General features: G+C 45.9%; 1 non-coding gene across 1 annotated transcript; it reads right to left on the bottom strand.

The window, feature by feature from the left end:
* Positions 1 to 3,518: 3,518 nt before the first annotated feature.
* On the bottom strand, positions 3,519 to 3,593 carry Trnas-cga (transfer RNA serine (anticodon CGA)). The gene has a single exon. It is a non-coding gene; the product is annotated as a tRNA-Ser (tRNA).
* Between the last annotated feature and the right edge of the window lie 140,586 nt (positions 3,594 to 144,179).

Consider the following 144,179-nt stretch of genomic DNA (forward strand, 5'->3'; position numbering starts at 1 on the left):
TAATTCTGCATTTTTTGGATATTATACTTCCCCGAAACTTCGATATAAGAGCTTTTAAGCTCATTGTACAATAGCTTTCGCACTCAGAAGACGTTCTGGAAACTGTAAAATAAATGCTACCTAAACAGTACTACTGTACCTGTCCGCACATAGCGTTGCTACGTCCCCACTGTTTCGCAGCAGCGAGACAGGCTCACCCGACGCTGGGAATACCGATTTACGTCATTACAGCCGTATTATACTTGACACATTCATCCTGTCAGAAAAATGAATGTAGTTCGCCGCAGTCGGTGAAAAAAAAAGGAACAAGGAATGACGGTACGTAATGCCGTGTGAACTCGTTATGATATACTAGCGCACTGCAGCCCAGAAGTGTGTATTAAGTTTTACAGACGCTTCCTCTTTCGCTTGTTGGCAACACTTTGCAAACGACATCGTTTATTTTCAGCTCACAGATTCCGTTACGTCGCACGCAAACAGCTGAGATGGCAGCGGCCAGGCTGGGGGAATCCCCGCGTACCCGGTGCCGGGCGGAACAGTCGGAGCACAGCAGGGGTGCCATCACCACGCTGCGATCGCCACGGGCGGCTAAACGCCGACTATCATTCACGTCTCAACGCCTTCCGTGTGGGCGTCTCGCGACTTGTCTGGTCGGCTCCCATAAATCCACTCTACGTCATCATTAGCGCCCTGATGCGCTCTGTCTACGAGTCACATGCCAACCGTCGTGTTTGGGAACACGCTAAACCTCTTTAAGAGGTCACTGTGGCATATACATTAGTTGACAGCTGCGATTTCGTGCAGGTAAGAGGTGATAACATTTCCGCTTTAGTGTCTCAGTTTGGCTTTAGGAAACGTAAAGGGATCAGCGAGGCAGTTCGAAAGTTGCTCTCGATAATGGAAGAAACGCTTTAGAAAAATCATGACTGTCTCATACGATTTGAAATAAACATTCGACGTCGTTAAACGGTAGGTAATGCTCTCGGAAGATTGATATCAGGACGAAAGTCTTTCTCCCATACTGCTCATCTCGGCATCTAACAGGGGAATCTCCCCATCGCACCCCCCTCACATTTAGTTGTAAAGTGGCACAGGGATAGGCTTTGAAAAACTGAACAAAGATCAATCGAGAAAACAGGAAGAAGTTGTGTGGAACTATGAAAAAAATAAGCAAAATGTACAAACTGAGTAGTCCATGCGCAAGGTAGGCAACATCAAGGAGAATTTGAGCTTACGAGCGCCGTGGTCCCGTGGTTAGCGTGAGCAGCTGCGGGCCGCGAGGACCTTGGTTCAAGTCTTCTCTCGAGTGAAAAATTAATTTTTTTTTTAATTTTCAGACAATTATCAAAGTTCAGGCACTCACACATAATCAACTTCGCTCTCCAAAATTCCAGGACATGTTCAGATTTGCTTGGACATGTGCAGGATTTGACGGTCTACACACGGAAACATTTGAAAACGTAAAAAACATATGTTTTGACAGAGCACAGGGAACTCTGTGCGACTGTGAAACTGTTGCATTCATTTGTTGCAGTTTATGTGACAAACTCTTATGATTTCATCACTTTTTGGGAGTGATTATCACATCCACAAGAAAACCTAAATCGGGCAAGGTAGAAGAATACTTTTACCCATTCGCCAAGTGTACAAGTTAGGTGGGTCGACAACATATTCCTGTCATGTGACGCACATGCCATCACCAGTGTCGTATAGAATATATCAGACGTGTTTTCCTGTGGAAGAATCGGTTGACCTATGACATCGCGATCAAATGTTTACGGTTCCTATTGGAGAGGCACGTCCTTTCGTCTACTAATCGCACTGTTTCGCGGTGCGGTCGCAAAACACAGACACTAAACTTGTCACAGTGAACAGAGACGTCAATGAATGAACGGACAGATCGTAACTTTGCGAAAATAAAGAAAGTAAGATTTTCACCCGAGGGAAGACTCGAACCAAGGACCTGTCTTTCCGCAGCTGCTCACTCTAACCACGAGACCACGGCGGTCCTCAGCTCGAAATGTCCTTGATGTTCCCTATCTTCCTCATGGACTACTCAGTTTGTATATTTTGCTTATTTTTTCATAGTTCCACGCAACTTCTTCCTGTTTTCTCGATTGATCTGTGTTCAGTTTTTCAAGGCCTATCCACTGTGTCAGTTTATAACTAAATCTGAGGGGGATGCGATGGGCAGGTTCCCGTGTAAGAAGCAACGTCCGAAATATAAAAAGAATCCGCATGAAAGGATATCAACGATACGATTCAGTGTTGACATTGCTATTCTCAGTAACAAAGAGGACCTGTAGAATGAAATGAACAGTCTAAAGAGCACGAGGTACGCATTAAGGGTAAAGCGATGAAAGGCGAATGTAATGAGGTGCAGCAGAAATGACATTAGCGATCAGTTTAACAGCAAAACTGGACGCTCATCCAAGATCATGCTGAAGTCTTTTAATGTTTCTTTAAAGTTAATTGGACACCATTAAGAAGTATTGGAGGAACTTTTAGCACGTACCAGCACACAACACCAGTTCCTTTTCGCTATCAAGGAAACAATTATGGACGTATTACATACTTCGTTCTGTACCGCTTTGTAGAAGCCCAAACTGAGCAGCTATTATTTCAGGGCTCATAGTTACAAATGATTCAAATGACTCTAAGCACTATGGGACTTAGCTTTTGAGGTCATCAATCCCCTAGAACTTAGAACTACTTAAACCTAACTAACCTAAGGACATCACAGGATTCGAACTTGCGACCGTAGCGGTCGCGCGGTTCCAGACTGTAGCGCCTAGAACCGCTCGGCCACAACGGCCGGCTCATAGTTACAGCTTTGTGGGAACTTGTATAAGGAATTTAATTACAGTAAATAAAAATTTGGTCGTATATAATTACGCAACATCGTAGCACAAAAGGATTCACAGATACGTCTATTGCTAACGCATCTTATGATATCTCTAACTTTAGCGGCCATCACACATAGCTCCAAGATCCTTTCCTCAGAGCAGCAGAGATTGCAGCATTATTCATATGTACAGAGCCGGAGGATACAGGGAGCGACATGGCAGAAGAACAGGATCCGTAACAGATTTCATCGAAATTAGTTGAGAGTTACTTTCACGTTTGCAATGTCAGTATGGATGTAGATATAAATCTCTTAGGTAGTATTCCGACATGTGTTTATTGCTGATATTGCTTGCATACTTCAAGTATACTGCTTGATACATGGAAAAAGGTATTGTACTATCCAATATAGGACATCATTGACTATTGTACTATCCGATACACCACCAACACTGAAGCGCCAAAGAAACTGGTATAGGCCTGCGTACTCAAATACAGAGATATGTAAACAAGCAAAATACGATGTTGCGGTTGGCAACGCCTATATGGGACAACAAGTGTCTGGTGCAGTTCTTAGGTCGGCTACTGTTGCTACAGTGACAGGTCATCAAGGTTTAAGTCCATCAGAATGAGTTTTTCACTCTGTAGCAGAGTGTGCGCTGTTATGAAAGTTCCTGCCAGGCCGAGACTCGAACTCGGGACCTTTGCCTTTCGCGGGCAACTGCTCTACCAACTGAGCTACCCAAGCACGGATCACGCCCGTCCTCACAGCTTTACTTCTGCCAGTACCTCGTCTCCTACCTTCCAAACTTTACAGAAGCTCTGCTGTGAACCTTGCAGATTTAAGTGAGTTTGAACATAGTATTATAGTTGGGGTACAAATGATGGGAGACAGCAACTCCGAGTAAGCGATGAAGTGGCGATTTTCCCGTTCGACCATTTAACGAGTGTACCGTAAATTTCAGGAATCTTGTAAAACATAAAATCTCCGACATCGCTGCGGCCGGAAAAAGATCCTGCATGAACAGGGACCAACAACGACTGAAGAAAATCGTTTAGAAGTGCATCCCTTCCTGAAATTGCTGCAGATTTCAATGGTGTGCCATCATCTTGTGTCAGCGTGCGAACTATTCACCAAAACATCAATATGGGCTTTCGGAACCGAGGGCACCCTCGTGTACCCTTGATGACACAAAGCTTTACGCCTCCATTGGGCATGACAACATCGACATTGGAATGTTGATGACTGGAAACACGTTGCGTGGTCGGACGAGTCTCGTTTCAAATTGCATCGAGCGGATGGACGTGTACGGGTATGGAGAGAACCTCAATGAATCCATGGACCCTGCCTCTCAACAAGGGCGAGATCAAAATGGTGGAGTCTCTGTAATGGTGTGGGGCCTGGACAGTTGGAGTGATATGGGACCCTTGATACGTCTAGATACGACTCTGACGGGTGACATGCTCGTAAGCATCCTGTCTGATCACCAGCATCCATTGTGCATTCGACGGACTTGGCAAATTCCAGGAGGACAACGCGACACTGCATACCCCCAGAATTGCTACAGAGTGGCTGCAGGAACACTCTTCTGAGTTTAAATACTTCCGCTGGCCACCAAACTCGCCACATATGAACATTATTGAGGATATCTGGGACGCCTTTACTACATATTGTTCAGAAGATATCGCCACTCGTTAGCAGTCTTACGGATTTATGGACAGCCCTGCAGCGTTGGCGGTGATAACCGCGCAGTTGAGCGCCCCACAAATCATATGATTCAAGGTGCAAATTCCCTGCAGCATAACTTCAGACATTAGTCGAGTCCATAGCACACCATGTTGCAGCCCTTCTGCGTACATGCGGGGACCCTACACGATATTAGGCAGGTGTACCAGTTTCTTGGACTCTTCAGTGTAGATATAAATGTCTAAGATAGTATTCAGATGTGTGTTGATTGCTGATACTGCTTGCAAAGTATACTACCTGATACATGGCAAAGAGTATTGTACCATCCTATACTGTTGTGCACATAGTTCCACATAGTCAGTGCGTACACAAGTTTCCCAATAGAGCGCGCCTCGCTAAGCACAACAGCGCAGGCGCAGCGCTCGTCCGTCTCCGCACTACGAGATGGCGCTGCCTTAGAGACGGACCAAATTCTGCTTCCACCGATCCGCGTATTAATATGTAACGCAGCCAATGAGACTGCTGCTAACGTAGAACCTTTTCTCCTCGCGGATCACACTCGTGCAGTGATACCTGAACGCATGAGGTATTATAACGAGTGTAGAGACCTTCCACTAGTCAGTCTGCACCAGTCTGTACCAGTCTGTACGAGTCCTACATTTGTCTATAGTCAAGTTTCAGTCTGCGCCTAATAAGATTACCATATTCCTGTACATAGCCATGAAGATAAATGTATAGACAGTTTTGGCAAGTATCAGAGAGATATGTGAGAATAAGATTAACGTACCAATACCAAAGGAACTTCAGATTGTTAATTGTAAATATCATCCAGGACCAAGTTAAGTAATTTTTATGCTTGTTTTTATTTTAATAAATGTGTGTGAAGATTAATCCTGTTTAAAGTTGGCAGAAGATAAACACACCACGATAAGGCCACGGGACATATTGCTCACACTCGCCTACTTCGTTAGAGCGACAAGTCAAATAATCTAATGGTGTGTGTACTGAAGGTCTTACAGTACTCACACCACATACACATTACTTCATTCACTATTGTACTATCCGATAGATCACCTATACCGTTACGCCGGTTTATTTTTAAGTTTCAACTTTGGAGTGGCGTATTAAACCAGATTATCCTTTCAGTCTGGCACACTTTACTCTACAAGAATTCGACATGGAAACTACCTCTCCTGCAGTCTTTCACGTCCGCACGTCTCGAGTGTGAATTCCGAATGCGGCGGCAGTTACTGAGCCGGAGAACAGAGCGTGCGGCAGCCACGTGCGTCTCGCCCGAACAGATGGCGGGATGGGGCGGGATGGCTCCTGGGGGGCAAGCTAATTTCTTGATAATTCCGAGGGTGAACTCGGCGCCGCCGACCTCGTAACAGATTGGCGCCGGCTGCGGAACGGCTTCTGCGTGGGTGGGGCTGTGGGGTGGGGGTGGGGGGGTGGGGGGGAGGGAGTAGCGGAGCGGGGGTGGCTGCGACTTAGCGCATCGTGCCGGCGGCCCGCGGAAATGTTTGCCGCCGCCAGGAAATACGACGGCGGGGGTAAAATAAAGACGAAGAATGAGTCTGCTAGGAGGCCGCACGAGGAATAAGAAAAAAAAAGGGACTGTCCCAGCAGAAGGAACGCCGGCCAGCAACTTTGCTTTAATCTCGTGGTACTAATCTGCCAGTGCAACCCCCTGCCCACAAACCTCCCGATCCCACCCCCCACCCTGCGCCGTGGAAAAGTAAAGGAGCTGCGGTACTACCCCGGAGCAGAGCTTTATCTCCCGGCGAAAACTACTTGCTCCGAAGAGCGGCCGGAATCGTGCCTGGAGCTCAGGAAGCGGATGCAAATCTCTCGGGAACGTCGCTGTGTGCGTGAGTACGTGTGTGTATGTGTGTGTGTGTGTGAGGGAGAGTTAGCATATGTATGTTCTGTAAAAAATAAGAAAAGGGAGAAAAATTAGGGAGAGCAAAATGTGGGGGAGAGTGGGGGCAGTCAGGCGTATTAGGTGTGAGTAGGAGAGAAGTGAAAGAAGAAATAGAAAGATAAAGTTGTGAGGGAGATACCACGGAACTTTTAGCGACGCTGTAGTAGCAATTCCTAATGCTGTTTTTTGGCTGATAGAGCACGTAACGAGAGCTGAATTCGGGAGGAAGAAATTGCAACAAAATGCAGGTGTGATTCGTTTTGTAAATAAAACCACCTTTCCTTGCTGCAGCTTAATTTATTTTTACCAGACGTGTTTCTCCTTTTTTCTGGAAAAAGTAAATTAAGTTTCAGCAAGCACAGGCGGTTTTATTTATAAAACAAACATTTCTGTGCTTGTTGTGGAGGATGGCTTGGTTCAAATGGCTTTGAGCACTATGGGACTTCACATCTGAGGTCATCAGTCCCCTAGAACTTAGAACTACTTAAACGTAACTAACCTAAGGACACATATCCATGCCCGAGGCAGGATTCGAACCTGCGACCGTAGCAGCCCCGCGGTTCCGGACTGAAACGCCTAGAACCGCTCGGCCACCGCGGCCGGCTGTGGAGGATGGCCACGCAAACAAACTTGCAGCTATGCGGTTTAATGAGTTCCCGATGCAGCAGTGGTATATGTCCTATTGTAACGGGACATCCTCAACAGTAGTTGTCGATATCAGTATAATTTTTCGAATTGTGTACAGGTCAGTATTATCACAGCTGTTTTTCTGAAAACCTTCATATAATTCTATGCGAAGTAAGTCATATTTCAAGCTAAAATTTATGAGGTGGAATTACTTCATTTTAGATGTTATAATAAGTATTAGTTCTGAATGCTTTGTGTTCTACCTTACGGCAGGTCTTGTTATGGGGGAAGCCTCGTCAGAGAGGTCCACCGCATGAGCGACTAGGGAAGTGATTCCAGTGGTGGTTTCCCGTTGCCTTCCACTGATGATGATGAAATGATAATGAAGACAACACAACACTCAGTCCCTGAGCGGAGAAAATCTCCGGCCCACCCGGGAATCGAACCCGGGCCCCTTGGCGTGAGAGACCACCGCGCTGACCACTTAGCCATCGGGGCGGACTCTCAGCTATCGGGGCTGCTAAAACCAATTTTTCTAGAAACATTTGAAATTACGAATTATTTGGCACGCTTTCAATTTCCACTATTCATTGCGCAATCTAGTACTGTTTACCATGTTTATTTACGGATTCATTTATCAAATAATAATCGAAACTCAGAGAATTTCATTTGTCAAGAACAATTTAAACCTTTTGGTATATTGGTATTTCCTCTGAAACAGTAGTAATCATGCTTCTGATGTGATGGGAAGTATTTTGGAAATTTTGTGCTTTGTTAATGTGAAAAATCAAAAGACTATGATATGCTAAAATGTAACAAAATGTCTTAACGTAACAACAAAATTTCTGCAACAGCAACCTTCAAATTTATTCAGATCAATTCAATCATTAGGACGTAAAATTTGAGAATTTCAGCTTCAAGAATCAGACCCCACACGAGAAGAACTGGAGCCAACTCTACGTGAAAAGATAAGTAAACTAAAAAGTTTATTGCAATCTTCGCTCCTCTCAAATCTTCATAAAAGATTAATGTGGACAATATCTGCAAGTAGGAAGGAGGGGGCAGATTACATTATACACAACGAAAGATAAATCTCACCATGTGAAAATTATGGAGGAGTAACGTTATTGGGTACAGCCTGAGATGTATTTTCAATTATGACATGCGAAATAAAAAAGTGCGCTGAAAATATCCTTGGAAAATACTAATGCGGTCTCCGGTCAAACAGATGCACTTTCGACCAGTTGTTTGTTATTACGTAAGCAACCTGAGATATATTTTCAATTATAACATGCGAAATAAAAAAGTGCGCTGAAAATATCCTTGGAAAATACTAATACGGTCTCCGGCCAAACAGATGCACTTTCGACCAGTTGTTTGTTATTACGTAAGCAACCTGAGATATATTTTCAATTATAACATGCGAAATAAAAAAGTGCGCTGAAAATATCCTTGGAAAATACTAATACGGTCTCCGGCCAAACAGATGCACTTTCGACCAGTTGTTTGTTATTACGTAGGCAACTAAAAATTTTTAGAGATACGACACAGTTCTCCACATTCTGTTCGCTGATTTTAAGTAAGCTTCTGACAGCATTAACAGGCCAGTGATGTATAACGCACTTCAAGTGCTGGACATTTGTGACAAGCTAGGAAGATTACTTGCGTCAACAGTAAAAGACACAAAGGCGAAACTAAAGGTGAACCACAAAATGACCAAGAGCCTTAACTCTGTAAGTTTACTCCAGGACCAGTCAAATCCTGAAGGTCTTTGTTTTTGTAGAGACCCCACCGCACAGCCGGCCGCGGTGGTCTCGCGGTTCTAGGCAGTCGGCTTTCGGCCGTGGTCGCGTGCGGACCGGCTCCGCGCGCCGGACAGCGCACCGTAGTTTGTTTACTTCCGCGTCGCGGTATTTCGTGTTGTGTAGCGTCCATTTCTATTGCACCTCATGGCGCACTGTTACCGCCGAGCGACAGTTAAAGTAACATTCCAAGCCGAACATGCTAGACCACGCGCTTTTGAAATTGAGCAATTCATTCGCGAAGAGCTACGTCTGGACCCTCAGGAAGTGATAGGTATTCATTTCTCTATCACTAGCAGCATCGTCTATATTAAGATGACGACCGAGGAAGCGTGTGCTAACGTAGTTCGACAACACGCACGCGGACTCAAGTTCAAACATTCTGACGGGCATATTGGAGAGGTGACGGTCGATCACGCTGGTTTCGGACTTCGAACAATCCGGGTTTTTGAGCTCCCTTTCGAAGTGCCGCAAGATGTGGTCGTCGAAGCTTTCCGACCCTATGGCAATGTTGTGGGGCACATCGCGGAGAAATGGCAGACATTCACGACATACAACGTGTTGAATGGTGTCCGCCAAATCAAAATCGAACTCTCCAAACATGTACCATCCTATCTGCTGATAGGTGGCGTGCGAGCCATCGTTATGTATGATGGCCAGCCGCGGACGTGTGCAGGTTGCGGACAGGAGGGCCATGTTCGGTCAGAATGTCTCCGCCGACGTTTGCTCCAGGTCCCGACCAGTGACTCAGCTCCCAAAGTGACGGCCGCTTCTTTACCAGATAGCTACGCCACAGCCGTACGCAGCCCCGATGCGTCACTTCAGGAAGCACCTCTTCTCCACCCGGCACTCCCCACTGGAAATGACGGTGCTGCCATGGCCTCACCGGCACCATCTCCTCTGACGGCTACGACACCACCAACTCTCCAGAGCTCGATGGACATCGACGCGAATGCGGTGCCTACCTCTGCCTTTCTTCAGACTGGCGCGACCTCGGACATCGAACATCCACATTCTGATTCAGAACAGCACCTCCGAAAGCAACGGTCGCCCAGAAAACGGAAGAAGAGGAGTCAAACGCCATCTGACGACACACTTCTTCATGTGGCATCACAGGCAGTGGAGCTGATACACGACAGTGATCTCCCTTCGAGCGTTCAGACGACAGGAGAGGCTGCTCCTGATGTCCCATCTGAAGAACGATCTCACACGAATATGACGGATTCCAAGGAGGGTGCCTCCCTGGACCCCACTACAGCAGCGTCGCTACAACTCGCCCCCGAGGAGTGTGACAGTCGCTCACCGTCTGTTCCAGTCTCCTGGGCTGATGATATCGACGAAGGAGCAGTTCGAGATGGTGGTCCTCCCATCAGGCAGTGCCCCATGGAGGTGCCTGACCCACCTTCCAGCCAGTGATTACGACAACGGTGACTACGTCAGATGTTACACGCCAGCCAGACATCTCTGCCGGAACATCTGTGCCAATGGTGGGAGCACGCCCCCAACATTACCGCATAGCGACGATGAATCTGGCCACCATTCGGGCCCCCCATAAACTGGCAATGTTCCGTGAGACCATTTATGCTGCTGATGTCGACATTTCCCTCCTCCAAGAAGTGTTTGTCGCCGATTTCCATGCCCCCACTGGCTACGTGGCACACATCTCCCATGCTTCTGACAACGGTAGTGGAGTTGCCATCCTCCTCCGTTCTGGTCTCCCTGCTGAAGATGTAGTGTACCTTGCTAATGCTAGGGGTATGGCTCTCACGCTGTTCGGCGTCCGTATCCTCAATGTATATGCGCCGTCCGGCTCCAGTCGACGTCGTGATCGACACACTTTCTTTGCTGACGAGGTAACGCCGCTGTTTGAGGGTCCCCTAGATGATATGGTCCTCGGTGGCGATTTCAACTCCACGCAAAGGCCTGAAGATCAATTACCGCATCATTCCCCTTGTGCGGCCCTCTCCGTCATCATCGACAGACTCCAGCTTGTTGACACATGGACAAAGGTGCATGGCACCCGTGCAGGTTTCACATATTATACGGCGCATTCATCTAGTCGTCTCGATCGTATATACCTCACACGTTCCCTTGCTGCCGACACTCGACATGCCGAAGTATGGCCTCTGGCTTTCTCTGACCATGACGCCTACATCTGCGATGTCGTCCTCGCCCGCCAACAAGTGTGGCACAGCCGAGGCTTGTGGAAATTCAACGTTTCCCACCTGACTGTCCCTGACTGCCGACGAATCGTTGAGGATGCGTGGGCCCTCTGTCATCGTCGTCGCCCCGCCTACGCATCCACCATATCGTGGTGGGTATCATGCGCGAAACCAGCTCTGCGCAGGGCGCTGATAGGATATGGCAAAGACTTCAAAGCCTGGCAAGCGAGCACCATGGACTTTTATTATGCAGTCCTTCGTGACTGCACTTCGATGGCCTTCTCTCCTGATCGTCAGATGATGGTGCATCGTGCTAAAGCGCAGATCACTTCCCTCACGCGACGGCGCTTAGAAGGGACTCTTGTCAGATCCTGCACCCGTGACCATATGCCTCATGAAACGCCATCGATGTACCACCTTCTCAGGGAACGCCGACGTCGTCGTCGAACCCTCATCCACGATCTCACAGATGCGGAAGGACGACGACACACTACGCAATGCGACATTGGTCACGCTTTCTATTCTCATTTCCGTCAACTGTTCGCTGCCGTCCCTCATCCCCCGACCTTAATTGAGGAGGTGGCAGCAATGACTGTCAACACCATGCCAGAGGATGTGGCTCAAGAACTTCAGGAACAAGTGACCTCTGATGAAGTCCTAGATGCAATCAAGGTGGGGGCTGCCAACAAGTCCCCTGGACCTGACGGCCTCCCCCTCGACTTTTACAAGTATTTTAGCTACATTTTGTTACCTGCTTGGACGTCCATCTGTCGTGAATTGATGTCACCCACAACGATGATCCCAGCCACCTTCCTTGATGGGGTCACCATCCTGGTCCCTAAGCCACATGGGCGATCACGGATCTGTGATTACCGGCCCATCACTCTACTCAACAGTGACATGAAAATTTTCACCCGTTTGTTGGCCTCACGCCTCAAGAAGGCAGCAAGATCCGTCACCTCCCTTGATCAGACTTCGTTGGGCGGTGACAACAACATCCATACGGCCCTTTGCCGTTATAGGGACATGATTGCGCTCGCGCGCTCGCGACATTTACCTGGCGCATTGGCATCGCTTGACTTCCGTCAAGCTTTCGACCGTGTCGACCATACTTTTCTGAAATCGGTCCTCCAACACATGGGTTTTCCGGTTCGTACAATCACCGTGGTAATGCGGCTCTTGAGCGGCGCAACTTCAAGAATACTCTGTAATGGTCGCCTCACCGCGCCTCTAGCGATCGAGCGCTCTGTCCGACAGGGATGCCCACTTTCCACGATACTGTATGCTTTGGCATTAGAGCCCCTCCTACAGGGGCTTCGCCAACGCCTGGTGGGCCTGACATTGCATGGGCACCGCTTCTGTTGTACAGCCTATGCTGACGATCTAGTCCTCTACCTCCGCAATGAAGACGATGTTCGCGCTGCTCTGACTTGGGTGACGACTTATGGGGAGGCATCGGGCAGTTCTCTTAACATTTCCAAATCGAAGGTTCTGCTCATTGGTGAGGGTCTACCAGAAAGATCTGTCGCTCCTCTAAGTGTGGCCACCAGCGTCCGCTGTTTGGGCATTGATTTTATGAATGACCTCCGTCGCTCAGCGGCAACCAACGGTCGACGTCTCCTACAAACGATCAGGGCTGGCCTTGTGGACCACCGGCTTCGATCCCTCGACATTATACAGCGCGCGCAATACGTGAATGTTTATCACGCCTCACGCATCCCCCATGTGGCACAAGTGTTCCCGGTTCCGATTACCCTCGCACGTCGTATGTTGATGGCGATGGGATCCTTTGTCTGTGCCGGGATGTTATTTAAAGTTCAATATTCCTCCCTTGCCCTCCCGCGGGAGCGTGGTGGAGTGGGCTTATTCCATGTGCCAGACAGAGTTACCGCACTTTTTGTTAGCTCCCAACTGAAAGTCTGGCGTCGCTGCCCGACGAGCCTGACCGGACTGCTTTTGCGTGAATACGCACCAGTCTCCATGTCAGCCCCGGTCATGTTATCCGACATTCCACCCCCCTTTTATCACTTTCGGTACTTCTTCTTTGAAATCAGTTACATTCTGCATTCCTTACCCCTTCTCCGTATACTCCAGACAAAGACTGTATACGACACCTTACAAATGTGTCAAACCCCCAACCCCATTGAACACAAGTTTCCCCAGATCATATGGCGCCGTGTGTGCAAAGCAGTGCATGCTGGTTACCTCGACACCAGCGTTCAGTCCACCTGGTATATCACCGTCAATGGCAAACAGGTCAACCAGTCTCGTCTGCACCGCATCCGCCTTGCTGACACACCACTCTGTGTTCACTGTGGTGTAGAGGACACGGACGCTCATCGGTTCTCATGTGGTCCGTCTGCTGACGTCTGGAGGCTCGCGCAGCGTATCCTGGCTTTCCTCACCCGACAGCCGCCTGCTCAGATTATTTTCCTGACGCTTCTATTCCCGGATGTGATTCATTACCCCACAACAAAAACTAATGCCGTGAATTGGATACGCGGTCATACAGTCCGCTACCTTTTTGGGCCCGATGAGAAATCAGAACTAGGTTATTGGACGTACCTTAACGATCGACATTGTGCACTTGTTCGCAACCCCAGATACAAGCAGTTCTTTTCCAATTTTCTACGGAGCGCCTTTCATGACCCGCCTTCCAGCTGGAACGTCCAAGCCATGAGATGCTGATGCTTTTTTGCCGATATGATGTTCTGAACGTACTACACACGGAATCCCCACTAAAATTTCGAGAAGACACGTTTGGATGTTCCGCCAATCAGACGGCGCAAGCGACTCCTAGAATTCTGGTGCAACGACTGCCATAATACAAAAAAAATGAATAAATAAAAACATACATACAAAAAAACAAAGAAAAATAAAGAAAACAAAAATGCAATACAATAAACTAAAAAAAAAAAAAAGTTCCTGTTCACAACAAATTTCATTTTTTTATCGCTACTCTCTATGTTTCTTCCCCCCTACTTTCTTCCTTTCCTACACCTTTGCAGTAATAGGTTAGTTGTTTTGGAATAGGTGTAGATAGGTGCCAACGCCTGAAGAGGTGCATTTAATTTTATTTTTTTGTTAGAATACAAGTGGCGGTGGCAAATAGACATTTTTTTTGTAGTTTTTCCTTTCCTGTCCAGATAAAAAAAAGGGGTAGCGTCTTATTTAAAAAAAAAAAAAAAAAAAAAAGGCGCGCAGTCCGGAACCGTGCGACTGCTACGGTCGCAGGTTCGAATCCTGCCTCGGTCATGGATGTGTGTGATGTCCTTAGGTTAGTTAGGTTTAAGTAGTTCTAAGTTCTAGGGGACTAATGACCACAGCAGTTGAGTCCCATAGTGCTCAGAGCCTTTTGAACCATTTTTTCTAGTGAGGTCGAAGTTGAGTGTGACAGCGAAGTTATAGGGTCGCGTATAACAGCTTAGGCGAAATTAACTGTTGGATGTTGATATGTGTCACCTGATTCTGCGACAGTTGTAGTCGTTCAAAAATAGTGTACAGCGCGTAAATACCCAGGTCATGCAATACTAGTTGGCGGCGACTTTAAGCTACCGTGTATAGACTCGGATACATACGGATTAAATGCAGAGGGTACAGGCATAAAGTCGAGAGAAGTACTTCTGAACATGTTTTCTGAAAACTGTCAAGTTTCGTCAACTTAAATATTGATGTTAAGTCTTTTGAATACCTCAAACTAATCAATGCCCTTATTGACATTTTTCGTTACAATTATAATAAAGGAAATGTGTGTGCCCTAACCAGGCACAATGTCAGTTTATTTTGAGACATTATTAGTGACGCGTTTCGAACCAAACAGTAGTCATCAGGGGTCAAGTTTTCCAAATCACTTAAACAATGATGTAACTACGTAGGCTTTTGCGGCTGGTGTCATGATTGACTCCTTAAGTAATAGAACTCAGTACGTTGTCCTCGATGGTGAGTGTTAATCGGAGGTGGGGTATCACCTGGAGTGCCCCAGGGAAGTGTGGTAGGTCCGCTGTTGTTTTCTATTTACATAAACGATCTTTTGGATAGGGCGGATAGCAATGTGCGGCTGTTTGCTGATGATACTGTGGTGTACGAGAAGGTGTCGTCGTTGAGTGACTGTAGGAGGATACAAGATGACTTTGACAGTATTTGTGATTGGTGTAAAGAATGGAAGCTAACTCTAAATATAGATAAATGTAAATTAATGCAGATGAATAGGAAAAAGAATCCTGTAATGTTTGAATACTCCATTAGTTATGTGGCGCTTGACACAGTAATGTCGATTAAATATTTGGGCGTAACATTGCAGAGCGATATGAAGTGGGACAAGCATGTAATGGCAGTTGTGGGGAAGGCGGATAGTCACCTTCGGTTCATTGATAGAAATTTGGGAGGATGTGGTTCATCTGTAAAGGAGACCTCTTATAAAACACTAATACGACCTATTGTTGTTTACTGCTCGAGGGTTTGGGATCCCTGTCAGGTCGGATTGAGGGAGGACATAGAAGCAATTCAGAGGCGAGCTGCTAGATTTGTTACGGGTCGGTTTGATCATCACGCGAGTGTTACGGAAATGCTTCAGGAACTCGGGTGGGAGTCTCTAGAGGAAAGGAAGCGTTCTTTTCGTGACTCGCTACTGAGGAAATTAAAAGAACCAGCATTTGAGGCTGATTGCAGTACAATTTTACTGCCACCAACTTACATGTCGCGGAAAGACCACAATGATAAGAGAGATTAGGGCTCGTACAGAGTGGAAGAGGGAGAGAAGATACTAGTTGTGGTACGAGGTACCCTCCGCCACGCATCATATGGTGGATTGCGGAGTATGTATGTAGATGTAGATGTAGATGTAGCAGCTACCTCGGCAGACCACACGCAGTGGAAGTATCTTGGACCTGAAATTTGTAACTGGACAGAAGATTACTCAGTTGGGAGTACTCTTATTGTCTCGGATGGAGAGTCATCGACAGCTGTAGGAGTAACTTCATGTGTACCCCAGAAAAGTGTGAAGGTACCCTCACTGTGGCTGTTGTCTATTAATGGCCTGCTGACAAACAGTGGTACAATCCAGTTTTCAAACATTAAGCGGTAAATTCAGTATTTTACTGTATTTATACGTTTTGCAATGCAGTACAGTTCAACAACAATAACTGTGATTGTAACGCGGTAGACAATGTTAATAGTAACTTCAGATTTTTTGAAGACGATGCTGTTGTCCAGAATGAAGTACTGTCTGAAAAAAAAAACCTACCTAAATATCCTAGCAAATCTTGATAAGATATTCAACGTGTTTGGAAGGCTGGTTAGATGCTTTGTGTGTTTAAAAAAAAACACCTTCCGAACAGGCCCTGAAGGCCCAACAGTACCGACCGGCCGCCGTGTCGTCCTCAGCCCTTAGGCGTCACTGGACGCGGATATGAAGAGGCATGTGGTCAGCATGCTGATGTCATTTTCCGTGACTGGAGTTACTACTTCTCAGTCAAGTAGCTCCTCAGTTGGCCACACAAGGACTGAATACACCCCGCTTGCCTACTCGGCAGACTCGAGCTTTCGACACCGTTCCTCACAAGCGACTCCTAATCAAGCTGCGGGCCTAACGGGTATCGTCTGAGTTGTGCGACTGGATTCGTGATTTCCTGTCAGGAAGCTCGCAGTTAGTAGTAATAGATGGAAAATCATCGGGTAAAACTGAAGTGATACCAGGTGTTCCCCAGGGAAGCGTCATGGGACCTGTGCTGTTACTGATCTATATAAATGACCTAGGTGACAATCTGAGCAGTTATCTTAGGTTGTTCGCAGATGATGCTGTAATTTACCGTCTAGTAAGGTCATCCGAAGACCAGTATCAGCTGCAAAGCGATTTAGAAAAGATTGCTGTATGGTGTGTCAGGTGGCAGTTCACGCTAAATAACGAAAAGTGTGAGGTGATCCACATGAGTTCCAAAAGAAATCCGTTGGAATTCGATTACTCGATAAATAGTACAATTCTCGAGGCTGTCAATTCAACTAAGTACCCGGGTGTTAAAATTACGAACAACTTCAGTTAGAAAGACCTCATAGTTAATATTGTGGGGAAGGCGAGCAAAAGGTTGCGTTTCATCGGCAGGACACTTAGAAGATGCAACAAGTCCACTAAAGAGACAGCTTACACTACACTCGTTTGTCTTCTGTTAGAATATTGGTGCACGGTATGGGATCCTTACCAGGTGGGATTGACGGAGGACATCGAGAGGGTGCAAAAACGGGCAGCTCGTTTTGTATTATCACGTAATAGGGGAGAGACTGTGGCACGCGAGTTGGGATGGAAGTCATTAAAGCAAAGACGCGGCGAGATCTATTTAGGAAATTTTAGTCACCAACTTTCCCTTCCGAATGCGAAAATATTTTTTTGATGCCAACCTACATAGGTAGGAATGATCATCAAAATAAAATAAGAGAAACAGAGCTCGAACAGAAGGGTTTAGGTGTTTGTTTTTCTCGCGCGCTGTTCGGGAGTGGAATGGTAGATAGATAGTATGATTGTGGTTCGATGAACCCTCTGCCAACTACTGAAATGTGAATTGCAGAGTAATCATGTAGATGTAGGTGTAGATGTAGATGTAGAACGCTGACCCACCCAAGTGCAATCCAAGCCCGACAGCACTTAATTTCGGTGATCTGACGGGAACCGATGTTACCCTTGCGACTAGGCCGTTGGGACTTTTCAGAAAAGTAACACTGTGCATTCTAAAAAAGCCAGAAAAGTAGTATCACACGACTACAATAAGTCATAGTTGGAACATAAAGAAAAGGAAAGAGTATTCTGGGTATTAAAATCAAATGATCTAAATGTAAATGGTAGGTAAAGCGGTTGAGAGACTTCATTGATAAAATACTGATAAAAGTCAGTCAAGAAAAGAAATTGCTCTAAAATTATTTGTTTGACTCATCCTAGAATACTGCTCAAGTGTGCAGGATCCACAGCAAGCGGGATTCATTTATTCAGCATATGACAACTAGGTACATTTTAATAGCGATTTTCGTTGCATTGTTTCCATATATTTAATACTTAATCTCGAGCAAAATACAATCGTTGCACATATTTGATGGAATTTGGAGTTGCCATCAGGAATTCCTCATATACCCCCTCATATATTCTGCTGCTATGATCTTCCCTACTGTGTTGTATAGTCTGGCACAGTGCGCCAGTATATGCTGCTGAGAACAGGATCCCCCGTTTAAAAATGAATGTGCAAGTCTTCCGCGTCCCATCTGTTGAGGGTGGACAGTACGTTGCGAAGCTGATCTAACCCAGTGACTGCCTCAGTAATACAAGGAAATAACTGTCATGTTGTAGGCTCATTTACCATCCATGTTTCTCCATCAAGGGTTGGTGATGTTTGCCCTGTAATACTGTTCGCAGGTGCAAGAAGAGGATGTCCTGGACAAAGTCTATCGATGTCGGGATCAGGCATATCGGCATATACCAGTAACACAAGGTTTGCTAAGACCTAGTTTTTCCTTATTAAAACTTATTTCTTTCGCAAATTTGGGAGTACCATGCGACTCAGAACAGGTATCCAGATGGTGGAAGTAGACAGTTGTTCCCAAAATGATACGCATGGTATTATCAATCTGGATATCAATTCCGATTACAAGAGCGCAGTTCAGCCTCGTCGGTGCTTAGATCTCTGCCATAGATTATACCAGGCTCAATGCAGAGGTCCGTAGAGTTGTCACTGATGATCTCCAAGTGGTATCACAAACTCTTTCCATGAGATTAATTCGTATATTCAGCGGCTGTTTATGTGAGGTACAATATTAAAAGTGTGGATCTCATAGTTGTTGTTGTGGTTAAGATGTGAGTCGTAAATATAGACTTCCAGAGATCAGTCTGTTATTAAAATGGAAGCAAATCACTTTTGGCTTAGCAGGGTTGTTGAAGATATACAAAGAAGGATAGCATACATTGTTACAGGGTTATTCAGCCAACATAAGAGCCATGTTGGAAAACCCACAATTTTGGACAGCTGAAGATGAACATAGATAATGCCACGTAAGTTTATTTATATATTTTCAAGAACAAGTATGGAGTAATCTAGGATTATAATACAGGCCCTTATGTGTCAGTGCTGTGGAGAGCCCGAAGGAAGAACAACAGTTGGGGTCAGGAGCGATGGCAGTCGAGTTTAGGTCACCCACGTGACGAATTCTCCGACGACCAATCAGAGTTCAATAGTGTTCTCAGCGTTCTGTTGTGTATGTCGTAGCGAATGCGAGCATTAAACATGATCGTAGCGAGCTATTCAGCGAATTTTTGTTCAATTTGTTCGAGTTGCTGGTAGTGGTAAGCGACAAATTCTGCACAAGCAATTGAGAGACGCAATTTTTAGCACATTAACTTCCTTCGAGGGCTGAGCCTTGACTGGTGCTTCGAACTGTGGGAACTACCATCGCTCGTGGATCGGACTATAATTTTCTCGCGCACAGAGACGTTAGGCAAAACATCCTTCTCATGTTCCAAAAGCGGATTGAACTGCAAGGCACCTTAATACTTGATACAGGGTCGGCAAAAACATTTCATGCCCCTCAAAGTAGGCAACCCATATTACGTCATTCACATGCGAGCCAGTTGGGTTGCCTACCTTAAGGGGCACGGAATACTTTTTCGGGCCAGTATTATTTCGTCACCATATACGTTTGGAATTACAAAATGCCATGTACATCGCGGTGGCTTGCAGATACGGAAGCAAATTGTAGACGTAGACGCAGACGCGGCGGTGCGTGTCCCTGGAAGGCCTCCAGGTCGCGCCGCGGTCACGCATAATTCTCCGCGCTCTCCGGCGCACCGCCGCGGCCGTCCCTGCACAGAATTAAACGAGCTCGCTTTTCCGCTCCGTAAATTCGCTGCGACATAAGGAAGCCGCGAACTGCGCCTCTTTTGTAATGGGGGCCGCGCCGCACGCCAGAAGCTTGTCGGCATATTTAATAGGTGGCTCCAAGCAGAGAGGGCGCGCAGAAAAAAAGAATTACGCGGACGTTAACTGGCGCACAGATACCACACTGCTTGTGGGAGAAATGAAAGAACGGGGAATTTGTATTCGCTTCTTTTTTCATATGCTCTGCAGACATCAAATCAACTTTCTATTACACTACTGGCCATTAAAATTCCTACCCACGAAGACGACGTGCTACAAACGCGAAATTTTACCGGGTGGAAGAAGATGCTGTGATATACAAATGATTAGCTTTTCAGAGCATTCACACAAGGTTTTCGCTGGTGGCGACACCTACAACGTGCTGACATGAAAAAAGTTTCCAACCGATTTCTCATACACAAACAGCATTTGACCGGCGTTGCCTGGTGAAACGTTGTTGTGATGCCACGTGTAAGGAGGAGAAATGTGTACCATCACGTTTACGACTATCGCGATTGCGGTTTATCGTATCGCGACATTGCTGCTCGCGTTGGTAAACAAATGACTGTTAGCAGAATATGGAATCGCTGGGTTCAGGAGGGTAATACGGAACGCCGTGCTGGATCCCAACGGCCTCGTATCACTAGCAAGTGGGACGTTGTCTTGGCTGGGACGCGGTCGCCGGTTTGCGCAAGGCGCAGCTGGCTGGCTGAGGCGGGGACTGTGGTGTTGCTGTTGAGAGCCGCTCCCTCGACGGAGTGCTCAGTTTTGATAGCCGGGCAGCGCCACAGATGGCGCTTAAGCGCGCAAGTTAGCAACTCCGGCGCGTTACACAGCGCCCCGGGGGTCCTTAATTAAGAGGTCATCTGCGGCTAAGTGCCCGCTCCGTGCGCCACCTGGACACCTCTCACTCCGGTCCGCCTTCCGCCGTTCCCTGTACTAGCGTTCCCAGCACGCTCCAGCACTGGAGATTGTGACGAGGCGTCACATCAAGCGCAAGCATTCCGTTCATAGAAAAGCTTCGCTTCTGCAACACTGTAGAGCCAAAGGAACTGGTACAGCTGCCTAATACCATGTAGGGGTCCTGCAAGCAGACAGAAGTGCCGCAACACGACGTGGCATGGAATAGACTAATGCCTGTAGTGCTGGAGGGAAGTGACACCATGAATCCTGAATATCTTCCTTTCTCGAGGCCTGTGTACAGCTCCAACGTTGTTCGTACAGAGTTGGCAGTGTTAATGGCAGAGGGTGGCTGGATGCTCTTCCTGACGCCACCCTGAACCCAAGGGATGGAAGCAGAGTACCCCAGCTGTCTGCGTCTAGTGTAAGTCTGTTGTATACATAGTTCCGCGTAGTCAGCGCGTACACAACTTTCCCACAAGAGCGCGCCCCGCTAAGCACAACAGCACAGGCGCAGCGCTCGTCCGTCTCCGCACTACGAGATGGCGCTGCCTTAGGGACGGACCCAATTCTGCTTATGCCGATCCCTGTATTAATATGTAACGCAGCCAATGAGATTGCTGCTAACGTAGAACCTTTTCTCCTCGCTGATCACACTCGCACAGTGGTACATGAATGCCCGAGGTATTATAATGAGTGTACAGTCCTCAGATTAGTGAGTCTGCATTTGTCTGCACCAGTCTATAGTCAAGTTTCACTCTGGGCCTAATAAGATTACCATATTCCTGTGCATAGCCATGAAGATAAATGTATCGACACTTTTGTCAAGTATCAGAGATATATGTAAGAATAAGATTAACGTACCAATACCAAAGGAACTTCGGATTGTCAATTGTAAATAGCATCCAGAACCAAGTTAAGTAATTTTTATGCTTTTTATTATTTTAATAAATGTTGGTCACCGCCAATCTGCTACGCCAAGGTGCAAGAGGCATTTCTATCGTCTGACCTAACGGCAGAAGATAAACGCGCCACGATATGACCACGAGACATATTGCTGACACTTGCCTACTTCGTTAGAGCGACAAATAATCTGATGGTGTGTGTGTACTGAAGGTCTTACAGTACGCCCACCGCAAAGTCATGAAACAGTGCGAATGTTTTCAAATGTCTGTGGGTCGTGTAACTGAGGCAGAACTTGGGGACCAGCCCGGTATTCATGTAGCGGGATGTGGAAAACCGCCTAGAAACCACATCCAGGCTGGCTGTCATTAATCCTCTGGGCGGATTCGATCTGGGGTCGGTACGCCTACCCGAGTCCTGGAAGCAGCGCATTAGCGCTTTCGTCTACCCTCGCGGGTTGTCTCATGAATCCTGAATAGCTGCCCATGAATCCGTAAGAGTATGTGGGGAGAGATCTCTTCTGAACACTACGTCGAAAGGCAGATATGCTCAATAACGTTCATTTCTGGGCAGTCTGGTGGGCAACAGAACTGTTTAAACTCAAAAGAGGGTCACAATGTCCTGCTGGAATTTTTCAAATCCGTCGGAATGCACTAATAGACATGAATCAATGCGGAAGTCAGACAGGATGCTTAGGCACGTGTCACCTCTCAGATTTATTAGGGCTCCCATATCGCTCCAACTACACACGCCCCGCAACAATACCGATACATTGACACCATGAACCCTGTAGGGCTGTCCATAAATCCGTAAGAGTACGAGGTGGTACATATCACTTCTGAACAGCACGTTGCAACACATCCCAGATACCCTCAATAATGTTCATGTCTGGCGAGTTTTGTGACCAGCGGAAGTGTTTACACTCAGAAGGGTATTCCTGTAGTCACTCTGTTGCAATTCTGGAGGTCTGGGGTGTCGCACAGACCTGCTGGAATTGCCCACGTCCGTCGGAATGCACAATTGACATGAATGGATGCAGGCGATCAGACAGGATGCTTATATAGATGTCACCTGTCAGAGTCGTATTTGGAAGTATCAGGGTCATATATCACTCCAACTGCACACGCCCCACACCATTACAGAACACCCAACTTGAACAGTCCCCTGCTGACATTCAGGGTCCCCAGACTCATGAGGATGTCTCCACACCCGTACACGTCCATCCGCTAGATACACTCTGAAAAGTGACTCGTCCAACCAGGTAACCTGTTTCCAGCCCTCAACTGTCCAATGTCGGTGTTGACGGGCCCAGGCGAGTTGTAAAGCTTTGTGGCATGCAGTCATCAAGGGTACGCAAATGGGCTTTCAGCTCCGAAAGCCCATATCGATGAAGTTACGTTGAATGGTTCGCACGGTGACCCTTGTTGATGGAACACCACTGAAATCTGCTGTAGGGTTGCACTTCTGTCACGCTGAACAATTCTCTTCAGTCGTCGTCGGTCCCGTTTATGCAGGATCTTTTTCCGTCCGCAGCGATGTCGGAGATTTGATGTTTTACCGGCTACCTGATATTCACGGTACACTCGTGAAATGGTCGTACGGGAAAATCCCCACCTCAACGCTACCTCGGAGATGCCGTGTCCCATCGCTTGTGCTCCGACTATAACACCGTGTTCAAACCCTCTTCAGTCTTGATAAACTGCCATTGTAGCAGCTGTAACCGATCTAACAACTGCGCCAGACACTTGTCTTATATAGGTGTTGCCGTATTCTGCCCGTTTACGTGTCTCTGTTTTTGAATATGTATACCTATACCAGTTTCTTTGGCGCTTCAGTGTATGTCTTCCCGAAGAGCAGGGCCACACCTTACACAAAAGACCGCCGAGTTGCCTACCAACTTAGGCGCAACACAATTGCGGTCAGCCTCCTTAGAGGGCGCCCTACTTTACGTCTTCAGCATTAAGTCAGACAAGTACAGTGACGGAAGAAAGATCGCAACACCAACAGCTAATGTAATGATATTTCGGGGATACATTTGTCTAGGTAACGTATTTGAGTGATTAACATGGTAAGTTCACGGGGCAATACTATCGCAAAATAAGCCATTGCAGATGTGAAGTACTGGTACATTAGCAATCGATGTAACTTTCAGAATATTGGATGCAAGCATGCAAACGTGCATGCATTTCATAATTGCTCAAGCTTCCGCAGCCAGAGTCAGTCGACATATAAGTTTTCTGGGTGTGATACCTCGTCATTATGTATAAAAGTAGTGTTGCGGGAGTAAAACCAACGTTTCAGCCACGGTTGCAGCTGCTCTTCTTCCGGGTCTCGTGGTCCAGACCCGGAAGAAATCCGCAGCCATCGTGGCCGAAACGTTGTTTTTACTCCCGCAGCACTAGTTTTATACATTATGGCGAGGTATCACACGCAGAAAACTTTTATGTGCCTGCATTGTGTTGTGCAGGTGCCAGATGTCAGCTGGTGTGATGGAGTTCCATCCGTGTTGCACTTGGTCGGTCAATACGGGGACTGTTAATGCTGTTTGTGGATGATGCTGCAGTTATATTCCGATGATGTGCCGTATGTCCTCGACGGGAGACAGATCTGGTTATGGACCTGGCAAATGCAACATATCGACACTCTATTGTAACAAACAATTGTTTTACTGTATTAGGTGTGAAAGTGTTATTGGGACAGCATGTTTATGACATGTAAAAGGGCTGTCTGGAGTTTGCAGCAATTTTCTCTTGGCAGTATGCTTTCGCTTTGTTTCTTTGTAATAGTATATCTGTGGAGTACATTTGTAGTTTCACAGAAAACACCATCAGGGCAGAAAAATAAACGTTCAGGTAACGAAGCGAAAGCAGACTGAGATAAGAATATTGCAACAGTATCCAAAAATGTTCCTCAATAGGACAGTTTCACTGGTAAACAGTTAAAAAAATTGTCGTTGGTGGGGGTTTGAACGCGGGACCATTGATACGATCACATTATACGCCTTGCCAACTCACCGACGGGAGATTTTCAGATCAGAGTTTTTTCTGAGTTCCATAGTTCTGATGTTACTTTTAATTAGAATTTCATGCAATTCTAGTGGACAATAGCCCACACCACGAACGAAATCGATGTCTTGGTTGATATTGTGTCGATAGACAACATTTGGTGCCGATCTGAGTTTCTGACATTTGGAGGTTTGGGTGTTAGTGTGAAACGAAAGCTTCTTCTTTCAGACATGAACTCCTTGGAATAATGAAGTTCGAGTTTGCTGAAACGCATTTGCTGAATGTAGAACGAAAGATTTTGGTCACTTAGAATGAATTATGCGAAACCGCAGTACAAATCCTACAAAAAGTAATGAAATCTGGAATCACTGGAGTCATATTTGGCTGAAATACGCTAGGGCTACAGAAAGAGGATTTCGAAAACCTTACCTTGGTTGGTGTGGCAGTATAAGATACATTTTGAGATTCTGGAGTGCACTGGATCCCAACTTTCAGACATGGTTCTGCTTACTACAGAACACATGTATCAGAGGTGACCTGATGATGGTTTGAATTGAGAATACTCAGTACCAGTGAAAAGAAAGTGAAATTGCAAACACAACAGCTCATATCGAAATAAATAAATAGACCTAAGATACGCCGAAAAGGAAAACTAGGTAAATACAAATCACCATTTTCTGGCGTACAGTAACTGGAAATGAAAATGTGCACCGTCTCAGCTAAAAAACATTTTTCATCAGCTTCTGAACCCTATACGCAACACCACAATGAAAGCGTTCAGAATAAACTTCCATGTAGCGTAGTACAACGGAAAGACGGACACGCAGACAAACAAGATTCCTGCAGCCTGATTGGGTTGGGCACAGGTTTAGTTAGATGGAAGTAAAGCACCAAACCTGTTCTGCCTATAACGTGCGGCAGCCTTTCTGCTTGGCTAACAGGCAAACACAGGCAAGTTAAGAGCAGAATGTGTACACCTCCGTGCACAGTACTCGGGCAGTGACGTCACTAGCGGGAGTCTGCAGCCCACGGGAAAGACGGGCTCCGCAACGAATCTGTGACGTCACACTAGAGGTCTTGCCCAATATATATTGCGTAACCTTTTCTACAACGGAGATCAGGAAGGAAACCAGTAACCAAGTGAAAAAGTACTCAATAAAGCTCTTAACTTCATTATATGCTACTGAGAGCGTGAGTCTATTGAAACACACCGCTATGAGGCATTAAAGTGATCTCAGATAGCAATCCGCACCATGCAGCAGATGGCCACTGCATCTTGTAAGACCTGTAAATGTCACTTGCTACGATGTATGCCTCCCATAAGGGAGACTGGAGCCGAGTGACCGACATAACGATTGGACCAAATTTTGGAGGCCTCAATGATGAAAATTTTTTAGAAATGTTGGAAACCGAAACTTCCTGGCAGATTAAAAGTGTGTGCCGGACCGAGACTCGAACTCGCGACCTTTCCGTTTCGGAGGCAAGTGCTCTACCGACTCAGCTACCCAAGCACGACTCACGCCCCGTCCTCACACCTTTAATTCCGCCAGTACCTCGTCTACTACCTTCCAAACTTCGCAGAAGCTCACCGGCGAACCTTGCAGAACTAGCACTCCTGGAAGAAAGGATATTGCGGAGATATGGCTTAGCCACAGCCTTGGGGTTGTTTCTAGAATGAAATTTTCACTCTACAGTGGAGTGTGCGCTGACATGAAACTTTCTTCCCACACAGTTTTAATCTGCCAGTCCCTAAGCTTACACACTACTTAACCTAAATTATCCTAAAGACAAACACACACACCCATGCTCGGGGGAGGACATGACTGCAGCTCCTTAGACTAATACCGTGTGGCCTTCAATGACCCATCTTGCAAGTAAGCTGGGCTTCATCGACCTCAATATTCATGTCAGCACACGAGTTATGAGCCCACTGCTTGCACTGCTACTTGGAACGTAAGATGGCGGGCCAGAAATCCAACGACCCAATTTCTTCAGCCAGTTTCGTTACGTTGTGGAGTGGGTGCAAGCATCCATTTTATCCTAGAAGTTCATACGCTAATCTATGCAGTTCTAATATACTCATATCAAAACATAGCTTTTGGAAATCCTTATGATGTCTGATCTAACTCTTGGTCCTGATTGAAAACACACTTGATACTTTCCCCAGGTTTCTCAACTGCTGAGAGAGAACTGTCCTTTTATCATTTTAAAGTAGTCAAAGGTACGACAAATAGTTTCGACGCCTTTTCATAGGCCATCGATTAATTACCATTCGCCGGCCGCGGTGGTCTGGCGGTTCTAGGCGCTCAGTCCAGAACCGCGCGACTCCTACGGTCGCAGGTTCGAATCCTGCCTTGGCCATCGATGTGTGTGATGTCCTTAGGTTAGTTAGGTTTAAGTAGTTCTAAGTTCTAGGGGACTGATGACCACAGATGTTAAGTCCCATAGTGCTCAGAGCCATTTGAACCAAGCCAAGTATCATTCCATGTTTCTTGTGGACCAATTTAGTTTTTCCATTTTCTGTTCACAATGACATACCATATGCTCATGTGGTCGCAGATTCGAATCCTGCCTCAGGCATGGATGTGTGTGATGTCCTTAGGTTAGTTAACTAGGCGTAATTCTACGTTCTAGGGGACTGATGACCTAAGCAGTTAAGTCACATAGTGCTCAGTGCCATTTGAACCATATGCTAATGAGAAAGGGAAACCACGCAGTAGAATTCGTCAAATGAAGAACAAAAGACGACCAGGGATACACTGATAATACCAGTAACAGTTTCGTCACAAACGCATGTCTATCGAGAAAATACCCAGTAACTCCGCAAACAATTTTTTTCCAATGGCATTGTATACAAAAATAGCTAAGAAAGTCCTGCTTTAGATGCACTAAACGTTGATTGTGAACAAAAATATATTGCAGACTCAGTTGAGTTGGAAATGATCAGGGAAGTTACAAAATCACAGCAAATTCGCTCTTTTACAGGCAAACATGCAACTCGCGTGGCAACAGTTGTCGTCTTACAAAACAATAACAGACACTTAGTGCACCCTATGTCTCTAGACGAAATTAGATGACCGAGACACTTCTCCCCCTTGTAGTCCATTCTGTCCTCGTCTCCACTGTAATGCCGGCCGGAGTGGCCGAGCGGTTCTAGGTGCTTCAGTCTGGAACCGCGCGACCGCTACGGTCGCAAGTTCGAATCCTGCCTCGGGTATGGATGTGTGTGATGTCCTTAGGTTAGTTACGTTTAAGTAGTTCTAAGTTCGAGGGGACTGATGACCTAAGATGTTAAGTCCCATAGTGCTCAGAGCCATTTGAACCATTTGTTAAGTCCCATAGTGCTCAGAGCCATTTGAACCATTTTCTTGTTAATATGAAACAGGAAAAATATTGTGAATAACTGACACACTCATATAACTTAGAGGAGAAATAAATGTATTATTTTCATGGGGGACAGTAAACGTAAAGGGATAAAAATTAGATGTTTTCTCAGCCTAGACGTAAGGCACCCGCGGCGGCGACCGCATTAACAGTACAAGCAGCAGTGCAGCCAACGGAGCAGAAAAAAAGGAAAAGAAAATACGGGCACTGTGCAGGGAGGGCGGTGTGTTGTGGAGGGGATTCCCATTGCCGCTATTATTTACGGCTTTCCGCTTGGAAATCTCCGTTTTAATTTCTTTCTGTGGCGCTGGTTCTTTCTCGGCTTCCCCAAGGCTGCCTTCTTCCGCCTACGCTGTTGCTGTCGGTGTTCTTCGGTGGTGGTGCCGCCGGCCCGGTCTCGCTGGAGGCGCGCGGTGGGGGAAGCCCCGCGGCGCGGGGGAACGTTTTAATTCCGCAAACTGCCTGGCGGGCGCGCTGGGTGCAGGCCCCGGCGCAGGGCAGCCAACTTGCCGCCGCTCGCGCGCTCCTCTCCTCCCCTCCCCGATCGCCGGCCAGAAGCACGGAGCAGGCGGGCAGGATTTATGCTAACTCCGTCTAACCGCGCATTACGACTTCCGGGCCGCAAGTCCTGCTGCGAAGAAGTGCTGATGTGCGCCCCCCCCTCCCTGGCTTGGCTGGCTACGTTTCTTTCTCGCTCGCTTACACCCTCTTTTTACTTTTCCTTTCTTTTTTTTTCGCCTCATCCCACCCTCCTCCTCCGCCGGCGAGAGAAATATGTTTTGCCTGCAGAGGGGGCTTGCAAATACGGTGCCACCCTGCGTACCTCGTCCTTCAGGGCTCGCGAATCACTCTGCAGCCAAATCGCTCCCTTTTATTCACTTAGAGAAACACTGCAGATGCTGCGCTCAAAATAGTCGGGGATCTCCAGCAGCCACGAAAGCAGTACAACATCATTCCACTTCCATGAGGAAACGCACCATCTTTCTGGACATGTGGATAGTATGAAGTCGTTGGTTTCTGGATTGTACAGATTGTAATTCTGGCCTTGAACAGTGGATCAAGAGTGTCTGATTGCAATGTGGGGAAAGGGGGAAGGGGGGGTGGAGGGGGAGGGGGAGAGAGACTTATTTGCTCCTCATCGAAAAGATAGGGGTGGAAAAACAGGAACAGTATTCTAAACTGCCTTAATCACTCGCCAAACATATGAATGCTGACACCTTATAATAAGTATTTACTAACTACAATGTGAAGAGTACAGGCGGAGGTTCGAGTCCTCCCATGGGCATGGGTCTGTGTGTTTGTCCTTAGGATAACTTAGGTTAAGCAGTGTGTAAGCTTAGGGACTGAAGAAAAAATGGTTCAAATGGCTCTGAGCACTATGGGACTTAACTACTGAGGTCATCAGTCCCCTAGAACTTGGAACTACTTAAACCTAACTAACCTACAGACATCACACTCATCCAAGCCCGAGGCAGGATTCGAACCTGCGACCGTATCGGCCGCACGGTTCCAAACTAAAGCGCCTAGAACCGCTCGGCCACTGAGCCCGGCAGGGACTGAAGACCTTGGCAGTTAAGTCCCATAAGATTTCACACACATTTGAACACTTTTTGTGCAGAGTACCGGTACAGCTGGTACCAAATCCCTAAGTATTTATTCAAATTAAATTTTCACGGGTTTTTGCAGCGCAGGATCACAGTGTGAGCGCGAAATTTCGGAAACTCATCACTATTTTAACATGAAAGAAAACACCCCATAGCACAGTTTTTATGGACTGACTACGTAATTTATGTTTCGATTATGATAACATTATATTACTCATTGTTGTGTCACCTGACGATAACAATTTTATATTTCGCCTAATATGATGCTGTGAATACTTCAGACGACCGAAACCGGCTCTATAAATCAAGTACTTTACCAGCAGTTCAAGAGGGTAATATGATATTTTGCAAAAATATAATAGCTGCAGAACACCACCACCTGAAAACGTATTGGAATATGACATAGACAGATTTTTATTGGTCCCAGTGACTGTGATATCCAATAGGAGAAATGAATGTATTTTAACAGGTTAGGAGAAAACGATATATTTTAATTAAATATGTTGATAACATTGAAGGTTCAATCGGCCATTTTTAGTGAGAATTACATTCTAAGAGTACCAAATTGATGGAAGAATATCTGGCAGTTGGTTCGGTCAGAAGAGATTGTTGTCTTTTGGGTTGCCTCTTGTACACCAAAGTACACAGCAATAATCCACAAGCATCACTTCATTCCAACAGACCTCATATCTTTGGTCCACTACACAAATATCCAGATGGAATCTTTCTACGAGTTCATCATTGAAAACTTCACAGCTAGTAATGAAAAAGTACAAGTGTGAATTCTAAGGGAGATGTTGCATCCCAGGTGATGGTACTTCCTGTGATGTACAGTCACCACTTTACTGCAGCCTTTTGTTGCCTAAAACTCCACGAATGGCTCCCATTTAAGACTTCTAACGCTTCCTTTTCATTAACTTTCGAAATTCAATCAAACTAAGGATTCATTATAATTTGCAGAATTAATGGTGCCACAAAAATAAATTTCGTAACTATGTGATGATTTTTGCTCTGACCTCCTCGGTTCATGTCTTTGACAAAGTTTTGCAGCAAACAGATTTATATAAATAGATGGAGGAGGGACGTCTTTATGGTTTCTTTGTGGTTTTTCTTGTTGGAGTCTATTTTTATTGCAGGATCATCTGCTTGAATATAATGTTACAATGGAGGATAGAAACACAGCTGACACTCGTAATCCCCCTGCCTTTTTTTTATTATTCTTGCTTATTCAGGTTTCAGATATAAACACTCATCTTCATGGCATTTGAGTGAGTTGTAATCAAACTATCAGCAGTACATGTCACCATATGACTTTACTGGTGTACAGGCACGAGGAAAATTTCACAGGAGTCCCTTATCGAATCAAAGCTAGTTGTGAATATAATGTGATTTCCTATCCCTACTGTCCCACGTATAAGAAAAGTATCAGTGCTTAGTTCTGTTGCTGCATTTAAAACAGGGCATTTCAGCGGTCGAGATGTAGAGCGTCCTGGAAGGCCAACTCAGGTCACAATTGCCAAAACCGTGAATGCCGTTCATTTCACGATCCTTGAAGGTTGGAGGATAACTGGTAAAAAGATAGCAGAGACCCTGGCCGCATTGCGACGCCTGGATTGTGTTATTCGTGAGATTTCGTACACGAGGAACATCGCAGCCAAATGCAGACCAGAGGCGTGAACGAGTAGTTGCTTCACAGTCCATTTTTCCCAGTTTCGCAACGATCCGTTGGGACATTTTAATCGTCCTGTCACCATACATGAATCATGGATACACAGTTGCAAACCAGAGACTGAATAAGAGGCAAAAGGTTGGAAACAGAGTGGTTCTCCCCGTACAAAGAAGTTGAAAGCATAAAGGTAAGAAGGCAAGTTGCTCGCATCTATCTTTCGGAGTAAAATTTATTGACTACTTATAAACATACAAACACCGTCCGAACAATAAATCAAAATACAAGAAAATGTGCAATAACCATGTCAGAATACATAAGTTACCCGTATGTAGCCTAAGTCGTATTATGTGTGGTACAACCTAGGCTACACATATATAACTTATGTATCTTGCATAGTTATGGCACATTTTCTTCTATTTTGATTTATTTTATTATTTATTTATATTAGTTAAATATTAAAAAAATATTTTTCAACTGGACATATGACTGTATGCAGTACATTAGATTATTGTGTTGCATGGCCCGTTATAACTGTGTGGCACGGGTATATGAATAATAGAATATATATATAAGTGCATCTATTACGCTATATTCGAGTAAAACAGTGAAAACTATTAACAACAGCATGACATAGGCAGAAGCATATGTGCCCTAATGTTACATACAAATTTAATGATATACAATATGTCTTTTTGAGCTACTTACATTGTTAACATGATACCTTTTATAATAGTACATTTGTCCTACTCATTGTACAGGGGCCTGAAGATGGCATCAATGTAATGCTGAAACTGGTAGCACATAAGTTCATATAATAAACTTCTACAATACATGCGGCTGTTGGTAAATTATTGCATAAAGAAAGAAGCAGAAAATGGTCTCCAGAAGTCGATCAAAGATGAGGAAACGAATCTTGTTTCAGCAAGACACCGCTCCTTCTCACAAGATAGTCATCACACAACAAAAATTAGCCGATCCTCACTTTCAAATCCTCAAGCATACACCCTGTTCACCTGACTTGGCCCTATCAGATTATCATCCGTTAGAAAACCTCCAGAAACGTCTCTAGCGAAGACGATTTCTGAACAGTGAGGAAGGTGGAAAGACAGGCAGGTGGCTGGTTTGCAGCAAAATCGAAGTATTTATTTTTAGGTGGATTAAAGAAGATGGAACAAAGACACCGTAACTGTGTTGAGCTGGAGGGGGAATACCTTGAGTAAATAATTTTTTTCTAGGCCATACAGAATTTTTCTTTTACCAGCACCCCACGTAAGAAGATATCAGCACGGGGTGAAAAGTGGAAGCTGACGTCGAACAATAAAACGTGTGATGTCCTCCACATGAGCACTGAAAAAACTCTCGTTAAATTTGGGTTACAAGATAAATAACACAAATTGAAAAGTTCTTGATTCAACTACATATCTAGGCATTGCAATTACGAATAACATAAAACTGAACCAAATGCATCTAAAATGTTCTGTAGAAGATTAATCGCAGACAGTGTATTATTCACAGAACTTTTATAATAAGCATCAAATCTACCAAAGAGGCTGCCTACACTATGCTTGTCTGTCCTCTTCTAGAGTACTACTGTGCGATATGGGATCCTTACCAGATAGCATTATGGGGGACACCGAAAAATTCTAAAGAAGGGCAGCTCGTTCCGTATCATCGACAAAGAGGGGAGAAAGTTTCACGAATATGGTAAGTGAGTTGGGGTGGAAATCATCAACACAAAGGCGTTTTTTGCTGAGGCGAAATTATTTCACGAAATTGCAATCACGAACTTTCTCCACCGAACGCGAAAGTGGTTTGACGACGCCCGTCTGAGCAAGGATACATGATCACCTTAATCAAATAACAGAAATCAGAGCTCGCAAGGAAAAATTGAGGTGTTAATTTTTCCCATGAGCTATTGTAGAGTTAGGCAGTCGAGTAAGACCGGAAGTGGTTCTGTGCAACTTCTGCTTAGCACTTCAGTGTAGTTGTTGTTGTAGATATTCTATACCATTTTGATACACAGCGCATGTGGGACAAATAATCCCGTACTCCAATAGTGAATCTCAGTCGTGTAACAATGACATGCAGCTTTAAAGTGTTTGAAAATTTTTACCTGATTTACCTAAAATATCACGATATTCAACCAAAATACAAGAAGTTTCTGCTGCTTGTCTTCATGCTTGCCAAACCCTGCTTTGGTCCTCACCGAATATCTCCCCAATTGAGAACATTCAGAGCACTGTAGGCGGGGCCCACTAACCAGGTCTGCATTCTGAGGATGTAACGCGCCATTTGGACAGAATTTAATACGATATCTCTCAGAGGGACATCCAACAGTTGTGTCAATCAGTGGCAAGCCTGATAACTGCTTCTATAAAGGACAGAGGTGGACCATCGCGTTACTGACTTATTCAATTTGTTAAGTCCTTTCTCTTGAACAATTCATAAAAGTCTTCTGAAACTGAAATCATACATGCACATCACATCTGCCAGTTTCTGTCTCATTCGGATAATTCCTTCGTAGTGCCTCTTTTTCTTTTTTTTTTTTTTTTGGCCTTGAGTGTGTATTTAACTATTAACTGGTTATTGATGAAACTTCTTCTTTATTTAATTGGTCGTCATAGCATCTTACCGTGGCCCGCACGTTCACCGGATCTGACGTCGCCGTAATTCTTTCTGTGGGGACAGTTGAAGGATATTTGCTATCGTGATCCACCGACAACGCCTGACAACATGCTTCAGCGCTCTGTCAATGCATGGTCGAACATTACGGAAAGCGAACTACTCTATGTTGAGAGGAATGTCGTTACTCGTAATGCCAAATGCATTAAGGTTGACGGAAATCATTTTGAGCATTTATTGGATTAATTTGGTATTTACAGGTAATCACGCTGTAACAGCATGCCTTCTCAGAAACGATAAGTTCACAAAGGTACATGTATCACATTGGAACAACCGAAATAAAATGTTCAGGCGTACCTACGATCTGTATTTTAATTTAAAAAACCTACCCTCTACCAACCGTTCGTCTAAAATTGTGAGCCATAAGTTTGTGACTGTTACAGCGCCATCTATCACAAAGCGAAAAAAGTGGTCCAACTAAAACATTCGTATTTCTTTACGTACTACACTAATATGTAATAAAAAATGGGGGTTCCTATTTAAGAAAACGCAGCTGATATCCGTTTGAGCCATGGCAGCGCCATCTAGCAGGCCAGCCATAGCGCCATCTGGTTTCCCCCTTCATGCTAGACAAGTTTCGTTCTTTGTAGTTTTTTCGTTTTATTTAGTGAGATACTTGGCGCCGGTCACGATCAATGGAGCACCCTGTATTCTCCTTCGCTATTTACAGCAGTCCACCAATGCGGGGTAAACTTTTTGATTCTGCGACAATAGATAAATCTCGTGCTTTTCAGGCTAAGAACTCGTGTAGCTATGTTCGGAGCGCATTTTCATCCGCAAAAGTTCCTAGAACGTTGTTCGAGAGAGAGCGGGAAAGGTGAAAACCTGAGGGCGCAAGATCAGGTGAAAAAGGTGGGTGCTGAACGGCTTCCCAACTCCTGTTAAGTGTTGGTGAGTCACGCAGAGAGCGAGCGGGCGTTGTCGCGGTTTAGCATCCCCTCAAGCAGTCTTCCTGGTCGTTGGTCTTGGACTGCGTCTGCAAGACGTCTCAGTTGTTGACAGTAAATGACAGCAGCGACGGTTACACCTCGAGGAAGCAATTGGTAGCACACCACACGGTCGCTGTTCCAACATACGTATAACATTATCTATTGTGGATGCGCGCCGGTATTTGTACGGGGACTCGTTGCTTTGTTTGGTGTCAAACATTCCGTTCTGTTCCTTATGATAGTGTAAAGTCACTATTTCTCGTCGCCAGTAACGATACAGGACAGGAATGGTCGGTGTTGTTCAAGAGTAAATAGATGACGAGCAAGGAGAGATGGACGTATGGCTCCCCGCTGACTTTTGTGATTTTGGCTTAGAGCGGGTTTTCAACCTTCCCCATTGGATGCAAAAGTCGCACGATGCTGGACTGATCACAGTTATCACGTATTCAAGTTCTCAAGTAAACTGGCGTGCATCACTGTGAATTAATCCGTTTAAACGATCTTCATGAAACCCCGAAGGTCTTCCTGAATGCGGAGAGTCACGAACGTCAAAACGATCCTCCCTGAAACGAGAAAAATATTTCTGGTATCTCAACTGCAGATTTTTCAGCGCTCTTTCAACTTTAGGACTGTATCTCGGAATGAACAAAAATTGACTTGTAACACTATTGAAATAAGCACTGCTTTTGTTGTGTGCAACGAACGACCCCACTACAAAGCAAGCCGACTGAATTGGCAGCGCAGTGCAAGCGGCAAGAGTATGCAGTGGTTTGGGGTTGAAGGTCTGGTAAGAGCTGGTGAATACTGCTGCTATAGGTCCCGTGGATTGGCTGTACGCGTGTCTCGCTTCCCTTGTGAGCCACACCGCACTGCCTCCTACGTAGCTGTTAATCCTCCTTTTGAACGACCCCTGGTGTCCGCCCTTTCGCGCGAGACCAAGTGTCGCTCCTACACGTGTATGCACGGGTGGCTTCAGTGACGCCGAGCGCCGCGCCGTTTTCAGCGCCGGGATAGGGAGACGTCTTCTTGCGGGGCGGCTTATCTGCTGCGGGCGTTGGCAGCGGCGGAGGGAGAGGTTCTTGCGCTGCCAGGGCTCGGTGCCAGGGCTAGGCCCTGCCACGTGGCACCTGGGCTCCGCCACCGCCTCTGAACACCGCCCTTCGCGGCCCTTCTGCGCTATTAAACACCGCAGCCCGGCTCCCAGCGGCTAATGAGGCGCCCCGGGACGCCGGCAGAGGTCGCACCTAAACGCTCCTCGCCGAATGCGTAGGCTGTGTACGTTCCAGCGCGGAAGGGGCCCAAAACGGCAGGTGACCAACTTTACTTGCCTCGCCGGGTACCGGATAGCAGGTCAAAATCTGGCGGATAGATGATTTGCTCCACCGCGGAGGAGGCCAGCAGCTGTACAGTATCCGGCCAGTCCAAACTAATTTTGGTATCCAGAATGAGATTTTCACTCTGCAGCGAAGTGTGCGCTGATATGAAACTTCCTGGCAGATTAAGACTGTGAGCCCGACCGAGACTCGAACTCGGGACCTTTGCCTTTCGCGGGCAAATGCTCTACCATCTGAGCTACCGAAGCTCAGTATACCCGGGCAAATATCCGGTATACGGCCAATCCAGAATAATTTTAATGCCCGCCCAGATACATACAGAGGGGTCCAAAAAATGTATCTATTGTTTAAAAGTCCATAACTTGCAAACAAATTGACGGAGTTGTCTCATTTTTGGTGAAAGTGTAGCTTGAAGTCCAACTTAAAGATATGACTGTAGGTGTTCGAAATGGTCACCGTTAACATCCACACACAAACGATGCCGCCGAACTGCAGCACGAACTACTGACTGCAACGTGGTCAGTTGGATATTTCCACATGAATGTACGATGGATTCTCGAAGTTCATCCAATGTGCGTGGCTTTCGTCGATAAACGACATCCTTTAGTGCTCCCCACAGGTAAAAGTACAGAGCAGTTAGGTCTGGGGAACGTGGTGGATACTCCACAGCACCTCTACGGCCTATCCATCTCCCTGGTAGATTTTCGTCGAGATACGCCCTAAGACGATTTTGGTAGTGGGCTGGGGCACCATCTTGTTGAAAGTAAACTCTTCCGCCTCCATACAAGACCCGGATGGCAGGTAAAATGCATGTCTGACACTTCTGAAGGTACACCTCACCGATAATTGTGCCGTCAAAGAAGAATGGCCCAATCCAGCCCCGGTAAGACAATCCACACACACACACACACACATTTACTCCTGGCAAATTCACGGTTTTGTCTACACTGACGTTCGGATTTTCGGCAGCCCAGTAGATGCAATTGTGGCGATTTACTGGACCATTGAGTTTGTATTGTGCCTCATCAGACCACATAGTCATCTCTGCAAACTCATCATCGTTGCGCAACATGTTAGTAAACGACTCACACACTCAAACTACTCCATTCTACGATCTGGGTCGTCCTCGTTCATTGCGTGTAGCAATCGCGGGATGTAGCATTTCCACTTTGCTGTCTTCAAAATTCGCCGAACATCTGAGCGACTCACTCCAGTTTCACGGGCACACTGTCTCGCAGAGTTCTGTGCTGAGCGAGTGAATTGTTGTAACACACGACGGGAGTCAGCTGGACTTGTTACTGTTTCAGGTCGTACAGATCGTTGTTGGAGTACATCTTTAACCCAGGTTTCGGCTTCACAATTGTCTCGAATGCGACGAATCGTTAAATGTGTCGGTGGCTCTGTTTGATACTCATTTCGCCATTGCCGTTGAACCTCGTTAATGTTTTCGTACTTAAAATACCACTTCAAAACTGACTTCCTTTCATCGAATGTAAGCCTTGCGCCAGCCATGTTTACTCGAGTAACTAGGTGCAGCTAAGAGCAAAACACTATCTGGCGACTGTAATGTGACAAAACAAAACAACGCAATACAACGCTTGTGTGGCGATTGCAGGAACTACACTCCTGGAAATGGAAAAAAGAACACATTGACACCGGTGTGTCAGACCCACCATACTTGCTCCGGACACTGCGAGAGGGCTGTACAAGCAATGATCACACGCACGGCACAGCGGACACACCAGGAACCGCGGTGTTGGCCGTCGAATGGCGCTAGCTGCGCAGCATTTGTGCACCGCCGCCGTCAGTGTCAGCCAGTTTGCCGTGGCATACAGAGCTCCATCGCAGTCTTTAACACTGGTAGCATGCCACGACAGCGTGGACGTGAACCGTATGTGCAGGTGACGGACTTTGAGCGAGGGCGTATAGTAGGCTTGCGGAAGGCCGGGTGGACGTACCGCCGAATTGCTCAACACGTGGGGCGTGAGGTCTCCACAGTACATCGACGTTGTCGCCAGTGGTCGGCGGAAGGTGCACGTGCCCGTCGACCTGGGACCGGGCCGCAGCGACGCACGGATGCACGCCAAGACCGTAGGATCCTACGCAGTGCCGTAGGGGACCGCACCGCCACTTCCCAGCAAATTAGGTACACTGTTGCTCCTGGGGTATCGGCGAGGACCATTTGCAACCGTCTCCATGAAGCTGGGCTACGGTCCCGCACACCGTTAGGCCGTCTTCCGCTCACGCCCCAACATCGTGCAGCCCGCCTCCAATGGTGTCGCGACAGGCGTGAATGGAGGGACGAATGGAGACGTGGCGTCTTCAGCGATGAGAGTCGCTTCTGCCTTGGTGCCAATGATGGTCATATGCGTGTCTGGCGCCGTGTAGGTGAGCGCCACAATCAGGACTGCATACGACCGAGGCACACAGGGCCAACACCCGGCATCACGGTGTGGGGAGCGATCTCCTACACTGGCCGTACACCTTTGGTGATCGTCGAGGGGACACTGAACAGTGCACGGTACATCCAAACCGTCATCGAACCCATCGTTCTACCATTCCTAGACCGGCAAGAGAACTTGCTGTTCCAAGAGGACAATGCACGTCCGCATGTATCCCGTGCCACCCAACGTGCTCTAGAAGGTGTAAGTCAACTATCCTGGCCAGCAAGATCTCCGGATCTTTCCCCCATTGAGAATGTTTGGGACTGGATGAAGCGTCGTCTCACGCGGTCTGCATGTCCAGCACGAACGCTGGTCCAACTGCGGCGCCAGGTGGAAATGGCATGGCAAGCCGTTCCACAGGACTACATCCAGCATCTCTACGATCGTCTCCATGGGAAAATAGGAGCCTGCATTGCTGCGAGAGGTGGATATACACTGTACTAGTGCCGACATTGTGCATGCTCTGTTGCCTGTGTCTATGTGCCTGTGGTTCTGTCAGTGTGATCATGTGATGTATCTGACCCCAGTAATGTGTCAATAAAGTTTCCCCTTCCTGGGACAATGAATTCACGGTGTTCTTATTTCAATTTCCAGGAGTGTACAAACTGTTACACTATCAAAGATGAGACAGCTCCCTCAATTATTTTGCCAGTTATGGACTTTTAAACAGTGGACACATTTTTTGGACCCCTCTGTATAATAGGCCAATATTGGGGTAGCGGATATTTGTTGAAAAAAAGGTAAAGTCTGTGTCGCTTTCCAGTAATCGCGCTATTTGTCTCACCACAGACAGAAAACTAAACTCCGTCCAAAGATATCAACGGGACCGACCGGTCGCCGTGTCATCCTTAGCCCACAGGCGTCACTGGATGCGGATACGGAGGGGTATGTGGTCAGCACACCGCTCTCCTGGAGCCGCTGCTTGTCAGCCAAGTGGCTCCTCACTTTTTTAAAAAAATCTTTGTTGCAATACATAATAATTATACAAAATACCCACCACCTTAACGATTAGTACAATGTTGTACGTTATTTTCAGCTATTACAGTCATTACAGTTTATTTGTAAACTACAGACAGTGTGATCAGTGCAGGTTAATGGGCAAAATTTTATTAAACTATACACTACTACTTACTTGTTAGTAAACCTAACTGCCTGCAGCGTTACAGATGTGTCAGCATGGATATAAACCTACTACAAGCCCTTGCTCATCGAGCTAATCCCGATGAGCGAGTCCCTGAGACTGGACAGGCCAAAACTAATAGTCGCTGCAGGTTCCAATTTTATTATCTACTTCTAATCCTACTAACTAACCTACGTCAAATCCGGTGCTGTCATAATCGTGACGTTGGTGTACCCGAGTCCCCATAGCCCTGCAAGTGGCGGATTCCAACTAACAAGTCGACCTGTCCACTCACAGGCGGTACGGGATTAGGGTACTAGGACACGTTCAGTAGTTGGTTTTAATCGCGAAAGTCCCTCAGGCATGCAGTAAGAGCTTTACGTGATACCTCATTTGCCAGGTTATTCAAACTTTCAAGTGTCTCTTCGTGTCTTAGTAGGTCGTATGTGTTATTGTTTGGTAGTTGTTGTCTTAATGTAGCTGCTACATCATCGAGAAGGGGGTACTGGTAAACCACATGGTCGGGAGTGTCCTCCGATGCGCCACAGTCACACTCAGGCGTAGCCCTCTTCACAAACCGGCTTAGATATGTCGGGTAGGGCCCACACCTCAGTTTGCCTCAGAAGGGCTGAGTGTAGCCAGCTTTCCAACAGTGTTCGGCAGACCAGTTACACAGCTAGAGCTCAGCCTTTCTTCGTCACGGCACTAGGAGAAGGTGATTAGCCAACCGCCTCGCCAGTTTTTAGTCCCAGGCGATATCTCTTGGAGGGACTGGAACGTGGAAAAATCCCCATCCAGGAGTGAACCCGGTCTTCCAACGCTGGACTTCTCCGACCAGTAGACCACCACGGTCACCACAGTATGAAAATTCCATAGCTCCACTGGCGGGGCTTCCACGGTCATAACAGGACGAAAACTCCATACAAACGACTTTCTTCAATTCGCAATTAAGATACTATAAGGACAAATAAAACCACAATATCCTCATATGAAATTAAAAAAAAAAAGGTTCAAAGGCTCTGAGCACTATGGGACTTAACTGCTGTGGTCATCAGTCCCCTAGAACTTAGAACTACTTAAACCTAACTAACCTAAGGGCATCACACACATCCAAGCCCGAGGCAGGATTCGAACCTGCGACCGTAGCAGCAGCGCGGTTCTGGACTGAAGCGCCTAGAACCGCTCGGCCACAACTGCCGGCCACAGCTCATGCATCCGTGTTGTTGACAAGAATAATATACAGAAGAATGGAAAGCGTTCGACATTGTAAAATGGTGTAAGACGTTCGAAATTATGACAAAAATAGTGATGAGCTATAGGGTAGATGGGTTATAAACAATATCTACAACAGCCAAGAGAGAATAATAAGAGTGGACGACCAAGAACGAAGTGCTCGGACTAAAAAGGGTGTAAGATAGGGATGTAGTCTTCATCCCCTACTGTTCGATCGGTACGTCGAAGAAGCAATGATGGAAATAAAAGAAAGGTTCAGGAGTGGGATTAAAATTCATGGTGGAAGGGTATTAATGATACGATTCACTGATGACATTGCTACCCTGAGTGAAAGCGATGAAGAATTACATGATCTGCTGAAAGGCGTGAACAGTCCAATCAATACAGAATATACACTACTGGCCATTAAAATTGCTACACCACGAAGATGAAGTGCTACAGACGCGACATTTAGCAGACAGGAAGAAGATGCTGTGATATGCAAATCATTAGCTTTTGAGAGCGTTCACGCAAGGTTGGCGCCGGTGGCGACACCTAAAACGTGCTGACATGAGGAAAGTTTCCAACCGATTTCTCTTACACAAACAGCAGTTGACCGGCGTTGCATGGTGAAACGTTGTTGTGATGCCTCGTGTAAGGAGGAGAAATGCGTAAAATCACATTTCCGACTTTGATAGAGGTCGGATTGTAGCCTATTGCGGTTTTTAGCAACGCGACACTGCTGTCCGCGTTGGTCGAGATTCAATGTTAGCGGATTATCGACTCGGTGGGTTCAGGAAGGTAATATGGAACGCAGTGCTGGATTCCAACGGCCTCGTAAACTAGCAGTCGAGCTGAAAGGCATCTTATCCGCATGGCTGTAACGGATCGTGCAGCCACGTCTCGATCCCTGAGTCAACAGATGGTGACGTTTGCAAGACAACAACCATCTGCACGACAACGTTTGCAGCAGCACGGCCCATCAGCTCGGAGACCGTGGCTGCGGTTACTCTTGACGTTGCATCACAGACAGGAGTGACTGCGATGGTGTACTCAACGACGATCCTGGGTGCACGAATGGCCAAACGTCATTTATTCCGATGAATCCAGGTTCTGTTTACGAAATCATGATGGCCGCATCCGTATTTGGCGACATCGCGGTGAACGCACATAGGAAGCGTGTATTCGTCATCGCCATACTGGCGTATCACCCGGTGTGATGGTATGGGGTGCCATTTGTTATTCTCTGCCTCGTGAAGACTGGGTGTCGTGTGATGTCCTTAGTTTAGTTAGGTTGAAGTAGTTCTAAGTTCTAGAAGACTGATGGCCATAGATGTTAAGTCCCATAGTGCTCAGAGCCATTTGAAGCCATTGGTTACAGGTCTCGGTCACCTCTTGTTCGCATTGACGGCGCTTTGAACAGTGGACGTTACATTTCAGATGTGTTACGACCCGTGGCTCTACACTTAATTCTATGCCTGCGAAACCCTAAATTTCAGCAGGATAATGCACGACCCATGTTCAGGGCCTGTACGGGCCTTTCTGGATACAGAAAATGTTCTACTGCTGCCCTGGCCAGCACATTCTACAGATCTGTCACCAATTGAAAACGTCTGGTCAATCGCGGCCGAGCAACTGGCTCGTCACAATATGCGAGTCACTACTCTTGATGTGGTATCGTGCTGAAGCTGCATGGCAACTGTACCTGTACACGCCATCGAAGCTCTGACTCAATGCCCAGGCGTATAAAGGCCGTTATTACGGCCAGAGGTGGTGGTTCTGGGTACTGTATTCTCAGGATACATGCACCCAAATTGCGTCATTGTAGTATAATTTATTTGACCAATGAATACCCGCTTATCATTTGCATTTCTTCTTAGTGTAGCAATTTTAATGGCCAGTAGTATAGTACTTGTACTAAACTGGTTGCAAATCGTGAAGAAAGTAAAGTCCCGCATTCTGGTCCTACACGGGAAAATCGTGGCCGACCGACCACCGTGTCGTCCTCTGCTAAAGCCGTCATTGGATGTGATATGGATGAAATTATAGCCAGCACAAACAGAAACTGGAACAACAACAAAAAATGTTCAAATGTGTGTGAAATCTCATGGGAGTTAACTGCTAAGGTCACGAGTCCCTAGGCTTACACACTACTTAATCCAAATTATCCTAAGGACAAACACACACAGCCATGCCCCAGGGAGGACTCGAACCTCCGCCGGGATCAGCCGCACAGTCCATGACTGCAGCGCCTGAGACCGCTCGGCTAATCTGGAGCAACAGGCGCCTGCTGAATTACAATGATCTAACATTGAACTGTTGACGAGGGAAAGTGAATGTGAGAGACAGGGGAGAGAGAGAGAGAGAGAGAGAGAGAGAGAGAGAGAGAGAGAGAGAGAAGTATGGGAGGGGGGGGAGAGGGTGGTAAGAGAAAGCAGTTACAATCAAAGGGAGAGAGAGAGAGAGAGAGAGAGAGAGAGAGAGAGAGAGAGAGAGAGAAGGAGATCGCACCCAACAAATGGCCACCACTCTTTTTAAGCTGAGGAAGGCAATTTTTGCAACCGACACTCCAAAATTACTCGCCCGGCAGATAACGCCAATGGTACGTGTGAGCAAGTATGTGCGCTTCCTGTCGCCGTAAACCACACAGAGGCGGTGCAGTGCGTCCTCTCACACACGCACACGCGGACACATTCGCGCTTTTCGTTCGCCGATAAGAGCGCGGCTCACTTCCTGCAGTATTTCTGCAAGTCGCGGGCGGCCCTCGGCCCTTTTCCGCGGCCCTTAGGGCTCGGCCGGCCGTCCCTGACCGGAAATCATCAGAGCCAGCCGGGAGGGCACATCTCCAGGGAAAGCGCCGCGCAGCTGCGAAATTAGCCCGCCCCCTCCACCCGCTCTTTCTCTTCCTCCTCCTCTTCCTCTTTATCTGCCGCCTCTCCCGTGCACACCCACTCCCCCGGCTACCGCGCTCCGCGCCCTGCGGGGGTTTTATCTCGGAGAAGCGCTTATAATAATGTGCTGCGCGCGCGCCGACGTGATAACAGATTCGCAGGAGCGCTTCTTCTAATTTCCCCCCCCCCCTCCCCCCTCCCCCCTTCCCTCCCCTCAACCCTTCAGCCGCTGGCCTGGTTCCCTCCGCCCACTCCTGAACGACACATCTGCATTTCTTGCCGCCCTAACTGCTACTCCTATGCTCTCGCTATCAGCGGCGAGGTCCCTGCTAACACACAATTTACCTCGTGCGTACTCCCTCGTCTTTTCCTTCCAAACGTGTATGACAAACTGTTCGCGACTTCATCTATCAGCCATCCACACTCACTTTGCGCTGTCACATCTAAGGGTTTCTCCATTCCGATTATGCCTATTCTGAAATGCAGCCATCCACACTCACTTTGCGCTGTCACATCTAAGGGGTTTCTCTATTCCGATTATGCCTGTTCTGAAATGCACTGTCTTTTGCGTATCGGTCCTCAGCTCGTGGTCGTGCGGTAGCGTTCTAGCTTCCCGCGCCCGGGTTCCCGGGTTCGATTCCCGGCGGGGTCAGGGATTTTCTCTGCCTCGTGATGACTGGGTGTCGTGTGATGTCCTTAGGTTCGTTAGGTTTAAGTAGTTCTAAGTTCTAGGGGACTGATGACCATAGCTGTTAAGTCCCATAGTGCTCGGAGCCATTTGCATCATTTGAATTTTGCGTATCTGAACTGGCAGAGCAAACAATAGGCCAACGAGCACACATCACAGTGCAGTCCATATCACAGAACAGCTAATCCGGGGACGTGGTGCAAGCTCGTAATTGTAGCATGCCTCTCTACCGGCATCCACGGACAAGAAACTTTGCGCTGTCACATCTAAGGGTTTCTCTATTCCGATTATGCCTATTCTGAAATGCAGCCATCCACACTCACTTTGCGCTGTCACATCTAAGGGGTTTCTCTACTCCGATTATGCCTATTCTGAAATGCACTGTCTTTTGCGTATCGGTCCTCAGCTCGTGGTCGTGCGGTAGCGTTCTCGCTTCCCGCGCCCGGGTTCCCGGGTTCGATTCCCGGCGGGGTCAGGGATTTTCTCTGCCTCGTGATGACTGGGTGTCGTGTGATGTCCTTAGGTTAGTTAGGTTTAAGTAGTTCTAAGTTCTAGGCGACTGATGACCATAGCAGTTAAGTCCCATAGAGCTCGGAGCCATTTGCACCATTTGAATTTAGCGTATCGGAACTCGCAGAGCAAACAACAGGCCAACGAGCACACATCACAGTGCAGTCCTTATCACAGAACAGCTAATCCGGGGACGTGGTGCAAGCTCGTAATTGTAGCATGCCTCTCTACCGGCATCCACGGACAAGAAACTTTGCGCTGTGACATCTAAGGATTTCTCTATTCCGATTATGCCTATTCTGAAATGCAGCCATCCACACTCACTTTGCGCTGTCACATCTAAGGGGTTTCTCTATTCCGATTATGCCTATTCTGAAATGCACTGTCTTTTGCGTATCTGTCCTCAGCTCGTGGTCGTGCGGTAGCGTTCTCGCTTCCCGCGCCCGGGTTCCCGGGTTCGATTCCCGGCGGGGTCAGGGATTTTCTCTGCCTCGTGATGACTGGGTGTCGTGTGATGTCCTTAGGTTAGTTAGGTTTAAGTAGTTCTAAGTTCTAGGGGACTGATGACCATAGCTGTTAAGTCCCATAGAGCTCGGAGCCATTTGCACCATTTGAATTTAGCGTATCTGAACTCGCAGAGCAAACAATAGGCCAACGAGCACACATCACAGTGCAGTCCATATCACAGAACAGCTAATCCGGGGACGTGGTGCAAGCTCGTAATTGTAGCATGCCTCTCTACCGGCATCCACGAACAAGAAAAATTTTATTTTCATTATTTTCTTCAATGATGTCGCGACAACACTCCGGGGCAGACTTCCAAATCACGACACATACCACCTACACAGACAAGAAGACACGTTTCACACTCTGAATGCATTGCCAGATGGGGTACCACGAAAAGTGTTAGTAGAATACCTGAGGGTCCTAGACTAGGCATCAACTTGTACAGCAAACCAATTGAGACCAGACACCGTTCCCATACCGCCTGTGCGTGGGCTGGCCTACTTCCATCATAGTTGGAACCCGCCACGTACAGCACTAGGGAGGGAGGGGGGGGGGGGGGGGTCAACACCATCGATCATGACAAGCACCGGCTATGATTTAAGTTAGTATTGTAGGACTTAGATTAGGTCACTAAGTTAGGGAACTGCACCGATTACTTACCTTAGCCAGCCCAGTGCCAGGGATATACTCTTCGGGTTTAGCTGCTTGAGCCTGGCTATCCTAAGTAGGTTTATATACAACTGGCGCACCTGTGACGTTGCAGGTAATACGAAACAGGCATAGTAGATTAGTTAAGTAATAAGTAGTTAGATCGAATTACCCATTGTCGTAGTAAACTGAAACTAACACATTGTAGTAGTTATACTGTAGCTCACTAGCACAATTGTAAAAGCTGCATTGTAATCTAATCTATGTATAATTAATATGAGCCACTAATCATCTTAGGAGGTGGATTAATATTGTATACTTGCTCGGCCACCATGACCAGATGTTTTCAGTGGACGAGAGATCTGGAGAATATGCTGGCCAGGGCAGCAGTAGAACATTTTCTGTATCCAGTAAGGCCCGTACAGGACCTGCAACCTGCAACATGCTAAAATCTAGGGTTTCGCAAAGATTGTATGAAGGGTAGAGCCACAGGTTGTAACACACTGAAATGGGTCGCCAATGCGAACAAGAGGTGACCCAGACGTCTAACCCATGGCACCCCATACCATCACGGCGAGTGATACGCCAGTGTGGCGATGACGAATACATGCTTCCAATGTGCGTTCACGCGATGTCGCCAAATACGGATGCGACCATCATGATGTTGTAAACAGAACCTGGATTCATCCGAAAAAAATGACGTCTTACCATTCGTACACCCAGGTTAGTCGTTGAATACACCATCGCAGGCGCCCCTGTCTGTGATGCAGCGTCAAGGGTAACCGCAGCCATGGTCTCCGAGCTGATAGTCCATGCTGCTGCAAACGTCGTCGAACTGTTCGTGGAGATGGTTGTTGTCAAACAAACGTCCCCATCTGTTGACTCAGGGATCGAGACGTGGCTGCACGATCCGTTACAACCATTCGAATAAGATGCCTGTCATCTCGACTGCTAGTGATACGAGGCGCTTGGGATCCAGCACGGCGTTCCGTATTAGCCTCCTGAACCCATCGATTCAATATTCTGCTAACAGCCATTGGATCTCGAACTACGCGAGCAGCAATGTCGCGATACGATAAACCACAATCGCGGTAGGCTGCAATCCGACCTTCATCAAAGTCGGAAATGTGATTTTACGCATTTCTCCTCCTTACACGAGGCTTCACAACAACGTTTCACCATGCAACGCCGGTCAACTAGTGTTTGTGTATGAGAAATCGGTTGGAAACTTTCCTCATGTCAGAACGTTGTAGGTGTCGCCACCGGCGCCAACCTTGTGTGAATGCTCTGAAAAACTAATCATTTGCATATCACAGTATCTCCTTCCTGTCGGCTAAATTTCGCATCTGTAGCACGTCATCTTCGTGGTGTAGCAATTTAATGGCCAATAGTGTATAAAGGGCTGGGTAACTTATGGAACATTTTTGCTCTATATAGTTATCTTCCTGTCTTTAACCTAAAACTAAACACTATTTATAGCGAAATTGAGATCGTCAAAGTTTAATCCAGGCTTTATTCAACAGTCGTTAATTTGTTCAATTGAACAGACAGATGTTGCAGTAGGAATTTTAAAAAATACGGATTTATCATATAGCGCTAGAAGACGCAAAGAAAAATAATATAAAATAAACGCAAAACAAAAACTTATCAGACTTCGCTTCCATACTTAGTCGAAGTTTTATAAAAAATGTTTGTATTATTCACAAATAACTTCAGCATTTAGCAATAATAAAAGGGTCATGGTGAACAATGTGCTACTGAGCCCAAAATAACAATTATTACATATATATTTTTTATGTTTGTGCGTGTAAACTTCACTTGCATCAAAACTGGATGCTTTGATTACATAAAAGTGAAAAAGTTGTGTGATCAACTAATTTTTATTACTTATAAAGTGCAATTTATTTTCTATAACGATATAAAACACACAATGGACTAACAATGAATGACGTGCGCTTCTAATTAAGAAAAAAAAAAGAAACCAGAAATCGTTGTTTCCCAGTCTATCTCTTACACATTGATTTATGTTTCTTTCCCTAACATCTCTACCAATAGGTCCATTCCGAAGAACAATAGTGAGAAAGTTTAGAGAACCGGCATCTGAAGCTGACTGCAGAATGATCCTACTGCCGCCAGCATACATTTTGCGCAGGGACCACGAAGACAAGGTACGAGCAATTTGGGCTCATACGGAGGCATATGACAGGTTCTGAGGCATCAAGGGATCACCAGTTTATTATTGGAGGGAAGCGTGGAGGGTAAAAATCGTATAGGGAGACAAAGAGATGAATACACTAAGCAGATTCAGAAGGATGTAGGTTGCAGTAGGCACTGGGAGATGAAGAAGCTTGCACAGGATAGAGTAGCATGGAGAGCTGCACCAAAGCAGTCTCTGGACTGGAGGCCACAACAACGGCGGCATATAGACTATCGTTTTTACGTCGCTCTATCTGCGACTGGCACAGGGAAGGAAACGGGTAGTTGTGGTAAACGGTACCCTCCGCCACGCACTTTACGGTGGCTTGCAGAGTACGTATGTACATGTAGTTGTATTGCTAAGGCTATGTCTGTCTTTCTTCCCGCGCTCCAACAAGTGAATGACATGGGAAGTGACCCTAATATGTGACACAATGAAAAGTACCCTCCGCCACGCTCTTCACAGTGGTTTGCAGACTGTAGATTTAGGTGTAGGTCTAGAGAAGACACCTGCACAGAGCTCGGTGGTTAAGTAGTTGGAGAGGCGGAGTGGTACAGGGTACCCTCCGCCACGCACCGTACGGTGGCTTGGAGAGTACGTATGTACATGTAGTTGTATTGCGAAGGCTATGTCAGTCATTCTTCCCGCGTTCCAACAAGTGAATGACACGGGAAGTAAACCTAATACGTGACACAATGAAAAGTACCCTCCGCCACTATCTTCACAGTGGTTTGCAGACTGCAGATTTGGGTGTTGGTCTAGAGGAGACACCTGCACAGAGCTCGGTGGTTAAGTAGTTGGAGCGGCGGAGCGCATCAGCATGAAGTGCGACCCTCCCCCCTCCCCTCCCACCCTCCCAACTCCGCCCCCCCCCCCCCCCACGGTTAGCTAGCTGCCGCCTCCTCCCTGCCGCCTTCCATCACGTGCGCGCCCGAAGGGGCGGGTGCGAGGTTTTTGCTTATCGCCGTAGCGACGGACGACTATCGATCGAGGTATCGTTCGCGTCGCCGCTCCTACTGTGTCTCCCTGGGGGAGTATTAGCGGCGGAGGCAGCAGCGGTGGCGGCGGGGGCGGAGGAGGTGGTGGAGTTTGGGGCGGTGAAGTGGCAAGCCGCCGGGGGCGAAGGCGCTGCCACCGGCTGATGCACGGCTGCCGGCGGGCGGACGTCTCTCTCTCTATGTATACAAGCGCTTAGCGCACATTTCTAACTTCGTTTTCCTTCGCCGGACAATTTTGTCACTTCATGTATTCCACCCAGTTCGAATCAAGAACAGCTACCAGCAAGAGTAAATTATAAGTAGCTATCCTCGGGGTAGTGAAGCAGTCTTCTGGTCCAGAATGTACACCAGTTAGGATCCTCTCAGAGCATGCTGATGCAATATTTATTTATTTATTGCCAAATTATAGACCTGTTACCTGATGTTTAAAACAGGTCGTACATCTTACAATTTTCGTTTTTCATCTTTTTATTGTTTTCTTTCCTTTTGTTTTATCTACAACATTACAGAGAATGATACTTTACAAAATAACAATAATTTAAGGTTGGAATATAAATAAAATTTTGTTGTTTTTTAAGAAGAATATAAAAAGAAGATAGGATAGATGAGAGATTTGTTAGTACCATCACCGAATGTGACTGACGGTGAATATCTCGGAATGGTTTCTACGAGCCGTTGACCGCCAGTCTCTCTCTCTCTCTCTCTCTCTCACACACACACACACACACACACACACACAAATGGTTATTAGTAGAGAAATAATGTTGCTTATCCTAATTATTACTAACCCTCTGTATTAACTACTTTAGGTGCCCATCCATGTACAGCATTTGGTGTTTTCTTGGCTAGATTGCCAGCAATTTGCTTATTTACTGTCACATCTCAGCTTCCTCCTCCTGTTTCTCCCCATTGTCACTATTTTCGCTGTCGCTGTGGGTATCGCTGTCCATCCTCTGGAGATTGTTGATACGCTGTACATAGGCATGTCTGTGATGTCGTGTCCGCATGTACTCTTCATGTGTTGTTTTTCAAATACAGTTTTGTTAGTGCGTTTAATTGTGCCCATTGTTCTTCCTCTCTTATTGCTGTGTATATATCTATGTCTGTATCTGTGTAATCTAAGTGTAGTATATTTCTATTGTTCGCGTATTGCCCGCAGAAAAAGGCAATGTGTTCTGGGGAACCTTCTTCCCCGCATGTGCATGTTGGTGTCTGCCTCAGACTCACGCGGTTTAAGTGCGTGGGATAAGGTCCGTGCCCGGTTAAGAAATGTCCCATACCGCGGCTGGGGTCGATATGTCTCCTTCTCAACCGCTCCCTTATGTCAGGGAGGAAGTCGCGCAGTCTACTTCCGTTATCACTTACACCTCACTCACCTTGCCATGTATCCAAACGCCAACTTTTAAGGTCACGTATCGTCTGTATGGACACACCGGTTATTATGTGTACCGTATCTAGTCTCCCCACCTTTAACCAGTACCTTGCAGCTCTGTATGTGATCGTGATATCTATGGGGCTTATTCCGAGCACCACACTCAGTGCATCCGCTGAGGTGGTACCGAACGCTCCAGATGGCCTAAGTAGGACACTTCTCTGCCCTCGTCTGACGGATACTTTGTTGGTGACCACGTTCAGTCTATGTGCCCGCTTGCTAGCTGCAAAGCTGAGTACTGATTCGAAGAGCGCACAGTGGTATGTCAGTATGACTGGTAGAGGTAGTCTGTACTGCTTTGAATTTAGCCTCACCAGTTTGTGTGGTATTTTTTCTGCTTCGTTTGTTGTTAGCCTTATGTGTTCGTGGAAATTCAAATTTTCATCTACACTCCTGGAAATGGAAAAAAGAACACATTGACACCGGTGTGTCAGACCCACCATACTTGCTCCGGACACTGCGAGAGGGCTGTACAAGCAATGATCACACGCACGGCACAGCGGACACACCAGGAACCGCGGAGTTGGCCGTCGCATGGCACTAGCTGCGTAGCATTTGTGCACCGCCGCCGTCAGTGTCAGCCAGTTTGCCGTGGCATACGGAGCTCCATCGCAGTCTTTAACACTGGTAGCATGCCGCGACAGCGTGGACGTGAACCGTATGTGCAATTGACGGACTTTGAGCGAGGGCGTATAGTGGGCATGCGGGAGGCCGGGTGGACGTACCGCCGAATTGCTCAACACGTGGGGCGTGAGGTCTCCACAGTACTTCGATGTTGTCGCCAGTGGTCGGCGGAAGGTGCACTTGCCCGTCGACCTGGGACCGGACCGCAGCGACGCACGGATGCACGCCAAGACCGTACGATCCTACGCAGTGCCGTAGGGGACCGCACCGCCACTTCCCAGCAAATTAGGGACACTGTTGCTCCTGGGGTATCGGCGAGGACCATTCGCAACCGTCTCCATGAAGCTGGGCTACGGTCCCGCACACCGTTAGGCCGTCTTCCGCTCACGCCCCAACATCGTGCAGCCCGCCTCCAGTGGTGTCGCGACAGGCGTGAATGGAGGGACGAATGAAGACGTGTCGTCTTCAGCGATGAGAGTCGCTTCTGCCTTGGTGCCAATGATGGTCGTATGCGTGTATGGCGGCGTGCAGGTGAGCGCCACAATCAGGACTGCATACGACCGAGGCACACAGGGCCAACACCCGGCATCATGGTGTGGGGAGCGATCTCCTACACTGGCCGTACACCTCTGGTGATCGTCGAGGGGACACTGAATAGTGCACGGTACATCCAAACCGTCATCGAACCCATCGTTCTACCATTCCTAGACCGGCAAGGGAACTTGCTGTTCCAACAGGACAATGCACGTCCGCATGTATCCCGTGCCACCCAACGTGCTCTAGAAGGTGTAAGTCAACTACCCTGGCCAGCAACATCTCCGGATCTGTCCCCCATTGAGCATGTTTAATACTGGATGAAGCGTCGTCTCACGCGGTCTGCACGTCCAGCACGAACGCTGGTCCAACTGAGGCGCCAGGTGGAAATGGCATGGCAAGCCGTTCCACAGGACTACATCCAGCATCTCTACGATCGTCTCCATGGGAGCAGCCTGCATTGCTGCGAAAGGTGGATATACACTGTACTAGTGCCGACATTGTGCATGCTCTGTTGCCTGTGTCTATGTGCCTGTGGTTCTGTCAATGTGATGTATCTGACCCCAGGAATGTGTCAATAAAGTTTCCCCTTCCTGGGACAATGAATTCACGGTGTTCTTATTTCAATTTCCAGGACTGTAGATCAGGAACAACAGAGAGCCTATACCTTAATATGCTCCGACAATGTCAATCATTATTGCCATGGCGTATTTCTGTTTCGTGGTGCTAACTATTTACAGGGCCTGGTTGATGGCATCATCTGCTTATCTGCCAGTCCTGAAGCCGAGTTGGTGTTGGCTCATACCTCTGAGAGCTGTGTGTGTTTGCAGGTGCTTACATAGTAACTTTTCCTGAATCTTTGCTAGGGTGTTTATTAGGCAATTGGCCTGTAAGTCTTTGAATCTGAAGGATCTCTGTTCGCTGATTTCTTAATAATGAAGGGTTTGTCAAGTACGACCGGAGAAAAACAGAGTAAAGTGTATGTCAAATTTATTCTTCACGGTAAATGATGACAGCCAAAACAGAGGTAGGATAAAGATTTTTTATAATTCTTGACCACGGTTTCGGTGTATATAAATATACCTTAATCAGAAGTAAAATACCCTGAACAGGAAGACACTTTCATTAGCAAAACTTACCATCGGTATTAAGAAAGAAGAAACTCTACAACTTAAGTTACCGTGAAATTACCAGAGTATTACACACACAAAAACTTTTAGTCACTTAATAAAATTACATCCTTCAATGGAGATTAACAAAACATTTGTGCCACAGGCGTCGTCAGTAGTTAAGACATCATCTCCATTTTTACAACATGATTATGGGCAGAGGGTCGATACGAACATAGCATCACTACTTCGCCTATGAACTATCGTGACGATGGTGTGAAAGTCCTAGGGCAGATGATTTCGCCGAGAGAGCGCACTTGTGGTATGTGCCAGACACTCGCGCACATTACAATCCATGGATACAAACAGATGCGCAACAAAATTATTAAAAGTAATTCTAACCTTCTGTCTTAATAAATAAAATATATCAGAACCATTTAAAAACATGTACGTAAAAAATATCTATGAAACCAACTTACCTGTGTCCTAGTGTCAAGCAGATGAAGCGTGCACTACGGAACACATCTAACGAGAGACGGCACTAGTGTAATGCCCGAGAATCTCGCGTAACTTAAAGGGTAAAACACATACTAGCAAAAATGACTAAAATGTTAAAGTAAAACGAAACTGTCTGTCGTTGATAATAAAAAAAAACAGTCAATTTACCATACATACACATCGAAAACCATAAGGATCAAAAATACGTAAAATTTCAACAAGACAGGAAAAGCGCATCTCACCGGCATAACTGGCAAGAAAACTAACTTCTACTTTTTACTTTAACATTTTGGTTGTTTTTGTGGTGTCACCGCCAGACACCACACTTGCTAGGTGGTAGCCTTTAAATCGGCCGCAGTCCGTTAGTATACGTCGGACCCGCGTGTCGCCACTATCAGTGATTGCAGACCGAGCGCCGCCACACGGCAGGTCTAGAGAGACTTCCGAGCACTCGCCCCAGTTGTACAGCCGACTTTGCTAGCGATGGGTCACTGACTTCTACGCTCTCATTTGCTGAGACGATAGTTAGCATAGCCTACGTTATTTGCTACGACCTAGCAAGGCGCCATTGTCAGTTATTATTGATATTGTGAATCATGTAATGTCAAGAGCGACGTTCTCCATTAATGGATTAAAGTTAAGTATTCCACCAGCTACGTCCGTTTTTCTCAATTCTGATTCCCTTGCCATGTTCCAGACCTCACGCCAGCCTGCGTGAGCTAAAACGCGTGCATTTCGGCCTACTTTAGTAACACAGTGTTGACTCTCCTGCCATCCACAACAGTTTTTGCTAGTATAGTATATGTTTTACCCTGTAAGTTACGCGAGATTCTCGGACATAACAGTTGTTCCCTCTCTCGTTAGATGTGTTCCGTAGCGCAAGCTTCATCTGCTTGACACTAGGACGCAAGTAAGTTGGTTTCATATTTTTTTTATTTTACGTACATGCTTTTAAACGGTTCTGATATGTTTTATTTATTAAGACAGAAGGTTTGAATTATCACAAATTTTAATAATTTTGATGCGCATGTGTATGTATCCAGGGATTTTAATGTGCGCGAGTGTCTGGCACATACCACAAGTGCCCTCTCTCGGCTAAACCATCTGCCCTAGTGCTTTCACACCATCGTCACGATACTTCATAGGAGAAGTACTGATACTAAGCTATGTTCGCATCGACCCTCTGTCCATAATTATGTCGTATAAATGGAGATGATGTCTAAACTACTGACGACGCCTGTGGCACAAATGTTTTGTTAATCTCCATTGGAAGATGTAATTTTAGTAAGTGATTAAAAGTTTTTGTATGTGTGTAATACTCTGGTAATTTTACGGTTACTTAAGCTGTAGAGTTTTTTCTTTCTAAATACCGATGGTAAGTTTTGCTAATGAAAGTGTCTTCGTGTTCAGGGTATTTACATCAGATTAAGGTATATTTATATATACCGAAACCGTGTGTTTTGGCTGACATCACTCACCATGAAGAATTTCAACAGTTGCTCTTTCAGCCATGTTTAAAATCTTGTCAAATAGATTCTGATGGAAAGGGGAAGGTGACGTGTTTATGAGAGCGCTTTTACGGCACTCGCTGCTCCCGCACATCCAGCCGAGCCATTAACCTCGGCAGTGTCGGCGTTGCGGTGCACAGCGCACAGTGTGCGGTCAGCCGCCCTGCTCAGCTGACAGGCGGCGGTGGCTCCAGACCCTCCAGAAACTGTCCCCGCCGCGATATATTCTCCAGGCGGGGCCCCGTTTATGTCTGGGCGCACACCGCTGCGTGCGCAAGTCGCCACCGTTGTCCGGGGCGGGCGAGGAATGTCGGGGCCCCGGGAGGAAGGGGGTGGTCCCGGTTGGGGGCGACTGCGGGGGTGGCGGCGGTCGCGCACGTGCAGGAAGTGACCGGCCGCGGAAGGAAGCGCCCATTAATAACCTCTGTCTCCAGTAAAAGGGGCGCCGGGACCGCCTCAAAAGAGTTAACCCGGCGCCGCGCAGATGTGTTTAGGAAGGAGCCGTGGACCCCTCGCGGGGGCGGCGGCGGGGGTGGAGCCGGCCGGCCGCGTGATGTATGCCCTGCGGTCAGCCGCCGGCCGGCGTGTCCATTCCGGCGCCTTGTTTTTGCCGCGTGCGACGGAGCTCATTAACGCCGGCGAGAAAGCGCGGGACCCGGGAAGGACCCTTGTGGGACGCCAGGCGCGCGCCGCCCTTCTTCTCCTCCTCGGGTGTCTCCGCGCCGCCCTCGCCGCCCCCCAGGACAACCGCAAACCCGTGTCGGCTCCCTCGGCGAGACGACAAACGGGCCCTAATGTGACACCTCACAACTCACGGCGCACTGCTTGCCGGCCTGACCCCGCAGGGCATAACTCACAGCGCGCGCGCCAGCGCGGCTGGCGGAGCCAGAATGTGGGCTGCGTATATCTCTCTCACGTCCCGCTTATTAAACTGCGCTTTGCGCGCCCGGACGCTGGTCGCCGAGGCCTGCTGAACGCGTCCCTTCTCCCACCAGTCTGCTCATCCCGTCTCTAAAACTACAGAAGTCCTGGAGATAGATTTTGATTTTATCCATAGTGGACCAGAGGTCGTGCTTGTCAATTTCAGTGTTAAAACATATATCGGCTCAACCACTTGTTTATAGTGTAAAACACTAAGATTGACGCGTTTCGAAAGTCAAGCTTCCATCATCAGAATAATAAAAAAGTAAAAGAACCTGTTAAAACTCGCTAAAATGGAGCATGCATCAGGCAAAATAAAATTGATAATAAAATTAAAGTAGCCACGATGTTTTAATTTTATTATCAATTATATTGTGCCTGGTGTATGTTCCATTTTAGCGAATTTTAACAGGTTCTTTTACTTTTTATTATTCTGATGATGGAAGCTTGACTTCCGAAACGCGTCAATCTTGGTGTTTTACACTATAAACAAGTGGTTGATCCGATATATTTTTAACACTGAAGACAGACGTTGACTGTGGACATTGTATCAAGGACACAGTCCATTAGACTGTTCAGAGATGTCACTAAACCCTCCCAAAGATGTGAACAACCATGCATAACTTGTTCATCGTGTAAAACACTAAGATTGGCGCGTTTCTGAAGTCAAGCTTCCATCATCAGAATAATAAAAAGTAAAAGAACCTGCTAAAACTCGCTAAAATGCAACATACACCAGGCACAATAAAATTGGTAATAAAATTAAAAAATCGTGGCTACTTCCCTTGTTGTAGCCGTGTCTTCCGAGGTGCATCTCCACATAGTCGTCAAAATATATAAAAAAAAACTCTAAAATGGTGTCGGCTATGGTGTTCATCTAACCAGATGCCTCTATCGTCGTAAACCGCCCGTGCATCTTCATTGATACCACACACCACGTTTGGCGAAGACTCACGGGCGGTTTACGACGATAGAGGAGAGAGCCATGTGGTTAGATCTTGAACACCACAGGCGACACCATTTTAGAGTTTTTTTATATTTTGACGACTATTTGGAGACGCACCTTGGAAGACACGGCTGCAACAAGGGAAGTAGCCACGATGTTTTGATTTTATTATCAATTTTATTGTGCCTGGTGCATGTTGCATTTTAGCGAATTTTAACAGGTTCTTTTACTTTTTATTATTCTGATGATGGAAGCTTGACTACCGAAACGCGCCAATCTTAGTGTTTTACACTATAAACAAGTGGTTGAGCCGATATATTTTTAACACTGAATATAGACGTTGACTGTGGACATTGTATCACGGGCCCATTCCCTTTGACTATTCAGAGATGACATTAAACCTTTCCAAAGATGTAAACAACCATGCATGAGCAGCGCCTGTTAGACAGAGGCGGTCCGACAGCCACTGAGTTCCAGTCATTACAGCAGGAAGGAGGTACACGGCTCGTGTTGTCTGTAGTTCAACCATGACTAGACGGTCAACGCCGCGGTCCGGTCGCGTCCGTTGTGCCATGAAGGGCTCTCATAAAAGAAAAGTCCCCAGACGTCTCGGAGTGAAGAAAATCGATGTTGTTCGGACACAGAGGAGATAAAGAAATACAGGAACTGTCCATGAAATGCCTCGCTCTGGCCGCTCAGGGCTAATTATGCCTCGGAGGAACCCTGACAGCAACGCCACCATGTTGAATAATGCTTTTCGTGCAGCCACAGGACGTCGTGTTACGACTCAAACTGTGCGCAATAGGCAGCAAGATGCGCAACTTCACTCCCGACGTCCATGGCGAGGACCGACAGAGGTGGTGCAGTTAGCACACTGGACTCGCATTCGGGAGGACGACGGTTCAGTCCCGTGTCCGGCCATCCTGATTTAGGTTTTCCGTGATTTCCCTAAAGCACTCCAGGCAAATGCAGGGATGCTTCCTTTGAAAGGACACGGCTGACTTCCTTCCCCGTCTTTCCCTAATCCGACGAGACTGATAACCTCGCTGTTTGGTCTCCTCCCCCAAACAGTCCAATCCAAATCCATGGCGAGGTCCATCTTTGCAACGATGACACATGCAGGGTGGTACAGATGGGCACAACTACATGCTGAATGGACCACTCAGGATTGGCATCGCGTTCTCTCCACGGATGAGTGTCGCATATGCCTTCAACCAGACAATCGTCGGAGACGTGTTTGGAGGTAGCCCGGTCAGGCTGAACGCCTTAGACACACTGTCCAGCGAGTGCAGCAAGGTGGACGTTCCCTGCTGTTTTGGGGTGGCATTATGTGGGGCCGACGTACGCCGCTGGTGGTCATGGAAGGCGCCGTAATGGCTGTACGATACGTGAATGCCATCCTCCGACCGACAGTGCAGCCATATCGGCAGCTTACTGGCGAGGCATTCGTCTTCATCGACGACAATTCGCACCCCCATTCTGCACATCTTGAGAACCTTCAGGATAACGATATCGCTCGACTAGAGTGGCCAGCATGTTTTCCGGACATGAACCCAATCGAACATGCCCGGGATATATTGAAAAGGGCTGATTATGGACAATGTTCAAATTCAAATGGCTCTGACCGCTGCGGGACTTAACATCTCAGGTCATCAGTACCCTAGAACTTAGAACTACTTAAACCTAAGGACATCACACACATCCAGATTCGAATCTGCGACCGTAGCGGTCGCGCGGTTCCAGATTGAAGCGCCTAGAACCGCTCGGCCACACCGTCCGGCTATAGGCGTGACCCACCAACCACTCTGATGGACATACGCCGAAACGCCGTTGAGGAGTGAGACAATCTGGACCAACAGAGCCTTGTTGACCTTGTGGACAGTATGCCACGACGAATACAGGCACGCATCAGTGCAGAAGGACGTGCTACTGGGTATTAGAGGTACCAGAGTGTACAGCAATCTGGACCATCACCTCTGAAGGTCTCCCTGTATACTAGTACAAAACGCAATGTGTGGTTTTCAAGAGCAATCAAATTGGCGGAAATGATGTGTATGTTGCTCTCAATTCCAGTTTTCTGTACAGGTTCCGGAAAACTCGGAACCGAGGTGACGCAAACCCTTTTTTTTTAATGTGTTATATCAATACGTAAGTCTGGCACATGTACAGAGAGTTACAAAAGTGACTGTCAATAATTCACACATGGAAAGTACAGGCCAAAAGTTCCTAAAAAGCTGCAATAAACATGTGTACTCAAATCAACCGTTGTCGAGAAATAACACATTTTCTGTTGCAATTCATCAATATCTATCAACACATGGCATCTCTGAACGGCAAATTAGGTGTTAAAATGTTATCCATGCCTCTGAATGCAACACTCAATTTGTTTCAGAAATGAGTTGCGACTCCTCTCAGGCACGGGAGGCTAGGCTACTTTAATCCACAAGTGTAATTCCTCACCAGTGTTGGAGTCATTGGAGGCTATGGCACAGGTTCTCCTTTACCTATCCAGTTTTGACCATACGTCCAAGTTAGAGGCCGTCGTACTCTTAAATGAAAGTGTGCTGGAGCACTGCCATGCATGAACCACATGTTCAAGCGTTGATTGAGTGTGGCATCGTCATGTGCATCTGGAAGTACAGTCTGCAGAACCGAGTGAGTTGGCGCAGTGGTTAGCACACTGGACTCGTATTGGGGAGGACGACGATTCAACCCCGTGGCCGGGCATCTTGATTTAGGTTTTCCGTGATTTCCCTAAATCGCTTCAGGCAAATGTCGGGATGGTTTCTTTGGAAGGGCACGGCCGACTTCCTTCCCTAATCCGATGAGAACGATGACCTCGGTGTTTGGTTTCGTTCCCCAAATCAACCCTGCAACCCTATAGTCCGCAGAAACCTCATGTACTGCTGTTCTGTTAGTCTGTGGTAGAAAGTATGGTCCAGTTATGCGGTCTCCGAGCAGTTCTGCCCAGACGTTCAACGAATAACGCTGCTAACGTTGTGATACGTGTGTGCGTTAGGACTGATATCGGCCCAAATGTGACAGTTACGGTAGTTAAAAATACCGTCATGGCTAAATGCAGCCTCATCTGTGAACAGAATACTGCTTGCCAACAGGAGATTCAGGGCTTACTGTTGTTGCACCCATTGGCAGAAATTCTCTCTAGGAGGAAAGCCTGCATTGTTGAGGGCTTTCTTTCGCTGGAGATGATATTGGTAGAATACTTGCCGATGTATGTTTAATAAACTTTAGAAATAATGTTATATTAAAGTGTTTTAATCAACTTTTAAAAACTCACATGAAGGGAGGAGGGAGGTCCCACATATCTCATCAAATCTCTCCAAGTGAACAGGGGGGTCCCAATTTTAAAGAAAACTCCTGACATAGTTAATGGACGTCCCCTTATGCAGACGCTACAGTCGCAGTCTCGAATCCTGCCTCGGGCATGGACGTGTGTGACGTTGTAATTTTGCTATCGACATTACTGGGAGAAAGAGACTGAAAATATATTGTATGCTACTCAAGAAAATATATACTGAGCATTTCCATCGAAGGTGTGTAAGGAATTTCATTATATATGCATTCTCTAATTGGAAGTTTGCACTGAGGTTTCGTTTCGTTGGCAATCAGAAGGGAACTTCCGGTGAATTGGAAACGGACCTGGAATTATTAGATCCAAGAGCTACATTATTTCATCAGATAATTAAACTCTATCAAAGCAAACTTTCCGCTTGATCTGAGGCTTCCCGACTGACTACGCGCTGCAAGAAGACATTTTATTTATCACGATAAAGGATGACAGCCAAAAACAGTTACAGGAAAACAAATTTATTAAAATTCTTGACCAAGGTTTCGGTACATATAAATATACCTTCATCAGACGTAAAAAATCTAAAATTACATCATGCAATTGAGATTAATAAAACAATTGAGCCAAAGGCGTCGTCAGTAATTAACACATCTTCTCCATTTGTCATCCTTTATCGTGAAGAATTCCAACAGTTGCTGTTGCAGCCATGTTTAAAATCTTGACATTTTCATTAGACAGGACTGCAGATCGCTTCGAATCGTCGAGACTGCGGACGAGGAGAGTCATCGTCCGATTCTGATTGAACAAGTAAAGATTAATTATAACTTTCTTGAGCGACTGGCATAACTCTGATATGCTTGCTTATGAATGAGATCATTAATAAAATACTAATAACTAACTTTCCTCCTCACCAGCAACCAGTGTAAACACAGTATTAATTAGAATTATACATTCCCACTCTTGCCTAAGTGGGACCGCAAGGTGTGTCACGATGTCTTCCTCCCTCCGCAACCCTCTTATTGTGCACACGTTTCCATTCACACCGCTCTTCCTCTCGTATCCCTGCTATCCAGATCATCCTGAGGACTGGCTTTTGATCGGAAATTCCCTCCCCCCCCCCCTTCCACCGACCGTTACCCCTCCATAGTGACACCCCGGGGGAAATAATGTATTTTTGCTGGACGGTTTCCAGAGGTGGTGACGTACGGCGCCACGCCTACTCCTGGAAGAAAGCCCCGTGCCAAAGAAGCCCACTGCCGCCACTCGCGCCAAGGAGGCTCACTGGGGAATCCCCGAGCTCTGTCGCAGCGCGAGAGCGGGCGGTGGTGGCGTCATTTGCAGGGTTACCAACTCCCATATTGGAACTAGCACGGACGCCGCAAACACAGGTCGTTTGAAGCTCATTTCGCTATTCCTTCGTGAGGTCTGGAACAGGTTGTTCATAATGAATGGCACTAGCTGTGGTGAGGAGAAGTTAGGTGCATTACTAGGATGGCTAAATCACGTGGCATATGATATTAGCAAGACTTGTCAGATCCACAAGTACGTTTAAATACACACCGTTAATCAGAATGGCAACTCGATTTCGCCTCAGAAAACATAAAATATCATATACCACCAAAGATCTTACATTCTGCCGTAAACAATATTTGCTGGAGAAACTGGTACACAGGAGCTCTTGTAATCCACTGATATGTTAATTGAACAGACAGAACGTATAACAGAGTTATTTTTATCATATGCAGTAAACCTCAAGACAATCCTAACTTTCCTACAACGTCGCTCTCACCTCTTTGACACTTCTCCTAGTAGGGTATTTACACTACTGGCCATTAAAATTGTTACACCAAGAAGAAATGCAGATCATAAACGGGTATTCATTGGAGAAATATATTATACGAGAACTGACTTGTGATTACATTTTCGCGCAATTTGGATGCAGACACCCTGAGAAATCAGTACCCAGAACAACCACCTCTGGCCGTAATAACGGCCTTCATTCGGCTGGGCATTGACTCATACAGAGCTTGTATAGCGTGTACAGGTACAGCTGCCCATGCAAATTCAACATGATATCATAGTTTATCAAGAGTAGTGGGTGGCGTATTGTGACGAGCCAGTTGCTCGGCCTTCATTGACCAGAACTTTCCAATTGGTGAGAGATCTGGAGAATGTGCTGCCCACGGCAGCAGTCGAAGGTTTTCGGTGTCCAGAAAGACCCGTACAGCACCTGCATTATCCTGCTGAAATGTAGGGTTTAGCAGGGATCGAATGAAGGGTAGAGCCACGGTTCGTAACACATCTGAAATTTAACGTCCACTGTTCAAAGCGCCGCCAATGCGAACAAGAGGGGACCTATACATGTAACCAATGGCACAGCATACCATCACGCGAGGTGATAGGCTAGTAGGGCGATGACAAATGCACGCTTCCAATGTGCGTTCACCGCGATGTTGCCAAACACTGATGTGACCATCACGATGCTGTAAACAGAACCTGGATTCATCCGAAAAAATGACGTTTTGCCATTAGTGCACGCAGGTTCGTCCTTGAGTACACCATCGCAGGCACTCCTGTCTGTGATGCAGCGTCAAGGGTAACCACAGCCATGGTCTCCGAGCTGATAGTCCATGCTGCTGCAAGCGGCGTCGAACTGTTCGTGCAGATGGTTGTTGTCCTGCAAACGTCCCCATCTGTTGATTCAGGGATCGAGACGTGGCTGCACGATCCGTTACAGCCATGCGGATAAGATGCCTCTCAACTGCTAGTGATACGAGGCCGTTGGGATCCAGTACGGCGTTCCGTATTACCCTCCTGAACCCACCGATTCCATATTCTGCAAATAGTCATTGGATCTCGACCAACGCGAGTAGCAATATCGCGATACGTCAAATCTCAATCGCGATAGGCTACAATTCGACCTTTACCAAAGTCGAAAACGAGATGGTACGTATTTCTCCTCCATACATGTGGCATCACAACAACGTTTCACCAGGCAAAGCCGATCAACTGCTGTTTGTGTATGAGAAATCTGTTGAAAACTTTTCTCATGTCAGCACGTATTAGGTGTAGCCACCGGCACCAAGCTTGTGTGAAGTTCTGAGAAGTTAATCATTTGCATATCACAGCATCTTCCTCCTGTCGGTTAAATTTCGTGTCTGTAGCACGTCATCTTCGTAGTGTAGCAATTTTAATGGCCAGCGGTGCAACAATAACGTTCATTCTCTGAGTAATTTCACTTTATTTTACTGTGTCTGCTTACGAAGAAGGAAAATAAAAGTGTTGCAGTACTGAATTGATCAGGTATTACTTTAAGAACATTAGAGCCCGAGCCGCTAAGATTATGTATGTGTAAACTAATAAAAATCAGGGTGAAACAGATCCAAAATTTATTTCCATTTTCATCAAAGATTTGACAAAGACGTGGCATAGTTTCAAGAGCGGCGAGAGAAGTCCGTCATTTGAAGGAGTGACAGAGCAACGGCTCCCTCCGCGATTTACAGGCCTACTTGCTATTCTAAGGAGGCAGGACGCTGCCCGTTCGCAGTCCAGATGTAAATACCTGCACCCTGCCCACGCGGACCTTGCTTCCACCCCCCACGCACACGACAAAGAGCCTCCCCCTATTTTCGCCATCCAGCCCCCTCTTCCAGCGCCCTCGCTGCTCCTTGGCGACTGTGCTCTTTATTCGTCTTTTATGCACCTATCGTCGGGAGCAGCGCGCTCTGCATACGCAACAAATACCAGCCTCCCCCCCCCCCCCCCCCCCATTTCCACCCACATCTGGACGGCGCGGCGCCGCGACCCCACGCAAACAAAACGATAGCCGCGGCGCTGTAGGGGTGACCACTGAAGACGCCGGACTCCGAGCGACAACGTTTTCACTCCGGCGCTCCGCGAACGGTATTGCCAAGTATACTGCGTGGTGCAGTGCCAGCTCTGATGCCGAAGTCTTTCACAACTGAACGTGATTTATTACATAATGGCTGCTTACACTCAAATAAGAATAGTCATGGGGTACCTACTAATATCGTGTCGGACCTCCTTTTTCCCGGTTTAATACAACAACTGGACTTGGCATGGTCTCAACGAGCCGTTGGAAGCCCCCTGCAGAAATACTGCGCCGTGCTTCCTCTATGTTGTTGTTGTTGTTGTGGTCTTCAGTCCAGAGACTAGTTTGATGCAGCTCTCCACGCTACTCTACTCTGTGCAAGCTTCTCCCAGTACCTACTGCAACCTACATCTTTCTGAATCTGCTTAGTGTATTCATCTCTTGGTCTCCCTCTACGATTTTTATCCTCCACGCTGCCCTCCAGTAGTATATTGGTGATCCCTTGATGCCTCAGAACGTATCCTACCAACCGATCCCTTCTTCTAGTCAAGTTGTGCCACAAACTCCACTTCTCCCCAATTCTATTCAATACGTCCTCATTAGTTATGTGATCTACCCATCTCAACTTCAGCATTCTTCTGTATCACCACATTTCGAAAGTTTCTATTCTCTTCTTGTCCAAACTATTTATCGTCCATGTTTCACTTCCACACATGGCTACACTCCATACAAATACTTTCAGAAACAACCTCCTGACTCTGAAATCTATACTCGATGATAACAAATTTCTCTTCTTCAGAAACGGTTTCCTTGCCATTGCCAGTCTACATTTTATATCCTCTCTACTTCGACCATCATCAGTTATTTTGCTCCCCAAATTACTACTTAAAGTGTCTAAATTCCCAACCTAATACCCTCAGCATCACCCGACTTAATTCGACTGCATTCCATTATCCTTGTTTTGATTTTGTTGCTGTTCATGATGATCCTCCTTCCAACATACTGTCCATTCCGTTCAACTGCTCTTCCAAGTCCTTTGCTACCTCTGACAGAATTACAATGTCATCGGCGAACCTGAAAGCTTTATTTCTTCTCCATGGATTTTAATACCTACTCCATATTTTTCTTTTGTTTCCTTTACTATTTGCTCAATATACAGAATGTATAACATCGGGGCTAGGCTACAACTCTGTCTCACTCCCTTCCCAACCACTGCTTCCCTTTCATGCCCGGCCGGCCGGAGTGGCCGAACGGTTCTAGACGTTCAGTCTGGAACCAAGCGAAAGTTAGGGTCACCGGTTCGAATCCTGCCTCGGGCATGGATGTGTGTGATGTTGTTAGGTTAGTAAGGTTTAAGTAGTTCTAAGGTGTAGGGGCTGATGACCTCAAAAGTTAAGTCCCATAGTGCTGAGAGCCATTTCAGCCATTTCAACACACCTTTGGAAGCGGATAGTTTAGAAAAAGAAATATCTTTAGTAAATTCCATAGCTATTAACAATGGATACGACCCTAGGTTAACTGACCAAATTGTTACGAAAAAGCAGCTGTAGAACGTTCAACCTGAGAAGGTAACAGGGCCATAAGGAGTGACAGTAACAACTTTATTAATATTGCATTTTTGGGGAACTTATCATACAAGATTAGGAGACCTCTACAGATGCAATAGGGCTACAGAGTTGGCTTTTCCGTAAATAACAGCTTAGAATAAAGAGTGATTCATACTGTTGGGGCACGGGAAGAACTTGGCACTAAATCCGGAATTTGCAAAATTACTTGTAACGATTGCCCCAACTATTACGTTGGACAGACAAACAAAAAAAAGAGAAAAGGTTCAAATGGCTCTGAGCACTATGGGACTAGACATCTGAAGTCATCGTACCCCTAAAGGTAGAACGAATTAAACCTAATAAACCTAAGGACATCACACACATCCATGCCCGAGGCAGGATTCGAAACTGCGACAGTGGCGGTCGCGCTGTACCAAACTGAAGCACATAGAACCACTCGGCCATAACTGCCGGCGTTGGACAGACAGGTAGATCTATTAAAGTAAGATATAAAGAACACACGCTAGGTAAAAATGGGGAAGACGTGTGCAAGTCCACGTTTGCTGAACATCTATTGCTCTTACGGCATACGCCACGTAAACTGAATGACGTAGTATTGCTACGCGAAGTGAGTAACGGTTACAAAGTGGACCTGTTCGAGGAATTAGAAATTTTTAAACATTTATCTCATAAAGACGTATTTATTCTTAATGAACAGGTGCAGCTTAAAAACAAATATTTTTAGGTTTGTTTCAAACCCCTTCTTACTCTAACGTAATATAGTCTGGCTGATTAGAAGCTAGTTTTCTAGTCTGTTGATGCTGGTGAGATGTTCCTTTCATGTCTTGTTGGGATTTTACTATTTTGAAGATTGTTGTTCGCGGTTTGCGATGTGTATGTGTGGTTTAAATGATTCGAGAACTTTTTTTATTCATGACGACAGATGGTTTCAATTTACTACAACATCTTGTTCGTTTTCGCTAGTATGTGTCCTAGTCTTTAACTTGCGCGAGAGTCTCGCGCTTTACACTAGATGTGTTCCTTAGCGCAAGCTTCACCTGCTTGACACTAGGACACAGGTAAATTGTCTGCTCTAGTGCTTTCACATCCTCTTCACCCTAGTTCACAGGCTAAGCACTGATAATATGCAATGTTAGCACTGACCATCACTACATAATCATGCTGTACAGGAGGGGGGGATGGATATTTAAATTTTAACTACTGACGACTCCTTTGGAACGATTATTTTATGCATCTCTACTGCAGGATATGAGTTTCGTAAGTGACTAAAAGTTTTTGCTCTTGTAATACGAGGGCTATTCAGAAAGTAAGGAGCGATATGTCACGAAATGGAAAGCACAGCTACAATTAAACTGTTTCATTGGCCATAGTTATCTACAACTTCCAGCTACTTATCTCCATAGTTCTCCGATCCGTCTTAGACATTTGTCATAGCGTTGTACCAACTTTCCAGTACTCTCCTTATAGGAGGCAGCCGCCAGTGATTTAAGCCAATTCCCTATGCTGGCCTACAGCTCGTTGTCTGTGCCAGAATGTTGTCTTCATAACCGGCGATTCATGTGAGCAGAGATGAAACTCAGAGGGAGACATTTACGGGCTGTATTGTGGGTAATCAAACATTTCCAACTGAAAACGATGCAGGAGCATCATCATTGCCCCTGCGGAATGAGGCTGAGAATTGTCTTGAAGAAGAAAACGCACGACAGTTATGTAATATTGGCGAAATATCTCACCAGGCCCTCGTACTTGGCGGGAGACACTATTGTTCTAGGTATCTTTTTGTGTGCTCCCTGTGTGCTCAGAACTAAAAAGAACGACGAAATGCGATCGACGTGCAAACTAGAGACACTTGACAACACACCTGTGCAGATCTTCATCAGATTTTCACTGTGGTTTCCATTTCGCGACCGAACGTTCCTTACTTTCAGAATAACACTCGTGTTTTGGTAATTTTCTTGGTACTTAAAGCTGTAAGTATTTTCTCCCCTTCTATCTCAGTTACGTTGCTAAGTTTTTTTACTAATGAAGGCGTCTTCCTGTTCAGGTTGTATATTTGCTTCTGATGAAGGTACATTTAGATATACCGAAAGAGTGGCCAAGGATTTCAGTAAATCTTTATCCTGCAACTCTTTGGTTGTTATCACTTACCGTGAAGATTTTCAACAGTTGCTGCTTCAGCTGTGTTTAAAATTTTGTAATCGACATTCCGTTCTACATCCACATCTACATTTATACTCCGCAAGCCACCCAACGGTGTGTGGCGGAGGGCACATTACGTGCCACTGTCATTACCTCCCTTTCCTGTTCCAGTCGCGTATGGTTCGCGGGAAGAACGACTGTCTAAAAGCCTCCGTGCGCGCTCGTATCTCTCTAATTTTACATTCGTGATCTCCTCGGGAGGTAAAAGTAGGAGGAAGCAATATATTTGATACCTCATCCAGAAACGGATCCTCTCGAAACCTGGACAGCAAGCTACACCGCGATGCAGAGCGCCTCTCTTGCAGAGTCTGCCACTTGAGTTCGCTAAACGCCTCCGTAACGCTATCACGCTTACCAAATACCCCCGTGACGAAACGCGCCGCTCTTCTTTGGATATTCTCTATCTCCTCTATCAACCCGACCTGGTACGGATCCCACACTGATGAGCAATACTCAAGTATAGGTCGAACGAGTGTTTTGTAAGCCACCTTCTTTGTTGATGGACTACCTTTTCTAAGGATTGTCCCAATGAATCTCAACCTGGCACCCGCCTTACCAACAATTAATTTTATATGATCATTCCACTTCAAATCGTTCCGTACGCATACTCAAAGATATTTTGCAGAAGTAACTGCTACCAGTGTTTGTTCCGTTATCATATAATCATAAAATAAAGGATCCTTCTTTCTATGTATTCTCTGTCGTTATTGTGGCTTCCTAAGGTAGTACGAATTCATTCACATAATGTTACGCTCTATTCGTGCCATCGTGGTTAAATCTATAACGACCAGAGCGCCCTGCGCTTGGGACGACCCTCCATACAGAGGAGATAAGCGCGCATTGTCGCCGCGCCACTGTCGAAGCTACTTCGCTCCCTTTCGCAGGACGCTATCCGTCCGCGCCCTTTTCGGACCCTCTCCTCGCTCCTTGGGCGACTGCCCTCTTTATTCGTCTTTTATGCACTTATCGCCGAACCGAACAGCGCTGCATAAGTAACAAATAACGCTCCCCACATCTGTACGGCGAACCCGGCCAGCGCTCGTAGCAAACAGAACGATAGCTTCAGAGCCAGGGGTGTGCACGGACAGAATGCTTCGTTTCACCGCACAGAACGTTTTCTTCCTTCATCCCACAGTACATAAACACGAATCCTATCAGAACAATAAGACACAACTCATAAACTAACAAAATGAGCTTCACATAGATAGACACTAAGGTTCATTAACGAAAGGACCATCACATTAGTATCAAACAGAATTTCTGACTAGACGATTTGTTGGTAGGAAGGACACAGCATATTCTCTTGGATGCTGAGACATCGATGGATGAAGAAATGTCAGGTAAGACTCAGAGATTTGCGTTGGTAATTTAGCGTTCATGACTTGGTAAAAAATGTTAAAAGCAAGCTCAGAATGTTACAGAAATTACAGTTCTATGGCATAAATGGAATAGCATGTGCATGGTTGAAGTCGTACCTACAGAAATGGAAGCAAAAAGTTTCCTTATATGGGTCAAGTGATTTAAATAAGTTTGCCACTTCATCTATCTGGTTTGAAATTACTTTAGGTGTTCCACAGGGTTCAGCCATTGGTCCCCTTTGGTTCTTGATGTATGTGAACAACCTCCCATCCTATCCGAAACAAAAAGCTGAACTGACACTGTTCGCTGATGATACAAGCACCATTATTAATCCGGTAAACTCCAATTGAAAACGATACAAATGAGGTCTTTGGGAAAGTCATTAATTGGTTTTCTGCAAATGGGCTTCCTCTAAACTTTGAAAAAACACAGTACATCCAATTTCCAAAAGTACAGTTACTTCAATAAATATAACACATCAACAGAAGTCAGTAGACAGGGTAGAGCATACTAAGTTTTTGGGTGTACACACAGATAAGATTCTTAATTGGAAAATTCATATTTTGGATCTTCTAAACCGACTTCTCTGTATCCATTTTCTATACTATGTTACTCCTATTTGTAAAAGGTTCCACACACTTAGGCAGTAGACTAAGATGTGCCGCACAAGAGATTTGTAAGCAATCTCGTTTGTAGACTGATTGCACCTTCCAATAAACCGAAGTCTGCCAGTTGCTTTACCCACAACCCTGCGTATGTAGTCATTCCATTTCATGTCCCTTTGAAGTCCTCACATGCAGGTATTTTTATGAGTCAACCAATTCCAACACTGATTCACTGATATTGCAGTCATAGGATATTACGTCTATTCGCTTTGTGAAGTGCATAATTTTTACATTTTTGGACATTTAAATCTAGCTAAAAGTCTTTGGAGTATTCTGAAATCCTTTCAAGATCCGACTGAACAGTTGTGCATCTTTCTCCAGACACTACTGCATGCGTGAAAAGACTCGCATTACCATTAATATTATCTGCAATATACAACAATGGTCTCAAGAGACTTCCTCGGAACATTACTATGCATCCTCCAAAGCAAAAATTTCTTTATCCATTAGCATATTTCGCTTGATAGCTCATGATAAGATACGTTACCCTCGGTGAAAGTGAGCAAGAGTTACAGGATCTTCTGAATGGAACTAACAGTCTAACAAGCACAGAACATGGACTGAGAGTAAAGTAACGAGAAGAAAGTAACGAGAAGTAGCAGCGAGAAACTTAACATCAGGATCGGTGATCAGGAAGTAGATGAAGTTAAGGAATTTTAATACCTAGGAAGCAAAATGACCCATGACGGTCAGAGCAAGCAAGACTACAATGACAGACTAGCACTGGTAAAAATGGAATATCTGGCCAAGACTACTAGTACATAACATAGGCCGTAATTTGAGGAAGAAAGTTCCGAGAATGTACGTTTGGAGGATAGCATAGTATGGCAATGACGTATGTATTTTGGGGAAACCGAAATATAAGAGAATCGAAGCGTCTAAAGTGTGGCGCTACAGCAGAAAGTTGAAAATTAGGGCCGGCCGTTGTGGCAGAGCGGCACTAGGCGCTTCAGTCCGGAACCGCGCTGCTGCTACGGTCGCAGGTTCGAATCCTGCCTCTGGCTTGGATGTGTGTGATGTCCTTAGGTTAGTCAGGTTTAAGTAACTCTATGTCTAGGGGACTGATGACCTCAGATGTTAAGTCTCATAGTGATTAGAGCAATTTGAATGTTTGAAAATTAGGTTCACTGATAAGGCAAGGAATGAGGAGGTTCTCCGCACAATCGGCGAGTAAAGGAATATATGGAAAAGACTATCAAGAAAAGGGAAAGAATGGTAGGACATCTGTTAAGACATCAAGAAATAACTTCCTTGGAACTAGACGAAGAAGTAACAGGTAAAAACTATAGAGAGAGTGGAATACACCCAGCAGACAATTAAAGACGTAGGCTACAAGTGCTACAATGAGATAATGAGATTGCGACAGGAATGGAATTCGTGGTGGATCGCATCAAAGCAGTCAGAACACTGGGCCCATCAACATCGACATTGGACTGTTGATGACTGGAAACATGTTGCCTGGTCGGAGGAGTCTCCTTTCAAACTGTATAGAGCGAATGGTCGTGTACGGGTATGAATCCATGGAGCCTGCATGTCAGCTGGAGAATTTTCAAGCTGGTGGAGGCTGTGCAATGGTGTGGGGCATATACTGTTGGACTGATATGGGACTCCTGATACGTGTAGATATGACTCTGATAGGTGACACGTACTTAAGCAGCCTGTCTCATCACCTGCATCCATTCATGTCCACTGTGCATTCCGACGGACTTGGGCAATTCCAGCAGAACAATGCGACAACACACACGTCCAGAATTGCTACAGAGTGACTCCAAGAACACTCTTCTGTGTTTAAACACTGTCCCTGCCCATGAAACTTCCCAGACATGAACTTTATCGAGCATATCTGGGACGCCTTGCAACGCGCTGTTCAGAAGAGATCTCCACGCCCTCACACTCTTACAGATTTATGGACATCGGTAGGATTCATGGTGTCAATTCCCTCCAGCACTACTTCAGACATTAGTCGAATCCATGCCGCGTCCTGTTGTGGTACTTCTGCGTACTACACGTTTTAGGCATCTACATCTACATCTACATCCATACTCCGCAAGCCACCTGAAGGTGTGTGGCGGAGGGTACCCTGAGTATATTTCTTTGGCTCTTCAATTCAGGTGAGAGGATCTCGGTAGATCCTCGAACTATTCTCATCTTTAATAGTGTTTATGTAGGTTTGTTGGGTATGTGTGTACTGATATAGTACTTGGACGCTACATCATATTCTGTAGGCCTTGGGTTAGTCTAATTTTTGGTACATGTGGTGTATTCCGTGTGGTGCCTTTGATGCATACACACCTTTTGCTACACAGACCGAGCGAGGAGGCGCAGTGGTTACACACTGGACTCGCATTCGGGAGGACGACGGTTCAATCCCGCGTCCGGCGATCCTGATTTAGGTTTTCCGTGATTTCCCTAAATCGCTCCAGGCAAATGCCGGGATGGTTCCTTTGAAAGGGCACGGCCGATTTCCTTCCCAATCCTTCCCCAGTCCGATGAGACCAATGACCTCGCAGTCTTCCCCAAACAACCCAACCCAACCCCGCTATACAGACTATATACTAAAGAACGATCCAGAAACGTGGGGGGGGGGGGGGGGGGGGGGGATATCTGCGCACGGACAGGCAAGGTTATAAAGAAGCACCGCATCACATCAGCAATGCGTGGCGACATGTGTAAAACTGGGAGCGCTGTGGTCACCCCTGCTGCATCTGAGGGGTGATGACCGTCAGGGTTTCAGCGCCGGAATTTACATAGAATAAAATAAGGGGCCGTCGGCTCGTGTGTGTGGCGGGGGCGAGAGGCGCTAGGGTACTGTGTTGGGGACGGCACGTCAGCTGGGGGGCGGAAGGGCGCAGCCGTGTGTTATTATTTCTGCGAGGCGAGGCGGTCTCAAACGCAGATTCCGGCAGACGCCGCTGGACACGGTGGGGCAGCGCGGGGAGGAGCGGTTCGAGATTTCCGCGCCGAGGGGGAGGAAAAAGCGCGAGGGTGGAACCGCTGGAAGGGATCGAAGCCGTCGCCAGGTGCTCCACGTCTCGCGCGGCGAGTGGCAAGTTTCCCCGCTGTCGATACTATAGCGGGAGGAGACGAAAAAATGTCTTTTTTTTTTAGCAGCGCCTGAGACCGGCAGGTGACATGTAATACGGGCAGGAACCGAGAGGGAACAACAGTCATGGATGGCAAAGACAGCAGGGCTCGGGTTAGAAATGACGTAAGGCAGAGATGCAGCCGTTTCTGTTCTACTGTTCGATCTCAACATCGAAGACGCAGTGACGAAAAACATTCAGGAGTGGTTTTAAAATTCACGATAAAAGAATCCAAGTCGTGATAAGGTGATTATCATTGCTGCCTCTAGATCATAGGCGTCCCAGGTTCCATTCCCGGTCGGGTCCGAGATTATCTCCATTCTATACTCGCTCACAAATTAAGGATAATGCTGATACATGGTGAAACAACGCTCTGGTGGGAGGTTTGCGGGTTTAAATAACCTCGGGGTATGGCCGTGAAGTGCATTTGACCTGCGGTCGTCGCACGGTGGCGCTGGCAGCAGTGCACATATGCAGAGAAGTGTTGGTACGTGTCAGAGTACGGTGCAGCGAGTAAGTGCGCAAGCGTTTTCAGACGTGCTAATGGTGACTGTGTGTTGAAAATGGCTCAAAGAACATTTATTAACGACGTTATGAGGGGTAGAATACTAGGGTGAGTGGAGGCTGGTCAAACACAGCAGTAGCACGGGCCCTGCGTGTGCCACAAAGTGTGATCTCAAGATTATGGCAACGATTCCAGCTGATAGGAAACGTGTCCAGGCTCTACAGTACGGGACGTCCACAGTGTACATCATCACAAGAAGGCCGATATCTCACCATCAGTGCCCGCAGACGGCCACGAAGTACCGCAGGACCTTACCGCAGCCACTGGAACAGTTGTCTCCAGGCACACAGTCTACAGACGACTGAACAGGCATGGTTTATTGCCGCCGGCCGGTGTGGCCGAGCGGTTCTAGGCGCTTCAGCCTGGAACCGTGCGACCGCTACGGACGCAGGTTCGAATCCTGCCTTGGGCATGGATGGATGTGATGTCCACAGGTTAGTTAGATTTACGTAGTTCTAAGTTCTAGAGAACTGATGACCTCAGATGTTAAGTCCCATAGTGTTCACAGCCATTTGAACCATTTACTTATTCGCCCGGAGACCTGCAAGGTGGATTCCACCGACTCCTAATCACAGAAGAGCCCGTAAAGCCTGGTGTCAAGATCACAGTACATTGTCACTGGAACGTTGGTCGCAGGTTCTGTTTACGGACGAGTCCAGGTATAGTCTGAAAAGTGATTCTCGATGAGTTTTTATCTTGCGTGAACCAGGAACCAGATACCAACTCCTTAATGACCTTTAAAGGAACCTGTATGGAGGTCGTGCTTTGATGGTGTGGGGTGGGATTATGATAGGTGCATGTACACACCTGCATGTCTTTGGCAGAGGAACTGTAACAGGTCAGGTGTATCGAGACGTCATTTTCCACCAGTATGTCCGCCTTTTCAGGGGTGCATTGAGTCCCACCCTGATGGATAATAACGCAAGGCCCCACTGAGATGCCATCGTGAAGGAGTACTTGAAACTGATGATATCAGGCGAATGGAGTGGCCTGCCTGTTCTCCACACCTAAACCCCATCGAGCAGGTCTGGGATGCTCTCGGTCGACGCATCGCTGCACCCCTACAAACCCCTACGACACTTCATGAGCTCCGACAGCCAATGGTTCAAGAGTGGGAGGCTATATCCCAGCAGCTGCTCGACCACCTGATCAAGAGTATTCCAACCCGTTGTGCGGCCTGTGTACGTGTGCATGGTGATCATATCCCATACACAGGAAACAGTGCCGTTTTGTAGCACATGTGTTTCGGGACGGTTTTCTCAACTTATCACCAATACCATGAACTTACAGATCTGTTTCGTGTGTGTTCCCTATGTGCCTATGCTATTAGCGCCAGTTTTGTGAAGTGCCACGTTGTGTGGCACCATATTCTGCAATTATCCTTAATTTATGAGCAAGAGTGTAGTGACTTCAGTATCATGCTGTCCAGGCGGGCGCTGTCGTTACTGATCCTACGCACTCATACGTTTGTTTCACCTTCACACATTTACACTGGGGTGAGAAAAGTCGTGGGATACCATCGCACATTTACGCTGAGGTGATAAAAGCAATGGGTACCTTCTGATATCGTGTCGGTCTTTCTTCTTCCCGATATAGTGAAGCAGATCGACGTGCCATGGACTCAACATGTCTTTGGAAGACCCTTGTACAAATACTGCGCTGTGGGGCCTCTACTGCCGTTCAAATGGTTCTAAGCACTATGGGACTTAACACATGTGGTCATCAGTCCCCTAGACTTAGAACTACTTAAACCTAACTAACCTAAGGACATCACACGCATCCATGCCAGAGGCAGGATTAGAACCTGCGGCCACAGCAGCAGCGCGGGTTCCGGACTGAAGCGCCTAGAACCGCTCGGTCACTAGGAGCCAGCTGTGCGCACTGAAAAGGAGGGGGAGCAGCCTGTGGATTTTCATGTCTGAGATTTCGGGTATCAAAATGTCTGACATAAATGGCCGTGTCTTTTGATCGCACTGACGTAGAAGCTTCACTTTTCTACATCACCAAGAGAGCGTACACTTTAATTTACGACGTCTAGCCGTTCCTGAGGAAAAGAGTTTTGAACATTCAGACAGACAGAGGAATAACAAAGTGATCCTGTAAGAGTTCCTTTTTTTACCAACTGAAAAGCTGCAACCCATTTTCGTATATCTAGGAACGAGCGACAAGAGCTACGGTTGTTTTCTGGAGGTAGATGCAATAGTACACAACGTCACTGCGTCCCATGACAGCACTGAGAGGTGCTAGAGACTATAAAAATTGGAGTAGTTTATTCCTGGTTAAAACGATCTGCCGTTATTGCTGCGCTGTGCGGCGCTTGCAGCCTAGGTAGACTGCTGAATAGGTTCTCGCACGTTTCAGTTATACGTGGAACGCTCGACACCTGCCTAAACACACTGAGGGGTCTGAGTGGGGTACTGTCAAGTGGGGGGTGCCCCAGGGATCAGTGTTGGGGCCGCTCCTGTTCCTTATTTATATAAATGATATGCCCTCTAGTATTATGGGTAACTCTAAAATATTTCTGTTTGCTGATGACACTAGCTTTTTAGTAAAGGATGTTGTGTAGAACATTGGCTCGGTTTCAAATAGTGCAGTACAAGACCTCAATTCATGGCTTGTAGAAAATAAACTAACGTTAAATCAAAGACTCAGTTTTTACAGTTTCTAACACACAATTCAACAAAACCTGACGTTTTAATTCAACAGAACCTGCATATGATTAGTGAAACTGAACAGTTCTAATTTATGGGTGTTCAGATACATGGTAAACTGTCGTGGAAATCCCACGTTCAGGATATTGTTCAAAGACATAATACTGCCATTTTTACTACTCGAACGGTATCAGAAGTGAGTGACCATTCGACACGAAAATTAGTCTACTTTGCTTATTTTCATTCGCTTATTTCGTATGGTATTATATTCTGGGGTAACTCTTCCCATTCTAAAAGCATATTTTTAGCTCAGAAACGGGCGGTTCGGGCAATACGTTCAAGAACCTCTTGTCGACACGTGTTCATGAGTCTGTGTATTTTGACGTCGACCTCTCAAACTGTCATTTCTTGTTAACAATATTAGCATAATTAATAAAATTCTTTTCCGGGCTATTATGCCGTGGTCGCATTGCGAAATCCATCAGACCACGGCATAATAGCCCGGAAAAGAATTTTATTAATCATGACAGTTCCGGCCGTGAAAGTTTACATTTTACAATATTAGCATATTCCCAAGAATAAGCAGCTTTCACTCGGTTAATCACACCTGCATTTGGATCGGACATCCGTAACTCTTGTGCAGAAAGGTGAGCAGTATACTGCTGTATCCGTTTCCAGTAAGCTACCGCTCGAATTGAAAAATCTTAGCAGTAATCCACATGCTTTCGAACCGAAACTGAAGAGTTTCCTCATTGGTCACTCTTTCCATGCTGTCGAGGAGTTCCTTGAAAAATTATGCCGATTCTTATTGTATTGCTGATAGCGTTCACTTAAACTTATGGACTGAATTTTTTCAGGTTCATGAACATTTATTTTTATCTGTTATTACTTTTATGCTGTAATTTCATGTGCTGATACGTTCAATGACCTTGGAGAGTGGCCCCTCAATTTGGTCCTACGGAACTTGACGTGCAAATAAAAAAATAAAAAGTGACAAAACTCATGGGATGCGATGTGTACAAATACAGATGGCGGTAGTATTGGCTACATGAGTTGTAATAGGGCAGTACGTAGTCAGTAGAGTCATGTGAAAAGGCTTGCGATTTAATAACGTCCGCATGATGGGAATCAACGGACTTTGAACGCGGGATGGTAATTGGAGCTACACCCATTTCGGAAATCGTTAGGGAATTCAGTATTCCGAGGTCCACATCGTCAAGAATGTCCCAAAATACCAAAATTTCAGGGATGACCTCTCACTATGAACAATGCAGTTGACGACGGCCTGCCGGCTGGAGTGGCCGAGCGCTTCTAGGCGCTACAGTCTGGAAGCGCGAGACCGCTATGGTCGCAGGTTCGAATCCTGCCTCGGGCATGGATGTGTGTGATGTCCTTAGATTAGTTAGGTTTAATTAGTTCTAGGCGACTGATGACCTCAGAAGTTAAGTCCCATAGTGCTCAGAGCCATTTTTTTGACGACGGCCTCCACTTAACGACCGAGAGCAACGGCGTTTCGTAGGATTGTCAGTGCTAAGAGACAAGCAACTCTGCGTGAAATGACCGCGGCAACCAATTTGGGGCGTATGGCGAAAGTGCCACTCGGAATAGAGCGCCGAAATGTGGGATTGATGGGCTATGGCAGCAGATTGATGCGAGCGTCTATTCTAACAACACGACATCACTTGCAGCGTCTTCCCTGGCCTCCATACCCGCTGTACACTGGACGACTGGAAATGCGTGGCTTGGTCAAAACTGTTCAAATGTGTGTGAAGTCTTACGCGACTTAACTGCTAAGGTCATCAGTCCCTAAGCTTACACACTACTTAACCTAAATTATCCTAACACACACACCCAGGATAGGACTCGAACCTCCGCCAGGGTGGCTTGGTCGGATGCGTCCCGATTTCAGTTGGTAACAACTGATAGTAGGGTGTGAAAGTTGTGCAGACCCCACGATCCCAGTTGTCAACAAGGCACTGTCCAAGCTGATGGTGGCTCCATTATGGTATGGGCTGTGTCTACGTGGAACGGACTGGGTCCACTGGTCCAACTTCATCATTTCCTGGAAGTGACTGTTTTCCGCTGCTTGGAGACCACTGGCACCCATTAAGGACCTCATGTTCCCAAACAATGATGTAATATTTACGGATGACAATGCGCCAGTGTCACTGGGTCATCACGGTTTGGGATTCGTTTCAAGAACATTCTGAACACTTCGAGCGTGTCACTGGGTCATCACGGTTTGGGATTCGTTTCAAAAACATTCTGAACTCTTCGAGCGAATGTTTTGACCACCCAGATGGCCCGAAATGAGTCGAAGACTTATGGGAGGTAAAACACCCTCAGTGGCATTGTAGCGAGAAGGAAGTACTTCTCTGGTCTCACAAAGCTGGTGTCTTGCTGCTTCTTCGCAAAGTAGTAGCGCTCAGTCGCCAGGTTCCATGTAGGCGGTATCCTGCTGAATTGGAGTGTTTAGGGATGCCAGTTGTTAATTGTCAACAACGTTTGTGCAATACTTTTTTTAATACAGAAATTGATTTGTCACACACGTCACAGAATCAACATTTGCAATATGGCGGCTCTGGACTACGCCGTTACACGACCCTTTACACACGTTAACACCGTTTTCTGGCTTTACATAATGATGGACACTGCCCACGATACGTGGCGTTCTGATAACTAATAACTTCACTTTCTAGCTTGTTTAACAGCTGAAATATGTACTCGCGACCGTTCTTTTAGAGCCGTCCCGGTTACTCGACCGTGCGTTTTGAGTGGCTCCTCGCACTGTCTTCCCGAAGGACAAGAGAGACCACCCCTTTCTCCCTCAGCCAATAAGGACTCTTCTCTCGTTTCCTACATATATATATCCAAACTTTCAGCCAATGAGCATTCAGATCGCTGTTGCTAGGCGGATCTGATGTCACGTTTGCGGACATTGTGTCGGAAGTTTGTCTCAGATTGTAAGATCCTACTCCTGAATAGTCGGATCTTGTCCCTACTGAAGTTGCACAAGATTGCCTCCTATGATTTCATCGCTAATACTCCCTGCTGACGCTTAATTGTCAAGTGTACCGGGTGATCAAAAAGTCAGTATAAATTTGAAAACTGAATAAATCACGGAATAATGTAGATAGAGAGGTAGAAATCGACACACATGCTTCGAATGACATGGAGTTTTATTAGAACCAAGAAAATACAAAAGTTCATAAAATGTCCAACAGATGGCGCTTCATCAGATCAGAATAGCAATAATTAATATAACAAAGTACGACAAAGCAAAGATGATGTTCTTTACAGGAAATGCTCAATATGTCCACCTTCGTTCCTCAACAATAGCTGTAGTCGAGGAATAATGTTGTGAACAGCACTGTAAAGCACGTCCGGAGTTATGGTGAAGCTTTGGCGTCGGATGTTGTCTTTCAGCATCCCTAGAGATGTCGGTCGATCACGATACACTGTCGCCTTCAGGTAACCCCAAAGCCAATAATCGCACGGACTGAGGTCTGGGGACCTGGGAGGCCAAGCATGACGAAAGTGGCGGCTGAGCACACGATCATCACCAAACGACGCGCGCAAGAGATCTTTCACGCGTCTAGCAAAATGGGGTGGTGCTCCATCCTGCCTAAACATCGTACGTTCCAGCAGGTGTTTATCAGCCAGGCTGGGGATGATGAGATTCTGTAACATATCGGGGTACCTCTCACCCGTCATGGTAGCAGTTACGCGCCATCTGTAGAACATTTTGTGAACTTTGTATTTTTTGGTTCTAATAGAACCCCATGCCGTTCCAAGCATGTGTGTCAATTTTTACCTCTCTATCTACATTATTTCATGGTTTATTAAGTTTTCAAATTTATACTGACTTTTTGATCACCCAGTATAATATACGTTTGCGGACATTGTGACAGAAGTTTGTCTCGGAACACTGTCTCAGATTGTAAGATCCTACTCCCGAATAGTCGGATCTTGTCCCTACTGAAGTGGCACAACATTGCCTCCTATGATTTTATCACTAATACTCCCTGCTGAGGCTTGTCAAATGTACATTTAGCCTTGCTCTACTGAGCATTCCCGATCGCATAAATATGCATGATACTTGGCTTAAACATTTGACGGGAATGCACATATGCATTACAGGCGTTATCGAGAGGTCACTCCGTGCAGAAAATCTTGCGCGAGCAACACCTTCTCTGTTAAGGGGGGTAGGACGTCAAACGGGCCGACTTGGAGCAGGAGAGGCACCACAGGACATTTTAATTTGCACTGTCTACACTTTTACAAATAAATTCATAAAACTTTAACAGCATGAGCAGGAAGGATTCAGGATTCATATCCATAGCAGTGGAAGCTCAAAAACGTAACAAAACACATTTTTATACGTGTAAAATTTCATCATTTTTTCACTTACTACTGGCTGCATTTGTTGCTATAGGTACACTTTCCTTCCTAAGTAAGAGAGATTCTTCGACGACTGTTGCACAGCATACAAACCATAGTTACAGGTGTATGAAACTCTAGAAGTTATTTAATTTATGAAAAAATGAATGAACTGTTACATTTTACACTTCATGTTTAGAAAAAAAACTCAAGTTTTATAGTTAATTACCTCAATTTTTTCAAAGTTTCATACAGCTGTAACTACAGTTTGTATGCTATGAAAAATTCATCGAAGAATCTCTCTTACTTATGAAGAAAAGTGTACCTATAGCAACAAATGCAGCCAGTAATAAGTGAAAAAATGATGAAATTTCACATGTAAAAAAAAGGTATTTTGCTACGTTTTTGAACTTCCACTGCGATGAGTGTGAGTCCTCAATCCTTCCTGGTCATGGTGACAAAGCTGTATGAAATTACAATGAAATGAACACCCTTAGCTGCTTACAGGCGCTGACATACGCCAACGGGGACAGATGAAAATGTGTGCCCCGACGGGGACTAGAACCCGGGATCTCCTGCTTACATGGCAGACGCTCTCTCCACTTTTTTTTTTTTTTTTTTTTTTTTTTTTTTGGTATACCCACCCCAGAGAGCTGCCTGTATATCAGGGGAAATATGGGAAATCATGGTTAGGGCTATTCTTTGCCACTTTTTTTTGTTACACGATTACATTTAGGGAACGTGTACAAATGAAAATTCTAGTAATTAAGTGTTACAAGTAAGTGTTACAACAACTAAAGTGGCATAAAAGAGTAATCCAGAAATAAAAACCTAAATCACTGATGTAATTCCAACTAAAAGGTTCTTCAATAATGTAACTGGTTCCACTTGCAGCATCGTCATTGTTACCTGATATCTCCAATTGCGCCTTTGAAGGGCATCTGCAACGGAGGCATTCAGCTTCGCTAGTGCCTCAAGGAAAACAGCATCCTTGCAGTAGCTTGTCTCTTCCTTCGCTCATGGCTGACAAGGCAGAACGTTCAGCCGTTTGTGTGATGCGGCACAGAACATTAACCGCAGCTGGGCACTCCCCAGCTGAGTGGGGGGTTAACGAAAACGCTGCGTAAATAATTTGCGAAAAGCGTACGGTATTTCGGTGTGCGTTCGAGGGCATTGTGAGCATTTTGTAGGAACCGAAGACACAGAGGATCTATATATATATACTTAAGGCTCTCCGGCCACTGGACCATCTTCTTCTTCTGTGCGAATGCACAAACAGTGCCCGAACTCTTACGGGAATCGGCAACGCGCCGCGAGTAATGAGTATAATGGGCGGAGGCACTGCGAATGTAGTGCGGGACAGTAAGTTGAGAATGTGGGTTTCGCGGGAGGCGGGCCACAGATAAATCCCTGCAATCGCGCTATCCTCCGTGTCCTGGGTGGCTCAGATGGATAGAAAGTCTGCCATGCAAGCAGGAGATCCCGGGTTCGAGTCCCGGTCGGGGCACAAATTTTCATCTGTCCCCGTTGACGTATGTCAACGCCTGTAAGCAGTTAATGGTGTTCATTTCATTGGATTTTCATTCTAACGAGCTGCATGGTCACCATGGTATCTTGCACGAGCAACACCTTCTCTATTAAGGGGGTTAGGACGTCAAACGTGCCGACTTGGAGCAGGAGAGGCACCACATTCCATTTTAATTTCAACTGTCTATACTCTTACAAATAAATTCATAAAACTGTAACAGCATGACCAGGAAGGATTTCATGTCCGAAAGAACAGATACTTTCTTAGTATAAAGTTTTATGAATTTATTTGTAAAAGTATAGACAGTAGAAATTAAAATGTCCTGTAGTGACTCTCCCGCTCCAAGTCGGCCCGTTTGACGTGCTACCCCCCCCCCCCCCCCCCACACACACACACACCTTAATGAACGGCAAAAGAGCAAACATGTGTCAGTGTTTCTGCAGTTTCTGCACAGGACTTCCAACTACTTGTTGAGTCGACGGCACATCGAGATGCCACTCTACGCCAGGCAGGAGGGGTTAAAAAAAAATGGCTCATCAGTCCCTTAGAACTTAGAAATACTGAAACCTAACTAACCTAAGGACATCACACACATCCATGCTCGAGGCAGAATTCGAACCTGCGACCGTAGCGATCGCGCGGCTCCAGACTGAAGCGCCTAGAACCGCTCGGCTGGCAGGTGTGGGTCCGACACGATATTACTAGGTATTCCACGATTTTTTTCGCCTCAGTGTAACGCTGGCCACAGACGTTTCGTCCTCAGATGACTCGCCGCTTGCCTGAATTTGCTGGCCCAGAAGTGAGACAGCCTGCTGGCACGAAAGCACAGCAGACCGATGCGGCAGGAAGCGGCGGTCTCCAGTATTCGGTAGCCGAGCTGGGAACGCGGACAGCGGGGATTAACACGGGCCATCCATATCTGCGGGGGTGGGCCAGACCGACCGCTTTAGAGCCGAGGCGCGGCTGGGCTCTCCGCCGCCGGACAACAGGTTGCCGGTCCATCACCCGGACACCCTGCCGACACCCCGCCTCTGCCCCTGAGCGCGGGGAACCCCCGGCCACAGTGCCGAAGCAGGCTCGGCAACTGCCCGGCTGTTCATTACTCAGGCGGCGCCGCCTACGAGCCTTCCGTCCTGCCAGTGGATCACTCGGCCCTCCGTGTCCGAAATCTCACCTAGCACACTGTGTGTGTGTGTAAGACAGGGATGTAGTCTTTCGCTTCAACTCTTCGATCTGTACATCAAAGAAGCAAAGAAGTTGTTGTGGTCTTCAGTCCTGAGACTGGTTTGATACAGCTCTCTGTGCTACTCTATCCTGTTCTAGCTTCTTCATCTCCCAGTGCCTATCGCAGCCTACATCCTTCTGAATCTGCTTAGTGTATTCATCTCTTGGTCTCCCTCTACGATTTTTACCCTCGATACGGCCCTCCATAACTAAATTGGTGATCCCATGATGCCTCAGAATATGTCCACCAACCGATCCCTTCTTCTAGTCAGTTTGTGCCACAAACTCCTCTTCTTCCCAATTCTATTCAATACCACCTCATTAGTTATCTCATCTACCCATCTAATCTTCATCATTCTTCTGTAGCACCACATTTCGAAAGCTTCTATTCTCTTCTTGTCTAAATTACTTATCTTCCATGTTTCACTTCCATACATGGCTACACTCCGTATAAATACTTTCAGAAACGACTTCCTGGCACTTAAATCTATACTCGATGTTACCAAATTTCTCTTCTTCATAAACGCTTTCCTCGCTATTGCCAGTTTACGTTTTACATCCTCTCTACTTCGAGCATCATGAGTTATTTTGCTCCACAATCACCTAAACTCATCTACTACTTTAAGTGTCTCACGTCCTAATCTAATTCCCTCAGCATCACCCGACTTAATTCGATTACATTCCATTATCCTAGTTTTGCTTTCGTTGATGTTCCTCATTCACCCTCCTTTCAAGACACTGTCCATTCCGTTCAAATGCTGTTCCAGGTCCTTTGCTGTCTGTGACAGAATTACAATGTCATCGGCGAAACTGAAAGCTTCTACTTCTTCTCCATCGATTTTAATTCCAACTCCAAATCTTTCTTTTGTTTCCTTTACTGCTTGCTCAATATACAAATTGAATAACATCGGGGATAGGCTACAGCCCTGTCTCACTCCCTTCCCAATCACTGCTTCCCTTTCATACCCCTTGACTCTTATAACTGCCATCTGGTTTCTGTACAAATTGTAAGTAGCCTCTCGCTCCCTGTATTTTACCCCTGCCACCTTCAGAATTTGAGAGTATTCCAGTCAACGTTGTCAAAAGCTTCCTCTAAGTCTACAAATGCTAGAAACGTCGGTTTGACTTTCCTTAATTTATTTTCTAAGATAAATCGTAGGGTCAGTATTGCGTCACGTGTTCCAACATTTCTACGGAATCCAAACTTATATTCCCCGAGGTCGGCTTCTACTAGTTTTTCCGTTCGTCTGTAGAGAATTCGCGTTAGTATCTTGCAGCTGTGGCTTATTAAACTGATAGTCCGGTAATTTTAATATCTGTCAACACCTGCTTTCTTTGGGATTGGAATTTTTATATCACAATAATGACGGTAATATAGCACCATTCATATCCATTATCTATCAGAGATCACTGGAACAGCGGGAAGTTCCACGGGTCTGGAAGAAGGCCCAGGTCACAGCAATCTATAAAAAGGGTAGAAAACCGGATGCACATAATTACCGGCCAATTTCACAGTTCACAGATATCGATTTGTTGTAGAATCATGGAACATATTTTGGGTTCCGACATAATGACCTTTCTACACTCTGAGAAGCTCATCTGCAAAAACCAGCACGGTTTTCGGAAACAGCGGTCATGCGGGACACAGCTGGTCCTCTTTGTGCATGATATACAACAGGCTCTAGAAACCGGCTCCCAGTTTGATGCCATATTTCTCCACTTTCGAAAGGCGTTCGACTCAGTCCCGCACTGTTGCTTGCTACAAAAAAAGTGCGCTCTTACGGTCTATCCGATGACATATGCAGTTGGACAGAAAGTTTTCTAACAGACATGAAGCAGTATGTTGTCCTGAACGGGGTGACTTCAAAAGAAACAAGAGTAACTTCAGGTGTACCGCAGGGCATCGTAATAGGTCCTGTGCTTTTTACGATTTACATAAACGATCTGGTTGGGTACTGACAGCGGCATTAGACTGTTTGCCGATGATGCTGTAGGAAAGCAGAATCACACGAGTTGTGAACAGATCATTGAGGATTTGCAGAAAATAAATGCGTGGTGTAATGACTGGCAGTTATCTCTCAATATTAGTAAGTGTAACCTACTACATGTAATAAGGTGAAAATCCCCATTAATGTACTATTACAAAATAAATGCCCAGTCTTTGGAAACGGTAACGTCCGTCAAGTATCTAGGTGTGACAATTCGAAATGATCTCAAATGGAATGATCAGATTACACAAGTAATGGGTAACGGGTAAGGCGAATTCTAGATTGCGGTTTATTGGTAGAATCCTGAAGCGACGCAGCTTACAATAGGAAATAGCTTACAATAGGAAATACCTTACAATACGTTAGTACGTCCAGTCTTGGAGTATTGTTCGTCTGTATGGGACCGTTACCCGTTGTTTCTGATTCAAGAGATTGAGAAGGTCCAAAGAAGAGCGGCAAGATTCGTGACTGGTACGTTTAGCCATCGCGAGAACGTTACAGATCTCACAGAAAGTTGGAAGTGGGACACACTTGCAGATAGACGGCGCTCTATATAGAAGGGGCTGCTCACTAAATTCCGAAATCCGATCTTCGCCGAGGATGTAGAGCATATATTATTACTACCAACCTTCAAATCGCGCAATGATCACCATTCAAAGATAAGGGCACAAAAATAGTTCAAATGGCTCTGAGCACTAAGGGACTTCTGAGGTCATCAGTCACCTAGAACTTAGAACTACTTAAACCTAACTAACCTAAAGAAATCACACACATCCATGCCCGAGGCAGGATTCGAACTTGCGACAGTAGCGCTCGCGCGGTTCGAGACTGAAGCGCCTAGAACCGCTCGGCCACAACGGCCGGCAAAGATAAGGGAAATTAAAGCTTGTACTGAGGCGTTCAGACAGTCGTTTTTCCCTCGCGCGAACCCCAAGTGGAACAGAGGGGGGGGGGGGGGGGGAGGGGAGGGAATATGGCGCGGATTGTGCCCACCGCCACACACCGCGTGGTGGCTAGCGAAGTATATATTTAGATGCAGATGTAGATGTAGAAATAAAAGAAGTGTTCCAGGCGGCTACTAAAATCGAAGGTGAAAGAATGTCAGCGATAAGATTCGCTTATGACACTGTTATCGTCAGTGGAAACGAAGAAAAATTATAGGATCTGCAGGAAGGAATGAATAGTCGAATGAGTACAGAATATGCACGGAGTAAATCGATGAAAGATAAAAGAAGTGAGAAGTAGGAGACATGTGAAGACCGAGAAATTTCACATCAGGATTGGTGACGGCAAATTAGATGACGTTAAGGAATTCTACTACATAGGATCCAGAACTGAAAAGGTGTGATTTTTGTGGATTTCCTGGAAAGAGGCACTACAATAAACTCTCAAAGGTATTGCCAAACTCTGCACAACCTCAGAAGAGCAATACAAAACAAGCGCAGGGGAAAGTTGGGCTCAAAGATGTTGCTGATTCACGACAACGCCCAGGCCCAGACGGCAAATGCCACTCGTGAAGTTCTCGAATCTTTTAAGTGGGAGCTGTTTCCTCATCCGCCGTGCAGTCCCGACCTGGCACCGAGCGACTTCCACTTATTCCCAGCGATGAAGAAGTGGTTGGTTATGCAGCATTTTGATGACGACGCAAAGCTTCAAGAAGAGGTAACCACGCGGTTGAAGGCGCAGGCGGCCGAATTTTACGACGAAGGGATTTCCAAGCTCGTCCATCGCTACGATAAGTGCCTTAATGTAAATGGCAACTATGTGAAAAGTAGTATTTAAGTGTGGCTTTCATAAGTAAATAAAAAAAAAATTCCAATACTTTATTTACACTCCTGGAAATGGAAAAAAGAACACATTGACACCGGTGTGTCAGACCCACCATACTTGCTCCGGACACTGCGAGAGGGCTGTACAAGCAATGATCACACGCAGGGCACAGCGGACACACCAGGAACCGCGGTGTTGGCCGTCGAATGGCGCTAGCTGCGCAGCATTTGCGCACCGCCGCCGTCAGTGTCAGCCAGTTTGCCGTGGCATACGGAGCTCCATCGCAGTCTTTAACACTGGTAGCATGCCGCCACAGCGTGGACGTGAACCGTATGCGCAGTTGACGGACTTTGAGCGAGGGCGTATAGTGGGCATGCGGGAGGCCGGGTGGACGAACCGCCGAATTGCTCAACACGTGGGGCGTGAGGTCTCCACAGTACATCGATGTTGTCGCCAGTGGTCGGCGGAAGGTGCACGTGCCCGTCGACCTGGGACCGGACCGCAGCGACGCACGGTTGCACGCCTAGACCGTAGGATCCTATGCAGTGCCGTAGAGGACCGCACCGCCACTTCCCAGCAAATTAGGGACACTGTTCCTCCTGGGGTATCGGCGAGGACCATTCGCAACCGTCTCCATGAAGCTGGGCTACGGTCCCGCACACCGTTAGGCCGTCTTCCGCTCACGCCCCAACATCGTGCAGCCCGCCTCCAGTGGTGTCGCGACAGGCGTGAATGGAGGGACGAATGGAGACGTGTCGTCTTCAGCGATGAGAGTCGCTTCTGCCTCGGTGCCAATGATGGTCGTATGCGTGTTTGGCGCCGTGCAGGTGAGCGCCACAATCAGGACTGCATACGATCGTGGCACACAGGGCCAACACCCATCATGGTGTGGGGAGCGATCACCTACACTGGCCGTACACCTCTGGTGATCGTCGAGGGGACACTGAATAGTGCACGGTACATCCAAACCGTCATCGAACCCATCGTTCTACCATTCTTAGACCGGCAAGGGAACTTGCTGTTCCAACAGGACGATGCACGTCCGCATGTATCCCGTGCCACCCAACGTGCTCTAGAAGGTGTAAGTCAACGACCCTGGCCTGTCCCCCATTGAGCATGTTTGGGACTGGATGAAGCGTCGTCTCACGCGGTCTGCACGTCCAGCACGAACGCTGGTCCAACTGAGGCGCCAGGTGGAAATGGCATGGCAAGCCGTTCCACAGGACTACATCCAGCATCTCTACGATCGTCTCCATGGAAGAATAGCAGCCTGCATTGCTGCGAAAGGTGGATATACACTGTACTAGTGCCGACATTGTGCATACTCTGTTGCCTGTGTCTATGTGCCTGTGGTTCTGTCAGTGTGATCATGTGATGTATCTGACCCCAGGAATGTGTCAATAAAGTTTCCCCTTCCTGGGACAATGAATTCACGGTGTTCTTATTTCAATTTCCAGGGGTGTATTTTTAATTCCAAAACGTACTTTGTGGATACCCCTCGTATAAGGAATGAAGAGGTTCTGTGGGGAATTTCCGAGGAAAGGAATACATGGGAAACACTGACAAAGAGAAAGGACAGGATAATAGGACATCTGTTAAGACATTCCAGAGTAAGTTATATAGCACTGGAGGGAGCTGTAGGGGGTATAACCTGTAGAGGAAGACAGAGATTGAAACACACCCAGCAAATAATTGACGATGGTGTAGGTTTTAGCTGTTACTCTGAGATTGACACATGAAGGAATTCGTGGCGGTCCGCATCAGTCCAGTCAGAAGAAAAAGAAAAAAAAAAAAAAGAAAAGAAAAGCACTGTGACACGACAACCTGTATACAAACGTGTGTTTCAGCGTCTACTATGCGTTTAGACGTTTTATTGCTTACAATGCAAGTTTTGTTACGTAGATAACCAGTTTCAGCCAGTTCAGTGGCGATCCTTAGATCCACAGTCACAGAAACTGCAACATGTTAGACACTATTTCGAGAGCTGAGCACTCGCACATAGTGCGAAAAGAGACTGGGCAGGATCCGATGTATATGATCGCCGTACACTTTCTTATGTAACAGCAATAAGCAAGATAACACCCCATCTAGCATGACGTAGCAATCAGTTGAAGTTGTCCCACTATCCTACAGTGGGACAGCTTCAACTAGCTCCCATGTCTTGCAAGATGGCGTGTTATACTACTTGTGGCTATTATTTAAGAAAGTAAGAGATCATCATACACTTGGGATTCTGCCCAGTATTGTTGCACAATGTGAGAGTTCTCACAATGTCCGCCCCCGGCAGCGGACATTTCGCCTGGAGCTTGTTCTAGGATTCGTCTCAATGTCCTGTAGAACCCAGACCTCCAGATTCGGTGGTCGCTCAGTTCGCCGCCTTCCTGCACGTTCGTCTGTCTGAAAGGACTCATGATCTCACAAACGCCCAAAAAGGGCTAGAAATCTTGTATGATATGATTGGTGCCTGTGAAGGTTTTTGTTTTGGTATAGCCGTGCTGCCTCTCGACCATTTCCATCTGCTTGGCCGTACACAAACACCACCTCGGATTCTTCCCGACATGAGTACTGGACCATTCTGCGCCCTAGAGTACGTAGCGCCAATCAGACAGCATGGAGCACACAAGGAACACACGGCACATAGTCAGGGCAACTGTCATTCGTCAGCGCCCTCTACCGTGGCAATGATCCATTTCCGCACCCATGTTCATAGGACCTTTTTTCCTACATTTCCAGTCACGAATCCGTCCCTGCAGTTTTTCGGTTCTGTTAATGTTCATCCCGTATAGAAGGTCGCCTCCCGCTTCACTGACTATGTCAGGCAAACAAATCTGTGTTTAGGGGAAATCGGCGCAGAACGGGATGGGGTCTAACGGAAGTGAGCTGTTTTGTAGATTGGAGAATGCTGCAGTCTGTTGTAGTGACACATAACCATGTCTCTGAATAACAGGACGCGCCGACGGTCATTTTGACTTTGTCCGGAGTGCGAGTTCTGAGGAACGATAGTTGTTCACGATTCCAGATAAGCTTTTATAAATTTTGATGAATCTAAAGGCAAGATAAGCCGTTACTTCTTAAAAGAACACCATTAAATGACAAGTAATACTGAAGGGCATGCCATTCGCTGTGCGTAAGTTAAATGGTTCAAATGGCTCTGAGCATTATGGGGCTTAACACACTGAGGTCATCACTTCCCTAGAACTTAGAACTACTTAAACCTAACGCACCTAAGGACATCACACACATCAATGCCGGAGGCAGGATTCGAACCTGCGACCGTAGCGGTCGCGCGGTTCCAGATTGAAGCGCCTAGAACCGCTCGGCCACAATGACCGGTTTGCTGAGGATGTACTTGCAGGATAACAACTGGAAGCATAAGGGTTTGTGCAAGTCTCTTTTCCAGGTGAAGAGGGAAGAATTTTTTATATTTTTGTAGGGCTCGGAGAGTTTCTGACGCCTTCCTGCACGTTGCAGTTAAGTGCTCAGTCCAGTTTAGATTTTCATCTATTATTACTTCTAGGCTATTTACTGAGAGACAGAAGTCGATATTTGTCCCAATCAGAATTAAAGATGGTAGGGATTCCCAAATTTTGGGCTAATGAACCTGGAATAATTAACCAGCAATGCTTGGGTTTTAGATGGCTTGAGCTTCAACCCTACATCCTGGGCCCATTTTAATAATTCACACAGGTGGGTATTGAGCTTCTCGACGGTTGTCTTCAGGTTTGTTGGTTTTTCACTTAGATACAACTGGAAATCATCAGAGCACATGCGTTATTTGCAGTGGGACAAAACTGCCACAGAGCGAAAAGAGTGTAGGACCTAATACTGGACCCTGGGGGACGCTTGATAATACCTGCCTCCCTTGTGATTTTACGGTGCCGGATATGACGCATTTCTTTCATATGTGGTGTCTGTTCTGTCGGCACAACGGTCTTAAAAAGAGTACATTAAGAGACTTCTGCCACCTACTGCCACCGAAGTAAATCAGTGGTGATGGCTGAAAATTTGTGCCGAACCGGACTCGAAACCGGATGCTCCGCTGCACTAGGGCAGTTGCCTTAACCGCTTCGGCCATCCGGTCACGTTTCCTATCCAACTCACATTCACAACGACGCATTGTTAGCGAGACGTCAAGCATGAGCAAAACCATTGAACTGCACTTGGAGAGAAAATTAGAACTTCAGCAGATAAAACGTCGAAGTCAACAGTATCAAAGGCTTTGCTGAAATGTAAACAGTACGGGATAGTCAGCTCTCTTTCGTCCATGTCAAGCTTCATTTCGTCTGTTACCTTCATTAAGGGAGATGTTGTGCAACTATGTTTACAGAAACGTGACTGGAACAGCTTTATACTAGAGCACAATGTCCCTAAGATATAAGTCACCAAATTAGACACTCTTCAGTATAGAGCCATCCGTGCCTGTCATTGAACCATGCGCTCGACGCCTACAAACGTCCTTACACGTTAGACTACAAATACTGTAACATACATTTCTTATTCGAGGCATGGCCGTCATGGATAGTCTAGTCCATAAAAGTAAAGAGAAAACTGTTCTACTCTTTGCTGGGTGCTTGGTCCAGAAAACGGCTATAAATTTCTTTAAATAAGACAGTCTCGGTTGCAAACTGTTTTTGTCTGTTAATTGGTAATGGCACGTTTCGCCCCTATGGGACATCTGCACATTATCCTAGAGATGTAGAATAAAGCTGTGAGGCATAGGTAATTTAAAACGGCGGATGGGGGTTGTGTGAGGCAAAGTTCCAGGCTGTGTAGCCGTCTCTACAAATAAATTCCGTAAGAAGAAATGTGGTGAACCAACGTCCGTCCTTTGCATGTGGAATTAGGATAAAAAAATTGTAAGGAAACATCGTCAAAAGGCAAATAAAAACGGACAGGACTGAAACCGCGCAATAAAATGCCAAGTGTAACTATCATATCTACTGGAAATAAGAACTATATCAAACGAAGAAGAATATTTAAAAAGAGCTGTCATAATACGGAACCAACCGTACACAGCATGGAGCGTTAGGTACAGCGGACGAAATGTAAAAATAATTCGGTCGAAAACAGATTTCGCAACCGGCCACACAAACAAAGAGGTATAGAGGCAAAATCATACAACCATAGAAAAATACATTAAGTGTACATGGTGCTGGTTAACCAACGTACTTAAAAAAGGTGGTTGCACAGCTAAATTACATATGCGGAAAACAGAAAATTAGATAAAGAGTAAAATTATTAAAATTAAATTAGTGCAAATATAGTGATGAAACAAGTGCAAAGACTGAAGCTGTGTAGGGGCACAATGACCTCTATAGAGTATAAAAATGTTAAAACCTACCTGACAAAAACACTTAAAATGAGTAAAATTTGACAGTCAGAACAAAATAAAAAAAGAACAGTTAGAAGATAAAGGAATGAATAAGGTAGTGTCATATTACGCTATAGAACTTTGATGTATTAGTTCGATGGGTGTCATAAAACCATAATCAAACTGGTTTCTGCTAACCAATTGATCATTCAGTAGACAGCCGCTGTGGCCTAGCGGTTGTAGGCGCTTCAGTCCGGAACCGCGCTGCTGCTAGGGTCGCAGGTTCGAATCCTGCCTCGGGCACGGATGAGTGTGATGTCCTTAGGTTAGTTAGGTTCAAGCAGTTCTAAGTCTAGGGGACTGATGACCTCAGATGTTAAGTCCCATAGTGCTCAGAGCCATTTGAACCATTTTTGAACAAGCTCGCTGAGTGTCAATGTAAATTGCAAGCTTAATCGTCTCGCTGAAACTCGGTGGCTTGCTGGTTTCTGTATACATGGTGAGTCAGGAAGAAAGGTACATTCTTTGAGATGCGACAGTACTAGTGGTTCTGAACAAACAACTTTATGTGGACATATGCCCTACTGCGAATGGTTTCCGAGACAGAACACGTTTAATGTCACTTCTGTACCTTTTTCTTTAATAACTCGGAAACCGCACACTAAAACGCAAACATGTCTCAGTAAAAAAAACTAGATTAAATTTGCTACAAAAAAGGTCCTATTTATTTTTTGTCTAGGACTGACAGCTTCCGTGGAAATATCGCGAGAATACTGAAAATCTCACGCGACGCGCGAGCGCTGTAGCTTAGGTGCTTTTTGTAGGCCAGTTTGAGGCAGTTTTCCGTCGTGATAGACCGCAAGCGTCTTGTGTCCAAATGTTCATGTCAACCTCCTCTACATCACTGTGGTACTTTGTAGACAATGACAATGAATAATACAGAAAATAAATAGAAATTTACATTAAAAGTGGTCTATCTCCGAAACCATTCGGAATAGGGCATACATCCACATCAAGTTTTTTGTTCAGAATCGCTAATGGTATCATCCGTCAAAACACGTGCCTTTCCCCCTGACTCACCCTATATAAGCCAATGGATCAAAATGTTCTCTAAAGGAGTGTAGTGCATGTGCTTTGCTAAGCCCACTGACCAAAAGAGAACAAAACTTTAAAACTACCTAACAGCGCTTCAATTTTTAATGACAAGACTGATAATTTGTTGTGGAACAATAGTAAGGAATCCAACTTAACATTTTTTACTTGTCAAAGTAAAACGGTATTCGAAGGCATCCCACGACTTTCCTCACCTCATTGTAAAATTATTGCTTTTTTCTTCGTTTTAAACAAAAGAATGGCGCTGAAAGGATGAAGATTTTGAAATGAATCATTGCACATTTACTGAAATTAAAAATACTTGTACCGGGCTGTAATGAGGCTTGGTGCGTATTGGATGATACTTTGCTTCTTTTTTAACTGGCAAAATAGTTTCGTATGTATTAAAACGCCCAGCAGTAATGTACGGTTCAGAAACATGGACCATTACTGAGCGACAAAAGGGAAAAGTATTAATATTTGAAAGAAGAGTTATCAGGAAGATATGGGGACCAGTTTAGCTAACGGAGAATGGAGGCGGAGGAAAAACGAGGAAATACACCTTCTGATACGTCAAAAACTATCCTACACAAGATAAAGTGCAAAAGAATGCAATGGGTGGGCCACGTAGCCCGTATATCAGATGGAAGACAAGCGAAGGTGGCAAACCAAACACCAAACGTCGCATTGGACGACCAAGGCAGCGCTGGATGGGCGACGTGGCGAAGGACCTAGCAGCCCTGGGGACGGTATACATGAGCGATCTAAGGTGCTGCAGTCGTGGACTGTGCGGCTGGTCCCGGCGGAGGTTCGAGTCCTCCCTCGGGCATGGGTATGTGTTTGTCCTTAAGTTAATTTAAGTAGTGTGTAAGCTTAGGGACTGATGACCTTAGCAGTTAAATCCCATAAGATTTCACAGACATATGAACGTTTGATTGAAGATACCTGGAGGAACCAGGCACAAAACAGGAAGGGATGGAGGCAGTTTGTGGAAGCAGCGCGCGGTCCGCAGGGCCTGTGATTGCTGGATATCAATCTATATGTGTTAAAATGAAAATGTATCTTCCTAGGTATAATACAGTAAAAGGCTATTCTGTTAATACACTACCGGCCACTAAATTTGCTACACCACGAAGATGACGTGCTACAGACGCGAAATTTAACCCACAGGAAGAAGATGCTGCGATATCCAAACTATTAGCTTTTCAGAGCATTCACACAAGGTTGGCGCCGATGGCGACGCCTACAACGTGCTGACATGAGGAAAGTTACCAACCGATTTTCATACACTAACAGCAGTTGACCGGCGTTGCATTGTGAAACGTTGTTGTGATGCCTCGTGTAAGGAGGAGAAATGCGTACCATCACGTTTCCGACTTTGATATAGCCCATCGCGATTGCGGTTTATCGTATAGCGACATTGCTGCTCGCGCTGGTCGAGATCCAATGACTGTTAGCAGAATATGGAATCGGTGGGTTCAGGAGGGTAATACGGAACGCCGTGCTGGATCCCAACGGCCTCGTATTACTCGCAGTCGAGATGTCAGGCATCTTATCCGCATGGCTGTAACGGATCGTGCAGCCACGTCTCGATCCCTGAGTCAACAGATGGGGACGTTTGCAAGACAACAACCATCTGCACGAACAGTTCGACGACGTTTGCAGCAGCATGGACTATCAGCTCGGAGACCTTGGCTGCGGTTACCCTTGACGCTCCATCACAGACAGGAGCGTTCTGCGATGGTGTACTCAACGACGAACCTTGGTGCACAAACGGCAAAACGTCATTTTTTCGGATGAATCCAGGTTTTGTTGGTCGCATCCGTGTTTGGCGACATCGCGGTGAACGCACATTGGAAGCGTGTATTCGTAATCGCCATACTGGCGTATCACCCGGCGTGATGGTATGGAGTGCCGTTGGTTACATGTCTTCGCATTGACGACACTTTGAACAGTGGACATTGGATTTCAGATGTGTTACGGCCCGTGGCTCTAACCTTCATTTGATCTCTGCGAAACCCTACATTTCAGCAGGATAATGCACGACCGCATGTTGCAGGTCCTGTACGGGCCTTTCTGGATACAGAAAATGTTCGACTGCTGCCCTAGCCAGTAGATTCTCCAGATCTGTCACCAACTGAAAACGTCTGGTCAATGGTGGCCGAGCAACTCGCTCGTCACAATACGCCAGTCACTACTCTTGATGAACTGTGGCATCGTGTTGAAGCTGCATTGGCAGATGTACCTGTACACGCCATCCAAGCTCTGTTTGACTCAATGTCCAGGCGTATCAAGGCCGTTATTACGGCCAGAGGTGGTTGTTCTGGGTACTGATTTCTCACGATCTATGCACCCACATTGCGTGAATACCTGTCTGTCATCTGCATTTCTTCTTGGTGTAGCGTACATACAAATAAAGTGGTATCTCCAAAATTAAATGATAAAAATTGGTGAACGGTTAACATCTTCAGTGTGTCCATGTCATTTTTTCGCGGTATCTGGAGGTCTGTGACGCGGGAATCCAACCGAGAGAAAAAGAGGGAGGCAGAGATGACAACTTGGGACGCGCAGGACGGAGGGTTAGACGGCGGGGGTGCGCCGTCGGATGGCGGTAATACAGGCGGCGGCAAGCTGGGGGCGAGGGGCGCAGAGGTACACAGGGGTGGGAGACCGGTGCTGCCATCTGACGCCGGCCGAGGGCGGAGGCAGGCAGGATGGAAATCTGACGAACGACCGTCGCTATTTTGTTATTCAGATGAGAGCCCGCGGCGGCGGCCATCTCCATAACACACATTTAAATACGGAGTCGGGGGTGGTGGGGGAGGCGGCGGGGGCGGTGTGTGTGATGCGCGTCCGCCCCGCCGCGGTGCGTGGCGGCTGTCCGCCGGAAACGGGGAAAAACGAAGAAAAAGAGGCTGGGAGTGGTATGTGTGTGTGGGGCGGGGGGGGAGGGTGGAAGGGGATAGAAGACGGCGAAAGGGACCCTGTGTGTCCGCCATGAGACAAAAGCGCGACGGGGTGGTCTTGTGTCTAAGACCACACAGGGTGACGTGGGATCAAAACGACTCTGCAATTTCTTTTAAAACTGCATACACTCAGCGACTGGCAGCTATACTCTGTCTGTAAACTCAAGAGCGAGCAGCGCTTTTGGTGGTGGATGTGGCCTTTCCCGGAAGAACCCTGTCACTGGCCTACAGGGTCAACCAAAATCAATTGCCCCTGACCTGTCTAGCAGTGTAGTTCGGGGTGCCGCGATATACGTCGTTTCTGTTCGTGGGATCTTAGTTGCCTGTGTCAGTCAGTTGACTTTGTGTACTCACTGATATACTTCAGTATCCGGAAGTGATGGATAATCGCCCTGCATTGCAAGAAAATGTACAGAGTACGAAGAAGAGGAGGTATTTGCGGAGTAACGAGCGTTCGATCGTCTCTAACGTTATTACAGCGTGTGTTAAGGAGGCGGCACAAAACGAACTGTTGGCTACTATTACCAGTCCAAATCAAACGGCAGCAGTTTTATGCAACAATAGGACGCGTAACGAAGGAACGCGAAAATAAGCCGCATGGTTTACTGGAATCGTCGCAAAGGAAAACTAATAATTTAGGGAGGAAACGCACCGTTATAAACAGTTTAACAAAATCGGTCATTCGACAAACGACTGAGGACTTTTACATAAACCAAAAAGTAGTGCCCACATTACGGAAATTACTTACTGCCGTGAAACAAAAATTACGTTTCCCTTGGCAGAAAGATGTTTTACACAATACATTGCGTGAAATGGGATTAACCTGGTAATACTTTTCAGACATGTTTACGAAGACAGTGACAAGAAACGCAGTGCGAATCGAACTAATATAACACACGAAATTATAAATTTCCGGTTACTTTTTAGACACTCTTCGTGATGCAAGAGTTGTTAAGTTTTAATGCAGCCCTTCAAAGAAAACTTCAACCTTTTAGTAGAAACACAAAGTAAGAACAAGCCTTAAATTCTACAGAGTGATTGCACTATATCTGGTAGAGGAACATACATTCACATGAGTAGGTATTCGGTTCCATGTTTGTAGCAGAATCCTGACTTCCGTTCTTATGTTAATATTAACTACTCTGTAATGTTTTGTATCGAAGAAGCTATATTAAAGTATTTGTCTAAAAATAAACGCAGCCGGGACGTATCTGTACACGGCGTCGTCACAGATTTAAACGCGCGCCGTGGCAGGGACGGGACTATCTTGTGAAACAGCCTGTAGAAGAGCCCTGTGACGTAGCAGAGTAGGGACTCGCTCGCTCGCTCTTCAGTTTACCGACAGACTATACTTCTTAAATCACTATCACTTTCCTACTGTTATGATTTTGCAAGCTTTCCCAAAGGAATACTTATTCTCGGGTTCGCAGTAGAGTGAGAATGTAGTGTTGCGGGTTGCATACTTCACAAATCGAGGCGAGTAGTTATTCTCAGGTTGGCAGTAGAGACAGTGTCAGAGTGCAGTGTTGCGGGTTGCATACTTCACAAATCTAGGCGTCGCTGTTAACAACTGTGCTAAACGGCTTGCTTCGTTCCTACTGCAGTTCTGCAAGTAGAACGACTCTAAGACGGGGGTGCACTGAGCTCGATTCACACTCGTCGACTCGTCCTGTGTTACTGATCGCATTCGGGAGGACGACTGTACATCCAGCCATCCTGATTTAGGTTCTCAGTGATTTCCCTAAATCGCTTCAGACGAATGCTGGGATGGTTTCTTTGCAATGGAACGGCCAGCATCCTTCCCCATCGTTCTCTAATCGAACCTATGGCCTCAATGTTAGGTCCCCTCACCCATATCAACCAATCATCCACCCAACCACCCAACCAAACCATGCAGGAGTGTGAGGTTAATCGTGACTTGCGGCTAGTACAGAAGCAGAGTACACCATCATGCTACTGTAAAGAAACACTGCCAAAGAGAAATGACCAAATTTTGGGATGAGGCGGCATTTAACGATGCTGTCTTTTGTGACTTTGGAATACATTATGGGAGTGACAGTGATCAATATGTTACAAATATTTACTATCAAAAACAGTCTTGATCACAATTTATTTATTATGGTGACCGCTTTCGACCACTACGGTGGTCATCTTCAGACCAATGAGTAAGGACCTCCTTCTGCTGGGGAATCACTACAGTAGTGATTGTCCAGCAGAAGGAGGTTCTTACCCATTGGACTGAAGATGACCACAATAGAGGTCGAAACCGTTCACTGTAAGAAGTAAATTGTGATCAAGACTGTTTTTGTTAGTAAACTGGTTCTCTAAATTTCCTCAGCAGCGATTCACGAAAATAACGCCTCCTTTCCTCCAGAGACTGCCACCCGAGTTCCTGAAGCATTTCCGTAACACTCGCGTGATGATCAAACCTACCAGTAACAAATCTAGCAGCCCACCTCCGAACTGTTTCTATCTCCTCCCTCAATCCGACCTGAAAGGGATCCTAAACGCTCGAGAAATACTCAAGGATAGGTCGTATTAGTGTTTTATAAGCTGTGTCCTTTACAAATGAACCACATCTTCCCAAAATTCTACCAACACACCGAAGACGTGCCGTGAGATACGACATTCAGGAAGATCATGTCGATATTCTCTGGAAACTTGTACAGAATCATGTTGTTCCAGCCGGCCGGTGTGGCCGAGCGGTTCTAGGCGCTTCAGTCTGGATGCGCGCGACCACTACGGTCGCAGGTTCGTATCCTGCCTCGGGCATGGATGTGTGTCATGTCCTTAGGTTAGTTAGGTTTAAGTAGTTCTAAGTTCTAGGGGACTGATGACCTCAGATGTTAATTCCCATAGCGCTCAGAGCCATTTGAACCATTTTTGTTGTTCCAACACTGACAGGCGCGTGAATGAGGCTTAACCACGACCGAGCGAGGTGGGGCAGTGGTTAGCACACTGGACTCGCATTCGGGAGGACGACGGTTCAATCCCGTCTCTGGCCATCCTGATTTAGGTTTTCCGTGATTTCCCTAAATCGCTTCAGGTAAATGCTGGGATGATTCCTTTGAAAGGGCACGGCCGATTCCTTCCCAATCCTTCCCTAACCTGAGCTTGTGCTCCGTCTCTAATGACCTCGTTGTCGACGGGACGTTAAACACTAACCACCACCACCACCACCACTTAACCAGGTCAGTGAGCTAGGATAGTATGTCAAATGAAATCAGCCGATTTGACGTAAGCACCCATCACTATGACTATCCCGTTGCAAACCTACCTAGCAAACATGTTTTCAAACAGCTGCAGCATGAAAACGGTACGTTTCCGCACATGTGTTGCTATTGAAAATATTACGTACTCACTCCCCACTACAAGTCCTAGAAGTATGTAACTGGAATTCCTGACCTCCCTGTAGGGTACCGTACTGCAGAAAAACAGGTACGTAGTTCACGAGGTATGGTCTAAGAGACCCCAACACCTATCAGTAACAAGTGTCAACAATAAACACAGAATGCGATAACGCAACCGACAGCAACGCATTGTAGACTTGACAGTTTAAGGAGAGTACGGGGAATATACACTCCTGGAAATTGAAATAAGAACACCGTGAATTCATTGTCCCAGAAAGGGGAAACTTTATTGACACATTCCTGGGGTCAGATACATCACATGATCACACTGACAGAACCATAGGCACATAGACACAAGCAACAGAGCATGCACAATGTCGGAACTAGTACAGTGTATATCCACCTTTCGCAGCAATGCAGGCTGCTATTCTCCCATGGGGACGATCGTAGAGAAGCTGGGTGTAGTCCTGTGGAACGGCTTGCCATGCCACTTCCACCTGGCGCCTCACTTGGACCAGCGTTCGTGCTGGACGTGCAGACCGCGTGAGACGACGCTTCATCCAGTCCCAAACATGCTCAATGGGGGACAGATCCGGAGATCTTGCTGGCCAGGGTAGTTGACTTACACCTTCTAGAACACGTTGGGTGGCACGGGATACATGCGGACGTGCATTGTCCTGTTGGAACAGCAAGTTCCCTTGCCGGTCTAGGAATGGTAGAACGATGGGTTCGATGACGGTTTGGATGTACCGTGCACTATTCAGTGTCCCCTCGACGATCACCAGAGGTGTACGGCCAGTGTAGGATATCGCTCCCCACACCATGATGCCGGGTGTTGGCCCTGTGTACCTCGGTCGTATGCAGTCCTGATTGTGGCGCTCACCTGCACGGCGCCAAACACGCATACGACCATCATTGGCACCAAGGCAGAAGCGACTCTCATCGCTGAAGACGACACGTCTCCATTCGTCCCTCCATTCACGCCTGTCGCGACACCACTGGAGGCGGGCTGCACGATGTTGGGGCGTGAGCGGAAGACGGCCTAACGGTGTGCGGGACCGTAGCCCAGCTTCATGGAGACGGTTGCGAATGGTCCTCGCCGATACCCCAGGAGGAACAGTGTCCCTAATTTGCTGGAAAGCGGCGGTGCGGTCCCCTACGGCACTGCGTAGGATCCTACGGGTCTCGGCGTGCATCCGTGCGTCGCTGCCGTCGGGCCCAGGTCGACGGGCACGTGCACCTTCCGCCGACCACTGGCGACAACATCGATGTACTGTGGACACCTCACGCCCCACGTGTTGAGCAATTCGGCGGTACGTCCACCCGGCCTCCCGCATGCCCACTATACGCCCTCGCTCAAAGTCCGTCAACTGCACATACGGTTCACGTCCACGCTGTCGCGGCATGTTACCAGTGTTAAAGACTGCGATGGAGCTCCGTATGCCACGGCTAACTGGCTGACACTGACGGCGGCGGTGCACAAATGCTGCACAGCTAGCGCCATTCGACAGCCAACACCGCGGTTCCTGGTGTGTCCGCTGTGCCGTGCGTGTGATCACTGCTTGTACAGCCCTCTCGCAGTGTCCGGAGCAAGTATGGTGGGTCTGACACACCGGGGTCAATCGGTTCTTTTTTCCATTTCCAGGAGTGTACAAGCATTCCACGACAACAGGTCTTGCGGAGCGAGTTCGAAAATTTTCGCGCGGTGTGAGAGACCACACCTCGTGAGTTAAGGTTCAAAATGGTTCAAATGGCTCTAAGCGCTATGGGACTTAACATCTGAGGTCATCAGTCCCCTAGAACTTAGAACTACTTAAAAATGGCACTGAGCACTACGCGACTTCCGAGGTCATAAGTCGCCTATAACTTAGAACTAGTTAAACCTAACTAAGGACATCACACACTGAGCCAGATCGCTGGTCGATCATCAGCGACCGGCTTGTTATCTTCGGCGCGTCCCCGGGCACGAGCATCTTGGCGTTTTCGGCTGGGGTGCGCGGGACGGCGATAGTCAGCCAGTTTCGGGCGGCCGGTGAGACTGGCGGAGTTGGGCTCGGGCGTAAGCACACGTGTGATGTCTGTTACGCTGGGGCTGTCTGCTAATCGTGAAACTCCGGCGGCGGTTACTGGTTGCCTGGGAGGCATTTCATATAAACTGTGCCAAGCCACACAGTGAGAGGGGAGTCCGGAGTTGGTGTTGGCCTAGATGTATCTACAAACTGAGGTGCCTGTGTGAGAAGCACGGCGTGGGCCTGTTGGTTGCTGCGTCCTTCTGGGAGCCACCGCAAGCGGATGTTCGGCCGGAATGTCTACAGCATGGCCGGCCAGAAATTCTGCACGCGTGCGGTGCTAGTACACATGTACAACTTCCGGGTCACAGCGTGCACGCCGCAGCCGTCAGCGTTCATCTAGTGCACGTTTCTACCCACAGATGTCGCTTTACCCACTTGCTGGGATACTCTGTACCGGCGTATTCTAGTGCTCTTTCCACAGCTTGCAAGCCAACAGTGGGAAGGTATTTCGCGTATTAAACATTTAATATACTGTCACAGTCTACTCACTGAGACGTCTACTTTTATGTTAACAGTGTAACCCAGTAAGACAAGTAATACAGTTAACAACCGTGGGTTTTTATTAAGGCAGCTTGACTAACGGCACGTAAATACGAGTAATGTTTTTGATCTAGCCGGCCGCGGTGGTCTCGCGGTTCTAGGCGCGCAGTCCGGAACCGTGCGACTGCTACGGTCGCAGTTTCGAATCCTGCCTCGGGCATGGATGTGTGTGATGTCCTTAGGTTAGTTAGGTCTCAGTAGTTCTAAGTTCTAGGGGACTGATGACCACAGCAGTCGAGTCTCATAGTGCTCAGAGCTATTTGTTTTTGATCTAGTATTTAAGAAAGAGAGCACTTAGCGACTTCCAACGAACCTTATTCATGATTTCAAACAACATTAAACTAATGCCAGGTTTCCTATAACTAATTCTCGGTGCTCTCAGTTACACCCACATAATTTCTGTCTCACTGACCTCTGAACAGAATGATAACCGCAGACCTCCCGATGATCACCTGTTATTTCAATACCATTATTGCTACATCTTTCATCAGCTCCGTCTGAAATCTGCATAATAACCGAAAATTAGATGAATGTTACGTTTTATCGACTTGAGCTGAGCGTAGCCCTTCACACATTAAAAAAAACCCTAAATGGAAGTATACATTGGAGCAATCGGTTTAGTGACCAATCTTCCTGATAATAATGTAACATGAGGCACTAACGTACAGTTAGTAAACAATAATTTTTAATTATGAAAGGGGCCGGCCGCGGTGGTGTCGCGGTTCTAGGCGCGCAGTCCGGAACCGTGCGACTGCTACGGTCGCAGGTTCGAATCCTGCCTCGGGCATGGATGTGTGTGATGTCCTTAGGTTAGTTAGGTTTAAGTAGTTCTAAGTTCTAGGGGACTAATAACCACAGCAGTTGAGTCCCATAGTGCTCAGAGCCATTTGAACTAATTATGAAAGGAATAAATTCAAACACGTTTATCACTGGTCATGAGAAATGATAATCGAGTTGATGTGTCTCATCCATTTTCTTAAGGACATTTAATTTTACTTGCCGTTCTTCACTGTTGAGTACATTACACTCGTCTTTGTGATATGTATTGTAGTGTCTTTCAATCGAAAACGTACGCTGGCCGCATATTATTCGGCGGCAAAGCAAACACTGAGTTTTCACCAACGGCTACAAAAAAGAATTGCAGTTCCCAGTCATTTTTAAACGACTGAGAACATAGACATCCCGTCCTTTGCTTTTTCACAGTACCTGCCATTTCTCAGTATTTCTCTGTTAAGGTTACGGTTACCAGGGGTAAACGAGATTGGGTATGTTGCGCTCTTGCTTGTACCACATAAACATGGAGGTGGAGTCGCCGCCGTTCATTTAGGACACATGTCTAATAACAGATGTCGCTGTCGCACACGTACGCAAATGTGCAGCACTTCCGCACGTCTGCACACTGTGCAGCGTTTGGCCGGCCCTGGTCTACAGTTTGTGGTGAGCATAGTGTGAACAGGTTCTCGTAGGATGTGCTCCCAGCCTGACTCTTAGCCTGTGTTATTTGTGAGTGCCGACCCCTTGTCTGTTACCTCTTCAGTGTGGCCTGTGAGATTTCACAGCAAAACTGTGTTTTTGTGGCGTTCTGGGTTTCTGGCTCAGCCTCCGCCTAGAAAGGGGAAAGATATGTGCCTCAACTGAAAGGGAGGGGGGGGGGGGGGGGGGGAGTTCTAGGCGCTCAGTCCGGAACCGCGCGACTGCTACGGTCGCAGGTTCGAATCCTGCCTCGGGCATGGATGTGTGTAATGTCCTTAGGTTAGTTAGGTTTAAGTAGTTCTAAGTTCTAGGGGACTGATGACCACAGATGTTAAGTCCCATAGTGCTCAGAGCCATTTGAACCATCAGAATAAGCGCCTGTTTCTTTGGGACACTGCAGTTCAAACAGGAGTGGCGTAATGTTTATTTGTTATTCGTCAAATGAAGTGTATTTAATGTCTTGCAATTTTCTGGGGCACGCAGCTGTGTTATTGAACTCATTTTGGAGTGTTCTATCGGGTAAATGATAGCTCCCCACTTCAGTGTATTCTTCTGAGTAGTATTGTAAGGTTTTTTTGGATATTTGTCAGTGGGGTGTATTAGTTCAGTTTTGTTTTTCTCTTTCTTTTGAAGTACGGAGAATTGTTTAGTTTGTTGATGGTGTTAGGAGAGGAACCAGCCACAAATTTACTTTCAGCATCTGTGATACTCGTATGTTTGTAAGCTCTTTGTATGTACCAAAACATGTGGTGCGTGGTAGTGACAAATCTAAAGTGTTTAGTGAGAACAATTTACGCGTGCAACAATAAGAATGCAGTGGGAATGCATTTACATCTGTTGGACGAATGTTATGGAAACAAACACTCCAAACCGACGTTTCACAATTAATCTGTAAAAAGCACACCACATGTCATAAAGAAAGCGTGTAAATCGACTGAGGATGAATCACAACGATTCGAAACCGGTAACGGTGCCCTTTGAATAAAGGAACTGAAAGTGAATTTGTGGCTGGTTGCTATCACCATCAACATTTGTCTACAAACAACAGCCACGGTCTCTATCATGTCATCATCACCATCATTTAAGACTGATTATGGCTTTCAGCGTTCAGTCTGGAGCATAGCCCCCTTATAAAATTCCCCCATGATCCCCTATTCAGTGCTAACATTGGTGCCTCTTCTGATGTTAAACCTATTACTTCATTCTTAACCGAATCCAGGTACCTTCTCCTTGGTCTGCCCCGACTCCTCCTACCCTCTACTGCTGAACCCATGAGTCTCTTGGGTAACCGTGCTTCTCCCATGCGTGTAACATGACCCCACCGTCTAAGCCTGTTCGCCCTGACTGCTACATCTATAGAGTTCATTCCCAGTTTTTCTTTGATTTCCGCATTGTGGACACCCTGCTGCCATTGTTACCATCTACTAGTACCTGCAATCATTCTTGCTACTTTCATATCCGTAACCTCAACCTTGTTGATAAGGTAACCTGAATCCACCCAGCTTTCGCTCCCATACAACAAAGTTGGTTGAATGATTTGTCATCATGTGACAGAATTGCATTGTTTAGTTTATCTGGTTATTGGCTTAACTAGCGCTTCACGCACTAAATCAGCTGATATTGAAATTGTATTTTCATTTCTGTTTAATGTCAGACAGATTCAAATGTAACTTCATTTATGTTATTTGAAATAAATGTGTTGGATTGCCCTTAATGTATTATGTGCAATCGAAGTAAGGGACCCAGTCCTTCATTAGTGCTTAACAGTGGCGTGTGGTTCGGGTTGTGTGCCCCGTGCTCGGATCACACATATCCATGCCCGAGGCAGATTCGAACCTGCGACCGTAGCAGCAGCGCGGTTCCGGACTGAAGCGCCAAGAACCGCTCGGCCACAACGGCCGACCGTGACTTAAAGGTTAACACTCCTACGTCCTGCGTGGGACTGCACTGAAATATTAATCGTGTAAGTAGGCTGTTTAGGTTTTTTTATTGGTAACGCCGCCGCTACGTAGCGCTCAGAAAGTTTTCCGTGATACATTTCATTCCATTGCTGTAATCTGTAACACCTGAGGATATAATTACATTATTCCTCAGGGGGTACACGCTTACTTTGTGTACCATGTGTTTGGGAAGCACAAGGAGCCCTAGCTAGTATGGTATTTGCTGATACAACTTTACACATCGGTACCATATTTCTCTAACACATAATTACACAGCTATCTGATCATTTAACTGAGAGAGACAAACATTTACTTTACTACATCAGTGACAGATGTTTACGTAATTACACCATTGGATAACTTCACACTTACGAAGTTGTATTTTGTCTGTACTTTGTGAACTGTTCATATTTTTTCAGAACCATTGTGGTACTATGAGAGCTTTGAATGATGTATTTGGTATGGGGTCATGATTTTTAAAAGTACGTTTGAGGTAGATGACACATTTGACATGAGCACAGATTTTTTTTTAGGTTTTGAAATTATTGGAGGAAGCTACGACGATTTTGAGAATTTAATTGAGGTGTAATGATGTTATTATTACGATGACTAAGTGAATTATGCAGGTGAGGTATGTTTAAGCTGATGCTATATGAGTTATTTGATTATGCTACTTATCTGTTATGATGGAATATTGAAGAAGTGTCGACGAATAAGGTAAGAATTAATGAGTAGAGGTTAGGGACTCTGATTTGTGAAACGTATAGGTTAATGTTAGTCAGGGCCATTCTTTCGTAGGGATTTTTGGAAGTCAGATTGCGTTGCGCCAAAAATATTGTGTTTCAGTATAAGCACAGTCGTGTACAATTTTTCTAAGGGGACGTTTCATATAACAGCGCGTAGCGTTGCGCAGTAGGAGGTGAGCCGCCAGCAGTGGTGGACGTGGGGAGAGAGATGGCGGAGTTTTGAAATTTGTAAGAATTGGTGTCATGAACTGCTATATATATTATGACTTGTGAGGTAAATACATTGTTTGTTCTCTATTAAAATCTTTCATTTGCTAACTATGCCTATCAGTAGTTAGTGCCTTCAGTAGTTTGAATCTTTTATTTAGCTGGCATTAGTGGCTCTCGCTGTATTGCAGTAGCTTGAGTAACGAAGATTTTTGTGAGGTAAGTGATTTGTGAAACGTATAGGTTAATGCTAGTCAGGGCCATTCTTTCGTAGGGATTTTTGGATGTCAGATTGCGTTGCGCTAAAGATATTGTGTGTCAGTTTAAGCACAGTCTTGTATAATTTTTCTAAGGGGACGTTTCAATCGTTTGCCTTTCCAAGTATACTTCATGCCCATTTAAAGTTTGTTACATGTCATTTTCGTAGTGTTGCAGCATTTAGTCAGCAATGCTGTCGGAGCTGGAAGACAACACGGTAGTACAGTAGCTGATGACAGTTAAAAGTAAAATGGTGCTTGTGGTTCTCCGGGGTAGTGTCCCCTAACGTGAGGCACTTTAATCCTCTGAGACCAAGAGTCACGTAGCAGAGTTCACCTCGGTCCCAGAGGAGTGGTCGCAGGACTAATACGAAAATAATCGGCCGCACTTTGCGGTGGACCCGCAGACTTTCGAAGAGAAAAACACGCGGCTACGTCCCCTCACATTGGAAATAAGCTGCACTTTGCGAGTCTCTAGCTGCGCTTGTGTCACTTTTTATAGCTGCACACGTGTGTGTGTGTGTGTGTGTGTGTGTGTGTGTGTGTGTGTGTGTGTGTGTGTGTGCGGGGGTGGGTGTTTTCTCATAAGGGTTGCGGGGGCGGATCGTAAAAACATCTCTGCGGCCCTCCCTTACTGACTCTTGGAAGCGGTGATCGTGATGGTGGTCGTGTGTCGGAGGGCCCCGGGGAGACAATATCGGGTTATTTCGCTCCGACCGCTTCACTGCTTCGCTCGGCCCCTGTTGCGCGGCCGAGTGCAGGGAAATAGATGGATCCAAAGGACCTCTGCGATGGTTTGAGCTCCAGTTGAGAAAACTATCGGATTGCAGGAGAGAATGACTGGCCTGTAGTTACAGTTTACTTCAACATGCAAAATCTCAAGCACATGCCGAAAGAACTTAGTACAGTTATTTACTCCGATACTGTTCTATCTACATATCACCCTCTCACCCCCTCCCCTCTTATCTTTATGATTTGGTTCCTCCCATCTCATCTGTTCCACATTCCTCCTACTTAACTGCGCAATTGTTTCACATTATATTTACACTACTGGCCATTAAAATTGCTACACCAAGAAAAAATGCAGTTGATAAATGGGTATTCATTGGACAAATATATTATACTAGAACTGACATGTGATTACATTTCCACGCAATTTGGGTGCATAGATCCTGAGAAATCAGTACCCAGAACAACCATCTCTGGCCGTAATAACGGCCTTGAAACGCCTGGGCATTGAGTGAAACAGAGCTTGGATGGCGTGTACAGGTACAGCTACCCATGCAACTTCAACACGATACCACAGTTCATCAAGAGTTTGACTGGCGTATAGTGACGAGCCAGTTGCTCGGCCACCATTGACCAGACGTTTTCGATTGCTGAGAGATCTGGAGAATGTGCTGGCCAGGGCAGCATTCGAACATTTTCTGTATCCAGAAAGGCCCGTACAGGACCTGCAACATATCCTGCTGAAATGTAGGGTTTCGCAGGGATCGAATGAAGGGTAGAGCCGCGGGTCGTATCACATCTGAAATGTAACGTCCACTGTTTAAAGTGCCGTCAACGCGAACAAGAGGTAATCGAGACGTCCACCCCATACCATCACGCCGGGTGATACGCCAGTATAGGGATGACGAATGCACGCTTCCAATGTGCGTTCATCGCGATATCGCCAAACACGGATGCGACCATCATGATGCTGTAAACAGAACCTGGATTCATCCGAAAATATGACGTTTTCCCATTCGTGCACTCAGGTTCGTCGTTGAGTACACCATCACAGGCACTCCTGTCTGTGATGCAGCGTCAAGGGTAACCGCAGCCAAGGTCTCCGAGCAGAGCGTCCATGCTGCTGCAAACGTCGTCGAACTGTTCGTGCAGATGGTGGTTGTCCGGCAAATGTCCCCATCTGTTGACTCAGGGATCGAGACTTGGCTGCACGATCCGCTACAGCCACGCGGATAAGATGCCTGCCATCTCGACTGCTAGTGATGCGAGGCCGTTGGGATCCAGCACGGCGTTCCGTTTTACCCTCCTGAACCCACCGATTCGATATTCTACTAATAGTCATTGGATCTCGACAAACGCTAGCAGCAATGTCGCGCAATGTCACGATGCTATAAACCGCAATCGCGGTAGGCTACAATCCGACCTTTATCAAAGTCGGAAACGTGATGATACGCAATTCCTCCTCCTTACACGAGGCATCACAACAACGTTTCACCAGGCAACGCCGGTCAACTGCTGTTTGTGTATGAGAAATCGGTTGGAAACTTTCCTCATGTCAGCACGCTGTAGGTGTCGCCACCGGCGCCAATGTTCTGAAAATCTAATTATTTGCATATCACTGCATCTTCGTCCTGTGGATTAAATTTCGAGTCTGTAGCACGTCATCTTCTTGGTGTAGTAATTTTAATGACCAGTAGTGTATAACTGGGGTCATATTTGGCTGGAACTCACTAAGGTTACAGAAACTAGACTTACAAAGCCCTACTTTGGTTGACATTGCAGTACAATAGACATCACCAGTTCCTGGATACAAAGGGTCTTGGCTTACAGAGATGTTCGTCACCACTGCAGGAGACCTGTCGATGATTCGAGGTGAGAATAGCTAGGACTAGTCGAAACTGCGTGCATTTTCACAACTGTTCGTATCGAAATAAATAAATATGCGCAAAATACACTGCAAAGGGAAAACGAGAAATAGAATCTACCATTTTGCGGCCTCCAATAATCCAGAATGAGTGTGTATTTCACTGAGACTCGTGATACTACGATAAAAAAAGTCTTTTCACCATTTTTCGAGCCGTACTCACAACACCAGAATAAGAGCGTACAGAATAAACTGCTACATAGGCAAGCGAGACTCACTCAGCCTGCTCCAGCTGGGCACAGCTTGGCTTGGACGGGAGGAAAGAAGCCTGCCCGTATTACCGATAGCGTGTGGCAGCTTGTCTGCCTGGCTGATAGGCAAGCAGGGGCAGGGTTGAAAGCGGTATGTGTACGCTTGTGCTCTCTGCTAATCGTACAACGGAGCGGAGGCGATACACAGCTGTCAGGAATAACAACAATGAAAATTTGTGCCGGATCGGGTCTCATATCCGGATTTCTCAATTCACATGAGTGGTCACCTTAACCGCTTCGGCCATCCGTGCACGAATCGGCGCCGCACCATAACTTTCATATGTTGTCGTCCACGTGTCACAACCAGCACTTGTATGTTACGTATATTCACGTCATATTTACTGAGAGTCGAGGGCCTGGTCTCGGCGATTAAATACTAAATAGCAGTGGCTGTATTATTAAGAGGTACAAAGCAATGTTCCTTCGGACATGCATTTCGTATTTATCATCCTGAGTAACAAACTCGTCAAGTTGCAGAAGTTGATAGTGAACTGGGAAAATACAGACAACTCATTCAGAAAATTTTCTTCAGCTGGATGCCTATGTGAGTACACTGTACACCGACGAATAGAATGTAGAAACAATACTCGTGAATGGACAATGTAAATTAGCAGAGGAGTAGCTGCAATAATGTTTTCTTATTTAAAATATAAACATGTGTAGTACAGTGCTGTAGTGAAAATTAGGGTAACACTGTATAATCTGAACCACTTCCAGCAGTTTTCTGAGTTTAGTGACATTTAATATACTCCATAGAAATGTGATGTTAGTAACTCACTCAGGGATATATGCCGAAATTTTCTGAAATAAACTTACGCCAGTTTTATAGCATATAACACGCTTGGTGGGTAGATGCAAAGTGGTAGACATTACAAGCATCATACACTGAAGCGCCAAAGAAACGGGTATAGGAATGCGTATGCAAATACAGAGATGCGTAAAGAAGCAGAATATGTTGCTGCGGTCGGCAACGCCTACATAAGACAAGTATCTAGCGCAGTTGTTAGAGCGGGTAATACTGCTACAATGGCAGTTGAATTAGAATGTGGTGTTATAGTCGGCGTACGAGCGATGGCACACAGCACCTCCGAGGTAGCGATGAAGTGAGGACCTTCCGTACGACCATTTCTCGAGTGCACTGTGAATATCAGAAATCCGGTAAAACATCAAATCTCCAACATCGCTGCGGCCGTAAAAAGATCCTACAAGAACGGGACCAACGACAACAGAAGTGCAACCCTTCCACAAATTACTGCAGACGTCAATGCTAGGCCATCAACAAATATCAACGTGCAAAGCCTTGATGACTGCACGACACAGATAAAGCTTTACGTCTCGCCTGGGCCCGCCAACATCGAAGTTGGACTTTTGATGACCGGAAACATGTTGCGTGGTCGGACGAGTCTCATTCCAAACTGTATCGAGCGGATGGACATGTACGGGAATGGAGACAACTTAGTGAATCCATGGACCTTGCATGTCAGCAGGGGACTGTTCAAATTCGTGGAGGCTCTGTAATGGTGTGGGGATTATGCAGTTGGGACGATATGGGATCCCTGATGCGTCCAGATACGACTCTAACAGGTGACATATACGTAAGCACCTTGTCTGATCACATGCATCCATTCATGTGCATTGTGCATTCCGACGGAAAATTCCAGCAGGACAATGCGACACCCCACACGTCCAGAATTCCTGGAGAGTGGTTCCAGGAATACTCTTCTGAGTTTAAACACTTTCGCAGGCCACCGAACTCCCTAGACATTAACATTATTCAGCATAACTGGGATGCCTTGCAACGCGCTTTTCTGAAGACATCTCCACCACCTCGTATACGGATTTATGGACAGCCCTGCAGGATTCACAGCGTCAGTTCTCTCCCGCACTACTATCAGACTTTAGTCGAATCCATGCCACGTCGTGTTGCGGCACTTCTGCGTGCTCGCGGGGGCCCTACACAATATTAGGACGGTGTACCAGTTTCTTTGGATCTAACGTGAATATGCACTTGTATTTCTTCTGTGTGGGCAACCACAAGTACTGTACAAGCGGCAGTGTGGGAACTTCTCAAAATACGATATCTTGTAATCGACTAGCGCTAGAATCCTGCAACAATCACCACTGACATTCTAATTTCCCCTACTTTTACTTTGTTAATGTCAATAGTCATTTTTCCATTTAAAATATGTATGTTTACACAACAAATACACTTTATAAGTGTAAGTACAATGTGTTGAGAGCCCATGACTACCTATCTATTGTGTGTAAATCACACATCAGAGGCACTTCTTATATCCGCAATATTTGCCGTGCAGGTTTCACTCCATACACAGTAGCTGGAATTTGAGGGACTCCAGCTAGCTAGGCTCGCAGTGCCGATCACGGCACAGCGTATGCTGCTGCTGCTGTTGTTGTGGTCTTCAGTCCTGAGACTGGTTTGATGGAGCTCTCCATGCTACTCTATCCTTTGCAAGCTTCTTCATCTCCCAGTACCTACTGCAGCCCACATCCTTCTGAATCTGCTTAGTGTATTCATCTCTTGCTTTCCCTCTTCGATTTTTACCCTCCACGCTGCCCTCCAGTAGTAAATTGGTGATCCCTTGATGCATCAGAACATGTCCTACCAACCGATCCCTTCTTCTGGTCAAGTTTTGCCACAAACTTCTCTTTTCCCCAATTCTATTCAATACCTCCTCATTAGTTACGTGATCTACCCATCTAATTTTCAGCATTCTTCTGTAGCACCACATTTCGAAAGCTTCTATTCTCTTCTCGTCCAAACTATTTATCGTCCATGTTTCACTTCCATACATCACTCCATACAAATACTTTCAGTAACGACTTCCTGACGCTTAAATCTATACTCGATGTTAACAAATTTCTCTTCTTCAGAAACGCTTTCCTTGCCATTGCCAGTCTACATTTTATATCCTCTCTACTTCGACCATCATCAGTTATTTTGCTCCCCAAATAGGAAAACTCCATTACTACTTACTCATTTCCTAATCTAATTCCCTCGGCATCACCCGACTTAATTCGACTACATTCCATTATCCTCATTTTGTTTTTGTTGATGTTCATCCTAAATCCTCCTTTCAAGACACTGTCCACTCCGTTCAAATACTGTTCCAGGTCCTTTGCTGTCTCTGACAGAATTACAATGTCACCGGCGAACCTCAAAGTTTTTATTTCTTCTCCATGGATTTTAATACCTACTCCGAATTTTCCTTTTGTTTCCTTTACTGCTTGCTCAATATACAGATTGAATAGCATCGGGGAGAGGCTACAACCCTGTCTCGCTCCCTTCCCAACCACTGCTTCCCTTTCACGCCCCTCGACTCTTATAACTGCGATCTGGTTTCTGTACAAATTGTAAATAGCCTTTCGCTCCCTGTATTTTACCCCTGCCACCTTCAGAATTTGAAAGAGAGTATTCCAGTCAACATTGACAAAACCTTTCTCAAAGTCTACAAATGCCAAAATTAAAATATGTTTTTTACACAAAAAATACACTTTCTAAGTATTATTACAATGTGTTGAAAGCCCCTGACTAGCTATCTCTTGTGTGAAAATCACACATCAGTGGCACTTTTTACATCTGCAATATTCGCGGTGCAGGTTTTAGGTGGTACACCCCATACACAGTATCTGGAACGTGAGCAGTTAGCTAGGCTCCCAGTGTCGATGACGGCACAGCTTATGCTGCTATGGCAGTCGAAAGAGAGAGAAGGTCTCCGGACTGAGATACGAAACTTCGCTGCTCCCGAGAGTAAAAGGCGGTAGAGCGGCTTGTCAGAGAGTGGCCAAATGTCAGGTCGCCAGTAAAAATGACACGCGACGTGCGCCGAGGACGAATAGGTCGTCGCTAGTTAGAGCCGGCCGGGCTGGCGGGCAATTACCAGACAAAGGTTAGCCCAGCCTCTGCCGTTACTGCCGCCTTGGGAGGCCGCCGCTGCTTCTTAAGGTTACCCGAGACGTTTCCCCTGGTCGCACCGAGAAGTCGCTAAAAACCACCACCACATGTGACTTCGGCCTGTAGAATAGCATGTCGTTTCCGAACCGCTCCTGTATAATCATACAATGAAGGCTTTCAAGACCGGATGGTACTGTTGTTGATAATTCTTCCGGGTTATATGGCCGTGGTCCATGGAATACTTCTATTCCTAACGTTTCGTCCAATACTGCGTTGGACATCCTCAGAGGTATGGCTGGTCCTGTTCAGTCCTGCCGACTGACGAGTCGGGCGTCCGAGAGCGGCCTAAATACCGAGGAAAGTGGGCGTGGTCCAGCTTGCACATTGTAGCAGAGAGAAAACTAGTCAAAGATAAAATGTAACTATCGATAATAGTCCGTCATAGATAAAAATATCTCGCTTAATTTCAAGGACTCTTCTTTTCTATTAAGATTATCTTCATGTTAATAAATTTCAGTAGCCTCCCTGTACAGTCGTGGATAATAGTTCATGGTAGCACTACCAGAAAAATAGAAAATGTACTTCGTTTAGTTAAAGATAGAAGGCCACCATTATCATCTAGCGGTGTGTATAAAATTCCGTGTACTTGTGGCAAGGTCTATATTGGTACTACGAAAAGAAGTGTGAATGCGAGGGTAAAGAAGCATAAAAATCTTTGCCGACTGAGAAAAATAAATAAATCGGCCGTTGCGGAACATGCACTTCAGTCAGGTGACCATGTAGTTACATTTTCTGAAACTGCAGTTTTAAGTGCTACCACGAACCATTATGCACGACTGTATAGGGAGGCTATTGAAATTTATAAACAAGAAGATAATTTTAATAGAAAAGAAGAGGTCTTGAAATTAAGCGAGATATGGGCAGTGGCGTTACAGAATCGATAAGTGATTTTTATCTATGGCGGACTATTATCGATAGTTACATTTTATCTTTGACTAGTTTTCTCTCTGCTACTATGTGCAAGCTAGACCACGCCCACTTTCCTCGGTATTTAGGCCCCTCTCCGACGCACGACTCTTCAGTCGGCAGGACTCAGCAGGACCAGCCATGCCTCTGAAGATTTCCAACATAGTATTGGACAAAACGTTAGGAATAGAAGAATTCCATGGACCACGGCCATATAACCCGGAAGAATTACCAACAACGCTCCTGTATATTTGTCAGGTAGCTACTTTGTCTGCCAGAACATATATCCGGGGTAAAGAGGTGTTATGCAGCCTGCAAATCAAAGGCCCAGTTTTAAATTTTTGTTATGTTTTTGGATGATGATGATGATGATGATGATGATGACGTTTGGTTTGTGGGGCGCTCAACTGCGCGGTTATTAGCGCCGGTACAAATTCCCAACCTTTACTTAACGTAATCTCGCCACTTTCATGAATGATGTGGACAACACAAACACCCAGTCATCTCGAGGCTGGTTAAAATACCTGACATGACGGAGCGGTTCCATGCACTACAGTCTCGAACCGCGCGACCGCTACGGTCGCAGGTTCGAATCCTGTCTCGGGCATGGATGTGTGTGATGTCCTTAGGTTTAAGTAGTTCTAAGTTCTAGGGGACTCATGACCTCAGCAGTTACGTCCCATAGTGCTCAGAGGCATTTGAGCCATTTGAATCAAATCCCTGACACCGATGGGAATCGAACCTAAGACCGCGCGCTCGGGAAGCGAGAACGCGACCACGAGAACACGAGCTGCGGACTTTTCTTTTTGGAGTTGGTTAATTGGTCGATTTCGGGGGAGGACACCAAACAGCGAGGTCATCTGTCCAATCGGATTAGGAAAGGAGGGGGAAGGAAGTCGGCCGCGCCCTTTCAAAGGAACCATCCCGGCATTTGCCTGAAGCGGTTTAGGAAAATCACGGAAAACCTAAATCAGGATGCCCAGACGCGGGTTTGAACCGTCGTCTTCCCGAATGCGAGTCCAGAGTACTAACCACTGCGCCATATTGCTTAGTCTCTTTTTGGAGTCCTCAAATATTTGTTGATTGTATTTCAATCTGTTTCTAGCCTTTCAATTTTTACTCTCTACACCTCCCTCTCTTGCCATGCAAATTATTCTCTGATGTCTTAACACATGTTCTATCAACCTGTCCCTTTTACTTCTCAATCTAGATCTACATATACATTGTAAGTAGGCTGTTTAGGTTTTTATGTTGGTAACGCCACGTAGCACTCTATATGAAAATCATTGACTGTGCTGTGTGCAGCCTGTGGCTGGTTGTCATTGTTGGAATTTGATATTGTAGTGTTGGGCAGTTGGCTGTTAACAGCGCGTAGCGTTGCGCAGTTGGAGGTGAGCCGCCAGCAGTGGTGGATGTGGGGAGAGAGATGGAGTTTTGAGAGCGGGCGATCTGGGCATATGTCCATTAGAGACAGTAAATTTGTAAGACTGGATGTCATGAACTTATATATATATATATATATATATATATATATATATATATATATATATATATATATATATATATAATGACTTTTGAATACTATTAAGGTAAATGTTTGTTCTCTATCAAAATCTTTCATTTGCTAACTATGCCTATCAGTAGTTAGTGCCATCAGTAGTTAGAATCTTTTATTTAGCTGGCAGTATTGGCGCTCCCTGTATTGCAGTAATTCGAGTAACGGAGATTTTTGTGAGGTAAGTGATTCATGAAAGGTATAGGTTACTGTTAGTCAGGGCCACTCTTTTGTAGGGATTTTTGAAAGTCAGGTTGCGTTGTGCTAAAAATATTGTTTGTCACTTTATTGTTGATGAGAACAAGTAAAGAGAGAAATGTCTGAGTACGTTCAGTTCTGCTCAGCTGTTTGAAAATGAAATAATGTAAGAGATTTATCAGCACAGTAATTCGTAAATTTTTCTAATGGGATGTTTCAACATAGGTACTCCGCAAGCCTCCACCAGCTTGAACAGTCCCCTCCTGACATGCAGGGTCCATGCATTCTTGAGATTGTCGCCATACCCGTACACGTTCATCCGTTTAACGAGACTCTCCCGTCCACGCAACTTGCTTCTAGTCATCAAGAGTCCAATGTTGGTGCTGAGGGCCCAGTTGGGACGTAAAGCTTTGTGTTGTCCAGTCTTCAAAATTACACGAGTGAGCCTTCGGCTCCCAAAGCCCACATAGATAAGCCGGCCGGAGTGGCCTAGCGGTTTTAGGCGGTACAGTCTGGAACCGCGTGACCGCTACGGTCGCAGATTCGAATCCTGCCTCGGGCACGGATGTCTGTGATGTCCTTAGGTTAGTTAGGTTTAAGTAGTTCTAAGTTCTAGGGGACTGATGACCTCATCAGTTAAGTCCCATAGTGCTCAGAGCCATTTGAACCCAGATCGATAATGTTTCGTTGAATGGTTCGCACGCTGACACTTGATGGCCCATCATTTAAATCTGCAGCAGTCTGCGGAAGGGTTGCACTTCTGTCACGCAATTCTCTTCAGTCACCGCTGGTCGCGATGCTGCAGGATCTTTTTCAGATTTGATGTTTTACCGGATTCCTGATATCCACGGTACACTCGTGAAATAATCGTATATGAAAATCCCCTATTCATCGCTACCTCGGAGATGCTGTGTCCCATCGCTCGTGCACCGACTATAATAACACGTTCAAACTCACTTAAATCTTGATAACCTGGCATTGTAGCAGTAGTAACCGATCTAACAACTACGCCAGAGACATATATAGACCTTGCCGACCGCAGTGCCGTATTCTGACAGTTTACGTATCTTTTTTTATTTTAACGCGCGTGGCTGTACCAGTTTCTTTGGCGCTTCAGCGTACTCTAGGAAGGAGCTGGTACGTTCTCCTCCCTCTTTCTGCCCTGTCCCAGGCTTCTTATCATTCTCGATCAATGCATGCTTTGTCCGCCCCTGTTAGTGGTCAGCGCGGCGGAATGTCATTCCTAACGGCCCTGGTTCGATTCCCGGCGGGGTGGGAGATTTTCTTCGCTCAGAGACTGGGTGCTTTGTCCTTATCATCATCATTTCATCCCCATCGACACGCAAGTCGCCGAAGTGGCGTCAACTCGAAAGACTTGCACCGGGCGACCGGTCTACCTAACGGGAAGCCCTAACCACACGACATTTCCAATGTGCAGAAATTCGACTAACACAAATAGGTATTTAGATGCCACTTCGCATTTAGATGCCACTTCGCACCACCACCCAGCCCAGAAGCAAGCAGTACTCAACACTCTGTCTTCACGTGCCTTCCGTATCAGTGATGACGGCTTGGAATCTTAGTTGAATTTTTTAACGAGGACATTGAAGACAAATGGATATGACAGTTATTCAATCGACAGAGCTTTTACGCGGAATATTTATACCGCTAGTAAGAATGACAGAAACCGCCTTCTCACTCCGTCAGGTCACCGCTCGTTTCTGGGGTCAAGGACCGCATAAGCACAATTTTAAAGAAAAATGGGCTTCAGACATCTTTCTTTAGTCAGAACAAAAATAAAAGACTTTTTCCGACGGAAAACGGAGGCACCTTATTGCCTCCACAATGCAGGCGTCTATCAAGTGACATGTGGCTGAGGCAAAGTGTATATAGGCGAAACGGGAAGAACTGTTAAAGAACGCATAAAGGAACTCGAACGGCGCATGAGGCTGAAACAAAGTGCGAAATCGGCAGTAGGGGAGCTTCATGAGAACTGTGGCTCTGACATCGATTTTAATATCTTGCGTGTACCGGGTAAAGGAACAATCACTTATAGGAGAAAGGTCAGAGAAGCGGTTTAAATTTCTAAGAATGCATCTACTTTCAATAGAGAGGACGGCTATAGGCTTCCGGCATCGTGCCTGCCCACCATCAAGGAAGTAAATACGCGGCTGCGGTGTGTGGGTGGCATAAACAACGCGCCGTAAGTCACCTCGGCGGACAATAATATTTTGGGTAAACATTCCCCCTCTCTTGCCCTGACCGTTTCGAATCTAGCCACTGATGACGACCAACAAATAACGGTAGCAGGCATTTCAACCAATAACCCAACGTAAGTGTGGAAAAGTGCCTTTCTAGCCAATGACGATGGGCCGGCAACGGTAACCTCAGGAGATGAGCTACCAACGCCCCTTCATCAGCATCAGAGCGGGAATATTAGGCAATGGCTATGGCCCGTCACTGGTAGCCATATGAATTTTAACCAGTACTATCTCTTCTTCAACACGAACGCGTGAAAACTGTCAAGAGGACGCGACACTCGTCTCTGACAGTGTTCTATCAGTAGTAGACACCAGAAGGTTCAAATGGCCCTGAGCACTATGCGACTTAACTTCTGAGGTCACCAGTCGCCTAGAACTTAGAACTAATTAAACCCAACTAACCTAAGGACATCACACACATCCATGCCCGAGGGAGGATTCAAATCTGCGACCGTACGGGTCGCTCGGTTCCAGGCTGTAGCGCCTAGAACCGCACGGTCACTCCGGCCGGCGACACCGGAAGGTCCTGAGGATGATCTCAGCAGAGTGGTCGAAACGCCGATCATTTCAGAAGAAACATGACGTGGCCTAATAACCCAGAAGATTTTAACTTCAGTGACAACGGCCACGAAAGCCTGTGGACTTACATTCATACGTCCCCTTAGAAAAATTATACATGACTGTACTTAAACTGACACACAATATTTTTTAGCGCAACGCAATCGCTTCTTCAACACGAACGCGTGAAAACTGTCTATGAAAGGAACGCGACACTCGTCTCTGACAGTGTTCTATCAGTAGTGGACACCAGAAGGTTCAAATGGCTCTGAGCACTATGCGACTTCTGAGGTCATCAGTCGCCTAGAACTTAGAACTAATTAAACCCAACTAACCTAAGGACATCACACACATCCATGCCCGAGGCAGGATTCGAACCGGCGACCGTAGCGGTCGCTCGGTTGCATGCTGTAGCGCCTAGAACCGCACGGTCACTCCGGCCGGCGACACCGGAAGGTCCTGAGGACGATCTCAGCAGAGGGGTCGAAACGCCGATCAGTTCAGAAGAAACATGACGCGGCCTAATAACCCAGAAGATTTTAACTTCAGTGACAACGGCCACGAAAGCCTGCAAAACTACATGCATGTCACAACTATTTTACTGTACAACAATGAAGGACTGCAACTACAAAGGAAATTCTCTCTATGATTACGCGCTAGCAATAAACAAAAGCTACACTAATTACACAAACTCAAAGGAAAAAATCAGAAGATTCCAGTGAGGTATCCTCGGCTAAGGGTCGACATATGAAACGTCCCCTTAGAACAATTTTACAAGACTGTGCTTAAACTGACCCACAATATTTTTTTTAACGCAACGCAATCTGAGTTTCAAAAATCCCTGCAAAAGAATGGCCCTGACTAACATTAACCTATACGTTTTACAAATCACTTACTTCACGAAAATCTTCGTTACTCGAACTACTGCAATACAGCGAGCGCCACTACTGCCAGCTAAATAAAAGATTCAAACTACTGAAGGCACTAACTACTGATAGGCATAATTAGCAAATGAAAGGTTTTGATAGAGAACCAACAATGTATTTACCGTAATAGTGTTCACAAATCAGTCATTCATGACATCCAGACTTACAAATCTACTGTCCTGTGATGGACACACGTCCAGATCATCCGCTCTCAAAACTCCGCCATCTCTCTCCCCACATCCACTACTGCTGGCGGCTCACCTACAACTGCGCAACGCTACGCGCTGTTAACAGCCAACTGCCCAACACTTCAATAGCATATACTCCAACAATGCAAACCAACCACAGCCTTCACACAGCACAGTCAGTGATTTTCATACAGAGCGCTAAGTGGCGTTACCAACATAGAAACGTAAACAGCCTACTTAAAACATAAGCCTTCAGACTTGCATTTCCGATGCATGCTTTTATTTTCTTATGATTGTCATGACTACCCTTGCTGCAGCATAACTCAAGAATGAGGTCAGCAGGGAACTTGGACCCAGTACATGGCAAGACATGGGCACCGAGAAGAAGGCCGACTCGTCGACAGGCGAGAAGAGCTCGCAGGAGTTGTGCCGCGGAAGACCGCACTGAATAAAGACGTCGGCGGCGAGATTTTAAGCCATTTACGGAATATTTCCGCCATGTATCTTCGCTAAGGGTGAAGACCGTACACCAGCGGAAAGGAGGGGGGGTTACGTTGCGTCGCGGCAGGCTATTTTTTTTTTCCACTCCCACCCTCTCTTTCTCCTCCACACCTCCTCTCCCGCACCCTCTCCTCTCCGACGTTGCTTCGTTTTTTTTCCCTTTTTCCTTACTTCTGTCTCCCTCTCTCTTTTCGTCTTTTGGAAACTAATGACCGGCCATTTATCCGACGCGCTTGCAAGCGATGAAATGATTTGCTAGAACGGCGCCGCGACCGACTCTGCCGCAAGGGGTGGGAAACGGCGCGGGGGTGGGACGGGTGGGGGTTGCTTTCTGGCGTCGAGGGGGTTCGGGAGGAGGAGAGGATGTCGCGAAAAATGTCGACTCCAGCTCGGTGGGGTCTGCGCTTGCCGGGATATTTGTTTTGGCTCCCCCTGCGTCTGGTCGCGTCCCTCTTATCGCCCTGGGAAGAGAGCGCCGGCAAGTGTGCGCTGATTGAGAGCGGCGGTGTGCCAGCCGAAGCGGATTCCACTCGGGCAGCTGCGAAGCACTTGCGTCGGCACGGTGTAATGACAGGAAAAAAAACGATACGCAGCCAGTAGCTGTAAAATTAGCAAAAGACGTTTAGCCTAATAGGCTGCTTCCTTAGCTGAATAAGTTACCGGAGATGGGTGAAAAAAAAAATGTAGCATCGCTGCCTTCATCGGTGAGGAGGGACCCGGGTTCGATTCCTGGCATCTTCGCAGATTTTTTTTTTTTCTGTTTTAGGTGGGTCTAGAAAGAGATCCGCTCTGCCTTGTGAGGCCAAATGAAGAGCTGCTTGTATAGAGAAGGCCGGCCGGGGTGGCCGAGCGGTTCTAGGCTCTTCAGTGTGGAACCGCGCGACCGCTACGGTCGCAGGTTCGAATCCTGCCTCGGGCATGGAAGTGTGTGATGTCCTTAGGTTAGTTAGGTTTAAGTAGTTCTAGGGGACTGATGACCTTAGAAGTTAAGTCCCATAGTGCTCAGAGCCATTTGAACCATTTTGAATAGAGAGGCGGCAGCATCAGCATGATTGGATTCATCAACTGGCAGTAACGACTTTCATGGAAAGTAATTTTAATTATCGCTAACAACGTTCGTGTGACTCAGTCCGGTTAAATTGAAAAAGAAAGAAAAGAGGTAGGACTCGTTTATAATAAATAGGGTAACTGGATATACTTTCTAATTTTAGTTATTAGAAAATGTGGTCTCTCAACAAAGGAGGTGGCTCACAAAACACTCGTTCGAGCTAAGCTTAAGTATTGCTCATCAGTGTAAGATACGTACCAGGTCGGGTTGACAGAGGAGAAAGAGAAGATCCAAAGAAGAGCGGCGCATTTCGTCACAGGGTTATTTGGTAAGCGTGATAGCGTTACGGAGAAGTTTAGCAAACTCAGATGGCAGACTCTGCAAGAGAGGCACTCTGCATCGTGGTGTACCTTGCTGTTCAGGTTTCGAGAGGGTGCCTTTCTGGATAAGGTATCGAACATATTGCTTCCCCTTACATATACCTCCCGAGGAGATCACGAAGGTAAAATTAAAGAGATTCGAGCGCGCTCGGAGGCTTTCCGGCAGTCGTTCTTCCCGCGAACCATACGCGACTGGAACAGGAAAGGGAGGTAATGAAAGTCGCACATAAAGTGCCCTCCGTCACACATCGTTGGGTGGCTTGCGGACTATAAATGTAGATGTAGATGTAGATCTCTTCCTCTCCCCCCCCCCCCTCCTCCCTTCTCTTTGCATCTTCTCCTCAGCATCTCTCTGTCCTTCTTCTCCTACTTCCTTCACCTCCATTTCCCCTTCCATGTCCTTTTTCTCATTCCCCTTTTTTTTTGCATCACCTCTTGTCCCTCTCTGAGTTCATCACCTTCTTCCCCCTTTTCCCGTCCACCTTCTCCCAACCCCTTCTCACTTCATCTCTTCCTGTTCACTATCTCTCCCCCTTTCTCTGTCCATCACCTCCTCCCCTCTCTGCATGTCCATAATCACCTCCTCCTATCTCTCAGTCTCTCCCTGTCCCCTCTTCCTGCTCATCTCGTCCGTTCTGCTTTCTATCTTCATTTCCTCCTATCCTCCTATCCACCTCCAGTGCCCCACTCTCATTGCCAATGAGCGTTGTTTATTGTTACTGCAAAGTCAGATTTTATGGCAATATTCTAATCCAATTGAAATGGATCAAATGGGTCTGGGCACTATGGGACTTAACTTCTGAGGTCATTAGTCTCCTAGAACTTAGAACTAACCTAACTACATCACACACACCCATGCCCGATCCAGGATTCGAACCTGCAACCGTAGCGGTCGCGCGGTTCCAGACTGAAGCGTCTAGGACCTCTTGGCCACAGCGGCCGGCCTTCCTCCTTCCTTTGAACTGACTTACCTAGCCAGTTATAGCGGGACACAGAGTTTAATTTACGCTCGGAACCAGGGTGCAATTCGTGATTTCCCACATTGACGAACGTTGCAAGAAGTGAAAGTGGCGCCATATTACCGACGAGACTCCCATGACTGAATCGAAGAGCAAGCGCAGACATAGAGCCTGGTGTAGCAACGCGTTTTTCCACTTGCTCAAATCGCTATCGGAGACGAAACAAGAGATAACTACTGGAAAAAATCGTTGGTCCGTCTGAGGATAGAAGTCCTGATTTTTGCTTTGTTGTCTGAGTATTAGCCACCTAACCACCAGGCCACAAAATATATTTATACCACTGCGCAAAGGACCAATATTGCATGTTCTGACAATGTCCATAGAAGACTAAAACTTTCTGGCAGTTAAAACTGTACGCCGGACCGAGGCTCGAACTCGGGACGTTTGCATTTCGCGGGCAAGTGCTCTACCATCTGTGCTACCCAAGCACGACTTACGCCCCGTCCTCACGGCATGGGTGGCTCAAATGGTAGAGCACAGGTCCCGAGTTCGACTCTCCGTCGAGCACACAGTTTTAATCCGCCAGGCTGCTTCATATTAGCGCACACTCCGCTGCAGAGTGAAAATGCGGAACCGAATTACGACGGATAAACAGTTAGTTACAGTTTTGGCCACCAGTTGCAATTATGGCGCTGTACACTGCTTTTATGACGGTATGACTTCCAAGCTATCACTTGAAAAGCCATAACGTCACTGAACACTACGGCTGTAGATAAGAGAGATCGTGCGCTACTAGCGAAACTGTTTTATGTGAACGGCAATGATTACTGTTCTGCATTGGGAGAGTATTGCCGGCTTAATGGTCTGGGAAGGGATCCGATGTCATTAAATGGTTCAAAGAGGGTGATAATAAATTCGAAAACACAGGTGAGTTTGGCGTGGCACCTTCCGATCCTGGGATGCCGTTGCCACAACGGACCATTCAGCGCGTGTCCCGGGTATTGTTAGTGTTCATGCAGTGTCTCGAGACTTGTCCATCCGACAGTCACCAGTACGGAAAGTTTTGCCGTCTATTTTACACTGGCACGCGTAAAAGAACCAGACAGGGCAGCAACTGAAAGCTCATGATCCGCAGCAACATTCTGAATTTGCTCTTCGGTTTCTGGCGCGGATCTAAGTTGATAACAAGTGCAGTGGATTGACAAGGAACATTTTGCACAAGTGGGTACCGTCAATTCACAGAAATTCCGAATTTTGGGTACTGTTAAACCGAGTGTCGTGCACGCAAATTGACACGTCCGGTGACTCTGTGGTATGGATTCACAAATACCTTTGTTCCCACTCCGTTCTCCTTTGAAGAAAAAACACTCAGAGCCCACGTTATCGAGGCCTCCTTGTACAGCATGGATTCCTGCTTTCGAAGAGCACAACTGTGTGGAAACGACTGTTTTCGTGCAAGACGGGACAGCAGCTCACATCGCTTGCCCAGTGAAAGATCTGCTTAACACAAACTGCCACAAACGTGTTCCAGAGGTTTTCCAGATGCGTGGCCTCCAAGATCACCTGGTCTGCCTTTTGGCTCTGGAGATATCTACAAGAACGCTTTCACTAGGGTGGTGGTGGTGGTGGTTAGTGTTTAACGTCCCGTCGACAACGAGGTCATTAGAGACGGAGCGCAAGCTCGGGTTAGGGAAGGATTGGGAAAAAAAATCGGCCGTGCCCTTTCAAAGGAACCATCCCGGCATTTGCCTGAAGCGATTTAAGGAAATCACGAAAAACCTAAATCAGGATGGCCGGAGACGGGATTGAACCGTCGTCCTCCCGAATGCGAGTCCAGTGTTTTCACTAGGGACACATTCAGTCTCTACCTGATCTGACAATGATGATGTTTGGTGTGTGGGGCGCTCAACTGCGCGCTCATCAGCGAGTCTACAGAGTCCCAATTTTGACGCAGTCCAATTGTTACGCAGTCCAGTCTAGCCACTGTCACAAATCATGAAGATGAAATGATGAGGACAACACAAACACTCAGTCCGCGGGATACCTGATCTGAAACCCAGTACACAGTAACACATTGCTCAGAATGAGATTCTCACTCTGCAGCGGAGTGTGAGCTGACATGAAGCTTCCTGACAGATTAAATCTGTGTGCCGGACCGAGACTCGAACTTGGGACCTTCGCCTTTCGCGGGCAAGTGCTCTACCAACTGAGCTACCCAAGCACGACTCACGCCCCGTCCTCACAGCTTCACTTCTGCCAGTACCTCGTCTCCTACCTTCCAAACTTCACAGAAGCTCTTCTGCGAACCTTGCAGACCTAGCACCCCTGGTGGTGGTGGTGGTGGTGGTTAGTGTTTAACGTCCCGTCGACAACGAGGTCATTAGAGACGGAGCGCAAGCTCGGGTTAGGGAAGGATTGGGAAAAAAAACGGCCGTGCCCTTTCAAAGGAACCATCCCGGCATTTGCCTGAAACGATTTAGGGAAATCACGGAAAACCTAAATAGGATGGCCGGAGACGGGATTGAACCGTCGTCCTCCCGAATGCGAGTCCAGTGTGCTAACCACTGCGCCACCTCGCTCGGTCCTAGCACTCTTGGAAGAAGAAGAGCTTCTCTGAAGTTTGGAAGGTAGAAGACGAGGTACTGGCAGAAGTGAAGCTGTGAGGAGTGGTCGTGAGTCGTGCTTGGGTAGCTCTTGTTGGTAGAGGACTTGCCTGCGAAAGGCAAAGGTCCCGAGTTCGCATCTCGGTCCGGCACACAGTTTTAATCAGTCAGGAAAATATATTGCTCAGATCCCACCAGAAATGCTGCGAGCAACTGCTGATTGCTTCACTTTACGGATACAGCATCTCGACTTCATTTCCGGTGCTCAGATTGAGCAAATTGTGTATACAGCACTTAGTAATAAAATTAAAATTATGTCTTTCTCACTTGTCTGATCTTTTCGGCTAACGCCCCGATCCTAATCCATTACAGTCGTCTTTCTTGCATGACCGTGCCAGATTTTCACCTGGTGGCCATAACTGGAACTAATTTTTTTTTTCCCCTGAGTAAATCGGTTCTGCAGTAGCGTACAGAATATCTACCAAATTTCGCTGCCATACAATAATTACAGCACACACTGGGCCTCTGCGAGTAGCTGCACTTTAATTACAACCACACTGTACTGTACAAACAGCAGAGGACCCAAAACAGAACCGTGTGGTACACCACGGTTTACGGTATTTCCAAGGCAAACATCGAAGACAGTAGTCGAGAATGCTAATTGAGCTCCAGTGCAGTAGTGTGCAGCGTCAAGGAACCGCTGGAGGGTCCCCCTCTCGGAGGGCAGGAAATTAAATGACGTCAGAACCCTGTCTGCTTGCGGGGGAAGGAGGTGCGGGGTTGGCGCTGACCACCATAAATCAGCGCCCTCCGGCCCCTGCACTCACTCACGCCTTTAAAACCGCCACCTGACCTGTACTCCGCTAGCTGAGCCAGCGATAAAGGGGCACTGCCAACCACAGGTTCTTTCCAAAAGGAACGTCCTGTTTCAACCGGCGACAAATGTTTTGTTTCTTTCTGCCCAAAAATATCAAATTACTTCAAAATTTTAAACATGTCTAATGCAGCAACTGTCGAAAATCTTCACGGTAAATGATAATAGCCAAACAGTTGCAGGATAAAGATTTATTGAAATCATTGACCACTGTTTCGGTATATCGAAATATACCTTCATCAAAAGCAAAAATACACTAAAATCACATCCTGCAGTGGAGATGCATACAACAATAGTGGCAAAGGCGTCATAAGTAGTTAAAATTAAAATATCACCCCCTGCTCTACAGCATGATTGTGAAGAGACGGTCGACGTGAACACGGCATATTATCTGTGCTTAGGCTGTACTTAGTCTGTGAACCAAGTACCGACAATATGCCATGTTTACATCGACCATCTCTTCACAATTATGCTGTACAGATGGAGGTGATATTTTAATTTTAACTACTGACGACGCCTTTGGAATGATTGTTGTGTCCATCTCTACTGCAGGGTGTGATTTTAGTGTATTTTTGCTTTTGACGAAGGTATATTTAGATATATCGAAACCGTGGTCAAGCATATCAATAAATCTTAAATTACTGTTAAAACTCTCTCTTTCTGTGACGCGCACATATAAGCGCGCGCACACACACACACACACACACACACACACACACACACACACACACATAGCGATATAATTTCGTGATCGACTATTTAGCAATGTCGATCACAACTACTATGAATAGAGACTTTGCCCATAATCTACAATGAAACGAGGAAAGTTCAATATTTTTTGTACATAAGACATGTTTATAACAACAGCACTGCTTTTATGATTGATTGCTGATTCCATAGGTACATTACAATCCTTCTGAAACTGTGTTTTAGAATTCACATGAAAAATCAATATTTCGAAAGTTGAAACCATTTAAATTGATCACCCAGTATTTTTCTACAGCGAATTGAGGATCTATAACGACTACATCTACATCCAAGTGATTACTCTGCTACTTACGATAAAGTGCCTGGCAGAGGGTTCAATGAATCACCTTCAAGCTATTTCTCTACCGTTCCACTTTCGAACTGCACGTGGGCAAAACAAGCACTTAAATTTTTCTGTGCGAGCCCTGATTTGTCTTATTTTATCGTGAGGATCATTTATTCCTTTGCAGGTGGGTGCCAACAGAATGTTTTTGCAACGAAAAACGCCATTGTTTTAATGATTGCCACTCCAATTCACGTATAATGTCTGTGACACTATCTCCCCTATTTCGCGGTAATACAAAACGAGCTGCCCTTCTTTGTACGTTTTCAATGTCATCCGTCAGTCCCACCTGATGCAGATCCCACAACACAGAGCAATACTCCAGAATAGGGCGGACAAGCGTGATGTAAGCCAATGAATCGCAGTCTTTGGTTTGCTCCATCCACAATGTTATCTAAGGGACCGTTCCAATTTAGGTTATTTGTAATTGTAATCCCTAAGTATTTAGTTGAATTTACAGTCTTCAGAGTTGTGTGCCTTATCGCGTAATCGAAATTTAGCTGATTTCTTTTAGTACTCATGTGAATAATTTCGCACTTTTCTTTATGCAGGGTCAATTGCCACTTTTCGCACCATACACATATCTTATCTAAATCATTTTGCAAGTCGTTTTTAACATCTGATTACTTTACAAGACGATAAATGAGAGCATCATCTGCAAACAATCTAAGATGGCTACTCAGATTGTCTCCTACGTCGTTAATATAGATCAGGAACAATAGAGGGCCCATAACACTTCCTTGGGGAACGCCGGATATTACTTCTGTTTTACTCGATGACTTTCCGTCTATTACTACGAACTGTGACCTTTCTGACAGGAAATGACGAATCCAGTCACACAACTGAGACTAGAGATCATAATGGCATAATAGGTTTCGTTTCCTTTAGTTAATTACAAAATTGTGTCTGATATTAAAGAGAGATCAATGATGCATTATAAAAGATCGGTTAAACGACCGTCTTGAAAAGTAATGTTCATTCAACCGTTGATACGCAAGAAAAGGACATGCTTTATACAAACAACTGTGACCTAAGCGCATCAGGTGAATAGGAATCAATAAATTATAAATCTTAATGTGACGTTCTCCACAACTATGCAAGTACTACAGACTCGCAGTACATACGACCTGTTTTTAAATTAGCAGAAAACGTCGTTTCAGTGGTAGCATTTTACACCAAATTTCAGTGTCGTTTTAAATTTCATGAAAATCGGGCTAAATTTACTTTATTTCGCTAAGACGGCAGAACGATTATGGGAAGAATATATTGTTACTACTGCATTAATACACATTACCAGTTGTCTAATAAAGAAGAAACAAAGTCCTTTATGTAAAAAATAACATAAGTTGAAACTGTACTAGCCATCAGGCATTTTATTTCCACAGTCAAGTACATATTTGTAGTTAGTTTTTGCCACCTTAGAGCCCTTAAACTGGTAGGGAAAGGCATGCTTAGACACACAGATTGGTAAGTGACGCCACTGCACATTTCAGGGTGACATTAAGAGTGAGAAACGTCGTATAACCGTACGTGTATTTCTTATAATTGACTGCCAAAGTTAGATTGGTACCACTAAAAAAACATGGCTGATGGCTTTTAATTGTGACCATGAACTGTGTTTGCTCAGTAAATGTTACTTACGGAAACATGTTTTGCCTTATTATTTGGTACGTTGAACACAGTGCTACCAAAAATGAACCCAGAAACAGACTGCAGCTAGGTTAATTAATTCATCATGTTATGAAATCCAAAAGATGGATTTGTGTAATGTGTTGCGCAAGAGAATTTAATTGTTTACGGACCTTCAGTTTAGCACCTGACACACCACACATTCATAGTACTGAAAGAAGAATTCAGTATTTCGATGGATGGTAGTATACAACAAAACAGGAAAAGTATCTAGTAAACATGTGCTTTTAAATGCATGTATTAAGAACTACATCCATTTGTTGATCTTCGCTATTGTGGAACACATGTTTTCTACTGCAAGCTCTTTGATAAACAATTGAAAATATTTTATTCCGTTCCTGTGAAATAGCGGAGTTTCTGAGGTAATGTGCTCGCTATTACATAGGACCTACACGTTTGAACCATTACGTCTGGCATTTCCTGTGTAGCATAATATGTTTCCACTACACTCATAAGAATAAAGACAAAACTACAATTTAAAAGCTTTTCAAAATCTTGATACAACTGAACCCGGTTAAGTCCGAACTAATACATGCAATGCACATACCCACAACTGTGATTACGGTATACAGTAGCAACACTGACAGATGTTTAATGCATGCTGTATCCATGCACAATAAAGCAGGAATGTCGTCTCGTTTGTTTACTACAGTTTGTGTGTCTTTTGTACTAGCAAAGAGCTTGCAGTAGAAGAGACGTATTTCACAATAGCCAAGATGAACTAGTGCTCATATGTCTTGAATTATGCGTTTTAGAGTCCACTTTTACTGGAATTTTTTGGCCCGCATTGATCCATAATATCGGCTGTCAAAATGTGGAACCTTTTTCTTACAACCCGGTATTCATAAAGCGTTAAAAGAAAGTGTTTCATATTCTGTGAGGTGGCAGTATATACCAAGTAAGAAAAAAAGTCCAGCAAACAAGTAAACATAGACTTTGAAATAAACTTGAAAAGGTAAGATGTACACACACCTCTAATGTTCCATAGGGCGAGTCCGCTAAAAACGTAGGAGTACACCTGCATGGACGCCTTACCCTTATGATACACATGAAGGGAACAGCGAATAAAGCAAACAGTGTGTTGGCTGGTCAGTATCTGTTGATAAACGCACCATCAGTAGAGAGACAAATCAATTATCTACTTGACAAATCGGTTGTAATAACTGCAGTGTTGTGTGGCTTCCCCGAACGGAGATACGCTGCGCCTACGTTCATTAACAAACCTCATACTGTCCAAAACAACACATTGCGAATAATCTTAAGTGTTCCACAGTTTGTTAGAAATTCAATAGACAATAATGACAAGAAAAAATAAAAACCTTTGCAGTAGAGACTCATTCCACATGTGAAATATGTTACAATAAACTACCCCGCTTGGCCAATGCAAACTTTTCAGTTATCCAGACGTGACAACCATGATCAGCACATGCATAAAGGTCCAACACTTGTATCGTTATAATGTCAGTAGTGACAGATGACTCGACAAAAAATTCTGTGAATATTTGGCAATCTTACATTCATATACTTTCGCAACAAGTCATAACATTGTAAAACAATGAAAGTGTTCCACAATAAAGAAGTATGTACCATTAACGAATTACAAGAGTCTTTGTAAACATTTGATTATTTTAATGTAACTACAAACTACGAAAAATGTCAAATCTTTTTTCATCTTAGGTTTATATTGAATGTCCCAGGAGTTGTCAGTAACCAGTGAAACGGCACAAACGATCATTCCGAGCAAAACGTTGTAGTAAATATTTGCCCTAAAACGCGTAGTTTATGTCTATGAGCACTTCTTCGTTGCTGTGAAACAAATATCTTCTACTTCAAACTCTTCATTTCTGTATTATGGAATGAGGTAGACGGAGCAAAAAAATAAAAACTGTCTGGTACATATACGCTCTAAAATGTATACCTTAACAGTTATGAGTAGTAGCGAAAATGAACAAAGCTCATGCTCTTAGGGTGGGCACTTTAAAGCCAATACTTGCCAGACATTTTTTCTTGTTTTTGTCCATACTATCACCCTTCAAAATATGGAAAGCAGTAGAAGACGTATACAGTTTGTAGTATCATTCCGTATATCGTTCAGCATTTGATTTAAAAAACAATATAATAGACTTTTTATGCTATCCTCAATAGAGATCGGTAGCAGATTTAAATGGTATGTAATATCGTGTGTATTGTTCAGCATTTGATTTAAAAACGGTATCAATGGACTTTTTATGGTATCTTCAGTAGAAGTCGATAGAAGAGTTATTAGTCATTTCAAAACGATTTTTGCAAGAAACTTAGCCGTACTGTCACTACAGTTAACTAATCCCAACATTAACTTAATTGAGTCAGGACGATATTTACGATAAATTTTATCAAATTGTCGTTGGAGTCAGCTGTTTCCACCGTTAACTACGGTGAGTCAAAACAGTGTCATTTCCATGTATCACTTGGTACGATAAATGGTAATGATGTGGAATAAGTCATTTTACTTTCACATCATGCATTAATTAGTAAACACGGCTATATAATGAACATTTATAGCCTTTTTTAAATATTTTTTAAATATACAAATGGGAGTTAGTAATTCCCAACCAATATCTTTTACTCATTACAACAGAAATTTTGCTAGGGAATAGGTAGGGTTGTGAACAAGAACCTTTTCAGTTTGTTTTCAAATTCTACTTTACTGTCTGTCAGACGTATATTTATAACAACTTTGTTCAACATGCCATTATAGGCTACTGATTGCACCATTAGCTTTGTTGTGTCACGTTATTATTGCAGTTTCCTCGTCCTACAATTAATTTAATGTTGAAAAACGATGTTTGCAATAATTACGGTCAAACTGTCATTGCAGCAAACTGATCCAACCTTTAACTTACTTAAATAAAAACGACGTTTACAATAAATTTTGTCATATTGTTATTGCAGTTAACAGAACCCATTATTACCTTTCTTATGTCAATATTATAATAATGATGATTTTTTTTCAAACGTTGTAAACAGTTATAACTTGTATGTACACTGCCTTAGCATAAATATTATAGACTGCCAAACTAATTTACATTATGATACGAGATTCTGTCAGAGACAGCAAAGGACCTGGAAGAGCAGCTGAACGGAATGGACAGTGTCTTGAAAGGAGGATATGAGATGAACATCAACAAAAGCTAAACAAGGATAATGGAATGTAGTCGAATGAAATTGGGTGATGCTGAGGGAATTAGATTAGGAAATGAGACGCTTAAAGTAGTAACTGAGTTGTGCTATTTGGGGAGCAAAATAACTGATGATGGTCGAAGTGGAGAGGATATAAAATGTAGATTGGGAATGGCAAGGAAAGCATTTCTGAAGAAGAGAAATTTGTTAACATCGAGTATAGATTTAAGTGACAGGAAGTCGTTTCTGAAAGTATTTGTATGGAGTATAGCTATGTATAGAAGTGAAACATGTACGATAAATAGTTTAGACAGGAGGAGAATAGAAGCTTTCGAAATGTGGTGCTACAGAAGAATTCTGAAGATCAGATGGGCAGATCACATAACTAATGAGGAGGTATTGAATAGAATCGGAGAGAAGAGAAATTTGTGGCACAACTTGACTAGAAGAAGGGATCGGTTGGTAGGACATATTCTGAGGCATCAAGGGATCATCAATTTAGTACTGGAGGGCAGCGTGGAGGGTAAAAATCGTAAAGGGAGACCAGGAGATGAATACACTACGCAAATTCAGAAGGATGTAGGTTGCAGTAGGTACTGGGAGATGAAGAAGCTTGCACAGGATAGAGTAGCATGGAGAGCTGCATCAAACCAGTCTCTGGACTGAACACCACAACAACAACAACAACAACGATAATGGTATATTATTCACGGTTTTAAGGACGAAAGATAACGATTTTGTATATAGCCCAACATGACTACTATTGTTATGAACCTGATGATTTTACCAGCAGTTCAATTCGGTAATACAACATTTTTCAGGTGTGATCATGGACTATACAAAGAACCTATGGTGCTGAAATTGAAAAAGAAACACAGTAGCAAAAACAAAAAAGTTAAGAACTCAAGCAGGAAAAGTTTTGTACGAATCTCACCTCCTTGCTTGTTGACGCGCCGAGCTTTGGACAACGTGGGGCGCCCGCCGTCTTCAGAGGATTCAGCACGAAGAGCTGACTGGTCCACATTCCCCGTCCACCTCGCATTTCGGCTGCTAAAGCGTTCCGACCCGAACAGAGAAACTTCTGATGGCGGTGTGACTGGCGGACTCATGTCCTGAATGTCAGTCCTCTCCCACATGAAATCGTCTCCTTCCAACGCGGCGTCCGCCAAGATATCACTGTTCTCAGACAGTGCATCGCTGCAACTGTACTCGTAAATCGACCTCAGCGCGTCCCCTAGACAACCAGCGCTATCTGTGCCGCTCTCTGCCATCATCAGTTCATCGCTCACAGACTCTGACGAAGTAATATCTATGTTTATCTCTAGCTAGAGTGAATACAGCTCTTTTTTGGCCAGCACAAAATTTCACAGTTCTCTCTATAAAACCCCTAGAAGACATGCGGAAACAGAGCTGGCCTTTTTTTTTAGTTTAGCATCGTTTTCATGTATAGAAGTCTCATCCCGGTTCGTCAGCACACCACCAGCTCATGTACGTCACGGGTTGCCTGCAGCAGACACAAGTTGACTAGGGCCTAACTTGCGGCGAGCAGAGAACGACACTGTTAGCTAGAATACGTTGGACGCCACTTAACCTCTGTCAGAATCAAGTTATTGGAAGACTGTCCAACTCTGTAGACGCACGAACACTGGCGATGTCTTCGACACTTCCTTTCCACCGCTTTCTCAGGGCACGTATTGCAGAGAGACTGTCGTTTCAATGTCTTGCTTACTTCGGTCACGATGGTAGATTGCCGGCACGGTCTTATGTGGTCTTCAACGGATGAACCTCACTTAGGTTTACACAGAGACGAGCTGATATGGCTGGACACCACCTCACGGTTCCGTGAACGCACTCACAGGCAGATGGTCCCACTCAGTCGATTCAGCACTGAGAATAGTTTCGAGACTCAAGGTACAGATCGCAGGGAGATTGATCCTTCCTGTGGTACATATGTTATCTTGGCAATTGCTTTCGCTTATCTCGGGCTCACGAGTAGTCCGCTAGAACATCCTCTTGCAGCCTTTGAGAAGCAGAGCTCACCATAAAATACGCAGTCCATAGGACGCTAACGACAGACATGGCGATATCTCGAAGGTCACACACACACACTGCTCATCCTTCCATCCCATCGACGCGAGATCGCTGACAACCATTTTGCGACATAATTCGTCCAGATTGGTTGCAGCTCACTTGGACACCTGGGACGGTTTACTTCAGCCTCGCCAATAGGATGGTATTACGGAGCCTTCAACAGACACGGTTCACGTCCACACAGAGGCAAGTGCAGAATACCACTGAGAACAAGAATGCTTTGTGAATCACTCCACGGTTTAGATCATCACACGCAGCTGATGCAGGAGCAGTGGTATCATGACACCATCTCCGCCCCTTCTTCAGTCTCACTGATCGTCCAATTTGAACACCTTTCACTTCACCATTTGCTCCCGTTAACCGCGCCAATCATCGGCGAACTGGGCCTCGACGAACCTCCAACAGAGCTCACTACGATCCTCACAGCGGCTACTACAAAACGCAACTGACAACGACAAAGTTTTGGACGCCGCTTCAAAAGACAACCACCGGCAGACCACTTCTCTACGTTGGAGCTCTGACGATGATTTCGGCTCTTCCTTGCCGCCCCTTGGGGTACAGATCACAACGTGATTGGTTGCACGAGTCCTCCAGTGGGCGATATGTTTCGCCCAGACACTTTGTTCCACTTTGGCCGTAGCCAGTCACACTGAACCTTCAGCAGACTTCACTAGGGTCCACACAGTGACGATTACAGTACACTACTGACAGCTGCAATATCTTCCTCGCCGCCTCAGTTTTCTGGGGACTCGAGAACTCCCCACTACGTCGACCCAATAGTTGGTTTCGTCACTTCCTTCACATCCCTACTTCAGGACCAGAGTCCTTCGACTTGAGCGCGTTTCACCCCACCATTTGTTTCTGTCGACCGCGTCCCCTAGGACAGTCTCATGGAGTCTTCAGCAGACAGACCCCACTCTGGTCCACACAGGGTCGTGCATAGAACGCTACTGACAGCCACGCTGTCATGGTCGCCAGTTCAGGTTCTGGGGACGCGAGCATTATCAGAACCTCGCCACTGAGTCGACGCGACAGCAGTGGCACCGGTTTCGTCACTTCCTCTCCGCCTCTTCCTAAGGGTGCAGAAACGCGCTCAGTTTAGTCCGCTGCGCGGTTCTGTTTACACCGGCCGCGCCTGTGATTGGTCGGGACGTTGCGGTGACTCAGGGTGCGACGCAAAGCCGGCAACCTCGTTCTCGCGGCAGCGTTTCCGGGAAGCCGTGCGCTGATTCAGCCACAGCTTATCACACGCCAGCTAGCTGGCTGGCTGGCTAGATAGACGCGCTGCAGTCGCTTCGAGTCATGAGCGCTTACGTCAGAAGCTGTTCACCTTAAACGGAACTAGAGTCCTCGGGCAGTTGAGTGGGCAAAATGAGGAAACGACCCACAAGATAAAACGATAAGGAGGAGGATGGAGGGGGGGGGAGGGAGGGGGGGCGGGAAGACTATGTAATGCCACTCTTGTTTATCGTCTACTGAGTAAATTATTGTTCCCCAACCCAGACGGCAAAACAACTCCACGTCGAGGTGTTGTGCAACGCTTTCTTCTGAACCTGTGGCGGCAGTTTCATCGCATACGGTAGCCATTTCCTCTATCGTTTGACAAGCGAGAAAATACTTCGAAAAAGACTTTTCTCCGGAACTAGCTTCGTTTATTTAATAACGGAATACCTCACTCGAAGAAAGTAGTGTCTCAATTTTTTTTAATTTTTTATTTTTATTTTTGCCGGCCGCGGTGGTCTCGCGGTTCTAGGCGCGCAGTCCGGAACCGTGCGACTGCTACGGTCGCAGGTTCGAATCCTGCCTCGGGCATGGATGTGTGTGATGTCCTTAGGTTAGTTAGGTTTAAGTAGTTCTAAGTTCTAGGGGACTGATGACCACAGCAGTTGAGTCCCATAGTGCTCAGAGCCATTTTTTTTTGTGTCACATTTTTGGCAATGTCGAGTTTTCTTTCAAATAAATTTGTACAGCACATGATACATGCTTCCATAGCGACGGATGTCTATTTTTCTGTTTACAATTTGAGCTGCTCGTAATTGTAAAATTGACCATCCTGGAAGAATGTGCATTCCAATGAAAAAGGCAGATGTGACTCACGTAAGTTTAATTCCAAATGCTATTGTACCGTTATGCAAAAGCAAAGAAAGGAAAAACGGAAGCAGAATGACAACAAAAGTAGGAGGAACAATGGAAAATCTAATAGTTCTACAGCTGGTAAATATGGACCTGGAAAAACGATATAAAAATGATAAGTTCAAGAATGTTCTATCTCAGTATAATACAAAAATTGTGAACTATTATGTTGGGCAAAACAATTAGACACTTCTGTAGAACTATCTTGTTTCGACATCATCTTTTGCCGCAGTAAAGCAAAAGTTTCTGTTTCCTGGCTTTGCGACAGTAGTTGTGCATTAATCAAGAAAAACACAAAACTAATGTATGCCCTTGGTTCATAAGGCTCTGAGCACTATGGGACTTAACATATGAGGTCATCAGTTCCCTAGAACGTAGAACCACTTAAATCTAACTAACCTAAGGACACCACGCACATCCATGCCCTAGGCAGGATTCGAACCTGCGACCGTAGCGGTCGCGCGGTTCCAGACTAAAGCGCCCAGAACCGCTCGGCCACACTGATCGGCTAATGTACGCCCTGTTTCCCTTTGAAAGTATCTATGTAATATCTGAAACTTGTTTAGGTAGACCTTTTGTTATAAAGGAAATGTCTAGAATGGCTTTGTTGCTGTCAGTGTTCTCTTAGGAATTACGAAGTGTGGCGCAGTACACATTTTTTTATAAAGGAAATGTTCCAGAATGACTTTGTTGCTGTGAGTGTTCTGTTAGGAATTATGAAGTGTGACCCAAACTTGAAAAATAACAGTGTTACATAACTGAAGATCAATGCATGACCCAAATGCAGTGTATGTGTACCTTCGTCATAATGGCATTCAAGCTTAGGTACATCATTCTCTTACTGAAAATAAAAGAGAAAATCAATCTCTAGTTAATATCCCTATGCCAGTTATGATGTTCACCTTGTTATATTACAGACTTCTTCCTCTATTCGTACAGAAAACGAAGGACTTGCTGGATTGGTGGAAATACCTTAATGTACAGTACAGGAAATTTTATGTGACATTACCTTCTGAGAGAACAGTTCAATTTATGTAGCCTACGTCTAATTTTATTCTTTGTTTTTGTTCCTGTTCTATACAGAGTTAACATCCCTATACCAGTTTTGAGGTTCCTCGTGTTATATTACAAACTACTTGCTCTATTTGCATAGAAAACGAAGTACCTAATGGATACATGTAAATACCTTAATGGACTGTACAGGAAATTCTATGTGAATTTACCTTCTGAGAGGACAGTTCAATTTATTTATACTACGTTTAATTTTTTCTTTGTTTTTGTTTCTGCCCTATACAGAACTACCTTTTTTTAAAAAAAATTCTGTGTTAATCAAATGAATACATCGTAATATTTCAGTATGACAGGTAATTTATTCTATTAATAGTTTCCGTTACGTTTGCCACTGTAACAGAAAAATAATACCTGTTTATATACAACGTTTTTTTAACAATGTTATTTTACAAGATACGCAGGGTTCTTACATGGAAAGATACATACAGATTAAGATAACTTTCTAAATATTGTAAAATGTGCTAAATATCTGTGCTCATCCATAACACGTAATGTATCGCTTGATTATACGCAATAAAAAGTACAAATAAATTGTGTAAGAGGAAAAAAGACCTATTATAACTGCTTCAAAAATTATAAAATTGTGACACACGGCCTTCTTTGAGAGAGGTCTTCAACTGCTATGGATATCTTTTTTTAACAGTGGTTAGAATTTTAAGCTTTTCAAGTGTATCCAAATGGAATCCTTTAGGAACATAATGAGACATATCAAGATGTAGATTTATGCAGCCTACTTTGTGATCTGTTATGGTATCTCTTCACCTTGCGTTTCGTCTTTCCCCTTCGCTGCCGTGCATACATCTACGTGCTCGCACATATCTAATACTTGTTTGATGTAACACTTATTTTACTGTGGCTATTCAGTGAACAGCCGCGAACGCCAGTAAAGATGCTGGCACTCGTGGATCACTTCCGTGGGCTAGAGTTATTAAAACATTATAATTTGGCTGCAGTGGAAGTTACACAATTCTTTTTCTAGTTTACCCTTTGAGAGAGGTATATCTGACAATTAATTTTCTTGTTCTTTTGCTGTTCTGAGGGAAGACTATCTATCATGTGCAGGCCTCTTCGCCTTAGCACAACCACTGCAGCTCACATTCGTTTCAACCTGCTTACTGCCTTGCTCCCCCTCCACAATGACGATTCCTTGATTCTTCAGGATTTCCTAAATTTCCAAAAACATTTGACGCGGCGGCCCAATGCAGTTAACGAAGGCACGACCATAATGAATAGGTTCCCGTGTATGTGGGTGGCTCGAAGGCTTCTTAAGTAGTAGAGTCCAGTACGTTGTCCTAATGGCAAGTGTTCATGAGACACAAAGATACAGACATGTGTGCCTCAGTGTACAAAATGATGTGACGGATAGGGCGAGCAACATTCTGCGGACGTTTCCTGATGGTGCTGGAGTGTACAACAAGGTGTAGTAGTTGAGTGACTGTCGGATAATACAGGATGACTTAGACAAAATTTGTAGCTATGAAATAAAATGGAACGCCTACAGCCGTCCTTACGATGTCATTTATTACATAGCCACCAGTTTCGGTGCTTCAGTACACCAGTTTCAGGGCTTAACTGACGCTGAGGGAATTAACTCCAATCGTTTACATGATTAATCAGTGGCGAACATCTATGAACTGGTTTTCACCGACTACCTGTAACAACGATGCTGTGTCTCCAACCATCAACTGAAAACTCAGTCAGTTGGTTCAAAATATTGATTTCTGTGAATAATTTCATAATATCTTATTTACTATACGTCAGAATGTGGTTTTACGATTGCTGCCGCTGTGTCCGTTTTCTTTTTTCTTTTTTTTTTCTTTCTTTTCCGTCGGTTCTACATCTACATCTACATCCATACTCCGCAAGCCACCTGACGGTGTGTGGCGGAGGGTACCCTGAGTACCTCTATCGGTTCTCTCTTCTATTCCAGTCTCGTATTGTACGTGGAAAGAAGGATTGTCGGTATGCTTCTGTGTGGGCTCTAATCTCTCTGATTTTATCCTCATGGTCTCTTCGCGAGATATACGTAGATATACTCTCGGCCTACATTATCTCATGTGCACAACTGTGTGAGTGGCTGTTGGTAAACAAATACAAAAACTTCCTGGCAGATTAAAACTGTGCGCCCGACTGAGACTCGAACTCGGGACCTTTGCCTTTCGCGGGCGTCTCCTAGGAAACGAGATACTGGCAGAGGTAAAGCTGTGAGTACGGGGCGTGAGTCGTTTCGCTAACTCAGATGGTAGAGCACTTGCCCGCGAAAGGCAGAAGTCCCGAGTTCGAGTCTCGGTCGGGTACACAGTTTTAATCTGCCAGAAAGTTTCATATCAGCGCACACTCCGCTGCAGAGTGAAAATCTCATTCTGGAAACATCCCTCAGGCTGTGGCTAAGCCATGTCTCCGCAGTATCCTTTCTTTCAGGAGTGCTAGTTCTGCAAGGTTCGCAGGAGAGCTTCTGTAAAGTTCGGAAGGTAGGAGACGAGATACTGGCAGAAGTGAAGCTGTGAGTACCGAGCGTGAGTCGTGCTTCGGTAGCTCAGATGGTAGAGCACTTGCCCGCGAAAGGCAGAGGTCCCGAGTTCGAGTCTCGGTCGGGCACACAGTTTCAATCTGCCAGGAAGTTTCATATCAGCGCACACTCCGCTGCAGAGTGAAAATCTTATTCTGAAATACAAAAACGTGAACTTTGGTACGTCCCTGTCATACAATTGCGATTGCGGTATTGTTGTGGATACAGTTTTGGTGTGTACTAGTTTCTACACAGTTTGTGATGTACTCATGTTCGGTGGATGACTTGCAGCAACTATTAGACACAGAAAAACATAACTTTCACACCTTCAAATGGTTCAAATAGCTCTGAACACTATGGGACTTAACATCTGTGGTCATCAGTCCCCTAGAACTTAGAACTACTTAAACCTAACTAACCTAAGGACATCACTCACATCCATGCCCGAGGCAGGATTCGAACCTGCGACCGTAGCAGTCGCGCGGTTCCGGACTGAGAGCCTAGAACCGCTATACCACCGCGGCCGTCTTTCGCACCTTCTTCGTAATTGAAAAAATTACGCCATTTTGCCGTTCGCGTGTGTCGCGAAAATGTATCGCAAGTTGCGTAAATGTTAAGAAGGTTGTAGTCACAGTTCTGGCGACTTCTGTTTCTGCTTTATGTCTCTGCGTGTGGTGGGGGAGTGGTTCGTGTGTGTGTGTGTGTGTGTGTGTGTGTGTGTGTGTGTTCTCTTTTCTCTGTCGTGTGCCGGCTTTCTTAGAGCGGTAAAGAGCGTGATGTTGCCAAGTGTTGTGTTTTAGTTTAATTACGTTTTTCCTTTCTATGACAGTCTTCTGTACTATAACACCCCAACAACCCCTTATAGTCAATTAAGACAGAATATCATAATATGGAGTACGGAAGAGTTATCTTGGCAAATACGACATCTTTGCCGATAAGCTAACACCAAGAAGTTTTGATAACAACAACATTATACGTAACTGAGAGTTTTTGTTATGAAAAGAGGAGGAAGAAACTTCAGATTTAATTAATGGACAAATATCAAAGTGACAATTGCAATTAATATCTTGACAGCTAAGTCCAAGGCGATGTCGGTCAGAGATAACTTTTATGTGGAACAGAGTTGTAAGCGCAACGAAGAAATTCAATGCGCCTACAATACTCTTTTACAGAAGCAGTCGCTTGCTGGCTATCGTCCTGTAAAGACGTGCGAGAACAATTCTTGTCTTAGTTATTGAGAGTACGGAACGCGACGAGATTGTTTTGCGCTCAGAAGTGTTTCTTGCGTGACGTGATTTACGAACTTCGGAAACTGATTTCCTAAGCAGAGACAGGAACTGATAGACGCGTTTAACCGTGCATAACAGATATTGAACTTTATTGACGAAACTAGTGAATATTGGACTTGACTTTCAAATAGTTGGAACTAAAAGAAGAGTGGATAACCGTGCATAACAGATATTGAACTTTATTGACGAAACTAGTGAATATTGGACTTGACTTTCAAATAGTTGGAAATAAAAGAAGAGTGGATAATATATCAAAGGACTACACTCAATTAGTCTCGAGTAGGACACAATTACACGACTTCACGAAGATAATACCATAAGCTGAAGAGCCAAGTTGTCGTAATCGTCAAGGAACTTAATTTTAATAGAACTGACTTGACCAACCAACTGCGTGTGCGTGTGGTGCGAACGTTATAGAGTATTTAGTGGCCAAGGAACAATAAATTGTTCGTTCCAAGTGAAATATCAAGCGTGGACGACATTATGAAGTGATTTAATCAATGATAGTTAACCAACGACTGTTCAGCAGGGACAGTTTAATCTGAATATCAAAACAACTACTTCATTAATTGAAAAGAGAACTTTTTTTTAACATTACGGAGTAGGTTCACTCAGACGTGATCAAAGAGTATCCGTGGATCTCGCTTCATACAGGTTCAACAACTCCATAGCAACGGGCCAACAACGTACGAGAAGACACATAATTACAATGTTTCCTCGCAAATGGTGGCGTGTACGATGCGGATAAGATTTAACAAGTACTGCATATCCCGGTAATGAACTATTCAATCTTAAATCAGAGGAACCATCCATCGTACGAGTTCGCATTTCCGTCTCCTGTTCACCAACGGGGGCGTACGTCATCGCGCATCGTGTCTCAACTCCACTGCGAGAGCTGTGGCAGCAGCAGCTCTACGGCGCCGACAATATCAGCACGCGGTCGGAGTGCGGGAACGCCACAGTACGTAATAATTTTGTTCTGTTGCTAGTTTTCGGTATAAACTGTTGCTGTGTTTCGGAATGTGTAGGTCATTTCGAAACTAGTGGGCTTGTGGTTTGTGGGAAATTTTGCAGGAATAGCCTTTTCCAGGTTAACCCCTCGGCGGCCTCCCGTGTGCGCACAGGGCACCTTGCAGCGCGGCGGGTAGAGCGGTGCGTGGCAGGGGGTTGTTTGCGGCCCGCGCTGTCACTCACTTAGCGGGATTGAAACGTCGCTGACTTGCCACTTTCACCCCTTGAGCGGCACGGCGCCACGATATATCATCGCAGAAGCCAGCAGGCAGGGCCGGGCGCTGCGCAAACAGCCGTCTCTCCCTCAGGAACGTTGCCCCCCACTCCAAGGGCGACACACGCACTCACCGGAAGCCCGACAGCAACCGCAAGAAAAGGCCGACAGCATCCGCACGAAAGCCGTGTCCCGCCTGGGCACAACTACCGCACGACTCGCCGTACGCTTCAAAGAGAAACAGTGCAATAGCCGACGTAACAGTCTAGAGAGATTCAGCAACTGTACTGATATACAAGGGTGAGTCAAATGAAAACCTTTAATTTGTAATAACAAATGCAGGTAGTGAAGGGAGACGAAAATTTAATAGTCATGGGTGACTGGAATTCGTCAGTAGGAAAAGGGAGATAAGGAAACATAGTAGGTGATTATGGATTGGGGCTAAGAAATGAAAGAGGAAGCCGCCTGCCAGAATTTTGCACAGAGCACTACTTAATCATAGCTAAAACTTTGTTCAAGAATCATAAAAGAAGGCTGTATACATGGAAGAATCCTGGAGATACTAAAAGGTATCAAATAGATTATATAATGGTAAGACAGAGATTTAGGAATCAGGTTTTAAATTATTTCCAGGGGCAGATGTGGACTCTGACCACAATATATTGGTTATGACCTGTAGGTTAAAACTGAAGAAACTGCAAAAAGGTGGGAATTTAAGGACATGGGATCTGGATAAGCTGAAAGAACCAGAGGTTGTACAGAGTTTCAAGGAGAGCATAAGGGAACAATTGACAGGAATGGGGGAAAGAAATACAGCAGAAGAAGAATGGGTAGCTTTGAGGGATGAAGTAGTGAAGGCAGCAGAGGATAAAGTAGGTAAAA

The sequence above is a fragment of the Schistocerca gregaria genome, chromosome 10, assembly GCF_023897955.1.
Source record: "Schistocerca gregaria isolate iqSchGreg1 chromosome 10, iqSchGreg1.2, whole genome shotgun sequence".
Classification (NCBI taxonomy): Eukaryota; Metazoa; Arthropoda; class Insecta; order Orthoptera; family Acrididae; genus Schistocerca; species Schistocerca gregaria.